General features: G+C 38.3%; 1 protein-coding gene across 7 annotated transcripts; it reads right to left on the bottom strand.

Moving 5' to 3' along the window:
- Positions 1 to 11,772: 11,772 nt before the first annotated feature.
- COBLL1 (cordon-bleu WH2 repeat protein like 1) lies at positions 11,773 to 95,858 on the bottom strand. Of its 7 annotated transcripts, none has more exons than XM_061343823.1 (13): positions 95,385 to 95,858; positions 47,605 to 47,784; positions 41,193 to 41,394; positions 40,042 to 40,270; positions 38,325 to 38,363; positions 37,339 to 37,433; positions 36,967 to 37,206; positions 28,674 to 28,818; positions 21,989 to 22,247; positions 19,377 to 19,462; positions 16,415 to 18,030; positions 15,704 to 15,886; positions 11,773 to 13,067 (listed from the first exon to the last, which is right to left on the bottom strand). In XM_061343823.1, the coding sequence occupies exons 1-13, from the start codon at positions 95,426 to 95,428 to the stop codon at positions 12,981 to 12,983; spliced, it is 3,405 nt and encodes a 1,134-aa protein (XP_061199807.1). In that variant the 5' UTR covers positions 95,429 to 95,858; the 3' UTR covers positions 11,773 to 12,980. The 7 variants fall into 7 exon arrangements, with proteins under 7 accessions (XP_061199807.1, XP_061199791.1, XP_061199816.1 ...); XM_061343807.1 differs by having other exon boundaries at positions 95,524 to 95,858; XM_061343832.1 differs by lacking the exon at positions 95,385 to 95,858 and adding an exon at positions 93,262 to 93,727.
- Between the last annotated feature and the right edge of the window lie 25,172 nt (positions 95,859 to 121,030).

Genomic DNA, 121,030 nt, shown 5'->3' with positions numbered 1-121,030 from the left:
ATTCAGGGGTGGTGGGACAGGAGTCTCCCAAGCAGGCTTCCCTGTGTTACCACACTGGGTTCTGACTTACCATCTCTTTGGCTTGGCAAAGTTTTGTTGTTGTTGTTAAGCTTGTTCATTCTCATCTCACTGTTGGAAATGTTTTATGTTTATGCCTTCATAACTTCCTGGGAAAACTGCTAGTGGATGAATTAAGAAAGATTAGATGACCTACTCTAGTCAAGCATAGTATGTTTGCAATGGATTTCAACTGAAATTTCTATCAGAAAAATGGACTGAAATTTCACATGTAAAGGCAGCACATTTTAGCTGCCAAAGGAATCTTGTTATTTTAATTTGAAACTAATGAAAAACTATCACAGTAAACTGAGCAACCTATATATCATATCCTCAAGTTTTCAAACTCTGTTGCTCACTGGCCAGAGAACTGAAAAGATCATCTGTGAATCAGGTGATCACACCTGTAAATAAACAGGACTTAGCAAGGTTCTAGTCAGCTGGACATTTAGTACTTCAGAAGTACAAACTTCACTCAAACTCCTGATCTTGTACAGAAGACGGGTGTATCCTGCAGGTGACTCACTATGGCAAATAGCTACAAAAGGAGACACATTTGAAGAATAAATGTGGCTAAGAGAAAAAATCCTCTTCCCAAGATATTGAGAGAAGTAAGGCGTGCTCAGACCTATGTCTTTGTTTTGACAAACCTTGATGACATCTAACAGATAAAAATGGCAAAAGTGTACAAGCCTCAAATGCCTATGGTACAACCCCTTCTGTTACATAAAGACATGAGTGGCATAGAGAGCGTGAATGGGGATTGATGAGTTAATTCTTTCAGCAAAAGAATTGGAGAGGATAAAATTAAGCTAGCAAACAGAAGTTCACAACAAACAAACAAAAAAAAGACAGCTTTTCAGACAGTGTGTCATTAAGGCAAGGAACTCCTTGTCACACAGTACTGTCTGTCACTGCTCAAAGTTCACAGGAGTTGAAAGAACGAGTAACCGAGTTCTTGAACAAGAAGACTATTTAAGACTTAAATATATAGAAATCATCTTCACTTAGGCATTTTCAGAGCTAACAATTGTTGAAGGTTGAGCATACCTAGTGTCTCTGTTACTTTGTGTGTCTTATAATCTTACGTTTTTCACTAGGCATGAATTTTTGATCATTGTCAAAAGACAGGTAACAGGCTAAATGAACCTTCAGCTTGACCCAGTACAGCCATTCTTCTATTATGTTCTATTGCTGGAACAGACTACTGCTTGAAGATACAATGATTAATCACTTGCCTTGGTGTAACAACTTTTTTTGTGTTCAAACATGGTTATGTCATCCTGATCAGTCTCCCATTTTTTACACTAAAGCAACCCTATTCCTTTAATCTTTCTTGACATGTTTTCTAAAGGTCTTATAACTCGTTTTATTCTCTTTTTCACCCAAATTGCCTTTCACCTTTAGATTATCAATCTAAAGAGTCAAAATTCAATCTGAAAGATCTGCTGCTTTTAGCTGTGGGTTTGTTTTGTGCTTTTGTTTTGCTTTTTCTTTTTACTTTCTGAAACAAAATTGTTCCAGTATGATTTCTGCTATGCTGTTTACTCCACTGATAATCAGGCAACTTACATTTCACATCACTACCAAATTATGTTTTCAAATTAATGTAATAGTTGCACAAAAAGAGACTCACCTACTTCCTTTTCCTGACAATATGGCCTAGCAGACCCCTCCTACCTCTCTTTTCAGCCTTTTATCTTTAGTGGGCACCAAAGAATATACCTTTTACTGAACTTCCAAGCATACCTGATAGCCTAGAAGTAATTTTTTTTTCTTCCAATCTTGAAAATTCTCATTTAAAAAAAAAGTATTAATAGCAGAAACAGTTTCTCATGATCACTTCTGGTAGGGCCCTCTTACACAGCTCTCAGTAGAGTTCTGAAGAGCTCTTTTCTGCAGAGTTACCACACAAACAGCTACACAAACTGTAATGTTCTCTTCACACCCCGTGGTCATCTTGGTAAAGGGAAACTTCAGTAAACAGTGTCCTCATCACTCTGGAGGTTAAAACATGCCAGCTCTAAGGGCTGCTTGGCTGCCTGTTGGCTGTCTCCCAGCAGACCTTCTGACCATTCAAGGATTAACCCCAGCAGCACTGCAGCTTTTAGGAAGCGTTAGCAGTATGCCAGTCCTCGAAAGCGAGGCACTTAATTGCAGCTGCCTGAGTGCCCAATCCTCTACAATATAAAAAGGAAGTCTTCTGTAATCCACTTCTTCATCCTCTATGTTTCATTTAGGTGCTGGAGTTTAGAATTGCAGCAGCTTGGCATACATACGTAAGGACTTACTTGCTTGGTACATGCACTTTGTAGCTGCAGGTGTCCCCCAATATGATCCCCGTTTGCATGGCCAAATGCACTTCAGTTTGCAGAACACAAGTGCTTCATTAGCTTTTAGCATTTGAAGAAATAAAATAGCATCTGCTGATGGGATCCATCACTCTGGTCACCAAGGTGACCAATTGCAGCTCTCCATTCCTTTCCCCATCTCCCTGTTTAGTTTGAGTGGTTCATTTAGAAAACTGCAATCAGCTTAACTATTTTAAAGATAATTTTCACTGTAGTTTTGACAATTCAGAGCTATATAAAGCCTTAAGCAACTGTGAAATAAATTCCCTTGTCCTTGCTTTACCACTTCAGTGTAAGTGTGACTGTAGCCATCATATCTTAGTTCTCACCACAGATCACATAGGGAAAGAAAAAAAGAAAACCCCCCAAACCAAAACAATCCCAATCCCAAAACCAAAACCCAAGAGAAACAGGCAGATACATGCATGTAGCTGGGGAGGTAAATTACGAAGTGCTGTCATAGAATAATAGAACAGTTAGGGTTGGAAAGGACCTTAAGATCATCAAGTTCCAACCCCCCCTGCCATGGGCAAGGACACCTCGCTCTAAACCATGTCACCCAAAGCCTCGTCCAACCTGGCCTTGAACACTGCCAGGGACGGAGCATTCACAATCTCCCTGGGTAACCTATTCCAGTGCCTCACCACCCTAACAGGAAAGAATTTCCTCCTTATATCCAATCTAAACTTCCCCTGTTTAAGTTTTAACCCATTACCCCTTGTCCTATCACTACAGTCCCTAATGAAGAGTCCCTCCCCAGCATCCTTGTAAGCTCCCTTCAGATACTGGAAGGCTGCTATGAGGTCTCCATGCAGCCTTCTCCTCTCCAGGCTGAACAGCCCCAACTTTCTCAGCCTATCTTCATATGGGAGGTGCTCCAGTCCCCTGATCATTATCGTGGCCCTCCGCTGGACTTGTTCCAACAGTTCCACGTCCTTTTTATGTTGAGAACACCAGAACTGCACACAATATTCCAGGTGAGGTCTCACAAGAGCAGAATAAAGGGGCAGGATCACCTCCTTTGACCTGCTGGTCACACTCCTTTTGATGCAGCCCAGGATACGGTTGGCTTTCTAGCCTGCAAGCACACACTGCCGGCTCATGTTCATTTTCTCATCGACCAGCACCCCCAAGTCCTTCTCCGCAGGGCTGCTCTGAATCTCTTCTCTGCCCAACCTGTAGCTGTGCCTGGGATTGGTCCAACCCAGGTACATGACCTTGCACTTGGCATGGTTAAACCTCATGAGGTTGGCATCAGCCCACCCCACAAGCATGTCAAGGTCCCTCTGGATGGCATTCCTTCCCTCCAGCGTATCAAACGGACCACACAGCTTGGTGTCATCGGCAAACTTGCTGAGGGTGCACTCAATCACACTGTCCATGTCAGCGACGAAGATGTTAAACAAGACCGGTCCCAACATTGGTCCCTGAAGGACACCACTTGTTACTGGTCTTCAGGCGGACATTGAGCCATTGACCACAACTCTTTGCATGTGGCCATCCATCCAGTTCTTTATCCACCGAGTGGTCCATTCATCAAATTGATGTCTCTCCAATTTAGAGACAAGGATGTCGTCAACATCATGAACATCATGTCGTCAACTTCATTTGCCAGCTCCTTCAGGACCCGCGGATGGATTTCATAATGTCCAACTATAGTTTATTATTATCTTTTTTCAACTCTTTTTTTTTCAGCTAGAAATATATTAACCATTAGTAAGTACACTAGTGGTTAATGTACTCCAGCACTAGTACACCAAGTACACTAGTACTTGCAGATAGCTACTGTTGGTCAGAATTATTCTTCAACAGCTGTTGCAGCTACAGGTTCTATGGACTCAGTTCTCCCCCTTGCCCTGAGCTGATCACATGCTTCAAAGGCTTTACTCCTCTGGATGTTCACTACCACATATGCCAGCCATTTGTTAATATTCTCATTCTTTTAAGTACTGTGTTACTTGTGAAGATTTCCTCATAGATACTGTACTTTTGTGTGGTGCTTCTGTGCCGGCTATGATGGTATCAAATATCACAGGCTAAGCAAGGTCAGTCCTGCTTGGTACCAAGAAGAAAGACTTTAAACAGGTGTCATTACCCTCTGCATGGTACAGGAGAGGGTGCTGCATTATTTGTAGCCAGTATTTTGCTTTCTGACTTACTGTATTACAGATTGGTAAACAGTACTAGAAAACACTGCTTCATTTAAATTTGCTTGTATATGAAAAACAGGACACAAAAGGAAGACTTAAGAGCACTATTCAGTCACTAGACATGACAGTCAGTTCTGTAGAGACAGCAACATACGTGCTCCAGCCATATTGTATTTTAAGTAACTATATTCTCTGTACCCAACTTTGCTTTGACACTTGCAAAAGACTGTTTTACACTTTAATGCTGCAGTCTACATCTGACTGATAAGAGCAGAACAATTATTCACAGACTTCAGTTTCAGTATTTCAGATAATTTTAATCCTTATTTGAACACAACCTGTCAGCTGGTAGACTTCTTTTAAGTACTCGCATAACCTGATGGTTTCTCTTTTTAGTTAAACCTCACTATTCATAATACATCACTATTTTCTAGTGGTTTACCCTCCCTGCTTCTATATCAGCTTACTTCAATATTAACAATTTTTTTCTGATATGCATATTGAAGGAGTACACTCTTTTTTCCTATTATTGCCTGTAGGAATTCAGGTATTTGATACCCACATGAAAAGAAGGTTACATTGTGACCATCTAACCCTATGCAGGGTTAGATATACTACGTAACCTTACGCAGTAATCTCTGCAACAAGCCTGTAATTTGTGATCAAGTTAAATCTCAATCCACATTCAGAATGTAAATAATGACTAAACCTAAGTTTCTGTGGGAAGTTGTTTTAATGATTAATTAATTTATTTCGTATTAATACTGTTGACTTCCTTATGCAAGTTACAGAGCAGCACTTATTCTCACGTTAGTGTCAGCAGCACACAGCGTTCTCATTCATAAATCAGAGCAGTCTTGAATTTACATCTTAAAAAGGACTGAAGACAGTTGTAAGGGAGACATGACTACTAAAATAGGAACAGCTTAATATTTCAAGGATCATTGACATGGAATAGGCATCCTCAGGTGTGGTTGTAGTCCATTTAATAAGGGAATGCCTCTAATCAAAGTAACTGTATACCTTGACAGTATTTCATTAATACAGTGATTAGGTCCGCCTATTTCTATATGGTTAAACATCTGGGGATCCTTCACACTTAAAGACGTTAAATGTTTTTAACAGTTGCACATTTATTCAACATTTAAGTTCAATATGTAATTCAGATTAGAAAAAAAAAATCCGAATTGAGACTTAAAACTATAAAGTGATGCCCCATAGCTTTGACATTCTCTGAGCAACAGCAGAAGCAGAGCCCCCTATACTGACAATTGCTCTGTTTTTAAAGTTTAACTTGAAACTTTGAAGACTGATGTAATATTTAATGAGCATTTCTTGGCACGCTGCAAATTCTTATCTTCACAATAAACTGAGACATAGGAGACTTTTACAGATTTACAGTTCATATAACCTGATGCAACTAGATACCGCAGCTGCATAGAAATACAGACAAATCATAAAATTAAATCTGAAAGTGTTTGATAGCTACATAAAGGCTTCTGAATATTCCACAGGGTGATCCATCTCATTTTTTTGCTACTAACTAAATAAGTATGATAGTTAATTCATACATGGCACATAACTAGATACGCTATGAAGAATCATGCCAATCCAATGAAACCAAAGATTAAGGATCTGAATCTCAGGTGTTTCAGTTTATTCTCTCCAATGGAAGGAACAAAGGAATGGTCCATCAGCAAGTTGTGTTTTTTTTCCTGTAGGAGTTCAACTACATGAATCATGAAGCTTCCCCTCCCTCATCCCAACCTCCCCCACCTCTTGACACTCACTTTTTACTAAGAGTAGGGTTACTATTAATGCAAATAACAAAACAATGCTGCCTTACATTTCATATACATTCATCTATTTCAACAGTTTCTCTAAGGTGTATTCAAGCGACTATGGAGGAACCTAAATTAACTTCCCACCCTATCCCTAAACTCCTATTTTAAGCATTGTTTGGGAACACTCATGCACTGATGGAAAATAATGCTTTCGAAATCACCAAGCAGATAATTTGTTGACACAGAAGACAGTAGCCCTTCACATGCAGCAGCTGATACCAACAAAACAACTACTAAAAATACACTCACCATACAGTCACAAACTGGTAAATATTACTGGCATTTGTGTATAATCACATTGGCTGTAGTGCGTTATTGGCACAAGACTGTTCTCAAAGTTTAAGAAGTTCACAGATGAGTTAGTGACTTACATCCAAATCCAAGTATCACAGTATGCTAGAGATTGGAAGGGACCTCAAAAGATCATCTAGTCCAATCCCCCTGCTGGAGCAGGAACACCTAGATAAGGTTACACAGGAATGTGTCCAGGCGGGTTTTGAATGTCTCCAGAGAAGGAGACTCCACAACCTCCCTGGGCAGCCTGTTCCAGTGTTCTGTCACCCTCACTGAGAAGAAGTTTCTTCTCAAGTTTAAGTGGAACCTCTTGTGTTCCAGTTTGTACCCATTACCCCTTGTCCTATCATTGTTTGCCACTGAGAAGAGCCTGGCTCCATCCTCGTGACACTCCCCCTTTATATATTTATATACACTAATAAGGTCACCCCTCAATCTCCTCCAAACTCTAGAGACCCAGCTCCCTCAGTCTTTCCTCATAAGGGAGGTGCTCCACTCCCTTAATCATCTTAGTTGCCCTGCGCTGGACTCTCTCCAGCAGGTCCCTGTCCTTCCTGAACTGAGGGGCCCAGAAATGGACACAATATTCCAGATGCGGTGTCACCAGGGCTGAGTAGAGGGGAAGGAGGACCTCTTTTGACCTACTAACCACCCACCTTCTAATACACCCCAGGATGCCATTGGCCTTTTTGGCCATAAGGGCACAGTGTCGGCTCATGGTCACCCTGTCGTCCACTAGGACCCCCAGGTCCCTCTCCCCTACACTGCTCTCTAACAGGTCGTTCCCCAACCTATACTGGAACCTGGGGTTGTTCCTGCCCAGATGAAGGACTCTACACTTTCCCTTGTTATATTTCATCAAGTTATTCCCTGCCCATCTCTCCAACCTGTCCAGGTCTCACTGGATGGCAGCACAGCCTTCTGGCGTGTCAGCCACTCCTCCCAGCTTAGTGTCATCAGCAAACTTGCTGATAGTACACTCAATTCCCTCATCTAAATCATTGATGAATATATTAAATAATACTGGTCCCAGTACTGACCCTTGAGGCACTCCACTAGATACAGGCCTCCAACTAGACTCCGCCCCATAGACTACAACTCTCTGGCTTCTCTCCTTCAGCCAGTTCACAGTCCACCTCACTACCTGATCATCCAGACCACACTTCCTCAATTTAGCTGCGAGGATGCTGTGGGAGACTGTGTCAAGTCTCCTGGATTCTTTTTGTCCACGGAGTTGTAGTTATTTCTGCTGGAAATGATACAGCCCTTGTTATTTCCAGGCCCTGTGTATATATGCACAATCATTCTGAAATAACAATTACCAATAGATGGAGTTGAAATTTCCTAATAGTTTTGGTGTCCTTTTCAGATACAGTTGTTTCTCCTTTCCCAATGCCAAAAGATTTTCTTTCACTACTATTTAGAAATGTGGATAAACACCTGTCCTGCACAGGATTGCATTTTCATCATTGTACCAATTACACGGATGGGGATCACAAGTTATGAGGCTTTCGGAGTTAAGCTTTTAATTTCTGGCTTGTATGCACACATTCCAAAACGGTACAACATTTGTAGAACCCTGAAGCCAAAACAGAAAACATAACATGAAAGGTGGGGGGAGAAGCAGTACTCCCAAGACACTAATGAAGAATACGAAATTTACTCAACATCTTCCACTGGCAGAAAGTGAAGTAAATTTCTCAATTAATAATTTGCCTGTAGAAGATTACTCCTTTGTGCATTAAACCAGGGAGGAGCAATAGTATGCTTCTGCTGGTCCTCGCATATAGTGATTCTCCCCATCAAGAACTCCTTTTTCTATACCTCATTCCCTCTTCTTCCCCGTCCCAGGAATTTTATTCTCTTAAGTGTCTTGAATAATTTAGAAATAACTAAGTCCATTAACAGTTTTAGTGGTCTTTCCAGGGTGATGATGGACGAAGTGAGGAAAGGAAATGTTTATCTACTGTTTCACTTAAACAGTAGCTGCTGTACTGTTACGTGAATGTGAGGTTTGATACAACTAAAAGGAGAAAATTCTATGTCACTTCCAAAGCTTCTCCTTGAAGACATATAAACACTGAAAAGGTGTTAAGTGCTTCTGTTAACAAGCAGGAACTGCTGACGAAGAAATAATGCAACTTTATGTACAATACATTGTGATAAATTCTTGACACACAGTTTGTGTGTTAGTTACCACGTCACACAGCTCTTACAAGAAGGCAAACCAAAATGAAATATTTTTAACAAATGTAATTTACTATTACTTGCAAATTTCATGTCATTTAACAAAGACACCTTCCCTCTCACAAAGCTATCTAATCACAAATTTTAAAGGAAAAAAAATCCACCTTACCTGTGATTTTCAACTGGTTTGTATCTAATAATCCACAAAGCATCCTTTTCAATAAAAGGCTGTGAAGCATTTCCATTGATATTGCTACAGCTTTGCTTTATCATCACAATAGACTTCATAAGAAATCTGTCTATAATAAGTGATGTTACAGATTCAGCTATCCAGTCAGCAGCCAAGCACTAACAGAATGTCACAGATTCAGAACCTCAGACCATTCACAGCACCCAGAAACAGTTGTCATGCCTGTGAAGACGGCAGCTCCAATCCAAACACACTATTTTGACTTCAGCCTCACATTCTGCTAACATGGACACAGACAATTAAATTAAACCACATCCTCCCTTCTGCAAAGAGCTCTGTTTGCTTTGCTACCAATTTAGTCATTTACAGTTACTCTTCAATCTAGTTGTAGTTGTCCAGCACCAGATAGAGGCACCCTGGCCAGGCATTCAAGGATGTACACCCTACTGCTCAACAGCATCTTTGCTTTGTTTCTAGTTAACAGAATTCTTTCAACCTTCTCAGCAACTGTGGTTTAAAATAGGATTCTAAACAACTCCGACTGAAAATGTTTGCTTTGGCTGGTAACAGATGCCTGCACAATCTTAAAATTAAAAGCATTAGCTACCCTCATGTTACATTTTGATCCTTAGTACATGTAACCTTGTGTCTCTTGGTCCACGTCCACATCATTTTCATGCCTTCCTTAATGATTTTCATGTTGCATATTACAATATGCTACATCACAAGTTGCTGGGAAAAAATAGGGCAGTGATTACTAAACATATGTCCCAAAAATGGAGACATCCAGTGGTTTAACATCTTTCAGCTGCAAGTATGAGAGTTCCTGCCTTGGCCTTAAAACTTCTAGTCACAAGAATATTTCTATCTGGGTGATGTTCTCCCAGCAAAACTGCTCCTTTCTCCATGTACATCTGTAGTTTTGATTTTATTCCTCTGGGTAGAATAAATAAAAATTATAACTAACAAGATCATTTTTACTCTTTTTTGCTAGCCCTCCTTTACCTATAAAGTCCTGGAATCTGAACTAGATCAAGATTCCACTGTGCTACATGGATTTCTAACGCTCCTTCAAAGAACTCGTGACAGTAAGTCATAGCACACTTTTATTTGGGTCTGATATTTCGTCTGCAGAATTACACTGACATTTCATTTGATGCAATATCCTGATTTCCTAAACATTCCGGCTGCCATTCAAAAGCAGCAAGGGGATTGCAAATGCTGTGGCATAACTAGTTGCGTTCTGTTGGAAGACATCCATGATACAGGTTCCCTAAATTGTAAGTATTCTCATGCCCCTAAAAAAGTCTGTTTTCTCTGCATGTAAGGCATCTACAACAAAAAAGTACTGCTAACTTAGATTTTCAGTTGCTAAAAACACTTCTTACTCAAGCAAAAGTGTTTTCGTGTTTGAACAATGAATAAACATGTCAAGTTCATCAACAAGTTTTTCTGGTAGAATTTAATAAAAGAGTATAAGAAAAAATTAGTCTCTAGATATACAATAGCAAGATTTAAAAATGTCTTACAATATATGTTTGAAGAAGAGGGAAAGTTTTGCTAAACAATATTGCCAGCTAGTAACAGTAAATCGCGTTGAAGAGTTCCACAGTACTATGGTGTGTGTAGGCATTTCAGTTAATTATCAAGCAAGTTCAGTTACACAGACAAGAAACCCTAGAATTCAAGCAAGGTATTTTAGTTTTAATCTCTGTTACATAAGTCTATATTTGCCTTCAGGAATTCACATAAAAGGGCAATGTACTTTTAACATACGGGACTAAGGAACATACAGTATTATAGTTTCGTAGTCAAAACCAAAGAAAACAATAACGAAGGATGGGGATTTGAACTTTCTTCCAAGCCAGAATAATAGGATTTACCAATCTGGTTGAAATAGTGAAATGCCATATAGACTTTTATTACCACAGATGGAGATTATGTTAGTTTTATGAAATAACTTTAGTCGCCTTGGCAGGGAATACCAAGGTTTGAGAAAAAAAAAACATGTAACCCCTTCCCACCCAAAGTACGAACAAGGAGATTCCTTTCACAGTGCAGCCTCTTCACAGCAGTTACAAACCATCACGTTGTACAGGAATGTTTGAAACACAGGCTTCAAATATGACAATGAATCCAGACACTAGAATCCTGTGAGTTACAATTTTCAAGTCTGTCACTCAAGACATGGTGAAATCTAGAATGGAAACCCCAGTTAGGAACTAGAAAAAAACCCTACCTCTTCTATCTCACCATTTTCAAGTGAAAGATGAAACATCCGTTTGCAATCAGACCCTGACACAGATCTTTTGAACTACCATGTGGGTCCCCCCCCCCTTGGAATTAGCCCTTGATCAGAGGCAAGAACAAGGAGGAGAAAGAAGTGATAATATATCATATATTGTCAAGGGACTAAGATATTGGAGAGAAAACAGGAGAGAGAACACCAGTGAACAAAAGTTCATCAGTTCTCTTTGTGAATTTTTATTTACTAAAACATTCCTTGAAGGGTTTCAGCATTAAATTAACACTGTTATTTGTAATCAGTATCAGAAAAGTAATGAGACCTCTTAGAGATTATTGCACAAAAAACCTGGCAGCAAACCATTAATAACCCTTTGAAATGCACATACAGATCAGTTTCTGAAACTGAGTTACAGAATGTCTTTAAAGTACAAAATAAATATATTGTTAAAGAATAGAAACTAAATACAATTACTTTTATTTAAATCAAGTCCAGCATAAAATATTTCAATATGGCAAATACCCCAGCACTTGCTGCATGCATCAATAATCTAGCTATTTCATCATGAGTGTGATCATATTTTCATTCCCTCCCCAAAATGTATAACCTTGACAAGTAATGCAAAATAGATAAAATATAACATGAAGCCTTTTCTTTTAATGTATATTCCCATTTTGGTACTTAATGCTTAATCTATAAATAGATGCTCTCAGACACAAGAATGCTTTGTAAATGTGTTATTGTGCTGTTTTAAGATTAAAATATTTTACATTAATAAGTCCAAAGCAGTTCATTCTTTAGTCATACTTCCAGCAAAAAAATAATTCTATTTAATTAAGTATCAAAACTGGAATTTGCATTTTATCAGTAAGTGACTATATGCTGATGACTATTTCAATACAGATCTAGTTCACAATAAGTATTGCTTATTTGAGCACTAGGTCAATACTATATACAGGTACTCAAAGAGTAGAAGAGAAACATCATGTAGTGCTACTGTTAAGAAAAGTTCTTAAGTAGTACAAAAATTTCCAATAATTTATATCCTGATTTTTTTTGTGTGCTACCAGGAAAAAATTAAAGGAGATTAAAAAAAGCCCCAAACCAACAGACTACTTATACCAACTAATCTCAGCTGAAGAAACAAAACCATCGCTTTTTTAAACAGAAACAAAGTATTGCATATATTTAAGACTTTTCTACTATTACAAATTTAATTTAACAAAGTAATATGGAGGCAGCATGTGGTAGATTTATATTCATACAATCTGTTAAAGTAATACACAATTGAAAATTAATGATCTAAAATCCTTAGAATCCTTTAAACCTGTAATTTCAGCATAGTGCTACATATTGTTTGTCTTAAAGGCTAAAATTAGGAATTTTTGATTCTCATGTCAACATAAGCAAAGCTCATCTGCACCTTCTCTTAAATGTTTTTAGCAGCATAGTCAGCTTTATAAAGAGAAAAAGGCAAAATATTACCATAATTTACATATTCTAATAATCTTTCCAAGGCATTAAAGGACCCGGTTTGAAATTTGTATTACAATTGACAAAAATATATTAATATATACTTGCATTTACACTTTCAAAATTTTGTAGTTAATATTAAGTTGGCCTATGAAGCAATAGTAAAGTGCAAATTATTTGGTACAGTATCTAGTGATTAACTTTCGCTTCTGTGGAATACAAATGAGTAAGCCTGGCTCTTCCATTGACAGATATGGTGTTTGACGGAGGACCAACCTGGAGGTGGGGGGAAAAAAGAGGGGGGGAAAAGGTAAATAAATATTAACTTAACTTTTCAGATTCTTTTCTCTGTTGTATTTTACACCGCATTATTTCAAGGAAATAAACACCGTTACTTCAGTTAACATTTTTCTTGTAATAAAAGACCTTTTATAGGATTTCTGAACACAGCACACATGCTATCGAAGTAGAGATATAAGAAATTGCTTAAAACATATTTTATCCTCTCTAAAAATCTGTGTATAACTATTAAAAATACACATTTTCTAGTCCTTCTCCAGACCTGACTGCAAAGAAATGTTTGAAAAAACAGCACTAAACACTTTTATTAAATATTCAATAGAATGCAACACTTACAACTAACACTCCTTTATACCATGGTAATGTTTCTTTTATCAGGATCTCGTGGTTTAAGGAGCAAACTATACAAATTTTAGAATAGACAGCAAAGATCTGATTTTTAGGAGAGCTGAATAAATCAGCAACTCCAACTGGAGCTACTGTGAGCTGTGAGTACTCCACAGCCCTGAGAATCACATACCGCAGCGCACACATTACTAAATACAATGAGAACACTCTGAAGAGAAAAAATGGTTAAAAAGAAACCTCACTTGACCCATTTTAGGTTAGTAATTACTGAGGACCCTACTGAAAAGGCCAGCAACACAAAAGACTACAGATCTCAGCATTTCTCAGCATTGCATATTCACAACATATTAAGTAAAACAGGGGGGAAGAAAGAATTTGGTTCAGCATGCCAGCATTTTATTTTTTAATGATTCTCTCACAGAGCTGAAGAAAGGGTGAGTATGGTAAGGAGCAAAAAGAGAAGTATGCACCTGACAGACCTCTTTCACAATTCAAATGGATCAGTTATACTCCCTTTTACTTAGTGCAGCATGATAGTGGCAGCTATAAAGTAAATGCATTTAAAAGATCCTTTCAATATTGGAAATCAGTTTTGGATGCTAATAAGTTATTGTTACAAAATCTTCATATTCCTCTGTCCTACTACTGCCAGTTTTCCATGACAAACATCAAATGAGACCGTGTTTTCATAAGATTTGCCATAGGCAAAAAACCCCTTTCTTTTTGCCGTCAGACACACCTGTACTAGGTAAGTCTGCAGAAAAGAATTAATAACCACTTAATGAAGTTTTTCGTTGTTTTCTTTCTAGCAGAAATAGGCTTCTTGAATTTTGAAAAGCACATTATGAATTTAATACTGTACTTATAAGCTACAGTGCAGCAGCCATGCAGAAGCATATTTGCCATGGAATCATAAAAAAAAGTTCACGCATGATGCAAAATAAATAAAGCTCAGTATTATTCAAAATGTAATAATGCAGCTGAGGTGAGGGTGGGGGAACCCACCTTAATAAAAACATTCAAACTAAATCCAAGTGGTATTTCTGGTAGAACAGATAGAGTTGACCTCTAAGAAACTCTGAACAATACAGTGTTTTCTTAACCTTATCCTGTTTTTAAAATGGCTGTGGTTAGTGACATGTACTTAGAAGCATTACTACAGTGTGTTATGTACCACTTGTACTGACTTTGAGGTCAAAAACTACTTGAGCATGCCTGTAAACCTTCCTGAGAAACTGAATCTTCCCATTCAGGGTAGAAATGATGGGAGGTCTACAAGCCTCAGAGGGGCTGTTGTAGTGCCACATTGAAACAAAACCTTATGTATGAAATAGATTGCTCTAGTATTTGGCCATCCATTGACAGATTTTGACCCTAGAGAGTCAAAGACATCCATAAAACCAAAAAGACCCACCAACCCTCACATCCACCCACCATGTATCATTTGTTTCTTTCAAGTGGGAAAGGGACGAGAAACAAAAACTACTGACTTCGTTTCACCTTCTGCAATGAGAAATTCTCAATAGAGAAGGCAAAACACAAATGCCTGTCAAGAAAGCTGTGTGTGAGACTATTATTAAACTGTCTCGTTACAAATTTAAAAGAACATAGATTTCTAAAGAGTGCAATGTTTTACCCAATGTGAGAAGTAGGTGAATTTTAGGTGACAGAAAAGAGAAAAATTAAGCCACAATTTTAACCTGAGGGGTGGGGGGAAGATGGTCCTACCAGGACTGTTGATAAAACATTGAGAAGTATCTTACTAATGATACGAAACAGCAGTAGGAGGCCTGAAGTACATTTAAGAAGAATTAAGGACCTGATAGAGTCTAATAAAAAATACAATCTTCAGAACTTTTCTGTGTTATCTGCCTACATAAGACTGCAGGTACTTCAGGTCTAAGGCGAAGTATGTGCCTAAAACTGTACCACTTCAAACCATACAAACAGCAATAATTGAGTATGTCCTGATTTTATGAAAGAGATACCTGATCGATAACTTAAGAAATTTCTAATTAATTTCAGGAAGATTTCTAATTGGATTTGTACTGTTTGAAAATATGGACATAAAAAGCTTTGTGTGTGCATTCACCAGTTAATTCTGCAAAACTAAACTCTCTTCCCCCACCTCCCTTCATACTGTTAAGAGACCCCCTGGCAGCACTTTGTGCTAAAGCTAACTGCTTCTAGTGTCAGGCATTAATATGGTAATTTGAAGGAAGTTCCATGAATTCATTGTTATGGATGCAGTGGTGAAAACTCACCCTTTTCAATTTGGCAGCAGCTTCTCCAGAGCGGATTGCAGCCAGCAAGCTCTGGTGGATCTGTTCTGGGTCAGAGCGCTGGAATGTCATCACGGTTTGTCTCTTAGTGACAGGGGGTGGATAGTCAGTGGAAGCACCTGACTGTGCCTGACTCTTCTGCTCACTATTCACATTGCTGTTTTTCTATAAAGGGAGGAAGTGGGAGGAAAACCAAAAGAAAACTCTTTAATCTCAATTATTCATAAATGGCAAACTAACTCAACCTGCCACAAGGTTGTGCATCAAACACTCCAATTTCACAGAAATTCATTCTCAATTTCACAGAAGAGCCTCATTTCCACTATAGCATAGAGTTTCCCCCTCAGATAATTATGCCCGCAAAATTGTATACCCCATTCAAGTGTGTGTGTGTGCCATGATCACCTGAAGCCAAACTGATCACACTACTCAGAATTATATTTAAGAAGAAGGGAATGCTAATTATGGCCAGAAATTGTTATTTCCAGTAATCTGAATGAGGTTGTTTTCACTTTAAGATTCCCCATATACCTGTATTTCAATATGATGCTGTGCTACTACTAGACTACTACAAGTGATTACACTGTATTAATACAATACTTCCTGATCATGCAGTTCAGAGACTATCTTCTAGACTAGTCACACTGGATGACAGTGGATCAACAGTCAAACAATAGTAGAAATAAAGTTTACCTTATCCATTACACTGTTTTGTGAGTCCCCTGTTATGGTCTGCAAGGAAGCAGCTTGCACTTGAGGCACAGAGGTAGCTGATAATTCAGCTGCCGAAGCAGCAGAGAGTTCAACAGGAAATTCTTCTTTCGGTGCCTGGCTAGTGATCGTACGCGTCTTATTGAATGATTGCGACCTTCTGACTGCGGATGAGACAGCAAGAGCAAAAGGGGATGGTCTTGAACTGGAGTATGGCTTTGGAACTGCAAAAGTTCTTAGAGTTCTTAGGTTCAACGGTGCTGGTGGACAGGAGGGAAAAGTTGAAGGTTTATTGCTTTTAACAGGAGAAATGGAGAATGCAATTTTTTTCCCATCATCATTATTTTCTTCATCTGCTGGAGGAGAGGGAGTACTTGTCTTGTGTGAAGGTGAAGCTGGATCAGGTGATGAGATTTTTTTCCCCATCTCTGTATTCTTAGCTTCATTTTGAATGGAATTAGGAGCACAAATGGTACTTCTGGCAATTGCAGATGTCACATAATGACTTGAAGCTCTTCTCTGCATCTGCAGATAAAAAGAACTAGGCTTTGTTGTAGGACTTAAAGCATTTGACTTATTCTGTGTCTCAGAAGAAGCATTTGTATTATCCAAGCTTAGCATCAGTGGGACATGGTGTTTGGAAGACTCTATTTCTGTCCGATTGCTCACAGTAGTGATCTCAGCTCCAGACACCACAGCATGATCAGAAATGCTGTTTGCTTTGTGGAGCAGATCATTTGCTACTGCAGGTGCATTTTGTGAACCAACCTGTAAATGACCCACACTTTTTGGAAGATGAGGAATTTCAGCCTGCACTATGAATTCTTTGGGGTCTTCATGTTTTAGGGAGTTTTCCAAAGTAGATGCCTCTTGACCCTTATGATCTGGTGGAATTTCTGATTCCCAGCTCTTCATTATTTCTAAGGATTTTGGAGGCACTATTTTATAAGTAGTCATCCCAATTTTTGGTATGTAATCCCTTGTAATTTCATTAGCAGGCTTAGGTTTAGGTTTGGCATCTTGTCTATAAAGAGGGTGACCTTTCATAGGAGAGTCATCTGAAGTTTTTGCTGTTGTTTCTGATGAAGCAAAATTACTGCCATTTATACAAATGTGACTCTGATCTTTAATGGGAATTACTTTTTCATGGGTAGCTTCTTGTCTCTCAAGATTTTGTTCTGTTGAATTATCTTCATCCCTTTGCATTCCATGAATCACTTGAAGAAGGGGGCTGTTTGCATCTCTACTGTGTTGAGGGACCAGTCCTCTGAATGTGGATGATTCACAACCCTGAGGAACAATAATTTCTTTCTGTGTAGTCCTTCCCAAACTGCTATCCAACGGACCTGTCTGGATTGCAACATCCTGAGTTTTTACTGTGTCCAAGCTGGTTTGATGTGTTTTCTCATCTTGCTTTTCTGGAATCATTTGAGGATAATTCCTATGACTTACAGATATGTCATTTTTACACGTCTGGCAGTTTGATAGTCTGTCAACTTCGAGCTTGTTATTTTCTCTGAAATCTACTGTTTTAATTTCAGCTGACTGAAGTTCTTTAGCTTCTTCTGTTGTTGGAAAGAGTTCTGCATCACTGTGGTCTTTAAGAGAGATTCCAAAATTAATACAAATGCCAAAAAGATTCAAACTTCCCCCTTACATCACGAAGCCCCGCATCCAGCGTATTTAAGTACAAGGACTGGCACTTCACTGATACTAAGTTTTTCTGAACACTTACTTTTAAAGGCTATTTAAAGATATCTTTGACTAATAATGTCAAATAATAGCATTCCAATTCGAGTATTCTTCTTTAATTATCTGGCAACTGGTGCCATGCATCAACTTGACAGAAAAATCTATTCTAGATCATTTAAAAACTGCTAAATGAATTTCAGTTGATTATATGGGCATCAGTGACTCAAGAGCTCAAGGACTATTCAATATTAAGTTAGATGCAATTTTTATTTAGTTCCACACTTTTGTGGCTTCTGTCCTTTAGTTTTAACATTACAAATGCTATTTGTCAACTATTGTACAAGGGACCAATTTGAAAACACATGGACAAAAGCAATTTCCTACCTCTATTTTTCCAACTGTTTTTAGCAGGTATGAAAATTCAATTCTTTACCCCTGGACTAAACACATAGCCCTCTCCAAAACACTGGAATCAGTTTGGATCAAATTGGTTTGAATACAATATTCAAAGGAAAAAAATATTCTTGAGGAATAATCATATTTTGAGGGAAAAAAAAATCTTATTTAAAGTATGTTGTAAAATGGCAGTTAAAACTTGTATCTCATATACACAGGACTCATGCAGTATGTTGTTATGATTTATAAACAGAGATGTGCTGAACATAAAAGACTATTGAAGGCCTAATATATATAAATCTGAAAATCTGTGTCACAAAAGGGAAAAATAAATTAGTAAGCTCACTAAATCCACAGAAAAATTTATGATCCATTAGATGCACAGGATGTCGTCATTTCTTTTCAAATCAGCATGTCACTTTGTTCTATTTTTGTTTGAAAACATTTGCATTTCCATGCAGAAAAGTCACACTAACTTTGTAAGCACAGAACAACTGATTGCTTCTCCTTCCCCTCTGCAGTGCCCATGTCACACCATGTGGCAGGACAATCTTTGTGTCCAGCCTTCCCTCTCCTCAGCACTGCTCCACCCACAGTGCCATACAACAGCACAATGAAACTTTGACTACTGCTATAATAAAAAACTATTAAAAACAGAACTCCTGCAAAACCAAAACTGCCGTCAATGCTTGTCACTGCATCACAGACAGGGTACACTGCCGCTAGAGAGAGTATGAAGAAAGTAATCTGATGATAGCAATTCAGGAGTTGACTGATTTGTCATTTTTCTCAAAGGAATAGAAAAGCTCTCTTCAACCTTACTCTGAAGTACTAAAAATGAGTGGGAACTACTCACCATCAGTTTTATTTTGATCCAAAATTCTAAGCTTCCTGTCTTTTTCAAACGCAGCTTGCTCACTGCTTATCATAGTCTGTAGTCCTCTGCAAAGCACAACAGTACATTAAATATGCTGGTATCATTCATTTCAGTAAACACAAGTAACGATGCAAGAGAACTGGCAATATTCTCCAAACACAGATGGACAAAATAGAATCATTCTGCCAAACATTGGAGCACTCAAGGGAATAGATTTATTTATTTTTTTAACAAAAGGAAATGCTGCTATGATTTTACCAAAATTCACCTTCGCTCTCTTCTCTGTAAGCAGATGATTGGTTTTGTTTTCTCTCCTCCCCCTCCTTTTGTTTATTTGTGCAGCTTGAACAAGCCCCTTTCCAGAAACAACTAAGTTTCAGTAAAGCCACAATAGTTTATCATTCATATAACAGTAGTGTTTTATGAAGTGTTTTAAAACGTTTCTTTGACTTTGTCCCCAACACAATATACAGGAAGCCGTATGAGATGCTGACTGCATATGAACACATGAACTCTGCTGTACAGACTTTTCAAAATAGTAATAAAAAAATCGTCTGTCCCTTTCAAGAAATTCCTTGAGAACAACAAGGAAACCTGCATCTAACACATTACTTGCATACTAAATGTTTTGTAAATGCATATGATTTATGTCCTTAGATCATGGTGGGCAAGAGAACTGCACAAATGCTGAATAAACTCCTCATCTTTTTTGGAGGAAATTTTAATTCCTTGCCTTAAAAAGGTAAATGAAAAAGGCAAAAATATTAAAAATTTCTCTTTAAAAATATTATTAGAACTTCAAACTTACATCTTTGCTATTTTTATTTTCTGTAGTTACAAATACTGGCATTATGAAGATTCCAATTCATTTGCCACACCAAATGTGTTAGCTGTCAGGAACCAGTGCCTTAAGCTAAAACATCTGCTTTGAATCATTTGAGTGTAAAAATTCCTCAATAACCACCCATCCTCGTGTTGCTTGTACAGTCCAAAATATACTGTAAGCGTCCAATAAACCACTAAACAGGAGCATAGACTCCCAAAATTATTGTTGGAAGAAAGTTAAATCTCAGTCCTGCACTTTGTACTCTTGCTTATCTCACAGCTGAGGGGCTGAACTACAAGTTCTTATAACAGGTTGAGCTGTGGGTTTTTTGCTTGTTTTTTGTTTTTTTTTAAAAAAGGTGGGGAGGGACGGAAACCACAGAATACCCCAGAGTACCATTACAGAATACACAGTGGTTTTGACTGGACTATTACACATATTTGCGAATTGATTAAAAAATACGTCTTCAAAGTAACTAGATCTTTTATAAGATCTGACTTATCAAAAGGGCTCCAGAAATACAGTGTCAGAGAAATACTAGCCCTCGTTCTGGAATCCCCACGATATTTCAGGAAAGAAAGGATTGCCAAACTCCGAAGGCAGAGGGCAGTGCATGCTGGATAATACCAGGATTATAGGCCATGAAAGGCTACCACAAGTCAGGAGGGGAAAAAAGAAACATTCCTTGGCCACTTGGCCAAACCAACCCATTAACACAGTAACACCGGGCTGATAATTTGCAAGTTCAAGAAAACTTAAAAACAACTCTTGGCTGATCCTCCTCCTTGTAGATCCCCACAGAGCAGACACACCCAAGCACCTGGCACAGTATTTGTCAGGACAGAGCACCAAAGATTTCTGCAAAGCCCCATTTGGCCTTGGACTGACAAAAAAAGGCCTTTGAAATACAAGTCAAAGTTCTCCCCACTGCTTTGAAAGTTCTTGGCTACTAGGGCAGTCATTTTGGCTTCAGTGCAATAATTGAAATAGTTTTTTCAACTTAATTTGGGAACAGTAGCCAGTTTAGTTGCCCCAGGGAACAGAGAAATAGTGAATTACATTAACACAATGGGACTTCTCTGGACAATCAACATTTATTTCAAGCAGGCTCTAACTCATGTTGGGAACCTGCTGAGTCAGGTAGTTTAACAAACATGCTGAAGGGCAAAGGTACAGCACCACCAGAAGGGGGAAAAAAGCGGTTAAGGATACTAATGTGTTTATTCTTTAAAAGGGCAGAATTAACTTGTTTTCCTGAGAGCAGATGGATTGAGACAGGTCAAGACAACTGGCTAACACAGAAGCAAAAGACAGAAGAAAAATTCAAACCAAACCAAACATGCAAGCAATAGACAATTCTGCCCAGAACAGAAGTGGCCAATCTACCTGTTTTTCCCCAGCTGAAAGAATGAATTTGTAAATTTTCATTTAACTAATCAATCCAGGTTCTTCTGGTAGCATTCTGCTCTAGTAAATAAGCTGGGTATTTCAGAGGCAGGTTCAGCCTTCCTGGGATCCAGCTGTTTGAGTAGTTAGGAAGGGAAGGCTTAAACTGAATAGCCTGCAGAACACTTGTCATTTTTGTTGAAAAACTACATGAATTACTGCGTACAGAAGAGTGCTACAAATGAAATTTGAGCATATTAAGCTCATTCCTCTCTCACAATCCTCTATTCTGTGCTCCACAATGAAACAGCACTCCACTTTTTTTTGCCTCCCCCATTCCCTCCCTAACGCTCCTTTCTTTGTCACAAAACGTACTTACTTGCCATCTGTGCTCATATTTTCTGGTTTTTCTTCCTTGAAGCTTTGTGAGTTGTCTACAGAAACACTGCCAGGAACTGGAGCTGATGAAGCAGGATCATTTTTTTCAGTTTCCAGTGGTACCTCAGCAGAGCTGAAGGCTGCAGTAACCTCTTCTATCCCAGGAGAGGCATTTGTACTTTCACTGTCCTCTCTCTGTTGCACACTCCTCTCTTCCCTTTCATCAATTTCTTCTAAGCTGTATTCTGGGCTCCTTACACCTACACTCAGAAAGGAAAAAGAAAAAAGAGAAAAAACCCCAACAAAATATGAAACCACCCACAGCTCGCAATGCACAGTAGAGATACAAAGGGGCTGGGGAAGTTAACCCAACAGTTTGAAGAAGAAGAATAACTAAGACTTCTTTTTATAATTCAAGTAAAATAAAATAAGTGAACAAAACTAATTCAGAGGTTTAACACCACAGTATTTTCTGGTTCCTTTCAATTCTCTCCTTTTTACATGTAAGAATACACTCACCGCCATGCTAGTGTCCATCTGTTTCTGAATCTGAAACTACTGTATAACATTTTCCTGTTTAACTCAGGTACTGGATTAGGAGAGATCAGAATATATTTAACAATATTATAATCCCAAATTTCGTGGAGGCAGACAGTTTATTTTACCCAGATGTCTAAATACTTCCATTAGGTCTCCAGTGAGGTTTAACATACATGGTTCCTTCATACCAGAGTAGGTATGTTAGAGAACTAAAGACCAAACTGAATCTCAGTTTTGCCTATGGTTTGAACAAGTTTGATCGCTGCTATCGAAAATTTCCCATAATTATCCAAAGCGTATTAAAACACTTGGAAGTGCCTTGTGCAGTTCCCTGTGCTACAGTAGAAACACACAAAGAAAGAACATAGAAAAGTGTGAAACCACACAAAAAAAAACCCAAACAATTTTTTCAGCTACAGCATAGTTAAACTAAAAGATTCAGCAACTGGATTAGCACACATGGAATTCAATGTACCTGAAGTTAAACTAATAAATTCACCTATTTTAATTTCCAGAGGAATTAACCATCTCTAGCTTTTCTTCCCTGACAGTGATCTTCCTACAAGATGATGATTCACATTTTTCAAATATTAATAAAGTAGACCATACAATTAACCTCTTGGCTTTGCGACCTGCATTCTGTAACACACAGAAGATAGTAATTCCACCTATAAAGCACAGTATGGAGCCACGGAAGGCTACTGGCACCAACTCAGCCATACAAACAGCGCACCTTGCCTGTCCTGACCAGGGTATTCCTGTCAGCTTTGCATGAACCAGTACCTATTAGGGACAGGCCTTGCACTTGGGCAATTAGGTTTCAGTCTTTCCTCATTTGTACCACTAAATTTCCAAATGTAAACAAAGACTACCAATGAAAACAAAGCAGCAGCTTAAAGCAAGCAATACTGCAAAGCAGCAGATCCTAGAGGACAGAAAATCTTAGACTGACTTTTTTGCACAGACTGGTGTGCTACAATGCTTCCAGTACTTCTAGAAAAGTATACTTATAGAAATATAGTAAAAGGACTGTATATATTGGAGAAAGCGTCCATACAGAACTTGATTTTTCCAATAGGGATGTTAGTTAAGAGTTCTATAATACCAAAGTTACTCCTTCACAGGTACAGGGCAACTACAAAACCCAAACTTTTTACTACTTAATTACAGTTTTTTGTTTTGCACTCCTCTAAGACTCCTTAACAATTTGCTATTAGTAAGGACCTTCTCCTCCTTTCCACCTGCCCTCTTCCACCACCAAACCCTTCCATCTTCAGGTAGAGAAAAGTCACGCCAACAGCTTTATACTCCGGGAGATGATTTTAGTGACAAAAGTATGATTTTATGTGTGCAAAGATAAATATATGTCACAAGGCACAAAGAAAGCATAACAATGTGGGCAAACAACTTGCTTTGACTGTCCCACAGCCCATAACCAGGTCTCAAGAACACTGTCTTCTTCACCAGTGAGAGCTATTATGCCATGGGCCTGCGCCATCATCAGCAACAGAAACAACAACTAGGTACCTTCATACTCTGTGGAAGCCTGAATTACACAACAAAGCACAGCCAGGACTTTTGACAAAACAAATGGAAGCATTCTGGAGTTGCTGTGGCTTTGTGCCCAGGCACTGCTGTCATCTCTATCCTCTGGAGAGAAGTGTAACAAAGACTGAGTTGTATCTGCATTGGTGGGATGGAAACTTAGCTTGGGCTGGTAGGAGACATTCCTGCTATGTAAAAGTCTGTCGTTTGCTGAGCTAGGAACACTTCCAAGCTTTGGAGTGGACTAACCTGACTGCAAATGTGTAACACCAAACAAAACCAACCCTCACACTTATCCCAAAGTACTGTACTTCATTTATAAGCACAATATTAGCCTGGATTCGAGTTAATTTCAGTTACTGATTTTTCATCTGTTACTGGACACCATTCCAGACCTGGGCCACTACTGCTACAGCAGAATAAAGTCTGAATGCATCTGATACATAAACAGTCTTTAACGACTTACATCATGCAGTTATCTCCCCAGAGGAATAGTTCAGATTTTATGACTTGCTTCCAAACACTCAGTTTAGAGTTTTATATGCAACATATTGCTTCAAAGTACTTATGGCAATACTGGCTACATACTGTTGCCTTATTGCTTATATGCTTTATATGTAAATCCATATACAATATAAATTCCAGTTTTGTCTGTGTATAATTTATTCTCCTTGAACATTAGTCATTGAGTTTTAATTAGCCCTAAAAGAACACTGTTAAAGCCTACAGGATAACACTGCGAAGACATACCTGATGAGTGACATATCAACTGCAAGCCTCCTTTGAGTTAGTAAGAATCATCTTTTCACAACAGAGAAACGGCTGGCACTGCTCTGTGAGCCATTATGCTCGAAAGCACCAAAGCCAGAAAGCTTCACTACATCATGTAAATCTGCCAGTGTTTCTGCTTTTGATTCTACAGTCCTTAACAAGGTTCTTAAGAGATACTGTAACCAAGAAGATCTTATCACGGGGTTTGTTTGATGGAAACGATTTAAAAATCTGTAATTTTATAATTATTTTTTAAAAAACACTCTTTCACCCTCTTCCCTAGAAAAAAGACCGAGCATTAATTAAACTTTGGTAAGGGGAACAAAAATCATAATTGAGAAAAAAATTGCTTATAATCCCAAATGTTCAAATTAATTCTCTGTCAATGTTTATTCTAGTAGATGTACGCCTTCAAACTACTTTTGTCAAGGTACAGGCTGTTTTTACACCATGGGAAAAATGTCATTTTGCAACAGAGTTGCTGTCTATTCCAAATTATAGAGCACAGTTCCACTTAATACATATGTATCTATTAGCTAGGTACTACTTAGTCACCAAATTGAACATTTGTAATGGTTCATCACAGGGCAGAAGGTAATGCTGTATTTGCAGCTTAATTTTCTTTTGCCTATTTGCTACAGTAGTAATGCATATCAGAACTACTTTGCGAATGCCAGGCGCAGCTGAGCAAAAACTCATAATGCTTCCAGAAGCATAACAATCAAGTGCTACTAATCCAAATCCAAATCCAAATGGAAGGAAGTACTGAGTTTATGCAAAGCTAAAATTATGCCCAATTTGGCAATTAAAGAAATATTGAACTATTTTATGCATTTAAAACAATATCCAAACGTGCATGATTTTCAGACTAGAAATAGGACAAGTGTGCTGTAACTGATTTTACTGCAGGTGAGTGTTTGTTCTCACAGCATGACGGGCTTTGCTAAAAGGACCCTCTATATATAGGCCTCAGGACAGTTTCAGAGGTGCCACCAGAGAGCAGCAGTACCCCATGAGTCAAAGAAAAAAAAAAAGGCAATGGAGCTGTGCTATGTGACTTGTCTCTGCATTTACAACAAAAACACGTGCTGCATTAAGTCTTCAGCAAACGCATTGCATGAAGCCGCACAGTGAATGATGTCACTAACTGCAGAAGTAAAACCCAGGGCTGAACACATTCTGTTCTGAGCCCAGTGAATATCCTCGCATTTTAATATTTCTTTCCATTACAGCTGAAATTAAAATGTTTAATTACAAACCTTAAAAGCCTCAAGCAGAAATTCCTAAATCTATGGAAAAGCAAAAAAGCTGTTTCTCTGAAATTCAGCACTGTTTATCTGTGCAGCACTCGGGCCTTAAAGCAACAGGAAATGCAGACATTCTAGCACGGATCTATAATCTTAAGATAGAAACAAGCTCAAGAAAACAAAAAAACTTGATTTTAAATCATAGCATGATAACTTTGCTCATCATCTTAGATCCATCACATGTAGATAAACAGTTTTCAATGCAGAAAATTAAGTACTAATAAATATCACTAAGAACCACTCACTTAGAAGTGATGCCCTCTATCTGCTACAACAATTTGGAAAAGCAGAGGTTACAGCTTCATTACACCTTCAACCTCAGACTTGACAGAATAGGTTCATGCTTTGCATTTACTAAGATATGTATTGTTTCTGTTAAAGGTCTTTTCTGACAAATTATATAAATTGCCCTAAACACAAACCAAACCCGAATTTACAGATTACTGACTTTTTTTTTCTCATTTGCCAGAGATCTAGGATGACAGGTGACTTATTCAACTCCTGTGCTACATTGGTGTTTTATCACTCCAACCAATTTGATTGGCGTCCTGAAAAAGAACAGCTGGAAAACTAGTAAGGGCTCCTGTCAACTAGCCCAGGAACTGTGAGTGCTTAGCATCATATAATGCCAGTGGCACTCCACATGCTTAATGTTTATGTATTTCATTTTTAGTGAAACACATTGAAGAGTGATTTTTCCAGATACTGGCACTGATTATTCTGAAAGGTTTTATAAACTTTAGAAGAGTCTTAGATGCTGTATCTTGTATCTCACCTTCCAGCCTGATTCTTACAAACAACAGTGTTTAATAGTACAAGCTGCATAAATTGAAAAAGTATCCAGCAGCTGAAGAACTGTATTTTAAACAGCTGTTCTTTTATGTATTACATTTTCTCCACAGCACCCAATAAATGATTTAATTTAATGTATAAACCATTATTTATGCATATAGTTTATATTTACAACTTATGTTTTCAAAGGCTGTTCAGATGTGAATCAAAAGGCAGGCATGGATTTGCTCCTACCCCTAGGTTATATAGGTCAAGGGCAGCATAGGGCAGGGTTCTGAAAACAAGACTGGGTTTTATCTTTTGAAAGGTTTGTTATGAAGTATACAAAAATCACAGAAGTTCTGGCTTGTTCTTGTCTACAGCTTGTGGAGGAGGAGGGAAAACAGGGGTAACGTTTTGTTTATTAAGTGTAAAGCACAGAGAACAAGACAAAACGTTTCTGTAGACAGTAAAGGTAAAACACCTTTATTTTAGAAAGCCATATTTGTACTTCAAAAGAAAACTTAAGCTGAAGCGTTAAAATTAGTACTATACTTATGACACATCTGTAGTACAATAATTTACTGTTATGAATTATCATAGCTTGCTATGAAGTAGATTTTATCAACACATTTGGAACAGAACCAATCCGTTTCAGACTGCATTTCAGTGGCTCTTCTTTCCACTTTATGTGGGGTTGATTCTATTGATTCTGTTACTACAGAAAGTCAAGTAAGAAGCTTTTTCTGCACCAACAAAAATTCTAGATAGGATGTTAAATTGTGATCTTACAGACTTGTGAGTTCCTTAAAAATGTACCGTCTTTCAAGGAACTGATGCTTGTTGCCACATTTTCCAGGTATTTGAATCTCAACTCAGGTATTTTTTAACCAGATAACTGAAATCTGATCAAACAGAAGAACTACAAAAGAAGAATACAAAACTTTCTCTAAATTATTCTTCTCAGTCCATTTCCTATGAAACCCTCTCTGATCCAGAGAAACTAATCTTTTTCTCCCCACAAATTACAGTTAACATAACTACTTTGGTATTTTCTGGTTTGTTTGCCTTTTTTTTTTTTCCTGAGCTGTGTGTCCTAAAACCTGCCTACTTTCTCACACTTATGGGAAAATAATGGAGGATTGGTGAGGAGGATTGTAAACGTGCTCGAAGTGACTTGCAGTTGGGTGCAGAAAAACATATCCACGATACTAACCGTTATTTAGTCTTGTGTGTTTGACAAGTAGAACATCTCTGTTTAGATAACATAGACCTGTGATAGACTGAAAGGCACCCTATTAAATCTGCTTGAGATTCCTGTCCTGCTACAGGAAAGATCAAAGCACAATGATAAACTACACATGCATGAATCCCTTAAATAGAGGCTAAAACAGGAAGTTCGGTGATCCTCTAACATGAACATGGACCAAGCTCCATGGTGCCTGCATTCCTGCACATGTGCCTCTGCCCAGGTGCTGCTTCCAGGGATCCCCTCATTGGTGAGGCAATGAAAATAAAACTTTGCATTTCATATGTGGTTTTGTGGCTGTTTCTGCATCCTGCTTGTGCTGGCTAACATGCACGACGTGAGCTAATCTCATAAAGTGGTATTACTGCTCCTTACAATCTGAAGATGCCTGGCAATCACATTTTTACTTGAAGGTCTTATCTCATAAGGTGGTATTTCTTTAATGTTTAGCCAACTTGCCATACCTTCTGTTGCCTCCCAATTAAAGAGCATAAAAAGATTACCTGTCTCATTAGTGCTTTGGCTTTGATCTTCTGGTACTCGAGAGGGTGGTGAGGGTGCTTTGCGCTTCATCCTCCGTAGAGAGGAGTTTATGGAAACGGTGTCACTGAGTGGCAGAGAACCTTTCCGTACTAATCCTGGAGCGGCCTAAGAAGGGAGACAAGGGAGAAAGAAGATTATTAGCCATCAATGAAAAAACCATAAAATACCTCCAATAATTATTCTCCAAAACTTTTTATAATAAACATTTGGGAAAGAAATAATACATATCTATTACCAAGTGTATTATGTTTCTCATCTTAATTCAACCAAAGAATTAAAAATTAAAAAAATTCTAGAGTAATTGAATATATTCACAGAGTTAAAAGATACAGCAGCAAAAGAAAATCGGTTGTTACATATACTATAAAAGAGAAGTTTAATTCTTCTATGCCCAAAGGCTATTCTACAAACCCCAAATAATTCTTTTCTATAAGTAGCTAAAAATGATTGTGGAAAGAAGATTCAATTATACACCACTGCAATGATATATCACAGAGCTTCCTTCTCCATTCCTTCAACAGCAGTCCTAATTGGGCTGTGTATGTAATTACTCTTTTCCCTGCTTCAAATACTTGAACATTTATAAAAGTTTTTTGAACGCCAGTTTTCATAATATTTACCAAAGTTAAATTGTACTAAGCTGTAAAAACTATAAGATGTTAAAAACTAATGCTGTTAAAGTGTAACAATGACCTCATTATTGTAGCAAAAAAAAAAAAACAAAACAACTTTTTAATTCACAAATAATCAAAACCATTAAAAAATGGACAAAGGCTATCTGCTGAATACTTCATAGTTTTATGACAGAGGAGTCCAATTGCATTCTAAATTGTTTTAAAGGCCAAAAACTAGAGTATTTTGTTGTACAAAATAAAAACTGAAAAGAAAATTGCTCACAAGGGAAAATGAAACCAATACAAGGTGCCTGTGAAGCAGTGTCTGGTAGCTCCTGTTAGATCCTAGTAGCATACCTGAGTGAATGAACAGGGATAGTGATAACCATCCTCTGAGCTACCCTGGGCATATTCAGTCATCTGTTTTGCCCCATCTCAGTGTCAGGTATGACAGGTCCCTTCAATACTTTACTGCACTGTAAGGAGCAGCACTGTCCAAAATGTTCACCTAACTCTTCTAGCAATCATATTAATGCCAAAGCAAGAAACCTGAACCTTTTACAGCAAAGCAGTACTCAGATTCCAAGGAGAAAACAACAGAGCACAAGGTGAAATGTTATTTTAAGAACATCAGAGGATGTAGGGGCACAGCACTCTACTTATAATTAAAAATACTTGCATGCTTGAATAGTTTCTAAACAAGTCAGTTTCTAGATTAAAACATCACACAACAAAAAAATCACTTAACACTTTTATAGTTTCTTATTCACAGTTCCCAAATAATTCTAACAAAAAAAAAATTAGTATTCAGCATCTGAATTGATACAGGAGGGGATGTCAAATCTAGTATTTTCCCAAATTAGGCTTTTTTATTGTTAAATCATTTTTGTTCTTGCTGTTGGGCAGTTCTGGTTTTCTCCTCTTTGGTAACTGCTCTCCAGGCTGCAGCCCCTCCGTTCTGCACAGACACTGTTCTCTGTTCAAAGGTCTGCGCCCTCGTCTGCTTCGCACAGGCTCCCTCAGCTGTCTTAGCTGGCACTGAGTTCTGCGCATACTCGCTCAGCTAAACAGATGTCACCAGAGTTCCCTCCTGCACAGAAAGAGTATGTGTGTAGGGGGGAAATAATGTTCTCAGCATAAGAGCACAAATGCTACTGGAAGATTTTTATAAGCCTTTCCACTGCCCTTTGCATCCAAAGAAACAAACGATTTGCAAAGAGAGATTTTGAGAAAGTACTAAATGTTCCAGTTAAGGTTCAAGTGTTGAACAGATTTTCTCAGGAATTATTCAACATATGAATATTAAGAGCTTTCAAATCCTAACAAAGGGTGCAATGTGAAAATAGTACTTTAAACAGATGGAAAAAACGAATATAATGTTATTAAGACATATCTGACAAAGTTTTGGAATATACATCTGGGTGTTCGTGTGTCATACCAACTGCCAGTGGTAACCAGTGTGTTATCAGTTACACTTGAATAAAAATTCATGCTAGAATCACTAAAGTATTTAACTGTGCTTATGCAGAAACACCAGTGAACTCTGTCATAATTTCCACAACATATGAAGAAGTTCTACTTTCAACACTGTACACCCTCCTTATCCTGGAACAAGCAGGGATGGGTATGAAGCTTTTTAGCCTCAAATGTGTCCAGGCAAATTTGGAACCAAATCCTGTACCACCCCAAGCAGACACTTGTAGAGGCCAGTGCTTCCCAAATTCCTGCCTCCGTAAGCAGTGGCAGGCATGGTGCCTAGCCCTTCTTCTTGTTTCAAAAAGCAAAGGCAAGTTAAGTGAGCTACAGTAATTTTGCAGCTGGAATGGAAGAAAAAGGGCAGGGGGAGGAAGTATTTGGGAAAGAATGTAGTGTAGTGGAGCATTTCAGAAAGCATACCTCAAACCAATGGTCACTGTACACACATTTTCATACCACCACTATCTACCACTTTTCCTCCATAGTTAACTAAGTCTATCAAGAAGATATGCAGGCTGGAATATCAAAGCACATTGCTAGCCATTTTGCTAGTATTTCTTTTCTCTTTGTACAAGTATGCAGGCAAATGAGTGTCCAATGATTAATGCACTCAGTTTCTATTACATGACTTAAGCTTCCCAAAATACTTTAACTTGGCCAAAGAACTGCACAGGAAGTAATATACCTCTGACCTACTGGAAAGAAAGGACATACAGAATATGTCTGCAGAAACTCAGCTGGTGTTATTCTGTCCAAACACCCAGTATTACTATTCTTTCCTATGATTTATCTATACAATTGCCAGTACAGAAGTAAATACAGTAAGGGGACAAGGTTACGCATTTGGTACACTGAAAAGTGGATGCACACAATGTTCACCAGCAATTCTGCATCATATCAGACTCCTACCTAGTGATCTTCATACCAACTTCAGTAAGAGCAAACAGGTCTGAGCACTGCCTTCTCCCAGGTAACCCTTTCTCTGTGTAAGAACCTCCCTGATGTTCACAGTGCTCACTGCATCATCGTCCAACTTCACCAGTAACGGACTAACCATCAAGTTACAGGCAACTAAGCCTCTGGTGTAAGTTCTTAAGCACAGAACTCATTCTCACAAATATCTTAACTAAGCTGGTCTGTGACAGTGACTAATATATCTTTTGAGAAAGTTCATGATTTAGTTGCTTCCCAGTCTTCCCCTATTCTCCCATTGTCTTCCCTTTCTTTTCAAAGGAGCAGACTGGAGAGTCAATTTTCTTTAGGAGTTAGGGTTGTGCAAATGAAAGCAAGCTGTATTTCTTCATTAAGAAGTTTTATCCATAATTTAAAACTGTAAATGTTTTGACTAAAAATCTCCACTTAATTGTTCTACCCAAGCATAGTTTACATATGCTCCTTTAGCATAACTGAAAAAAGTGTAAGGAGACAAACAGTCATGGGATAAAATGAAGACATCAGAGTCTAGTCTTTATAAATAAAGCATTAGAAAGAAAATCAGCAATGGCATTTTGGACATAATCAAATTATTGTCTTTTAAAAGAAATTTTCTTGTAAAGAAGTGTTAGTACTTGAAAGTTTTATCCACCTCTATGTAAACTGTGAAGATACTGCATTATACAACAGAACTTTGCAAAAACCCTGGAGAGTCCTCTCGACTTGCAAGTTCTAAAACTTGCTAGTTCTAAACATACTTCTGGCAAGAGCCATCTTGCCCAAAATCAGAACTGACAAATAACTGAGGGATTTCAATATTAGAGACTAACATGCTCATTTCCAATCTGATTTAACATAGAGATTTGCTGGACAAACATTATCTATTAAGCTTACTAGTCATTTTCTGAGTCTTACATAGAATAGGCAAGTCATGCTATGTAGTAACTTGTAACAGCAACCCTTACATCCACTGTACTAATTTACCTCCTAAAAATAGGAATGTCTCTCCAAAAACTAGCTCTTTAATCGCTCTGAAACTGACGCAGAAAAATTCCAAACCTCATACCAGAATGTAACTGCTCATATAAAGAGAAAGCAGTTCCTTTTTCAAGGGAAAAGATGTGGAGAAGCTGTAGGAGGTAAACATTAAAACCCCTTTTCATGCTGTGAGAAGCTGGACTACAATACACTGTGAATTTGAAGAAAGACAACAGTGAATACTCTGTTCCCTTAAAGTTGGCTCATTTCGCTGTTGTCTGATGTTACTACTTTGGCATGTTTCTATCAAAACCAGGCAAACAGTTTATCCAGGCAAAGCTGACATTTCACTTTGTCTTCCTTGTTGATGTTACAAAAGAGATTTGTCCATAATAAGGCACATGCAGAAGGTCATCCTGGTCCATAGAAGAAGAAAAGTATGTATCCAGTCTGCCAAACAAACTGAAGGGCAGGCTTCACAACTTAGGCACTCTGAAAAGCAGTATGATTTGCAAGGAAATGATACTTGTATGGCAAAAGCAAATAAAAAGGAACACGGGGGGGAGGTGGGGGGCAGTAATAGAATATATTCTAAGCTTTGTAGACTAACTTCATGGGACACTACAATAACAGTGACGCTCCCAGACATACTAAAGAGTTCAGCAAACACATCAATCAGCCTGTTAAGCAACCCGAAACAGACTTAAATCCCACCAGCAGTACATATATTTTCAACAGTGGGGAATATAAGAGACCAAATTCTTATATTGTTTACACTGAAATAATTGTGCCCTAATGTGATCATTGTACTTGCCTCATTACCGAGAACTGACTTGGATTAAACAGGTAGAAATTTGCTGCTTTGAGAAAATATTAATTCATGATTCAGATGCAACCATCAAAACTGATTTTATTCTACAATGCTTACATGCTTCATTCCCAGTTCTGTATTTAGGATGTCATTTCTTGAAAAAAAGACTGATTCTTACTTGATGCATTTAAATAGTGCTCAATTTAAATTATAAAGTTGCAAATCCTGTAAATGACATTTTTATTTAAATAACATCATTTTACATTGTCCCTTGCCTAACATCTTAATTTTTTTTAGGGGAGGTGTCTTTCAGTTTACAGTTAAGTGGAACCAGAAGTTTCGATAGCTAGAGACACTTTCTCCTTTATTTTAGAGACTTCAGTGGAAGCTCTGAAAAACAAGCTTCCAAATCTTCCCCTTGCCAGCATTACTCAAGCAGTGCTTAATCTCACAGCTAAAACAAGTATTTGTTGGTTTGTGTTCTCAGTGGAGTCCTAATATATTTTTTCTATTCTCCTAATTATGTGGATACAGTTTTGAGAAATCAAAATTCTGATTCATCCATGCGAAACAGGAAAGTTGGAAGGAACGTTTGGAGATCATTTGCTCCACTTTCCTGTTGAACACAAGGTCTTGCATTAGGTTATTGCAGGAACCTGTCAAGGCATGTTCTGAATATTTCTGATGTGGGAGCTTCTACCACTCCTCTTCAGCAACATATTCCAAAGTCCAGTTTATCCCACAGTGATGAGTTTTCTTCTGTGTCTGAATGGAAGTCCCTCTGAGGCAACGACTTCTTTGTGCCCATTAGTCCTTATTCTGTCACCATGCATCTTTGTACAGAATATACACTTTTACTTTCCTTACAACACCTTCTGGGTATCAGATCCCATCTGAGTTTTCCTTTTGTTAGAACACGTATGTTCTTCAACCTTTAAACATCCTGGTGACCTTCCACTGGACTATTGCCTGGTTTTAATCTCTATTTTGAACTGCAGGAACGAAATCTGGACATAGTACAGGTGTGGCCTAAAAAGTATTGAGATTCAAGGTGGATCACACAGCCAGACCCCAGGCTGTACAGATGCTTCGGGTTACTCCATTCCAGACAGAGAATTTCAGATGCACCTATTTTAAACCTCACGCAGTTCCAGCCTGTCACTGTCTCCCTGAATGGTGGCTCTTCTGGTGTACCTGCCTGTGTGATCAATTTGGTGTCAACTTCAAGTTTGTTGAGGGTGCATTCAATTCCATCATTGAGGTTGTTTATAAAGATAAATTTAATTGGCCACAATTATAAAGATAATTGGCCACACTACCAACTCCTCAGCAGCTCCACTTGGCAACCAGTGTCAGCTTGAGCCATTGTCTACCACCATCTGAGCCGTTTAGCCAGTTTTTACCCTACCTTGTGGTTCATTTGCCTAGTCCATAGCTTACACTTTAAACGAAAAATGTTGTGGTAGACTCTGACAAGCACTTTTCTAAAATAAAGGTAGACAACCTCATCCTTTATCCTCAGACTTCTGCTTGCCCCTACCTTACAAAAGCCTTTTTTGTTATTCTTGATGACATCTGCTGCTTTGAGCTGCAGGCTTGCTTTTACATTCCTAACTGCATCTCTGCACATCCAATAAGTATCTCTGTATTTCTTTTGGGGAATTGCTTTGTCCCCTTTCCAGCCCTCACATGCTTGCTTTTGCACTTGACCTCCCTCAGTAGTACATTTAGATGAGACTACTGTTCTGCTTATTCCTTTTCTAAGTAGGTGAATGGACCACTCCTGTACTGCAGGAAGGCTGTCTCCGAAAATGCCTCAGCACTCTTATAAGGACCATATTTCCAAGGAAGTCTCTCATAAGATCCCGACTAAGAGTTCCCTGATCAAGTTGAGCAATATGTACTATACAGTCCAAATTCTTTCATTAGATGACATTTATTGGAAAACAGATACTAAAAAAGACAAAATAGTTTACATGAATTAATAAAATTAAAAGCTCAGAGCAAGTATTTGCTCACATTTAAGTCCCAAACTCTGTATTATCTGGTAAATCACTGTGTAATCAAATCGTAATGAAACAAAAGTCATCCTAAAAAAGACATGCCAAAGGCTTTCAAGTTCTAAGGGAGCTGCACACATAAATACAAAACAGAAAATGCACACAAAAATATAACTTAATCCGGACTTCTGTCCTTTCTTTGTGGGCCGTTCGACTTTAGTCAAATCACTTCAGATGAATGAGAAATGTCAGCACAAAATAATAAATCTAAGCAATTTTGTTGAGTGACAGATCCTAGCCTAACAGTCATACATTACTGTTAGACATAATAGGATATGAATCATTTAAAGCATGTTGACATTAATAAATTATTTTCAAAAAAATTTGAATTCAATTAAAAGACAAACACGATGAGGTAAAAGAAGATCATGATTCCTCCCCCCCCCCCGCCCGGAAGGTTCTTTTTATTAAAATACAGAAAGAAATCTTTGTCTTCTTCAAATGATAAAGCTTTTCAGCAGGACACGGTACACAGATTCAGAACTTCTGTTAAACAGTGCTCTCTTGTGGTTCTGTGCTTCAATAAAAGAGTAAATGATCGTATAAAAGAAGTCACAGTTTGAAATTTCTTGTCTTTGAGTTTAACCCAAAATTCATGCCTTAGATTTCTATCTGCATTTTATTTTTCTAGCATACCAATATCCCCATTTATCAAATATCACATTTAGAAACTGCATTTAGATGCTGTATAAAATAATTTTTAAAAATTCTAATGACAATTTTAGCCTTTGTCATTAATTGGAATTACACAACTGACAATATGCACAATACCAGGAGAATACCTTATGCATCAGTTCTCCCACATTCTTTGGCAGAATTCCTGCATAGCATGGGATATATAGGTTACTTAAATATGTAGCCCACATCTCATAACTTCAATTAAATATATAACTATTGGATTAAAATAAAGACCTTACTTTAACTTGAAGGGAGCATAAAATTGCAAAGACTAGTCCCCAAGATTTCCGTCTTTTTTAGTAAGGAACAACCTTCTCATTACCACATGTAACTAAAACATCAAACATTATTGGAAATATCAAAACATCAATTACTAGATAGGATACGGTGAGACAATGTTCTCACATTTAAATATACTACCTATTCATCCACAAGAACAAAAAGGTGCTCACAATACCAACTTATATAAGAAATCGGTTTTACATTTTCAAAATACTATTTTGAATAGTTCTTTTGGATACACAATATAAAGTTTAAAAGGAATGAATCTTTCCATTTCTGTAGTTATTTTCCAACTAAGATTTTTAAAACAAAGTACGAAACTTTCCTTCCCTGTTTATTTCAAGCCTCAGCAGGTATTAATAGGGTTATCAGGATTATGATGTCTAAACTTCCTAAGAGAAGCGAAACAGACATAACTAACCTGTTCATTGCTATCAAGGCTGTTAGATTTCACAATATCAGATGTTGGTCTGACTTGGGCTTGTGCAAGTTCCTGGGGAGCACTCTGAGAATTTGGCATAGGCGGTAAAGGAGCTCTCCGTTTCTTCGGCATTTCAGATGGCAGAGTGTTTGAATCATACTGCTTGCTAACAGTGTTAGATCTTGTGATAAACGTTGGTCTTGGCTTGCTTATCAGTGGAGTTGCTGGGGCACTGGCAGCCTTGGCGTGCAGGGTGGGGGGAAGAAAACAAAATCCAAGTTACTTATACTCTCTGGAAAATGATCAACAGTGATTGATTGCTCAATATGTATAAGCAAAACTTCTAGAACCATATTCAAAGTTACACCTTACTTGTTCTCTTTTCTTCTTGCTTCGTTGAAAAAAGCTGAAAAATCCTTTGTTCTCTTTTTCCTTCAGAACATCTAAGTTTTCAGATTGGTAGGAGTCTAAAATAGAACACAATAATTCTAGATGTTATTTACTGCACAGATTATTTCTCCTGCATTCTTACTATTTCCCTGTCTGTCATTTCACATCCTTCATTCTTGAAAGGATATACAAAACACATTGTAAATTACCTATGTTAATAGCTTTTTCTAAATGCTGCGAAATTAACAGGTTTCCTACCACCCGTGTTCTTCCTTCTTTCTCAGAGCTCAGAATAGCTGAGTTTCAGGTGCTGTTTATACCCCTACCACTTAATCCAGCCTATCCCACCTGTCACATGTTATGGTTCATGTAGAGGAGAAAAAGAGCATCAGCCTGCCCAGCTCTCAATTCAGTTTAAATTCACGGCAAAGTGTGAAGTGGGACAAGTCAGGCACAAGCCTGCGCATGGTATGGCTCTGGAGAAAGATCACCGAAACACCTGATAGGTGCTGCAAAGGTGACTGCATGGCAGTCATAGTAAAGATACTCAAGTCCATTGTGGTACCTTGCAGAATTTACTCTCCTTATATTGTCTTCTTCATGTAGATGATTTGTAAACCTAAAGGCTGTCTCTAATTTTTTACTAGATTTAACTTTGTTAAAGGCATTCCACTGAATGCAAATGCAATGAGGAGAAGAAATCAGAAAGGCCCCTTTGGGGTCTCAGTACAGTATTAGTAAAGACATGACTGTAAATCTAATCAATTAATCAATCAATCAATCCAGAGTAGACCTATACAGAAATCCTTCACATATAACTGGGTATATCCATTTCTGTATTATCTTTTTAAATATGCATTTATGATAGCACAATTACTCATGTCATAGTGAAGCAGATGTTCTAATAGCAGCAGACTGTAATGTCACATAAGTGCTACAGTTTTACTGCCTATTTCAGTAAATCGTACCTTGCAAAGACGGTAAGTTTAAATCAGCTGGTGATGTGGCTATAGAAGGACAAAAAGAAAGAAAATGTGAATCTAAATCAAGGATGCAGTTATAAGTTACAAACACAGAAAGTAAAACTCAATCTTCATTACTCGGAAAATGTAACTAGGTATTTTACTGACGTAAAAGGATGTGTATCTTTACTATCTAAATGTTAAAAGCCATTTAAGAACTTGAGTCTGAAGACATAAAGCACAGACAGAAGTCTTGTAAATAAGGAGAGTGTTCACTTATATTTCTGATGGAAAAAGAAAAAATCAGTGTACAGAATAGTTTGCTCTGTAAATTTTAGATTGTAAGGCAGCTCAGACTTGGAAAGCAAAGAGGAATGTAAAATTCAAATATAATCTGAATAAAATAAAATACGAATTTAAATTCTGCTACAAGGCACACCTCACCACTTGCTTTCATAAAGCAAGCTCAAAATGTAAAGCTCTGAAGCTGGCTGCAAAATTGAAATGCTGAACTACTTCATATCAAGAGAACAGTTCCTAGCCAGGCACTGCTGTGTAGAAAGCAGATATGCCCTCATATTCCCTCCTAAGGATTTTTGGCTGTTGATTCAAATGAAGCACACGTCATACTGCTCAAAAGGCAGCTCTGCCGGTCTGTAGATGAAAGCAGTAGCCAGACAACAAACAAGACAATGCACTATGGGCACATGTAGCCCAAGGAACATGTTTAGGCAAGTTAAAATACGTTGTTTTCCAGTGGGAAAGAGAAAAATATTTCATGTTTGTTTTCTCCATGGAAAAAAAAGACATTTTTCAAATCTCTCACTCTCCTGTTATTCCAGATAACTGGCACTTGCAAATTGAGAGAACTCTTGAAACTGTAAGCACAAAATGATAAGGTTACCATATTAGGTAGAAATGAGGAAAAAGACAAAAAAGAGCCCCCCAAACCCCCCCAGGTTTTAGATTGGAAAGGAGAACAAGCAAATAGAACAACAGTCAAGAACAGGAGTAAGTCGGTATTACTGCATTCTGTATGAGGCAAGATTTCCTGTGAGAAATGTCTGAAACGGAACAAACCACACTGTACAAAGCTTTTACTTGTAGTACAATAAACTCTTCACGAAAAAGACAGGTTTACAAATACAGCTAAAACCAAGCAATAGGAATGTCTGTACAAATACAAGGACGTTAGTTAGTTCATTATGCCCCTGGTGGGCCACAACTGAAAAAGATTATTACTCCTTCACAATCTATAAAATTAGCAAATAGCAATCCGATAGACATAAATACCATCAGAATATTCTAACACTTTTAAAATTTTAAATAATTTTGGAACAAAACTATATTTCTCTAATGTTTTTGTACTTTTCAGCTCATCATGATCCTTTATCTTCTTATAAGCTCAGAGAAACACAGTGTTGTTGGTCTTTTGGGGGAAGGAAAGGAAGAGGTTGCTTACAAGTGATGATTTGTACTTAGCTATCTTTACTGGTGCATAACACATTGTTAGGAAATAAGACCTTTTTATAGCACTTCTCAAACGTAAGTACAGATAAACTTGTCCCAGTTTCAATTTTAAGGAAGACTAATTAGATATATACTATATGCTAGAAATCAATTTCTTCAAAAGTAAAATTATCCCAACAAAATGTATACATTATTGAAATATTAAGTAATTATCTTTTCCACAATTTTCTGCAATTCACAAAAGTTACCTTACCTCGACTGATATCCATGGCATATAATTCTCTTAGTCCAAGGTCATTAAGAGATTTTGTCACATCAAGGGGTTCTTGAGACTGGTAATCCTTCAGCAGCAGAGTGTGTGAAGGATCAAACTCACATTTGCTACAAATAACTGGAATGAGTTCTTGAAGGGGTGAATGTGGACTAACTCTTATGACTGTCTTCTGTGTCTTCTTGTAGTTTATCACTACCCTTACTGTTTGCTGGAGAGAAGAAAACTCCAGTAAGTATCACCGCAAATTGTGAAACAACTGTCATTTTTATAACTGCCTTATAGCAGTCACAGGAATCCCATTTGTGGCCAACTTCACCAATGTTAGTGATTCAACACTACAAGAGAAACTATTTTATGATTTCCTGCTACAGAAGAAAAGGGCACATGAAACAGTCCGCTCCTTCTTTAGTATCTGTCATTTGTCTGTCCAGTAGGGCACATTCCAGGAGTGAGATGCTCTACTAGGTTACATTACGGAGCTGTAAAAGTCAGCCAATGAGCCATGGGTGCATGTGCATGTACACAAGTAGGGTGAAAGTAAGAGGGCAGAAGAAGAGTTCCCCTGGCCCTGTTTAAGTGCTTTAGATAAATTAAACCCCAGGATCTTTCTCTACAGCAGAACAACAAAGGTAGAAGGAAAGATTGAAGCAGCACCCAGAAGTTACTTTAGTACTTCTAAAACCTCCTGCCTCCTCAAGGGTATATAAAAAAAACCTGGTTAACAACAAAAAAGTACAGTATGTATTAAAGAAAAATGAACATACAATCAGAAGGGCATATATATCACAGCATGACAGATGGCTCAAGTTGTTGATTTTCAGTTTATAGAAGGCTGTATTCAGCTACACTTCATCTGCAGAATTTGTCAAAAGGACGGTAAGGCGTGGGAATTCAAATAATATTCTAATGTTCCCTTCTTTCACAGCAAAGATGTTTTCTGCAACAAATTGAAATGTATTTTACCTAGGAGGAGGTTATCAAGAACATGGAGCCAAGCATTTCACAGGGGTGCATGGTGAGAGGATGAGAGACAACAGGAAATACTGAAACAAGAGGCTGACCTATGAGCTCAACTTCTTAAAGCCAATAGTGATTCTAATTTCTCAACATGCTTTAATTTCAGTTCTCACCTCTGGTATAACTGGAGCAGGTTTCTTCTTATCCATTTGTTTTGGCTTTAAAATCACCTTTTCCACTTCAAGCAGTCCCACTGGTGTGTTAGGTTTGAATTTAATCTGGCTATTTTCTGCTGATAACAACTCTATAGTATAACTTGATGGATTTAAATGATACTGTGCACAGAGAAAGATCAGCAAGTCCATCATGGGCTTTCTGTAAAAGACAAATGGAACTGTCACAACAGACGACAATTAAACAGGCAATAACAAAATGTGCTGCTAAACATTTAATCCAAGTCATCCTTTCTCTTCCATGACTAAATAATTATCGCCAGCCACCAACTTTAAATATCTTCAACATAAAAAAAGAGACAAAAAAACCAGCAATGAAAAAGGCAAAGCCAAAAAAAAAAAGGAATACACTAAACAGAAAATGAAACCAGCTTGCACAGAAGTATGACATGTGCTTGAGCAAAGGGAGAAATTTTGTCTTGTATGAAATGATGTTTTTCCTGAGGTCAGCAGGGACATGTGCATTAGCCACCTCATCTGGTTTTTAATGGGAACTTAGCAGTGGTGATAAATACCCTGCTACTCATTAAGAACAGTTTCCTTCCACCAAAGATTGACATTTTAATATCCATTCTGAGGTTACAAGGTACTTTCTTTTCAGAAATACCAAGCAGGAGCTATCTGGAGGAAACAGGAGAAATCAAGTTTGAGGAACCCAGCTTTTAAGGAGGTCTTGCATTAGGGATCCCAAAATGAGAGCCAGGTGTTTAATACAGACAGAGGGAAAGAACCTAAATAACAGTGTAGAAGCTGAATGCAATTTTATTTTAGAAGCTCTGTGTGATGCAGCAGATGTCCTTTTCACAATGAAGCAAATTTTTCATATGTAGTAATGAATTGTGCATCATTGTTCACTCAGTGCTCGATAAAGAACACGCAGAACAGCACATTAAGATATGCTGAACATTCCCAGTTGCTACTGGAATAAATTTATTAAAGCTGTACTTTAAACAGAAGCATCACAGATGTTTAAATAGACCAAAGGGAAGAAGAGTATCCTAACTTTGCATGTTACAGCAACTGAATAAAGTTATAATACTATCAGGTCACTGCAACTGGTCATTCCTGAGTTTGTAGAGTTGGGCAATCATCTGTAAGGAGCATTTCATTTTGATGTTCTCTGCCTCTCCCAGTTACAACTACAAAGAGGGAAATCTATCACCTGCTCTGTCTCACAAGGATATTATGAAAAGAATTTACAAGTCTGTGAAGCAATCAAATGCTATGTTGAAAATGACACTGAAGTGTCCAAAGGAAAATTAATACAGGGTTTGGCTGGTATGGCTTTATCAGAAATCTTAAATTCTAGATGTAATCTCATAACAGACGCAAGTATTGATAGCATAACCAAATGTGAAAATAGATAGCTTCCACAAAGATCCATCAAGCTAAGCAAAATTATAGACAGTATGAAGACAGTTAATACATTTATTAAGTTGGAAGTTAAATCAGACTTTTTATATGATATGGTTCTGTAAAAGAATTAAGAATGACTCAACATTAGAGATTATTGCGAACACTGCTCTTCTACCCCCTTTAACCCTCCAATATCATTCCTGTTTTCATTTAGCCTTAAAGAACAAATGTTCCTTAAGCAAGCTGTCTTCTGATATTTAGAAGCAAGGCTGGACTATCTGGTGCACACACTGCATTTCCAGAAGATGGAAATGGTTTGAAAGCTGACAGATATAGTTATTGCAGGACTGTTACTTCTCATCCACCCCCCTCACATAAGAAAATTTCTCCCTGCTTAAATGGCAGAAGAATACTTGCCTCAGGACACAAAGGCAGGAGGAACAGTAAATAAAAAACATACAGAAATGAAGCACCAGGGAGTCAAAAAAGCAGCTATCTGATGGTCTGAAAAGGTATAGAAGAATGTAATATATTCCCTGTGCCTTCATCTAGATGATATATAACAGCCTGAGGAATACCATGAGCAGTGCACTGAGCACTGCAGACAACTAGCTATACCTCCCTTTTCACACAGCTAAACCAGAGTTTATTTCAATTTTACTCTCCTGCTCCAGTTAGAAGAAAGAAGAAAAAACTACTTTATTTCTTGCATTTCTGGCAGAGAACAAGTACGTCCATCTTACCCTAATAAGAGCTGCAAATGCAAATCATGTCATTCCCCTATGTCACTGGCAGGAGAGGCAAGGAGTGACCCAGAAGAGACCACAGACACTACTTCTGTAGCGACCTTCCTAGTTATCAGCCTATCCAATAAGTTACCCATTACTTTTTTTTCTGGTGCATTTATATACACTATTTTCAACAGCTGCCCTTCCCTCTGGCCTTCAGGTACCAGAGAGGGGTTAAGAACACTGAAGATGACCAGGGCAAGAATTCACAAGCAATGATCGCAAAAAGCCACCCTATGGAAATGCACCGTGGTGACAGGGGAAAGCCCTCACGTTAACCAGGCACAGCAAGTGGCAGAATGGTAAGTGAGAAACAGTTGCTCACAAACAACAGACAGGTACATGCAAACTAGTACATGAAAACAGTGATTCGGTGCAAAATTGCTTTCCATTCATGCTTCCAGAAATTATCTGCTTGACTGGAGGATGCTAGACTAAGTCCCGTCTCCCCCTCCACTGGAAGCCAAGACACCTCCAAAGACTGCTTTAGACAGATATTCCTACTGTGATATAAAAAGCAATCTTTTTTGTAATCACATCCTCCAAAACTTGTAACACACTGTTTTGCTAAAGCCTTCAAGGATTGCAGGTACATAAATCACATTTAATAGCTTCCATGATTAATGTTTAGTAAAACTCCAAGAAGTGGCCATCAGCTGCCTCAGAGTACCTCATCTGCTTGTCTTCCTCTATCTAATTTTAGTAAAATCTTTATTTGCAACTTCTTTACCTTCATTACCTTACTTAACTTTTCTGGAAATCTCTGCTCATATATTTGTTTACATATTGCCACACCCCTTCTTCTCTCATCTATTTGCTTCTGGTTCTTCCTACCTGACTAAAACACTAGTAAAAAGTGGCTAGTAGTGTTTCGTTACATCACCTAACTGATAGTAAAGTTGCACCTTCACCTATAATGTTATGTTTGTAACCAACACTGAAAGGTGTATTTGAAGTGACTGGATCAAGTGTTTAAAGCAAAAAAAAAAAAACAAAACAAAACAAACCCATCACATTTCTACACTCCTCCCTAAAGTCAAGGGCTAGAAACCTGCTACTTAAAAACAAAAACCAGAAAGTGGAGGTTCTTACATAATCAAACTTTAGGAACAAGGTTTTTCTTCCTATCATGAGCCTCACAGTAAGCACCACTGAACAAAAGACTCCTCTGTCAGCAGCCACCAAGAGTATTCCCATCAGGGAGGGAGAAAGAAAAGAGAAGAAACCTACACACAATGTGGCTTTCTATAGATCTCCAATTACTTAAGCCCATGGCTTCATGGCCTTCCTTGCAAAACTATTTACTAATCCTAGTCACTAAAAGACATTTTTTACTAACAAATGTAAGTACAATAACTTTTGAAAAGTAGGGCAACACCACAAAGCTTATTATTCACTAGCCAGCTATATGGAGTAAACCAACGGTTTGTTAAGAATATCTTAATGACTTTTTTCTTCTTGGGCTTCAAATCTTGACCCGTTCCTTCGCCTGAACAGTGGACCTTCACTTCTTACCACTCACTGCTCCTACCATGTGGGGCTTTTTTTTTTTGGAGGGGGGAAGTTGTCTGTTTGTTTTTAAATAATAGTCTGTCTGTACCCCCTGCAGGAATCCTGGTGACAGGAGAGTGTGAATGCCACCATCAGATTCTGAACCAAATCACTATCATCAACTACTACAAATTGGTGTCTAGACTTAAATAAGAGAATCAATCCACCTATGCTTGAAGTTTCAGAATGAGGAATGAGCTATTTCAGTCCTCCTTCCTTTCTCACTTTTTTGCTTTAGTTGCTAATAGATAACTCAAGGATCAAAAATTATTCTCTCTTGTAATCTTTTTCTATAAAATCTCTTTCAGATTTCATTCTGATCCTCTTCTGCCTACTTCTACTCACTCAGGATATTTAGGTGTGTAACACCTTGCTTTGTTCAACATAGCTCTCACTAGCCACTATGAAAAAGTAGGGAGCAAACCAAACCAACTTCATCTGAAAACCGTAGAGAAGTTTACTGTAGTGGACTATGACATTTGAGCACATGGCTGTACAAACTCACAGTTTTGCTTTTTCTAGTATGAGATTTTGAAAGGTGTTCTCTCCTTGGGAGCTTTGAAGCTGCTTATCCCTGATCATGAAGAGGAAAGGGACAAATTAGCAATTTATGTCATTTCTACAGGGATCTTCTAATTTGTCCATAAAATAAAACTATCAAGACAGTGCAAAACTAGAAGAAAAGATAGTTCAAAGTATGTTTCATGGTGGACTGCAGGTCCCGTACAGTGTCTCCCCTCATTCCAAGTGAGCCCAGCAGTGCTAATATAGGTTCTTATTTGCAAGAGATCAATTTATGAAATCAATTACATACAGGGTCTTGACTGAAAAAAGAAACAGTAACTGTGGGATAATAAAACTGATCAGGAAATAAGTGCGCTTCCTGATAAGCCTGTGAGGCCTGTCTTGAACAGGGAGTAATTCTACACAATAAAGACAAAGTGAAGATACGAGCAATGTTCCTTTCTGGCACTTTGTGTTCAGCAAAGTGAGACAGTGGGCACCTGGTACTCGTAAGCATGGACAAAGGGAGCAAAAATAAGGAAGAGAAGTGCCTCATAGTGTACATGTGGAGTCTCACCTTTAAGAGTGCCATGGAAGACACCATGTTAGCAGACAGCATGAGAAATATATCCTCAAATTTAAGTTCTCCTGAAAATCACATGGAGTTGGGAAGGGGGGCAAGAAGCAGCCACAAAAGTTCACCCACTGCAGTTCTGGAGAACATGCTGGCATTTGATTTCTAAGAAATGACCTCATGAACAATGACAAAGCATATAAACAGACTCAAGCCAAACTATCTCTCATTAAGAATTAGCTGTAACTATACATTTACATTACCTAATTTAAATAAATAAATAAATAATTTCACCTCCTTGCTTTCAGCAGCAAAGACACTGGCAATACACTAACGCAAGGACAACATACAGATAGTATATTTCAGCTTAGGAAAGCAACAATCTGGCATCCTAATTGCTCTCATCCTATGCTTTGCTTAGGAGCCTTCTTGGTAGGCCTGCTAGGATAATTAATATAACATTTCAAATCCCAGGATTTCTGATTTCAACACCAGTCAATGTCCAGGTCTTTCTGAACTAAAGGTCACTTGAGAGTTATACACACAAGCTACACTACCAATTATCAGACTAAAATACGTGTTTTAAATTAAAACCAGCTTGAACAAACTATATTAGTAAACAAAAAAATAAATCAAAGAACAAAAAAAAAAAAAAGAAAAAAAAAATCCAAGCTGTAGCTAAAAACTATTTCTTTAAAGCATTATAGATTTTGTCTGAAGTGATGACGCCATTCTGGGGGACTGCTAATAGTCTACAGGTAGTAGTGCTGTGTAAGTGCTGAACACATGACTTTGTACCCAAACAGGATTCAGGAATTCATTTTTAAGTCCAACAAGGAAAATTGATGTGGGAAGATTCAGTGACTCATACAAGCCTACATTTTTCTAGAGACTTGCAGTGACTAGAAAGAGCAAGTATGGCTACACATCCTGATAGATGCCATACACCATCTGGAGAGAATAAAAAGTCTCTCCAAAAGGTAAGTAAATGTATTAAGTATATGTTTCCACACTTACCCCAAAATCATAGCAGAATCATAGAATTATTTAGGTTGGAAGAGACTTTTATGAGCACTGAGTACAACTGTTATCCTAGCACTGCCCAAGTCCACCACTAAGCCACGTCCCTAGCTGCCCCATTTTACATGTCTTAAATACCTCCAGGGATGGAAACTCCACCCCTTCCCTGGGCAGACTTTTCCAATGCTTCACAACCCTTTCTGTGAAGAAATTTTTACTAATACCCAAGCTGAACTTCCCCCGGCACAACTGGAGGCCATTTCTTCTCATCCTATGGCTTGCTCCTTGAGACAAACACCCACCTCACTGCAGGCTCCTTCCAGGTAGATGTAGGGAGTGATAAGGACTCTCCTGAACCTCCTTTTCTGCAGGCTAAACAACCCCAATTCCCTCAGCTGCTCCTCGTACGACCTGTGCTCTAGGCCCTTCACCTTCTTTTAATGCACTCAATATTCCCTTACAGAACTCATGTATTTTACTGAGCAATTAAAACCTGGATGAAGATTGAAGTAAACCAGAGCAAAAAAATTCAACAAAAATGTCATTCTGTGTAACTTACCTCCCATTAACTGTAGTATACTTGATCACATCTCCTGGCAGGACCACTGATAGTTCAATATCTTTATCAATTACATTCTCTTTCTGTTCCATGATGAGGTTGACTGATTCTGTGTTATCAAACAGAGAAACGGCAATGGGTTTTGTTTCAGATGGAGGAGGCGGTGCTTTAGATTTTCTTCTGAAATAAATGGATAAAAGTTAAAAGTCAAGTATGTATTTATACATATGATTCCATACTGGCAAACTAACAAGTCTCAGAACAGGAATGATACAGACTTAATTTTCACTTGGACTGTGCGAGTGATACATGCAAAGAAGGGATGAGTCAATATTAAACATATGATCAGTGCTGACAGAAGTTACAACAGGATAAGGTATCCATCATACAAAACATAAAACAAAACCCAACCCATTAAACATCAAGCCCAAAACAAAAAAGGGTTTTTAATACACATTTTAAAAGTGTAAACTAAAAAATTCGTTACTTGTTTTCCTCCCTTGGATTTTGCAAAGGACCCTATTTGTGCATTCTCCAAACAGATTTACTGGATTAGTACAAACTGAAATAACTGTACCATTCAGGATGAAGCCAAATAGCACTGACAGTATGTTTAATAGAGAGGATAGATAGGCAAAAGGAATAATAACACTTTTCTTCCCCAAATTTTTCTTTTTATTATTAAACTCATTCCAACAAATCCTACCAGCTTCAATCTATTTATTTCATTATGTTAATAATGTAGCAGTATAACCAGTCCTACTGTGTTGTAATATTTCTTGGCACTTCAGTCACAATATGCTTTTATATTTTCCTTTCACCCAAGCCAATTTCCTATTTTAATTTTCTCGCTATCCTTTGCCATCTTGGTGAGAAGCCAGGGTACACTTGAATGCGAAGAGTCATCAATAAGGAAGTTTCACTTATTTCAATTTAAAAGAAATAAATAAACCAAAGTGGTATAAATGGAAAACTCTCTAAATCTCTTAATATATTTATGTTAAAGTAAATTCTGAAGGCAGAACTCTCATGTCCTACAACACATAGCACAACATCCCCTTTTATTCAAATAACTTTCCACAATTCATCAATATTGTCACAAGGAAGAAACAGTATTTCAGAATTTCGCCTCATGAGTACTTCTTAATCCTTTATAAATATTCTTTTCAAAAGCTTGGATAGAGCCACATTCACAGAAAGCTAAAATATATCTCAAACATAATACACAAAGGTTCCAAAAATATGCTTGCAATTTAAATTCTGGAGCTGTAACAAAGTTTATTTTAAATTTAACAGAAGAAATTAACTTCTATAATTGTCCTGCAAAATTAAAACAAAAGATCTAGTGTCCAATTAGAAACACGCATCTTTCTTGGGAAAACAAATTTTAAAGTCACTCACAGTGAAGGGGAAACAAGGTCCAGAGCAGCACTGCAAAAGACGGCTGTGTAATGAGACTTCACATGACCAATCTGTTGCTCAAAGTGCTTAGAGTTTTGAACTTAGGAACTCCGTGCTGAATAATTAACTATTCACAGCCTCTCAGAGCTAATCAGGAGTGCTCACAGACCTCTAAACACACCGAATGAGGATCCACTATCAAAATTTATACCCCCTCTCTGCTAATGTTTTAAATTAGCTTTGGTGCACTCTGCATACGGTTCAAGATATGTGGCATTAGCTGCATATTTAACTGTAGTCTCTACAGCAGCTTGCCTAGGTTGTTTCTGGGTTACGTGAACATTGCAAAATGTATTAATCAAACTTCTTTTTACTCCTCCATGACTTGTTTGGAAGCTTTTTGCATGATCTTCAGCTTTCATGCATCTGCCAGAAAGAAATTATTGACCAATAAAGAGCACCAATACAGCTGTTAGAAAAACTCCAACAAACAAAAACCTAAAAGCTCCCCCTGACATTAATACCAAAACAGAATCCAAACGCAAAATGAAACAGTACTGCTTATCCCCTTCTTTATGTGCTGCTACATCTTTAAGTGACTTCTAATGACTGTTAAAAGATGTTTATTACAACTGATTCCAGAATTTAATTTTTGAAGAGTACATGCCACAGAAAGATTAGTTTGCAAATGCTAGTGGACTCTAGTTTTCATTAAGCACATGAATGCAATTGCATTGCTGGAACTCTCACTAGAGAGTGCTTAATCATACACAGCAGTAAGTAAAATGTGGCTGTATTTAACATCTACAGTGTCTAAGTTACACTGTAGAGAGCTAGAACTGATAAAATACTCTTGACAAAACTGAAGTGTAACAGCTAATGTTCTTGTATTTATAAAGAGCACATACACACACCCATGTGGGATCAGGCAGTCTAATGAGGTTGGCTGAACCCACATACACACCACTGCAGAGCCCTGTACCCTACCCATCTCTAGCACATCTGCATGTTTGTGGTTAGTCACGCTTATGTTTCCTGCCCCATAAAAAGGAGGTAAAAATCTCAAAGTATACCATCTCAGAAGTTACACCAAGTTTTCAGTAACCTCTTATTAAACTACAGGAACCCCAACACTTTCATTTTCTGTTTCCAGATGCCGTATCTTTTTCTTCATTTTTTTCACCAATTCCCTCATCTCTCATTCTTAGCCCAAAGCACTTACACAAAAGTCAGCTCCAAAGCTCTTACAGCTTTTTCGTTTCTTGAGTTTGTCTCTCTGTCACAGGAAAGGCTGCCTGACAAGTAACAGAAGTCCTGTGCTCCCAGTGCCCAAGATACAGTATCAGGCAGCAAGAGCAATTCATGTTACCATGATTACTTCTACAGGTGCAAATCAGAATCAGCAGGTAACAGGATGGTGGCGATACACTTGTGGGGATAGATTTAACCTACCAACCCTCCCTTCCTCTTTTGCACTAGGATGCCTCCAAGAAGCTGATTCAGGTGATTTCACTCACAAAGGCATCCTTCAGACACCATTTTATTCAAACACCAAAAAACAAAGCCAGCATTACCTAAGTAGCTCCAACTCTACACCATCATTTCAAACACCTATCCACCATAAAGCAAAAAACAACAGCCCCATTCTTTCTTGCCTCTTCAGCTCTATGAGGTACCTAGGAAATCAGGGGAGCTGATGGTTTTGAATTTGCTAAGAAGAAAGAGAGAATGGTTACGATAGTTTCTTCTGAAAAGAAGAAAAGCCTTGATTTTTAGTATGACAATTGTCATGGTTTAAGTCTAGTCAGTAACTCAGATCCACTTAGTCGCTCTCTCACTCCCCTCCTTCCTCCCCCCCCCCCCGCTCCTGGAGGGATGGGAAAGAGAATCAAAAGAATTAGCTCCCATGGATTGAGATAAGAACAGCCCAGTAACTAAGGTATAACACAAACCACTGCTGCTATGCTGCTACCACCAATAATAATAATGATAAGGGAAATAACAAGGGAAGAGAATACAACCGCTCACCACCCTCCACCAATACTCAGCCCAACCGAGCAGTGATCTAGTCCTTCCAAGTAACTGCCCCCAGTTTATATACTGGTCATGATGTGTGGTGTATGGAATAACTCTTTGGCTAGTTTGGGTCAGGTGTCCTCTCTCTGCTTCCTCCCAGCTTCGCCTCCTCCCTGGCAGAGCATGGAACTCAGAAAGTCCAGAGTAAACATTACTGAGCAACAACTAAAAACATCGGTGTTATCACCACTGTTCCCAGGCTGAAAGTCAAAAAAACAGCACTGCACCAGCTACTAAGAAGGAGAAAAATGACTGCTACTGCTGAACCCAGGACAACAATATACAGCTATAACAGAGAATAAATTCCCAGTCATACAAAAATAACCCTTTAGAGATCAGATAAAAGGTGTTCAGTGAATGGTCTCACTCAACACCTTTCATGCTCAGATAGCTTCCAGATGTGCTAGGAACTAAGCAGACCTATTCTAATTTTCTAATATAAACATTAGAAGTCATTAGGACAACCAAAAACCCCATTCCTTTTATTTTCATGACTAGTACAGGGCTAAATGAAAGCTGTGGAAAGAATCAAAGTACGGCTTATTTAGCTGTGACACAGAAGGAGTTAAGAAGCAAAATTTTAACCAAGTAAGGCCACAAGTCATAACAAGAATTCCACTGAAAATTGTGTTTCAGTAACCTACACAATGCAGGTCCTCACTCCTTCCTTAAGTCTCAGCTCCATCAACTAACCTACACCAGACACTAAAACTGCCAGTGAGCTCACCTGAAGGGACATGCCCCCACTATTTATTACACAATAAACAATTCCAGTTGCCTGTTACGCTGCTGTATCTTGAGTGTCATTTTCTGCTTAACTAATTGCTTAAGACAAAACAGGAATGGGGGGCGGGGGGGAACAAAACCAAACCAAAACTTTCTTCTTTGATTCTTCCTAGCCCTGGAAAAGGCAGCCAAGAGGGATACCTGCAATAGCCTCACAGGGTTTCACAAACACAAGAACACAAGCTGGTGCAGCCTTGACAGAGTTTGTATTTCCCTTGATACAGTGCACGTGGGTCCCACTACTTACGCCAAGTCTTTCAGTTAGCCCTTGTCTTGTAGGATTACATTCTTCCCAAGAGAATTGATTCATCTCCTTTAGACATTTAAATTTCTGAAGTCCCACCAGTCTTTGTGACAGAAGACAGTTCCTGTAAAGATTATTAGAGAACTCTTCCAGCCAAATGCAGATAAAAATCTTCACCATTTTCTTAGGAAAAACAATACATCTTTTAAAATTCAATGCAAGGCTGTTTTATGTGCTTCAGATCCCACTGCTACAGAATAAAGTGTCATTGCTGTATCTCAACTTATTTCATGCTTGCAAAACCAAAGTAATAGTATCATAAATCTGGATGTGTGGAAGCCCTTTTTAAATTAAAGGGTCTGGCACAGTAAAATGATTTTCATAAAATTCCCATTAGAAAGTTACAAGTAGTAAGTTTGGATCACTTTCCAAAAAAAAAAAAAAAAAAAAAAAGAGGATATTTATCTGCTAAACTTGTGCACAACTTAAGGCTACAGCATAAAAAAATTCCACCTCTTTGAATCCTGATCTCAAGGAGTATTAATGTTTCAAGCACTTAGCTTCCCATTTTGAACACAATTACATGAGACACTATAAAGAGACAGCCCGATAGCCTTCTCACTCAAATCACTTTGGATCTAACCTCCAACATCTGAATCATCTCTCAGTTTTCTACAGCAATCACCTAGGTCAAGAAAGGTCATATTCAGTCATCTCTCAGACACTAAAAACGTTCATTAGACATAGCGCAATAAAAACCTTCTACCACACAACAGGTAAGACTTAAGTTTGTAATTGTACTTACAGTACCATGAAGAACACCAGTTTATACAAAGAGCAACTACACATTTTTTTACATCAAGCTTTACAAAATTATATAGGCCAAAAGTACAAGCAGCACTTTACTTTCACTCAAACTCAGAAAAGGATCTAGCTCTACTAAGATTACAAGAGGGAAAAGGCTATTGCAATAAAGCTTCTAGAGCTTTTCTTGCCTTTGATCTCTCATCCCAAGTAAGTATTTTAAAACTTTCCTGATTATGACAATAATGCTGCTCCACTAGTACACCTCAGTACTAGAAACCTTGGAAATCATCTATTCAACCAAGAAACAGTTGAACAAAAGTTCAGGCCTACATAAAATACCTTAACTTGTTTTGTTTACAGTGATATACCGGTTTTGGCCAACAGGTATATGAAATATTTAAGTCCCTTATTCTACCCATAAGCATTTCCAGCCCAATACTCATCCTTTATACTCACAGAATAAATTTGTCTTCTACACTAAACAAAGATGACCTTTCCTTCTATTTATTCCATTCCCTCTTTATGGATTATGGTTTCACAGCATTACTACTGCACACCTTCAATATCAAGCATTACTTATTAATGATCAGATGAAGCACCTCTCCTATGATGAAAGGCTGAGAGAGTTGGGGTTGTTCAGCCTGGAGAAGACTCTGCAGACACCTTATTGTGGCCTCTCAGTTCTTAAAAGGAGGCTATAAGAAAGATGGGGAGAGACTTTTTAGTAGGGCCTGTTGCAATAATGGCAAAGGGTAACTGTTTTAAACTAAAAGAGTGTGTTCCTGGAGTTTTCTCCGAATCAAACTAAAAGATTCAGACTAGATGTGAGGAGGAAATTTACAATGAGGGTGGTAAAATACTGGCACAGGTTGCCCAGACTGGTGATGGATGCAACATCCCTGTAGACAGTCAAGCCCAAGCTGGATGTGTTTCTGGACAACCTGATCTAGTTGAAGATGTCCCTGCTCATTGCAGGGGGAGTCACCTTTGAAGTCCCTTCCAACCCAAACAATTCCATGGTTCTATAATTTTACTTGCTAGGAAAAAGCTTGGATACAACTGTAGCATTACTGTTTGATCTGTTCTGAAAGTCCAGCAAATGGCTTAAGTTTATCAAGGCAAGACACTCAAAAAAAAAAAAAAAATCACTGCTATACATAATTTCAGGGTGTATAGAGTGACAACCTCTTAAAAAAAAAAAAAAAGGAAAAAAGAAAAATCAAAAAGGAGAAGGGAAAAATATTTCATAAGACATATTCAGTAAACACATTTTAAATTAATTTGCAAGTTGAAGTTCCCAAATTGGGGCTTGATAATTACGTAATCAAATACATGAAAAAAATGGAATATTTTGCTATAATATCTATTGTCTATGGGCCAGTCTGAAAGGCTGGCTTCAACCATAATTATGGATATTTTTGTTTTCTTCCTCTTAGTGAAACTTTTATTGTTCTTAATCTGAATACTAAGAATAGCATTGACATTTCTATTCCACATGGAGTATTTTGTCTTTTAGCCTGAGAAATGGAATGCATGGCTTTTCTTGTTACAGTAACTACAGAGATGTTGTAAAGACACTCTGCATAACTCTCAGATAGAGTGAAATTAAAATACTCAAGAAATATTACCATTACTCTTCCCACCCTTACCCCACCACAGAGCAATGAAATAGCCTATCTATGAGCACAGGACTTATCTTCTATGCATGTGAAGGCTTTTTTTCCTGTCTATATGATATGATACTTGGCATCTAGTCTCTTACAGGAAAAAAAAAAAAAAGAAAAGCTTTTTCCAGAGATTAGTGAAAATACAGAATTTAACAATTTACATGCAATAAGATACATATTTTCATTAGAGTTCATTAAATAACTGTCTTTAAAACCAAAACCTTACTTAATAGCTCACATCCTACAATGTATGAGTTTCTATTTTCCTGTATGCTATTAGCAAAGAATGGAAAATTCCTGAGTCCCTAAAGTATCTGTTCATCATTATGTGGAAACATTGCATAAAATCAGTTAAAGTCAACAGTGTGGTATTACGTATAGCTACAGCAGCATATACGTGTGGTTATTGCTAGCCCTTTTTCTGAACATTTTACAACTCCTGATGATGAGTCCACTTGCTAGTGCACCTTTAAAACAATATTTATTTCATACAACAATACAAGATTATCTGTCTCTCTCATTTTCAGAAAGACTCCTCTTTCACATTTTGACATCCTGAATTCATCTATTCCCATCCTGTCTTCTTCCAGCCTAAATCTGAAGCTGACAGAAAAAGAACTGACTGGAACTCCTTCGCTTTACACTGCCCAATTAATTGTAATTGTTCTAACCAAACAAACAAACCAAACCAACCCCCCCCCCCACACACACACACACTTTTGGCTTCAGAAAAGGCTATTTTCTTTACAAGCTTCAAAAGATTCTCCCCCTTAATGACTGTTACACTCAGAAAACAGAAGTGAGAACATTACCTGTGACTATCTTCACTGCATCTTAACCACCTTTTACTGCTGTTTGCTGCACCTGATCTCCTCCATACAGACACATTTCTAACAAGTTGCTTAATACAAATTCTAGTTTTTTTTCAATCACTTCAAGTTTCAGATCAAAAGGCCAAAAAGTACTCTACAATTGTAACAAAACTCTCTGCACAGCTGTATTTTTCTTGTGATTCAGCAACTGTATTCAATACTAAGAGGTATCAGCAAAAGTACGTATTCATAAATCAAGACTAAGGAATTGCGAAATACTCTTGCCAGAGAAAATACAATCGCACCTATACAACATATTTTACGCTATAGCACACTCAGTGGCAAATTACAGTTCACTGCTTAGATCCTCCAATCAGGGCTTAGAATTCTCACCTTGAGGCAGCATGAAGACACAAAAGTCAGGCAACTCCTGAAAACTACCCTTAATGGAGTAAAGGGTTTACAGCAGAAGCCCATGCAATGGATCATGTTAAGTGGCTGCTATTTGAGAATGTGCATCCTTCCTTCAGATAAAGTTACCTATACTGTCTATAGATAGAGCCTATATTCTTTCAGTTTAAGATCCAAACACAGTAAGACAAATGAACACCTAAACAGAGAAAAAGGCTCAGATAAACTAGCCACAACAACCTGCAAGGAAATAAAAAATCAAGCTTGAAATAAATGACAGACTAGAGAAACTAAGGAAATCAAACAAAGAAACCAAAATGCTGAAAATGTGAAGGAGAAAACAGAAACCACTTTTTCCTGGTCATTGTATATCTGCTGTAAAGACAATGGAACAGAAGAGTCCAGACATCTCACCTCACACAAGAATCACAGAATGGCAGACACCAAAAAGCATCACAACCACTCCCAGCTTTGACTCACCTTTTTATAACATGTGATACACAATCTTTAGACTCAGCATGAATCCTTACCTTTGCTTAAGGTCTATGGCTGTATTTATACACCGTCAACTTCTTTGCTCCTCCCTCACATAAAACAGTCTCTAAATTTTTCTTATGTACGGAAATTAAACACTGAAGGTAGCCTTGAATGGCACATTCAACTTTTGCTTTCAATTCCAGTACTGCTTGCCAAGAATCTCAAAAAACCCCAACCCCCCAAAAGTCACAAAACTGATAATACTGTCTTCCTCTGGACAATGATTACTTTATTTTCACATGTGTGCATTTGGATCACAGAAGAAACTCCTCAGCAGTATGCTGCTTTCCTAAGAGATATTGTCCATATTCAGCTTTTAAGGAAGATCTTAAAATAATAGTTTCCTTAATCACAATCCTGAAGACCAGACAACTTCTGCTATATAACAGAAAAGCTGTTTTAAAACATTTAAGATTTGTTCTGCATATTAGAAGACTTATGATTTTGCTTCTAAAGTATCAGCAATGGAATTTTTCCCTACAGCACCTACAAATTACTACATTTTTAATTTTTAGAGCTAATTTAATATCTGACAAAGCAATGGTTAAAAATCATGCTCAAAGAACAGTCTTCTGTTGCTCATTAAAAGCACCTCTCTTTTGAGTGCAACTGAAAATACTAATTTTTAACTGGAGCTTGGCTAGTTGAACTGTCACATTCTATTCACCTTGACTAAGTCATGGCCAGATGCAGAGGCTTCTACATAAAATTGGGTTGCTAGAAGTGCTGCAAAAACATTACTTTTAACTTAGTTTAACATACTCCAATATTCTAACTTTTTTCCTTAACATTAAGCAATCCAAGTATTTGCTGTACAGCCTCACAGTAACTATATAACATGCCTATCAGCCTTGATACTGGCTTTTATCTCTAGATCAATATCACTGTTTGATACAGTCTCTCTCTTTATTTCTACTATAAAAGCACCACCTGGATGTTAAGATCAAGGTCTGGATCAATGCGAGTCAAGCATTGTCCATTCTTAGGTTATCCCTTCAAGCCAGGCTTATGATGCATGAGGGACAAAAAAAAGGAAAGACATTTGCTGTACCTTCTCCATGAAGAAAGATGAGCTTTCAGGTTCTGAACTCATCCCCTTAGTTATTTGGGGAAGATTCTGAGCTTATATTGTATGGATATTGTGTCTAGCAGGTGGTTCAGTAGGTACCCAAAAACCATGAAGTTCAGAAACACATTTTAAGTTCAATTTCCAGGTAGAGGAACAAATGAATAATTTGGAAGTCTTTTATGATAACGGGGTATCTCACAGTGTGTTTATCTATAGATTTCCACAGCTGAAAAGAGACTAAAATTGCAAATAAAACTGGTATTTTAAAAATATTAGGTAAGACGGAACTAGAAATGAGGCGCTAAGTAAACAGCTCTCCCAACATAAAAAAAAATGTTGTGCAATGTTACGCCAGCTGACATGCCAGTAGCAATGTTACAGGTGATAAGACTCCTTGAGTTCACCTTTGAAAATTATCACGACAGGTTTACTTAGTGAGGTTCCAGCAAATAACAAATCATCTGCAGATGTTCTCTTACTTATGCCTATACACAGATGACTGCTACAACAAAAGCAAGAAATGTAGAATACCTTCATTTCCACTCTCTTTCCATAAATAAATTAGATCAAGAAAATACATACCTTGAATGGTTTCAAAGCTCTTGCTAGAGAAAAGTTTTCCTAGTCAATGGGATGTGTGCAATCCTCCCTATCATCCACTCACCCCCCCAACTAGCCCATAGCTCTGAAGAAAAGATTATTTTTTTTCAGGAAGACTTATCCCAGAGAGAAATAAATCACAGAAGTGGCATGGTAACCATGACAGTAAGGTGAAAGCTTAATGGAATCTTCGGATGCCTTGTTCACGCTAAAAGCGAGAAAGCAAATGAACACTTCAGTTCCCTCCAGACCACTTGGAACAGACACTTGCCAGTCTGATTGTCTGTCCCCATGGCAGTGGCAGTCTTGAAAACAGAAGAGACTGTACCCAAGCCATAATTCATGCAGGGTTTTCTCTTATTACACAGAAAAAAGGGCGATTCAGAGGCAATGTAAACACAAATATGTATGGTAGGGGCATGTATTTAATTGTGCGCCTCATAGCGCAAGTCCAGCACAAACACCAAACAGGGTTAAATCAAGTACAAATTTAAAACTTTTCTAGAAAAATGATTCACTCATTACCCTTTAAAGCCAAATTATAACTACTGTTATAATGACCTTTTCAAGATCACTTAAAACATAGGAAAAAACATGGGAAAGACTATCCAACTCCTGAGCATGGACAGCCTGAATTAGTGTTGTTTTATGCCATGTAACAAAACACAGTTAGCTCCTCTCTAAACTTAAAAATTGCCTTGCTGTTAGGAAGACAGCCAAGAGGTCAGAATCTGAGCAGGAAAGAGAGGCTAAAAACCAAATTATACTATGAATTAGTTTATTACCATTAACACGGAATTACAGAAATGTGTTCTAATACAAAAGTTCCTTTACAACATTCTATTATGCCAAAAGAAGTATTTCTTTTTCTTCTAAAAAACAAATGAGTAAACAAAAAAAGAGATGTAATGGAAAATTTGTTCCAACGACATTGCTTCTAATGAGGTTAAGAACTTAGATTTCTGAAGTAAATACAGCTAGCACAAAATACAAATACTAACTTGGCATGTCCATGTGCAACATACCTCTGAGTAAGCAGATACTTCTATTTGCAACCTTTTCATAAGGTATAAGACATAAAAAAAACAGATTTACTACCAAAATAAAGTACAAAAAACTTGAAAGGCATTGAAAACTATTAAAACTTCATACAACTCATTTAGCCTCTATTATATTTACAATTATGAAAACAGCCTGACAGAAAGAAAGGACAGCAGGGAAGAGAAAGCAGTAAATCTGTAACAGTAATTGAGTAATATATAACTGGCTGAATAAACAGGAAAAGAAAACAAAGAGCAGCTTGAACTAAAAGGGGGAGCTTAACCTTTGATACACTTGTAAATCTAACAAACGCTTAAAACTCAAGCAAACGTTATGTTACCTCCACTAGGAACAAACTCTCAAATCTTTTTCAAGGACTGTTATAAAAGGATGCTCATACAGATGTTTTTCTCCCATGAGCAGTAAGAAAAGTTCAATTAAGGGCTCTCAAATAGAGTAAAACCTGAATCTGCCCTTCTGGCCATTATCTCCTTGTCATGAAAGCAGGTATAACACCACTGTATTTTCAAAGCCTGTAGATGAAATACCTAGATCTGCTCATGGTATTTTCAGCTGCCATTCTGAACATCAATAGAGGCAAGAATTGTCAATTTATCTGAGCTTTTCTGCTGCTGCTTTTCTCTGCTGTTCAAAACCACGTTTTAGAAATAACACTGGAGGCAGGCACTGCATGGATTTAGAGGTTGGGAAGGGTAAGGAAAAGCAAAGCAGAGCCACTCCATAACCACAGCAGCCAGGAAAGAGGCTAATATGGACACTTCCCTTTTTCTTCACATACACACATGCCTCACATATAGGTATGTGGGTGCAGGTATGATTGGGTAATAGAAAAAATAATGCAGGACAGCAGCTAGGAAGCTCTGCAGTAGCAACAGAAAAGCCAAACTTTACTCTCTCTTCTTATTTGCTGGTATAGAAAGCTGGGCTCAGCTGCGACTGTCCGATTCCCCAACAGAGATTCGGACACAGGAAGAATAATTAAGCCAAGCACAGCAATGCAACTTTGGAATTCACTGCAGTTAATTAGGGTTTTGTTCTGTTGTGGGTTTTTTTCATGCAGATGTTTGGAATAGAACAAGCTTTCTCCCTTGCAGAAAGCTCCTTCACCAAGAGGAGCCTTCCGTTAGCAGTTACATCCTTCAGCTACCTGGAGTTTGGTAACATTTCAAAATGTTTTGCTCATTTGCACAACCACAGAATAGGAGGGTTTAGTAAACTGGAGAACAGGTACGCCACTAAGCACTGGAAGAGAATGGGAAGCAGGGAAAGTTTCCTATCCTGAGCAAGAAGCTATATATATATATATATATATATATACACACACACACACACATATATAAAACCTATAGATGCTATGTGACACGTGAACAATGCATAGACAGTTCCTACACAGACCACCACATCAGCAAACAAGGCACACTAGTTCATTACAGTAAAGTAAATGAAACAGAAAAAAAGTGTACTAAACAAGTGTTTTTCTTTATTAGGCTGCAAGAGAAGCATCTTGACAGTTAGTACTCTGAAAGGTAGGGTGTAATAAAGAGGTTTCTCCCAAAACATGAACAACACAGCTTTAGTTTCCCAAACAGAAGCACTGAGCATCTTGGGCTAACACTCTTTGCAAAACTAGGAAGATGTGCTTTGAGTACCTACCTGTCACCAGGTTCTTCTGCTCACCTTCCACATCTTCCTCAGTGCTTACTCTCCTCCATCCTCCTCAGAAAGCAAAGCTCCTTACCTTCAGGAACAGGGTTGCATTTACTACCTCCTAAGATGTCAGCGCTGCTGCTACAGCCCAAGCCTGACTGCTTATTCACTGCGTGAGGGGAGATGGGTGGTACAAAGCACAGCCAGAAGTCCTGACCCAGCTTTCTCCATAGCATAAACCCAACCAGCAGTTTCATAGCCACCTCTGCTGCCACCGGCAGTGGAAGCTCCCTCCCCTTTGTCCTACTTTAACTTGAACTCCCTCATTGGTTGGCAATTTGGGGCCCCAAATGAATGCTATTATTTCCTCCACAAACTCATCTACACAATAAAGCTTCTCCACTTTCTTCTGCACACTCAAAATCCCCTAAATCCATGTCTTACTGTACTCTTTCAACAAGCAATCAACGAAAGATGATATTTTTTCAAAGAAAGCTGGCTTGCCGAGTGATGGTGGCAGTACCAAAGCTATTTTGGGTGACCTATTACTCCCATTAGAAAGCTTCTGCTCTCTCTGAAAAATGGCACAGGATGTCAGCATTAACTATAATGTAGGAAATAGAGAACAATACTTCTTACTAATCTTTAAACAATTATAATCATAACTAGCAGTCTGCTCTGGCGAATGTAGAGAAACTTTCCTATACAACTATGCTGATGAATAATTTGCTGTAATTACTACACTTCAGTCCTATATTCACCCCCTCATCCTTTTCAACTTTCAATATCACATGTTTACACCCAGTATTTTTCACTGCTGAGTTTTTAACATAGTAACGTATGATTCAGTGCCAGAAGCATATCAACTTTTACAATAAGATAAATTTGACAAGATTTCTTAAATTCTTTATTGCTGTAACTGACGTGCATCTTGACACTTTGTAGTTACTTAGGTATTTAGTCACCACAAAATTGTTTTAATGCTTTCCATGACAAAATAACATGTTATATAATATCCAAGGAATACACAGAATACACATCAAGGGCTAGTATAGTAAATGCTACAGGCATTGACTTTTAAACATTATTAAAAACAAGGGGTTTTTTTACAAACAAAATTTTAGATCAAAATCAGATGAAAGACAATCTAAGTTAGAAAAGCCTTGTAGTCTGCATGAAACAACAACATTCTTCATTTAAAATAAACTCAGTAACCTCACCAGAGCTCCTAGGCCCCAATCATCAACTTATAATAAAATATGGAACAGCTCTATACACAGAAATGCACCACTGAAATTTCAGCAGTGCATCCACATGGATAAATTCACAGGCCTTTATACAGCCTCAACTTTGAGCCAGAAACATGATAAAGAAAGCATTTGTACCTTGGACTACAAGAATTACATAATTTATCTGAAAACAGGACAACAGACATTAATTCTTTCTTCAAGCCTATGTTTGGGCTCTGACAATTTATGTACTGCCCTACACCTGAATTCCGCCTTCCCTCAAGGAGCAATGACTTCAATGCTGCTGCAGATATGTTAATTATTGGTAAATATTTTTCCTCACAGCAGGTGTTAGGACAAGTTCAACCAAATAATCAAGCAAATGTTGTGCAAATATCAACATTTGCATCCTTGAAAACAGTTTTGCAAAATATGTGTCACTTTACACCAACAAACACCTCCAGAATTCCCATTTACAGCCACAGGAACAGGGCTGTGGGTCAATTTTTTATCTGTGTATAGCAAAAAAATTACTACCAGTATCTATCTCTACCCAGTAAGATAATACACATATTAGTTTGAAGCCATTCTGCTAGTTACAAACAAGGAGAGGGAAGAACTACTGAAAGTGATTACACTGCTTTTCAGCTTACCTCCAAGATAATACAGGTTTTTCTCCTCCATTAAAATCAAGTGAATCTCTTTCAACAGCATATGTATGTAGAAGGGATGAAGTGTGTGTGTGCATAGCAAGCTCGCTGTTGTTCCCTTGTGCTACTGGTGACATCAGTAAGCCTACCTATTTATAATCCCACCACCTGACCAAACAGCCTACAGAGTACATCTAGAGATTTGTATAGCCATTAATCCTGACATATGTACTTCAGCCAATTCAAAACAGAGTATTAACTAGCTTTCTTATGCCTTCTGTGGCTTTAAATCATACAAAGAATCCAATCCTATTTTCCATGTCCCTTTAATTCTTGCAAGACAAGTTTAATGGGAAATTTTTGAATTAGGACTCTTCCTTCCCTCCATGCTTTTTAGCTTTCCCTACTTCTCTGTCTGTAAGATAAACAGATCAAGTGAGCAAATTTTAGTGGTCAGCGGAATGGTTAGGCAGCAGAGGCAAATACCCATTCACATCCAGTTAATTTGATAATCAGTAGTACCTACAAAATTATTGAAACTTAAGATCTTAAGAAATCAATTTCATAAAGTACAATATTTATGCTACCAGGAAAACAAAAACCCATTTATCAGTGTTTGGAGTAGGATACTTCACAGAAGCTTGATCTCTGTCAGTTAAAAACAGAAGTTGCTTAAAACTCGATTCGCTTAATCAAACCTAACACACACAAACATGTGAGGACTGATTGCAACTAAGTCTGCTCAGGGAATGGGAAACAATGCAGTCAACAAAGTGCTTAATGATAATGCTAGCTCTTGGGAAAACACTATCATCAACAGCAACATCCTGAAGGTTCCTGTCATTGGTGTTGCTCCTAGATCTGTATCAGGCCACAATGTTTTGAAGTAGATTGTGTCCTGATTCAGTGAGAGGGTAACACCTCTATGAGAGCATGTGAGTGTGCTGAGTGAACATTACTGAGGATCCCTTATCTAGCTTGTCTTACCTGAGAAGTCTTGCCACCAGCATCCAGTCCCCACTATGTCAGATAAAACAGAAATGTCAGTTTTGTGTAAGGTTGAATGAAACAATCAGATCAATCTGCCATGTTCCAAGTTAACTGCACTCTGCAACCAAACTTCAAGAGTTAGTAATACAAAGAATAGAAATCCCTGAAGCAATTTCAATTGCTTGAAAAGCTGTGAACAGAGATTAATGCAGATGCAGCTGAATCACCAGTAGTAAAAGTTTCAGTGCAGACAGGGTATCAGTGTTGCCTAAAATACCAACTAACATACTCCGTGTGGCTAGTATGGCCTACACAGAGCAAAACATTTGGGAATTCCACTTGGAGGCGCTAATTATCCTCCAGGTCTATAGACTGTACCTAGAAATATTCGATTAATATTCACAATAATATCCATTTCGTTTAGTGTTTTTTACGGGGAAGGGTTGGGTTTTTTTGTTGTTGTTTGGTTGGTTTGGGTTTATTTGTCTGTGGTTTTTTTTTTTAGTCTACTGATATCTTGTGGTACTAAATTTTACATACTGTTTATCTACTTAGCAACTTCCTTCTTATGGCTTTCACATATGAAGCAGTAAATTTATCACTTTTAATTCAGGGAGTCACCAATGCAGCTTAATACAATTGACTGCAATAAGTAAGTGCACAAGATGGCAGATAACCTGAAAGGCAAGAAAGTTCTTCCATTTCTGCAAGTACCCTCCTGGCTGTTTCCCCTGCATCTCAGAGATGGGTACTTTATTTTTCCCCCCCACCAATGTCACTCAGCACAGGCTACTAATATTTTATTTTTTTCCTAAGTTCCTAGAACACTTGTGAAATGTAAAATGTTGAGAATTTAAAAAGATGGTGCAGGAGGTGAGCTTAGGCAGGGTATTAAAGGTGTTCAAGGAAATAAAATAAAAATTTAAGAGGAAGGTATTAGAATGTTTTTCTAGAATTACTTTAGGGTTAGAATTTTAAGATGCTTCTCATTTTTCCATAAAGCATGTACTTAAATTACACACCCTGACACTGCTGTATTAGCAAACATTCCCTAAAAAAAATAAATAAATAAACTATATTAGCAGCAAATGGGATGCATGTGAATGGATCATAAACAGGGAATTTATTTTATTTCTTGCATGTATGCTCTTTAATCCACAGAATTGTTTCCAAGACCAAAAAGCTATGAAGACTTGCAGTTACTACTGAGGGGAGTAAAACACGCTTCCCAATATTAACTATTAGATCTTTAATACCTTCAGATTCGCTCGTCCCCGATTACCCAGAGCATTGAGTATTTCTGCACCAGGGGAAGAAAACAAAACAACTAAATAAAAAAAAACCCTCCAAAAGACCAACAGACTGATAAAATTCAACAGATGTGCATCAATTATCTTCATATGGAAAAGCTGGTCAGAATTACTATCTGTTTTTTTAAAATCCCCAATAGGAACCTATCTGCAAAGCTGGGAGCTCTTTGAACCCATTGTCTCTATTGTTATAAACAAAATACTTTTTTTTAAAACTATCTGATATTCCATCTAATCCAAAAATAGTAATGATTATTTTTTTAAGTAATATGCATGGGAAACTTAAGTCTGAAAGCAGCAAGAATAGCAGGAAACCTGGATTACTAGGGTAAGAATAGTCATTCTTCCATATTAAATACCTTTTTCATTAAATACTCTATTCCTCCAGTTGCTTTCCACCTACTGAGACGACATCTCATCTGTGATGATCAACACAGTCAAGTCTCCAGGGAAAGGCAAATAGTTTTGTTCTATCAAAAAGAACTGGAGAAGAGAGCATAGACAGAGGCTTCCAAATAGCTTGGAAGCAGACCAAGAACTTGTTTTTCTTATGCAAGTCACACATCAACAAGGAAAGTTGATTATATATTGTATAATCACTTGACATTAAGGGGGAGGGGAGCTAATTATTTTTCCATTATTTAACATTTGGTTTAAGAATTTTATGCATCTTCATTACAATTATGTTGCATGTTCTCTTTTCACTTACTTGGAACAGTCAGAAGACAACAAACTAGTACATGTACAAATGGTAAACATAAGGGTATGAGCGCCCAGAGACCACATCACTATATCCTTATATGAAAGCCATATCACACCTTTAACCATCCATGTCAATCCTCTCTGGACCTTCTACAGTTCTACTGCCTTCTTCTGGAGATGACAGAGACCAGAACTGTGCGCTGTATTGTCATTATGGATTTAGACAGTGGCATAATCATGTTTTCTCTTTTCTTCTCTACTCCTTATTAATACACATGACAAACTGATTTGTATTACATTTATATAAAGTGAATTTAATCTCATTTTATTATCCCTTTATTTTTGTAAAAACCTCCTGCAAGTCTTCAGAGTCATGTCTCCTCTCATTATGAGAAATAACTTTCTACTGTCACCAAACTGTCACCTCATTATTCAGCTGCTTTTCTAGATTAACAACATGTTGAACTAAGAGTTCCAGCTCAGATCCATGTGGAACTCCAAGGTGCCCTCCCCTCACCTTCACAGCACACCATTTCCCATCTCTCTGTTCTTATTTTGGAGCCATGCAAGGTCTACTGTCTTACTGCAGGCTTTAAGTTAGACTACTAGAATCCTTCTGAACAACTAGAAAGACTGTGTCAGCTGGCTTTTCCTCATCCAGTTGGTCAGCACAGCACTTAAGATTCTTTTTATATTTTTACAGTATAAAGACATTTACTCTGTAGACACACTGCTGTATCAGAGTTCCTTATTTTAGTCTAACTGTGCTTGTTGCATCACAGTCTGCAGAGAAACAGATCTCAAGTTCAGGCACCACATTTATAGTTTATCTTAAATGCTAAGGTAGCACTTAAGAGGCCCCCCCAAAGTTGTCCTAGTCACTGTGCAAATTCAGGACATAAAGAGTGCTTATTTAGAAAACTTTTGGGGACAAAAGGAGAAGCCTGTAACTTAAGATGCCTGTCCAGAGCGTGACTTCCCTTAAACTGCTGCATAACCCTTCCACTGCTCAGCTATACCTCTTTATCCTCATTTTCATGTCATAGATCACTCATCTCCCTACTAAGCACAAAAGGTAATATGCAAACATTAGCACATTTTATTACTTTACTGAGTCATATTTCATCTCAACTGCTAAGATCTGCCTCACTATCCCAAAGTTGTTTTAGAATTTTCTTCTGTGCCAATTCTCTTCCTCAGAGCAATTTTTGTCCCACAGGACCACTACTTTTTTCTCACCTGAGGCACTACCTACATTACACCTATGATCATCTGACAATTAAGAATCCATAATATCCGTTGGGAAGTGCACGGTAAAACATTACAACTTCCCTCCTTTTCAATGTTAAAGAGAATTACAAATCAAGGAACTTGGGAAACTTCGCAGGAATTAAGCTCTACAGAGCAACACAACAATTAAGGTAAATGCAGCAGCAAAATGCTTCAATTCATACCCACTATTCTGAAACAATGTTAATAGATGTTATCCATAAGTTTTTATTTACTTAAAACCAAAAAGAACTGTAAATTCTAAGACAATCCTCTCAGCTTCTGAATTTTGGCAATTCAGACATATTTGAGAGAATACACCACTGAAATTGAGGGGTCATTAACTGCCCAGAAATTACTATTTTGGAAAGTCAACACCTCTTTCCTCCCTGAATACTTCAGTTACAGATAGAAATTGCAAGCTAAAAAAAAAGAAATAAATACATTATTTAAGGGGTAAATGACCAGTTACTACACTGGTATTAATGCCATGGCACTAGTGGTTGCCACAAATGAGAGATAAGAAATAAGAAGCAATTGGGGTTGTTAACTAGGGGATTTTCTTTTTGCTATTTTTTGTGTCAATTTGCTATGGCTAGGGAACAGATGGTATTTTATGCTTTTCCTGCTTTGACACAATTTAAAAACAAGCTACAGATGGCTATAATGAAATCCTCATTAACACACTTATATTTTCACAGTTTAGTATAGCAATAATGAAACTTTCAGGTCTGGAATTTCCTGTTGGTTAATTAGTGGTTAGGTTAACAGCCTGAAGAAGTGCACAAGCCAGAAAGTTTCCTTATTGTTTAATCATATAACTACTATATTCATGTTTCTGGGAAAGCTCTCAAGACAGATTTAATGTCACAGTAAAGCTACCTTTATAACAGTCCCTCTGTTTGTGAAACAACTGTATTATTTTATTTAGCAGCCTGTGTAGGCAGGAAGGCTACAAACAGGCCTAATTCAGCTGCCTCTAGGAAGTTTCAGCTTGTTTTATTTTAGAGATACTAAATTACACTTACAGAATTCTTCAAACACTCTACGCCAAACACTCTACAGAAAAGTCATGATTAACAGCTCCTGGTCTATTGCTACAATGTTACAAGCATAATACTAGCTGTAAATGAAACAATATGATTAAAATAATAGAGAAGGATGTGGCATTCACAGCTAAAAGCCCTCTGGGGTTTAATAATCCACGCACTAGTTACTAACTGATGACATTGCACCTTCCTTACTACAAGATTACAGCTGCAGTGCACAGGCATACCCACGCCCCACTCAGGCCTCCAGTGGGTGGTACAGGCATATCCCCAGATAACCGATACCTGCGCTTAGTGATGTGGCACAAGAAAAGCAGTAGCTTGGCAGAACTACATCCCAAAATACTATTCAATATTGGTGCTGGATTTTTCTGGGGCTTTTTGTTTGTTTTAACTACCATCATCCAAAATCTACATTGAGAAAATGCAGCACTCTCGTACAAGTAGTATCATTCTGAGGTACCAGGCAAAGTCCAACGGAAACAAAAATACTGCTTTTTGAAGTGCTAGAGGTTCGAAAGAGGATAGCCACTACCAAGCCATCATGAAAGGAACAATCTGGAAAACTTGACTTGTGACTGAATTTATATAGTGAAAAAGAGATGGCGTCCAACTCTTTAAAAGTTGTAATGCTAAAAATATCTATTAAGCCCCCAAACTCATGGCAAAGAACTGCAGGGAAGGAGAATTTGGATTTTCTAACAAACACCTTGTTATTTAACAAACACATTATTATTATGACTATTCTGTAAGATTCTGGAGCCATCCCATTTCTTCACCATTTATTTAGACAACATTAAGGAGAACTGAAACAATATTATCTTCCTTAACCAGCGGAAGCCATACACAACAAAGACTTTCTGGAACACTAAATGTCACTATGGGATTCAACAATCAAATGAACAGGCAACTGGAAAAAACCCGCAGTGTTTTTGGAGATCTGAGAATTACTCAGAGTTACTGTGCTTCCTTAAATCTGTCTCACAGGCCTAGAAAGTTAAACAAAAAATGACAGACAAAATAAAGCTCCCACAGTGATTTTTCTGCTGGAAAATCCCATGCTTTAATTCAGAAACTTTCAGATCCAGTTTCACATGTGAGTTCTTATAATCATATCCATTCCTTGACAGAATAGTCTGTACTTTGACAGATCTTTTTATGGCACTGTTCTGTAAGGAATTTAGACATAGCTTTAATCAGGAGTTGAACAGGTTTCTTGTTCTGGATGTTTATACATAGTATAGTGCTGTTTTTAAACACCTGTACCTGTGGCTGAGTTTAGCAGCACTTGCTCTTCTCTTCCCAAAACAAAATGTTAAAAATAATTGCAGTGTTTCAATGCTAAACAGTTTATGAAGCAAGGACACCTTGTGTTTACTTCATCTAGCACTCCCTCACTGTGCTCTGCAGAACTGCATCTGGTGGTGTTCTCATGATCTTTGGAGTTCCTGTGCTTATCAGACGCTAAATTAGAAGGAAAGAAAAAAAAATAACAAAAGCAAACACTATAGTACAGTTATAAACTCTGTAATGCAAGTTTCAGGTACTTCCTCAAGGTGAACACATGACAATGGAAAAAATATACAGTTAATTGCACTGGGATCAAAATTTGTAATGAAAAGCCTTTCCCTTTTTAATGATGGCATCAGACAATTCAGATCAGAGTTTCTTTTACAGGAGCTGAAACTGGTTTACGGGGGGGCCTTTATTCCAAAGGGGTAAGCAGCTATCTACAGAGCAAAAGCCCACAGCTGTAAAGATGGCACATGGGAAAGAACATGCCTTAGGTTCCCTGCTACCCATAAGACAGGAATGAGGAAGAAAAATAACAGTGTACAATGTTCTTACTTTATACGTGCACACAAGCTCCTTAATTCAGATAAGCGCTTATCTTTGGAATCAACACCACGGACAACTAAATTTGACTGCACCAAACCAACTTCTGGAAGGGGTGGCTAGTTGTGTTCAGGGATTCTCTCCAGCATTCAAAAGAAGAAAGCTCAAATCAATAAAGTTTTAAAAAAGGAAAGAAAATACACCTCCCAAAATACACACTTCATTCTAGATATAGCAGAGACAGTATGGTACTATTAACAAAGTAGTTTAAAATATCTCCAAGACCAGGTAGCAGGTTAGCAACCTGAAAGTAATATTTACACCATTATGATTTAAATTTTAAAAAGGGCTCACATCTGCTACCAAAAAAAGTGTTTCAGTCATGTTCAATCTCTATACATGTTACAGTATTGGGGGATTTACTTTCTTATTTTATTTTTAGAAAATCTATGGTATAATCATAGAAAAATGCTCCTGCCATAAGCAATCATGTAGGGAGAGAGAGCAGAATATATTTTACAATGGCAAAAAATTGACAGAGCTCCCATCATGCAAATATTTTGCTGGAACACCCACTTGAAAGCAGAAACCTTCCATGCATCTCAACAGTAGCTCATAGGCTTCTTGAAACTGCTACTAGATAAACCAGATATTCAAGAAACTAAGTACAACACCCTATGCTATGGAATGACATAATCAAATAATCGTGTAGGTTGGAAAAGACCTTCAAGATCAGAGCCCAACGTTAAGCTAACACTGCCAAGTCCACTATTAAACAATGTCCCTAGTTCTGCTGCCCACACTATTTCCGATTCAAGCCAGGATGCTGTTGGCCACCTTGGCCACCTGGGCACAAACTAGCTCATGTTCACCTGGCTGTCAACCAGCACCCCCAGATCCTTTTCTGACCAGAAGCTTTCCAGCCAGTCTTCCCCAAGCCTGGAGCATTACATGGAGTTGTTGTGATACAAGTCCAAGACCCAGCAGTCAGCCTTGTTGAACCTCACACAGTTAGCCTCAGCTCATTCATCCAGCCTGTCCAGATCCCTCAGTAGAGCTTTCCTATACTCAAGCAGATCAACACTCCTGTCCTGATTGATATCATCTGCAGACATACTAAGGGTGCTCTCAACCCTATCATCCTGATAGCTGATAAAGTTATTAAACAGAACTGGCCCCAATACTGAGCCCTGGGGAACACCAGTTGTAACCAGACACCATAGAATCATAGAATCATAGAATAGTTAGGGTTGGAAAGGACCTTAAGATCATCTAGTTCCAACCCCCCTGCCATGGGCAGGGACACCTCACACTAAACCGTATCACCCAAGGCTTCGTCCAACCTGGTCTTCAAACTGGATTTAATTCCATTCACCACAACTCTTTGGTCTCTTCCATCCAGGCAGTTTTTCACTCAGCAAACAGTACACAAGTCCAAGCCATGAGCAGCCACTTTCTCCAGAAGAATGCGGGAAACAGGGTCAAAGGCTTTACTGAAGTTTAGAGCCTTTCTCTCATCCACTAAGCAGGTCACCTTGTCACAAAGAGAGACCAGGTCAAGCAGGACCTGCCTTTCATAAAGCCATGCTGACTAGATCTGGTTGTCCTGTATATGTTGCATGATGGCACTTAAGACGATCTGCTGCATAATGCTCCCTAATTGCAAGGGTATACAGCTCATCAAACAGTGCTATGCCACTTGTTCAGCCTGCCTCTCCTGTGCAATAGTACAAAAGAGGTGCTTAAAATTTTATGTTAAAACATCCTAAGTCCTTGTAAGCTCTTCACAGAGCAGGACTGTCAGCTTGATTTTCTACCTACTCAGAAAAGGTTAAAAAAGAGGCGATATAAGCATTCAAACACTTGTATTTGTGTGGAGTACAAATAATGAAGTCCTATCAAATGAAAAAAAGCTTAGCAAAGAACAAAATGAATGAAGCAGGAGGAAAGGAGAAATGCCAACAACACAGTTTAATGAAGCTGATTTCTGCTGGATGAGAGAGGAAGGGAGAAAAGGAAGAAAATATTTACTCATGCAGTAAAAGGCCTCTTACGCCACAGTAAGTTCAACAAATGTTTCTCGGCGTCTTGCCTTGATGTGCTGCTAAAAAGGCATTATAACATTGTAGAGTGATACATCAGCCACAGAACGTTTGGACTGCTTACCTGATATTATTTATTTTTAATCTAAGACATACAATATCACCAAGATTTTATGCTTCAGTGTTTTACTTTAGCCCTGTAAACTTCATAAGCCTTCAACAGAAAGGCACATAGGTAGGTGGCTATTGCTGGCAATTTTCTTTCTTATCAAACAGTCCAAGCTAGACATAGCATATAACAGAATCAAAGGAGCACCACGTATCATGCTGGTGGGGGTTCTTTGGGGTTTTTGTTTTGTTTTCCCCTCCCCTTGTGGACCGTTTGGAAAAAACAAAAAGCAACTCTTCATAAAGGTTCCTAAAGATAGAAAGTTTTATAAAGGGACAATTTTTTTTTCTTTCATTTTATTGAAAATATATAAACAAAAGTATTCATTAAAAATACACATATATAAGGGTGTACAGTCCTGAATTTCACTTTTACAACAGCAAGCACAGTTTTTCTTTCCCGATGAAATAAAGTGCCATCACCAGCACCAACAGGCTTTTATTCACAATGCCGATGTCTTACCAGAACATGGTGTAAGTTTTTCAATGTATTTTCTTTATGTAAAATTGCAGTCTTTTTGTAATCTATGGTATGAAGAGAGACATTTTGCTAGCCAAAATTCTAATACAGGAATGACTCAAGCTAGGACCTGTGATACACAAGAAGGTACATGCACATGTACCTTTCAGTATTCTGTTTTCCGTTTGAAGAGAGAGTAATTAGAATTTTCCATGACTTAAATTTGAATCATTTGAAAAAAACATCCACTGAACAAAAAAAATCTATACCACGATGAACTTGTTCCTTCTATTACAGCAGCCTGAAGAGATTCTGCAATAATTACCGTAAATCACACTTCAGTTTACACATCCCAATTACTGCAGAAGCCTGATGTGTGGTAGAAAGAGCAAACAAGCTTCCTAAATATAGACAAGTAATCAAAAACTTCTCTAGGACTTGCCCTTACATCCATTTCTACCTTTGGTTGTTACTACCTGGAAATCCAGGCTTCTGGAAACATGTATTTAACAGCAAGTATTAAGCCAATCAAAACTGCTTTACAAAAAACAAATTCTGAAAGAACTCAGATCCCATATTCACATGCCTGTACTTCCGCTTTATAAGCAAGATATATGAATTCGGAAAAAGAAACAATCACTTTCTAGAAAAGGCCAAGTATAACTTCCGCAGTTAGGACACAAATGAATGTAAGCATCTGCTTACCAGAGAAAGCCCATACACATTAAATATACAGCTTGATACCTGCCATGCCCTCATATTTATGTTCCTATTACAGAAAAATACAAAGCTCTCAGTGAATATGCCGAAGCCCAGAGGTGTGTGAATAACCCATGTGGAGGCTTTGCTAGCCCAGACAGGATTTGTCCCCTTAGTCACTTGTCCTGCCTTCACACAGCATGAGTAACTCTGGTGCAGGCAGGCAGCACTCTGTGAAAGCAAGGAAACCAAGGCAGCGCGATCAGGCCAACAGCAGAACAATGCAAGCGCAGAAAGTTCATTTTGTTAAAATAACTAAGTACTTTTGTAGCAAGAAAATACTGAAAGCACATTCAAAGCATTACAACAAAAACTCTTACAACATTAAAAGTACTGATTTTAAGCACTCAAAAACATAGCCAAATACTCTTCTTGGACGAGGAGACCTTGACAGGCCAGTTTTTTGTATACTGGAGACATGTGGTGGGCTGTGGTGGCAAGCCCAAGGAACTGCTGCTGGTACTTGCCCTGAGCAATATGTTAGTGCTCCAACCAAGGCAGAAGGGGCAAGGGAGTCTGTTCTGCTCCCAGCCAGAATGACAGGAAGACCCCTGACTTTCATCCAGAGATGTTATTACACTAAGCTGGCTGTGAGGAATAAAACTGGTTCTGTTCTGCAAGGCAGACCAGGCAGGTGAAGGGCTGAAAAGTTCCTTCCTATATGCTTGTTTGACATGAAATATGCTCAACACTCTATTAATTCCTATATGTGAAAATCACAGTCTTAAACCTGCAGGTACTTATCCTTGTTCTTTAGAATAATGCAAAGCAAAGTACAACATATCCCTCAAAGCATAACGCTGCTTTTAAGAACAAAATCTCTCTGATATTCTTCAGTTAACAAAAATACACACAACTTGAATGCACAATATCTCCATAAGAAATTCTGTGACTACCTAGACAGTCTGTTTTTAGAATTAAATCATCTTCCTATAAAAATGAGTACCTGGGAATAAACTATGTGCATATGTAGCATTGCTGGAAAAGGTACGACCATTTAACATGCTCCTTCTAGTTATTGCTGTGAATTGTTTTGCTGTCCAGTTCCAATGTTGTCATTCCTTTTCAAGGACCAAACCAGCCATTGCTTAATGATTTGATGTGGTAGGTGAATGAAACAGTACTGCTCAGAAACGCTCCTTCTGGTTCTCCATCTAAGCAGGTTTCATCAGGGCAAATAATGCTGCCTCACACAAGTTAGGCAAAGAATTGTGCTGTACTGTCCCTGTTAAGAGTCTGCAGCCAGGAATACAGACATTTTAGAAGTTCACAGGTAGTCTTCCCGCTGGGGATGATGGAATAGAAACTGGTTTAAGAGAAGCCATGAGAAAAAAAAGCCACAGGGTGGCACTGCAGGTAGCTGTATTCTGAAACTACTCGGCTTTTTAGCTTTTCCAGGCAAATCAGAGCATATCTAATCCCGTTTGTATAAAACAGGATACTGGTTCCTGAGGTTTTCTTCTTTTCTTTTCTTTCTGGACTGTAATGTCCAGAACCAATCCCTAGCATACAAATCACATTTTAAAAAAGGTACTCTACTGCAGAGATACCAGGGTATTTTATAAATTCATTAAATGGTACCTTAGAGCATTACCACAAGAATGCTATTGTAAAGATACTTTAAGAACTGGCATATATTTTGGGTTAGTCAGTTCAGTTTGAAATAATTTAAGGAAAAAGTCTTCATGAAGCATGTGCATTTTCATCCAAAAGCTAAAGAATTTTCTTCATACCATGACCTTATCAATGTTGCAATGGCAAAATCTCTAAACAGTTCTCTCTTCCTCTGAAAGGAAGAATAGTATTAACTTATGAGAAAGTGGATGAAAGTGTGAAAAAGTCTTAATGTTGCATTCAACATATCACATCCTTTTGAAACATTTTGCTTCTCCTGTATAAAAGATTCATGCATCATTTCATCCAAAATAGAAGATTTAGTACAGCAATATTTCAAAGCTAGACTTAGGAGTCTATTTAACCTGCTTTGCTGGCTTCTTCTCCCCTAAATTTCCAATCCCTGGCATTTGAGTTAAAAGCCAAAATATTTAAGAAAAGCTATTCCTGTTCATCTAGTGAAGAAACTGATTTTCAAAAGGAGATTTGGAGGTCATCCAGGATTGCAACAGTTATTTTCCACTTTACAAAACAAAAGGTTCCTTCAAGGTATAAACCTGATACTTCAGTAGATTCTAAATTAACAGATAATATATGACTATGTATGACCACTTTAGTCATCTGAAGTCCTAGATCATTTTCAGTTTCAAAGTATGATCAGCAACAGTCTTTCTTGACAATGCTTCTAGTAATAAATGAAAATGAGCAAAAAGTTGTATTTTAGTTCAGTTGCATCATGTTATAAATTAGAACACCAATTCATCTGCTGCCATTTCGTACCCCAGAGGGCAAGAATTCTTAAAAACCAAAGTTTTATTCCCTCAGAGAATAGCTCAAGAGTGGACTGGTAATTGTTTCAACTGCCAAGCAACTATAAATTCTTTCTGCTGCCAAGATTTGCTCTTTGTAATTTTTAAACTGTGTATGGAGATTATTTTGCTATTAGATAGAAAAGCATTAATATACTGGCAATAAATACAGTTATATAGCTGCAACTTTAACATTGGATAAGGCAGATGTTACATAATAGTATTGCTTCCCAAAGCTATACAAATTTGATTTAAGTATATTATTTACCTATTTTACTGACTTTCATACTAAAGCACCCTAAATTCTAATTAACAGCTTCAGAACATGTGCCTGACTAATATTAAATTAACAAGGTAGTGACTGGGTAAAATAAATCCATTTTGGCACCAGAAACTCTGTGCCTGGAGTCAGTATCTCTTAAAAATCGTATATTTAATAGAAAAGTATTTAAGACTCCCCAAAAACCCTCACCAACCAACAAGTACTTATTATTGACAAGGTGTTGCTATTATTGTTTCCTCTGCTTGAGTGTGAAGAGCAAGGGCTTCTGCTGAAGCATTTGCCTGTAGACACTGAATAGCTATCCCTACAACACTTCATACAATAACATCCCAGTTCATCAATTACATAAACTGTAATACTGTTTACATATAACACAGCAAGATCATGTGCTGGTGCAACTAATGGAATAAAATAAGCTAAAATTAGACACACTGGATGCAGTCTAATAGTGCTTCAAGTAAGTTTTCTGTCCACCTCTATTGCCATCTAGACCATTATTAATAGAAAGATAAATAGAACTGGACCTGTGAAAGTATGGCTTCTGAGAAACCTGTGTATAAGATGATATATGGTAGAAGTAACCAGAATACCTTTTGTTTGAGTTGTGTTTCCTTCTGCTTTTTAATTTCCTTACTTAAGGCAGTTCAGTTAATTTGTACATATTTTGCACAGGTTTGGAATAACACCTCAGGATGACACCAAATTTATGTAACCATATCGCCGATTTTGCTAACCATATTGCTAATCATAATATTATAATTAGCCAATGCATTAAGCTTCCATAACTGGTCATTAGTAACTTAAAGAGAATTTGGTCTATGTTATGCCATGACAGAACTTTTCAGTTCTAAATGACAGGTTATATACACACAAGGAAAAAAAAATAAAAATCATATACTAAAATTTTAACTCAAAAAAATAAAAAGCAAACACTAAAGAAAGCAGTCTGCCAACCCTAGCCTTGTCTTGCCCACTGTAGAACAAAACAAAAAACAAACCAAAACAAAAATCTGTTTTTACGTCCTTGGTATCTGAGAACTACGTATCTATGTATTTATGCAGATGACTAAATTAAGTCATCTCTCCCCTCTTTTTCCAAATATCCTTGAACAGAAGTATTTGTTCAAGAACATAAAGAACAGAATCTCAATGGCTGTAAAGCTTTTGTCACTGCAATGCAAAACGTTTACGTCCAGTTCTTAGCGACCGCAGTATCACACAATTTTATACTCTTCCTCAAAGCTGCAATCAACATGTAGCCCAGATTTCTATATAACCCACAGGAATTTAGATATAAGAAAGCAATAAAAGGCAAAGCAAAACCCTCCACAGAACTGCTCCTAGTCAGCAATGAAACACATTCTTACATTCCCATGGAAAGTTAACAGTGCAAGGAGCACAGCCACACGTTCCCCTGAGGCCATGCACAACTGAGCTATTGGACAAAGAACAAGTTCTGGTCCCCATCACTTGCACATGCACATAGATCATGGGAACTCATTTTGCCTGGGTCAGTAGGCTACACAGCTGTGTGTGTCATTTTTTTTAGAACACAAATGTCTTCCCTTAAATGAACAACCAATTACTGCATGATTTTTAAAAATCCAGAAAAGACAAAAATATCTGTACTGCTGGTATGGTGTCCTTTACAGCAGAAGCTAGAAACTTGTACAAAAATCCTGTTTCACTGAACAGCACAAGAGTATTTTATGTGTGCAAATTCTGCCAAACTAAAATCTTTAGATGGGGTGACTTACAATCAGCTCACTCTCAGAAGGAATCCCAAAACTCTGTTGCAGAAGACCCATGACACTATGACAATCTTGTCTCTGTCTCTTGCTGACATATGACTGAAACTTATGCTTTCTGCATTTCTTTAGAGGAAATAAATATATCACCTACTTAAAAGAACAACTATCAAGATGACCTGATGGATCAAAAAGGAATTTCTACCCCTAGTTTTAAAATGTAGCTTGCATACATGAAGGCTTCTTTAGCAAATTCAGTAGAACCAGGAATTAAATGTGCATGGAAAATTGATGTAATCATGTAACTGCAGTTACCATAACACATAAGTGGTTTTGTGTTGAAAGTGTGGGGACAGCCACAAATTAAACTCGTTAGACAAAGTTGGTCTGGTATTGACTCAGATATACAGACCGCGAGCAGAAAGATAGGCTATGGCTTTATTTGTCACTTCATGTACCTACAGAGGACCAAACAAGCTATGACTTGCTGCTACAAAATACTGGAATTCACCTGTCAAATTAGGGATTACAGTAGGTAAAGATAGAGTAAACATACTGTGTGATTCTGGATGCCTTCACTCTCTTCCTTCTAAGGTCCAGCAGCCTCTCATCATCTTCTGTCTAAGGACCAGCCACGGCTAAATACTGGTTGTCCATGAAACACTTCATATCAATGCACTATTTCTGTGTATGCATTCACATGGTTTATCAAACTCACCATGATTTTTAGTCTCATAGCCTATCTGCTCATGTGAAAGTGTTGAACATCTGTCACAAAAGACTATGGAAAACTTTTTTTTTTTTTTTTTAGAGCTTAAGTATAATCCAAAAGCCTCTAAAAATGCTGTCTACCATTAGCTTCCTGGGGTCAAAGGTCACTAATAAAGATACCAGGTGATACCTAATAAAGAAGGTTTTTGGTTTTTTTTCTTCCCTTCTAAACCTCAAGAGAGCAGAAACTAAAACAAGACGGCTGTTTGCCAATGCTGAGCAGAGCCTTTCCTACATTTTGGAAAAGGTACATACCAGCTCAGTTGCCAAAGCATCCAGTTACAGGTTTTGGTACCACATCCTGTTTCATCATCTAGCTCTTTTTGAAAACTTCTGAATATTTTATAGCTAAATTCCAATCTGAAACTCCCACTTATGGAAGCTCATTCAGTGCAAATCATTCCCTTCCTTTCACAGCATCCTCTGCCTTTGAATATGACACTGTTAAGTCCAAATCAGACCAAATTACCAAAACATCTGAAATAATGTTAAGATAACATTGCAATCAACCTTTTCAATTCTTCCATATGCCAGTTTTCGCTCTCACCAGTCTTATTTCCAGCAAAACTATAATACAATATAAAGAAACAAAGCAGAATCAGAACTATCGTTATTTCAGTCCATTTTTTGTATGTGATTAAGCTTAAAAGCAAGCTGAGTGATGTCTTCTTACACCTGCTACTATTTCAGGGTTGCACTAATTGCAGCAAAAATCCTTACACCAGCAGACCAATTTAAAATAGAAGATGCAGCATATCAACTGGGACTATAAAATGCAAATATTCTACGTAAAAGGCAATTAGTCAAAACAGATCAGACAAATAAAAATTGGCTCAGGCCAGGTACCTAGAGTACCTTCCAGCAAATGCATTTGAAGTTTTTCTGACGACAAAGCCAACATGAAACAATAGAAAACAGTGTATCCCTGACTCCTGTAATTTAAAGCCTTCCACGAAACACCAGAGATACTACGAAAAACATGCTCTTTATGGGTTTTTTTGATATTTTTATTTACTTTCATTAGGAGGAACTTTGCACGTAAAATGGAAGCTCAATTAGTGACAGAATTCATCAGAATTTATCAGCTCCCTGTACTTAATTTCTTCTTGATTTAATTCCCAGGATATCAGTTATTTTCCTGTTAATTGTTAAGGTCAAAGAGGACCCCATGGAAGCAATAAGCAGCAGGAACTAAATAAACAGAAGACCGGATCTTGAATGCAAATGTGTTTCCTGGAGGAAAGGAGTAAATCAGTGCAGATAATGTAGTACAGAAGCAGGCAAAAGTTAAAAAATAAATATATCAAACAAAAATCACATGTTCTAAAACAATCTGTTCAAAAGATTTCTCACTGGAACATTAAGTAGCTCTTCAAAACCAGTGTCCTGCTGAGGAATTTACATACTTGCCAAGGTTTAAGTTACCAATAAAAAGCAACAGCTATTTGCTTTGTGGATAGAATGTTGTGATACTCGCTCAGAAATTTAAAATCAAACAAAGCACAACCAATTTAAGGTATAATACAACCTGCACAGTGAGAACTATCTCACAGTGTGACTGTGTAACTGAGACAAGGCTCCAGAATACATCTAACTTCATTAGAAGTTTTAAGAAAAATACTGGAAGTATAATTAAGAGGATTTCAGAGGACTGGACCAGTTCAAACAATGCTTAATGCTTTTCAAATCCATCAGTTAAAAGGTCACATCAAGGTAATTCCACAGCATGTCTCCTGATAACCATGCTTCTGGCCTCCTAAAGAACACCATTCATTTATATGAACAGCTAGAAATCAAAAATTTATGTTTAATGACCACAGGGCAAGACTACTTAAAAGTTAAATGCATTTTCTAAAAGCATTGATCTACCCTAAATCACTATCTACCCTTATTTCATGAACCACTGCTACACACATTAAGACAGCTGACAAATATGTTTTCAAATGAATTAATTTTGGGCCCCAGAAAAGGTTCTCCCTCCATAGAAATTACCTATCTCTACATGTAATACAATGTCCTCCCAAGTACATCCTATGTAACCCAAACTGTACCACAGAACTCGTGTTTCAAAGACTTCACTTCCAATTAATTCCTACCACTGTTTAGCACTGACATGAAACAAATTCAAGATTCTGAGACTTCTTCCTCCTAATTCCACCCCTATGGAAAACCTGAAAGAAGTAGATCAGCGAGGCCTTACTTCTTAGAAAATACCTTTAACTGATACTGACATTTAAAATCCAAAATCATTTGATCAGCATTTATGTTAAAAAATAATTTAAAGTGCTCCAATAGTTATCCCCTGAGAGCATCTCACCTCCAGTACTTTTGAATTAATAACTTTCTAGTGTACACAAATAATGTGGCAAACATAAGTGCAATTTAGAAAATAGCTCAAACACCAGAAGCAAATCTTGTTTAACCTAATACAACCAGTTCACTCAACTGCAAAAAAATTGTAAGAGTAATATTAAAAAATAACAGCACTATTAAGTCTTTTAAAGAAGTTGCTATTTAAATGTTCTACCATCTGAACAAGAAGGCCGAAATGTCATTTGGAACATTATATTAGCGAGATATTTTTCCTTGGGTGTTACAATGACCTGTTACATAGCTCCTGCAACATCCTTCTCCCATAGAGTTTCAGGGAAATGAAAACTATAAATTTGAAAGATGAATTTATAATTCAGTATTAAGTAGTATCAATATTAAAACAGTATTATATTTACGCTGTACAAACTTTCAAGAGTGATGATTCTTTCAAGATGAATATATCTGCTTTCCCTTACAGTTCAGCAATAACTGACTCACCACTGCTGCCTTCTCACTTTCTTATCAGACTCTTTTCCTCTACCATGCAGGCATCAACAACATGGACCATTTTAAAATGTGATTCAGAAGTCTTTCGGTAAGGAGGCTAACCCTGCACTTGAATACAAATACTAAGAGGCTGACAAGTCTCTACTAACCAGCATAAACCGCTATGCTAAAATCACTCTACCAACATAGGTCTGGTTTTGAGGAGTCAACCCCAAAAATTTTCTGTAAAATCACATGTAATATTACAGGAACATCAATTTAACATTTATCCATACATTTACTGTTATTTCACATTCGGCTACTTCTCCCTAAGAGGAACTTACATATATTTCTTAAATAACAATCTAGACTATCTTGCAGCGTACTACAGATCTGCCATGGGAGTTGGGACTAGATGACCTTCAAAGGTCCCTTCCAACCCAAACAACTCTACAGTTCCATGATTTCCCTGAAAATGAAAATGAACTGGTAGAAACCAAAAGCAGAAAAGTAATTGGACATACTTCCTTCCTAAAGCAAGAAAATGTATTTGGATATAGTGCTCAGAAGGATAAAAACTATTAACTTTAAAAAACAAAATTAAAGGCAACACCATTCTAGTCAGCATTGAAGAACAGTAGAACAGTAGACTGAGTGGAATAGGGGCAGAGAAGTGCTTTGAAAGATCTTATGAGAGGAACAAAAATGACTTAGCCTATCAAACAAAAAAACTAAAGAGGTTATAAGTGAGCTCTTAAGCAAAAAAAAAAAAAACCGCAAAAAACCACCAACCAAAAAAACTTAACCCAGAACAAAAAAACAGAGTTAGGAAAAGGAAAGGTCAGACATCAGCAAGGTCAGAAAGCCCCCTGGCCATTTCTAAATGATATGAGTACATGACTAAGCGGACAAAGCCTGGGGCATAATGGGCAAGGGGGAAACAATCCACATCCCTCTCAGTAAACCACCTTTGGCTAGAATATAGGAAGGCGGTTTTCTATTTGTATAATCTAAGGAACCATAAAGAGATAAAAATAACCACATTCAGTTGAATGGGGGATTAAAATAACTGGCAACATTTTGTTTTCAGTCATGAACTTGAGGTGGATTCACCAGGTCACAATTGGAAAAGGAGAACTGCCAGTCCTTGATAAGCATGGTGATTACCATTCTTTTATATACAGAACTACTCTAAGGGAGTACAGCTTCCTTACACAGCAATAATAGCATATCCTTTGATTTATACAGTAGTTCTCCAGCAATGCAACCAACATCCTGTTTTCATCTTAAAGTACAGCTGGGCAGTCTCCAGGCTTTATTTATCAGAATTCCTATAACTGAGCGCCTTCTCGTTATGAGAAACAACACCCTCCAACTTAGCAGCATTTTATGTTCCTGGTTCTTTCCTTCTGAAAATGCTAATATAGTACCTACCCATCTACAAGGTATACAGACATAATCTAAAGTGGTTTTAAACAATGTAACTTAATTTTATAAACATTAACTAAAAAAAAGTAACACGCTTTTGCCACCCAGGAAGTCATGTAAAAACATCCAAGAAAATTCAGAGAAAAACAATTTTCTTACTTTATGGCTTTCAGAAGAAAAGGCAGGAATACTGCTTGAATGACCTAAGCTGTAAAAACTCATAAAGCCCTTGAAACACACATACCCAAATTCCTGAGATCTGAAACCATCTCTAAGTTCTCCTTGAATTTAGAAGTTTCCCTGAATATAATAGAGAATCTCTGTAAAATGCCTAAAAGGATACACTTCTGTTTTATTAGACACCTCTCAGATTATTTTAATATTTAATAATCCTGTATCCTGCATTATCACAAGTCAAAATCCTGTCAGAAATCCAGTATACTCCACATTCCTACCCATGAAAGTAACCAGCCAAAAAAGCATTTTGAATGATTTACATGCTCACTCTGTAACCATGCAGTAACTCATGAACATGCCATTCACATGTTGTCATGCTTTAGAAATAGAAAGACTTAACTGTTAAGCATTGTACTTGTTCAAAACAGTTTTAAAAGAAATCGATGCTTGGTGAATATGTATCACTGAAAAAATGAGGAATGTTTTGCTAGTTATACCTACCAGGTAGCCATACTTTTTACTGATTTATCTTCAAGCAATTGGTAAGCACCATGCCAGTAGAATATCAGTGTAAACAAAAAAGCAATTACTAATACCAATATAGGGCAACCTTCTTAGTTAGAAACTAATGATATGCCAATTCACATGCATTAAAGAATCTTAAATTTGACTACATTGGCCAAAAAGGCCAATGGGGTAGGGTGGGCATTGGCAGTAAAGGATATGCAAAACTACCACCAACACAGCAACAGCAATAGAAGCTTCAGTGACAACGTGTGTAAATCAGAACATGAACATCACCTAAACCAGAGCTGCTGCTCTTGTCCTTAGTGGTAAGAGCTAGGTCAGGCACAAGCTGCAGAGTGCTCATTTGCTAAAATACCTTGAAAATTTGTCCTGGTTTCTCCAAACTTAACTGCAGTAGGTCAGAGCTTCACAGAATGTTATTACAAAACTAAGGTTAACATGCTGAAAAACAGGTAAGTCAAATAACCTCGGAAAAAGTTCATGGGCAGCCATCTACACAGATGACAGGAGCCGAACGACACACAAACAAAACAACTTCAGCTTCTAACTCTGTGATCATTTGAAAAGTTCAGCCTCACTCTACCAAGTAAAACTAAGTGCCAGTAACCTAAATCCCACTGACCTCTCCTAAGTGCCATATTTACTCTCAATCTGTGAGCTTGGGTTTCAAGTGCCACCCAAAGATGGAAATCCACTGAAAGAAATCTTGCTTCATATCAGAGAAGATATTCAAGTTGCGGCTAATGGCCATCTGGCTGTTCTTTTGATGTACATAAAATGACAACAAAAACTTTTGGAATTCTTATTACATGGACATAAAGTCACTACCATAGTGCTGCTATAAAGCAGAGAGCGCTTAATGCAGAAAGCCTCTCTTCAGATACAGAACTTCAAAACTGACACTTCAAAAACATCCCCAAACTAACAGTATATCCTAAGATTAATATAGGCAAGGGAAGTGGGCCTAAAGCAAAAGAAGTCTTGCCTAACCTTAAAAGAGAAAGGGAGCTGTCTCAGACTTTTGTGATCACAGCTTATCGCTGACTTTTGGCTGAAAAGAATATAAATACGCTGCAACAAATATATTCCATCAGTTCAGAACATGATATAGAAACTTCTACCTAGGCTATCTGCAAGGGAAGAAGACGGGTATGCAACCTCTGTTATTTATTTGACTACTACACTAATTAAAAGAAAAAAACAAAACAAAACAAAAAACAACCCTCACCCACAAAAAACCCCACAAAACAAACCAACCAAGCAAACAACAAACAAACCCACACCAAACAAAATCAATAATGGCAAGGGGTAGGGATAAGAATAAATCTCCATATTCAGCACCAAATCTCTGACTGTATCAGTCTTTCTCTTAAGTCACAAAACTACTTATCTCTCACTGCAACTTACCTTTCCCTGAAAAATACTGGTTAATCAAAGCAACAGCTTAACACGGTGATACATAATACTGCTAGAGTTACGTGAGTTTGAGGAAATAATTCATATTTTCTTATGGATCTCATTTTACCATTGGAAGACAGAAGTTTTTTAATGTGTTGAACTTACTGACTGGATTTTTACAACTTCAACAAATGCTATGTCATGTATAGCTATCCCTACTAATCTTTGGTAAAGCATCAAATGCTCTTTTGCAAATAGACCGGAGATCTTTCTACCATGCTGAGCATTTATCCACATGATAGCACAAACTAACTCAAGGACACACACACACTCAGCGTATGACTGAGATGTGAAACATGATGTGACAGGATGCGAGAAAGGCCGGTAACCGTAGATAGAGTTTTCCAGATCTCACTGTTCTTTTATTTTTATTTTTAAATGACAACTAAAACCTCAGAGTGATTACATCTAATCTTGGAGCTTTTGTTTACATGACAGAGAACTCTTTACACATTCAAGCATTTTTTCTTTCTGAGACTACGTAGGCAAATGAACTGCACACTTCTCAATCACAGTAGGGTTTTGCAAGGGTATTTCTACCTTAAGTTGACTATGTTCTTCCAAGTGGTTCTGGCAAACATTTGTTTACAAAATAAACAATTCACAGCACATTATTTCCTACTGCAGATCTCTGAAACATGAGCAGGAAAAGGCAGCATTGCTTGTTGGAGTATAGACAGATGTCATTCAAGAAATGTGAAGGAAAATTCAGCTCTTCTCAAGTGGACACAGCATGCAGGACATGTCTTCTGCAGAGGGGCAGAGCTTTGACAGACACTGTATTGATCCTTCCACAAGGCCAGTACCAAGCAATTTTAAAACCTCCATCTACAGTCAACACATAAAATACTGCCTGGCATTATACAGGATGAAATTTCAGCATTTATGTTATGTGTCATTATTTCCAAACATTCTCAATTCTACCATAAAAACTTATTCTGGATTAAGTGCTGGCAAGTAGACTTAAAAACAATAAAATCCTGTAAACCCATTGGCTGGCACGATTTACATACTGGAGCTGCAGTATCCAGGAAAATTTTTCTGTAAGTAAAGGGAGGAGGAAAAAAAAAATACAGACCCCTAAAAGCTGTATCTTAAAGAACACCACCAGAAAGAGAAAACAGAAAATGACTGATTTGTTTGAATATTTCTAAGACTATCTTGACACTAGCTCCCCCACCCCCCCTTTTTTTTTTCTAAAATAAATCACTGTCTTTTTAAGGTTTCATTTAATATTTACAATTCGTTGCCTTTCTCATTTATTCATTTGAGATTTATGGATAAAGAGGCATTACAGCAATGTATTTTGGGAGGAAGACTGGAAAGTTTGTAAGAATGTTTGGGCAGTGGAAAAATGAGAACAAAGAAAGATGCTTAGAAATAAAAGAGATCCCAGCAGTTCAGACAATGATGTCAGATCCTTATTACTTTTCCAAAATAAGCTGCTTCAAATTCTCTCCTATCCCACTCACCACTGACAATCCGCTCTGAAGGAACATTCATAAAATGTTTTGGTTTTCCATACCTTCTAGATTTTCACCTTGCTTTTCTATAAAAGTGAAAAAGCATTGTCCAGTGTGTTTGTATTTGTTCAACAACAGTGCGGGGGGGGGGGGGGGGGGGGGGGGGCAGAATATGTGCCCTACACTGCAGAAAAACAGTGAAAACAAAACCCCAAAGTTCCCTAGATTACAAAATCCTCTCATTCCTGTACATATCATTTGGAAGAAAAACAGACCACTCTCCCCACCCCCCCGAAAAAAACTCAGCCAACCAAAAACAGGGAAACATTAAAGTGCTGAAGGAATGAAGACATATCTGACCCAGTTCTATCAGTTCATTTCTACAGCAAACATCCTGATAACCTGTCATGCAGACATCAAATTGCATATACCTGATTCTGAGGAAGGACAGTATATAACACACTAATAAAATTACTGCTACTGGCCCAACAAAGTCGTAAGTAAATTCTGACATAGTGGAAGAGAGAAAAAATAGTAAAATAAATCCTATTTCATGTCTCTAGCTAGCACTGCTGCCTTCAGATGTCAGCTTTAAGTCCTGTGATGTCTAAGCATTCCTCAACAAGCAGATAAAAACAGTACTGCAAAGACAGCCAATGACCCCTCTTTAGAGTGTCATACGAAAGGGCCTGGGAAGGCTTTCCCCACTTAAACACAGTAGCAAAAATAGTCTCCATGGCCATATAAGTACAAGGGAATAAAATGCATTAATCTAGGTAAAATGATACATGATATTTAAACACCAAGCCACATTTATAAAAGGAAGAATCTATAGTTTCAGGGTGGGTGAAGACAGGGGAAGAGAAATCAGATACAGGCAGAATGGGACATGGGAAAAAACAACAAACCCAAAACACATATAAGGAACAAACTGAAGGGCCAGATTCTTTTTAAGTCTCAAAATTTAAAAGAACACACAAAAACAGAATCCAAAAAGCTAAAAGTAGAAGGAGTCTATGAAAGAGTTTAAGGACAGGGTCATACATTGCTAAACAATTTAAGGTAACAAGAGGAAGGCATCTCCTCCCTCCCCCTCCCCCCAAAAGTGAAAAAGGGGAGGAGGGGAGAATAAAACCAAACCCAAACCCCAAGTGTTGTTCAAGAGCATCTGCCACCAGGAAAAGCAGATGGGAAAAGTCCACTTTAGCTTCCAGGTGCTAAAACCTGTAACAGTTAAGGTGCATCAGGAATTGAGTAATCCTTCAAGGTTCCTAAGTGTGGATCTATGACAAAGGCTTTTAGAAAAGAAGTAGTAGCACACTGAAGTTCAAGATGCAGCAAAAGAGGAGTTTCTCCAAGTAGTGAGTACTTTAAAAAAAATGAATGAGGTAAAAATAGCTCAAGGAGGGTGCCAAGGGAATTAGTGAGGCTGCCTTGTAATGTGGGTGGAAGGAGAGGATCAAAATTGCAGGCAAGGGGAAGTGAGAGACCATGAATCAGAGACCAACACTGGATACAGAAAAGTTTATGTCTGGAGACTTCATAGAGTAGACTGAGAAAACAATAACTCTTAAGATGGAAGTTTGGGAACCTAGGGACAACTTTCAACACAGCAGTACCTGATTTTTGAGGAATTAAAGCTTCTGAATTTAAATAAATAAATAGATAGATATGTAAGTAGTTTGTCAAAGCCCAGATTTCTGTGATGGCTTGAATTTTTCATTTTACACAAACTCCTGAAAATCATCAGAAATTCCACCTCTGGAAATTCCACCTACTACACAATCATCATCAACTAACACACGCCCTGTTTGTCTTGCAAACTAAAGAACTAAAAAAACCTTCCACCCATGCAAATAATTTCTATGCTCTCAAAGCAAGAATGGTTTCATATTTAATTCTGCATAACATGCACTTCTAATGAAAAGAACAAAAGGTTTAACTCCACAGCCACTAGTGAAGAAAGATGTACTTCATATTTGCCTGAAGGGGTTACAACCCAGCATGATGAGTTGTAAACATTTGTTTTCTCAACTTTGTTACTGACAGACATTTACATTTTGGCTCCTCTTTTTCTCTCTCTCTCTTTTTTTTTTTTTTAACTAGGTCCAGACACAAAACATTGGTTTTTGTTCCTCCCAAGTTAAAAAATGCTTTCAACACTGCTATCCCAAGAACAGTTAAACAATCCATATGTCAGTAGATAATCTTCTACCTGCAGTATTATGTCTAGTTGTTTTGTCTGTCTGGTTTGACAATACGGAAGGACTACTCTAGATTTTACAAAGTCAAGAGCAATACTTAAACACATAGCAAAAGAGTAAATGACAAAAATGACAAAAAATATGATATGCCCTTCTAATTATGTGGATACCTACACATCAAAAGTATCTGGGCACTAGTAATATGGTTTCCACTGCTACCCTACTCGTGGTCCCATGTCCTTGAACATAACTCAGGTTATACAGCAAAGCATTCAGCACATGATACTGTTGGAGGGATGTGAAAGAGAAAAGCTGTCAAAACATTTAAAAGTTACCTGCTAAAAACCCATGTACAGAGACTTTGACAGTTTGTCTCTGGAAGAAAATCCACCTGAAGGCCTGACATTAAAGCCAGGTAAAATACTAAAAGGGAAAATTAATTCCCAACAGGAAACCAAGGTCCATGAAAAGAACCAAGATTTTAAAAACAATAAAGCAATACTCAGGCATATTAAACTGAAAGCCAATTTGATTTTAAAGAAAAATAGCCACATTTCTAATGCTGTTATTTTGAGACAGAGTGCTGGTGAGTTTTGGTTGGTTTTTGTTGTTTAGTTGGATTTTTTTAATTAAGACAGTATCACTTTGTACGGCAGATGTAGAACCAAAAATCCCAAACTGTACCATTGTTGGTATCTCAGAAAAATTCAAGCTCACAACATTTCATCTTTAGCATAGAGCAACTGTCTGCACTGTTCTGGGAAGGAGTTTGTTTGTCTATTTTAAAAATAAGATTAATTATGTCTTCCACACCAAGTGGCTTTATTTCCAGAACAGAAATAAAATTGATGGAAATGTGCAGAAAAGATTTTTAAAATACAGCTCAGAAAGCTCAGCTTGGAAGCTGTTTCTTCAATGAAAACCACTGCAGAACTAAAGCTTCCAGCAAAACCAGTGTTTTCTCACACAAGAAAGCTTATGCCTAGCTAAAAATATTTATGTGCTCTATTTTCTTTAACTGAAAATAGCAATCCTAACAACCCTAGTCTTGTAGCACAGTTGACATACATGCAAGCTTTCTAGGGAAACATTACACAGACAGATCAGGGATCCATCCTTTAACCACCTACAGCACTTTGATCGTTTACAACCACAAAAGATACATATCAATGTACATGCCCTTCTGAACTGGATAACCTCCTAGCAAATAAAACACAAATCCAGGAACTCTCAAGTCTGTAAAGATTCACATGGTATTCCACTTCTAACGCATAACCCCCACACGACTGCCCCCCAGTTTCTTAAACTATTAAAAAAAATATGCATTTTTACCCACTAGCCCAACACCATGCAGATTTTTAGTCAGAACACATCTACGGGAACTCCGGTTAGTAAATGTTTAAGTTTACTTTTACACAAAGAGTTACATTTTTAATTGTGGGACCTTATGAGAGAATTCAGGTGAAACCTCAAGTTTTTAATTGCTTGTTACAGCTCAAAACAGCAGGGGTGGTTTTCCCCCTTGAACTCTCCATTGTCACATGCTACACAGTCAAGAGTTTCCTCTTCATTGTGCTAATGCTGGGCATGGCCACAGAACTCCACAGGAGTCTAGAAGCCAACACTTTGGCTTCTTGTCATCCTCTAATGCCTTGACATCAACTCTCTTGAGTTTTAGAGCTGCACACAGTGACAGCGAACACTCACAGTAAAAAGCAACTCTTCCTCAAACAGCAGACAGCTACATGACCTTAAGTCATCAGGTCAGCAGTTGGGGATGCAAGTGAGAGCCAGGTGAAAAGAAAAAGCGCAGGATTATATCTGTTTCAACTTGCAAGCAGCCATAAAAGAAGCACTCAGCATAGTGTATCATAGTGCATTAACAGAGCAACTCATCAAATTGACTTGGTAATTTCTAGGGAAGAAAAAATAGTTGAGCAGGCTAACATTGTTACAACTCCAGTGGCTGGCTGAATAATTTGGCATCTGCTGCTCCCCAGCACACATAAAACTGTAACAGCAGCAGATAGAAACAACAGCAGTCAAGCTAGAAAAACTTGCACAGTTAGAAACTTTCTTCCAAGCTACAGCTAAGGAAGTCAGAAACAGTACTGGACTTCATGAAGGGTGACCTATTTAGATGTTACCAGATTACAGGAGGAGCCACGTATTTGTGACGTTAAAATATTACTAGCGAGTTAGTTTGTCTGACAGATTACAGGAATCTGTAAAGATCTTCAGTTTCCTCTGAAATCTAAGCTCTTGGTCCCCTGCAACAGGTTCTTCTTCCACCCAACACAGACGCACCTACTCAACACAAACAATGATCTTCAGGTTTACATACACACTGTATCTCCTCCTTTAAAGTTCAACCGAAAAAAAAAAAATTAACAAAAAATCCATGACAATAGAAAGGAATCTACCCTAATATAACACTGAGACACACCTCCCATATGCAAGCACTTTCGCCCCTCACATGGGTTTGGTACCTCACTTAACTAACTCTCACTTTTCCTTTTCACAGAATACCACCACACTAGGACAAAGCTTTGAATATCTGCTGATTTCTCTACTTGTGTATTACCCTCCCACACATTTTTTCACCCTAGTATCCACATTCCTCAACCCTCTAATGTTTCCTTGATCTCATTCCCACAGCAACACACTCCAACAGTGAATGTTACCACTGACTACTCCATAGGCACTCAGCTATGACTTCAGATTTTATGAAGTTTCAGTAATCAAACCAGATTTTAAATACAACATTCAGTTCATAGCACCACTGTATCATGTAACTATTTGACACTGCCTTGGTTAAAACAAATACATCAAAAAGAACAACATAATCACCTCAAGAAATATTACATGTATGTTCAGAACTCAGTAGGCAAATGAATGATTAGAATTCAAGTGGCTCCTGATGGGCATCCACCCACAAAGTAGTTAACTCCCAGTTTCAAACATCCAGCAAGCTCTGTGATCACGAATTCCCAAAGTTCTTTCCATTTTCTCATTGCTCAATCAGCTGATCTTGATCAGGGTCACAGGGGTGAGAAAAAAAGAACTTGAAATCCTTAGTCTAAGGGATAAAGCACACCTAAGACTGGACTGTTTGTAAAATGCATGCCAGCCTAACTTCTGATCCTAGATAGTGCTACCATTTAGTAGCACAAGCACAAAAGGTCTTGCATTTATTGGTAAATATGTGTATACAATAATGTAGTATATAGAGCAATAGCAACAGCCAATTCACCAAAAATACTGCAGTTTCAGTCCTGACCTAAATTTCACCAGTGCAGCAAATTCACACACACACCTCACAGTCTGCTGCTGTGGCTTGGCAATACAATGCTTGTTTTGAAGCCGTTGCCACACTTTCTGTCCCATCCCACACTTCACAACAGGCAGGACTTTCATTTATACTTGAACAAACCTATGGTTATGTTGTGAACTAGCTCAACCGACAATGTGAAAGAGAGGAAGCGAGCTCTAATCAGTATTCTAAGCTTGATGCCAGACACTTCTCAACACTGAGCCACAGCTGATGTCTCCAGAGATTTGTAATTTGATTGAAATGATTTGATAAAAACTCAGTGGTTACACACACAAGGGAAAAGCTACATTTCTTGTTCTTTCTGAAAACATCTCTCACTTCCTGAGACAGCTCTAACCATGGGAAAAAAGACTTCGCACCTGTCCCTCTTATTAAACTTTTCAAATACATTCACTAGGCCAAGCAACCAGGGAATGAGAGTATGAAGACATGAGGGGTGTTTCTCCAGTAAATTAACTACAAGTCTGTTTGGCTTTGCCCACCTATCTCCGATACAACCATCTCTATCTTCAGGCCCTGGAGAGCAGATGTATCTCCTCAGCGTGTTTTCATTAGATGCACAAACAGAAAATGACAAAACAAAGTGATTTTGTTTAGGTAGAGCAGGTCAGAAAGTTATTTTGAAAGTAAGTATATAGCTTTAAATATTATTTAAGGGAATAAATGAAATCATGTAAAATTATCAGAAACTGATTAGAAATTGAAAGTGGACCTCAACATGCATTCTAGTATTTCAAAGGAAAATCTTCTGTTTACAGAAATCCACATTTGCTCCAAAATTTTAACAGCATATTAACTTATAGTACAGTTCTTCATGGTAAAGAGCTGTGTCAACTAGCAAAATTTACTTGGTAATGTAAAAATTAATTTACTCCAGGGTAGAGGATTACTATCCAGCAACAGCAGGAACCCTGTGTTCAAGAGGTGGATACCAACCACAGGCACTTTTTTCTTTTTTAAAGCATTAAAACACACATTTTCCTATCATCCTGTAACATAGCCAATACGCAAAACCTGTTCAGCTCTGTGAGCAACAGGAGCAGGCTGTGTCAACTGGCCTGGCAGGAGCACACTGTCATGAGTGCTGCTCAGACTCAGGGCAAAATAGATGAGCTATAAAATGCCTCTAAAGTAGGTCTAGCCAAGTTTCTTCTGCCAGAAGAAACTACTTGTCATGTCCAGCCAGTTACTGGGCACACCTCCTATTCACCATATTCCAAAAAAGTCCAGCCAGTTACTGGGCACACCTTCTATTCACCATATTAAAAAAAGAAAATCCAGCAGAGGCTGTTTTTAAATATCTTTACCTTGACTGTACAGTGATAATAAGCACTGGCATATTTTTCTCCAAATTCAAGCACATATTTTTATCCAGAACCAGCTTTAATAAACAATTTTTCCGTTATTTGAAGAAAAGCATAATCCTGCATGCAAAAAAAGTTGTCTTCTAGGATGTACCCACAGTATACTTTCCCGAAGCTTGTCCCCATAGAACTGATAACAAAATTCTATGTTGAAGAGCCACTGATTATTAATTCACATACAAGTTCCAAGGCTAAATAAACATCAATGCTTGAAAACTCACAAAACACCTTTAAGGCCTCTAGATTTCTTGGCAGTTAGCATAAGAACTTCCTAAACTATGAAGAGTTACCAGTTACCTCACCATGTAACTTCAAACAGTGATTTAAGAACACATTTACTGGTCAATAGTTTTCAGCTGCAGATTAACAAACAACATTCTCCACTTGGCTGGGCAAGCAGAGATATAATGTTATCACATCATTTGGTAATACATTTAAAGCAAATTGCTATTTCAACTGAAATTCTTTGCAGATTGCACAATTTTTCCCATCGCCTCAGAGAGAAAACTGCAGTATTTCTTGCTACTCAAACACGTATCTGAGGATCATTTTCAGTAAACTAGGAGTTGCCGTTTTTGCTGGTATATCCAGTTTCTTTCCCCCCTCAAATCCGGCATTTGGATGAGCAAATTAGACCATCTTCAGGAAATAATTAAGTCTGCCAGTAAAGAGTTCTTGTTGTAACAAGAAAGGAATGGCAAATTGATTTCCTAAGTACCAAATTATGCGGGATAACAGCTGATAAAAGGCCTTAAAATATATCTGCAGGGCTAACGAAAATGAGCACTGCTGCTAGATACGTGTTTTTCAAAACTGAGATGTGAATGCTGACAGATGCTTGAAGTCACACTAAAGGAACAGACTACTTTTCGTGACGTAGATAAGTGGCAGCCAAAATCCCGTATAACCAACAGCTTTATGGCAGGTGACAGGCCTAGAGAAACTGTCAGAGCAGCCAAAATGTTACCTGTGCCTTTTTGCATGTTTCCATGCTCCTGCCCACAAGTAAAACTGAAGATCTTTCAGATACACCGTTTTAGTTAGTTCCTAAACTGGTATCATGCTGTACTACCCTACATTCAGTACTTTCAACTGTGCTTACATACCCAAAGTCTAAAACAATGCAGTGATTACCTACACTGTCCTTATACCATCTACACTGATTAACAATATAAACTTAATTTCTCAGTGGCCATACACAAGCATGGAATTGCCACAAGGCCCTAAGTGAATAAAGACCCATTCTCTATGAGTCTTCCATATTCACCACAGCTATGACTTAAATCTCATGTGATTGCTACTGCAAATACTACAGCAAATTACCACCAGCTGCACCTGTTTATCCTGTATTCACTTGGTCAGAAATACAAATAATCCATTTTTGCATGTAATATGGAAGTTTCAAGAAAGTCTTTTCCCTTCTAGTTACAGATAACTCAAGCAGACTTGGCAGTACTTTTAATCCCTCAAATTCCTCCTACTGAAGTTACTGAGTGAATTAATTCAAACACACCTTACTGCTTAACTCAACGGGAAGCCATCCTCCTCCTGATCTCAGATTTAAAACCACATTATTTAACGTTACGCTTTCTGACAGCTTATAAGCAGTTCATCAGAGTAGCCTAGCATTCAAAAACAAACAGACCAACCCTTCTACTTCTCCCAACAGATGCTGATTGTTTATTTGCTGTTTCTCTTCCAGTGCGGGCAGTTCCCAAAGCCCCGAGGAGCACCCAGCTCTCCCACGCCTCCACTTTCACACGGACAACTGAACGCCGGCATAGGCACACCTCTCAGACGGCCCGGCTGACGAACTGCGTTAAGAGACTTCCCCGAGGAGCCGATCACGAAGAGCGCCGGCGACCCGACGGCCTTGTCTCGCAGCCCGTTCCCAGCTGCCCAAGTGCCGTCGAGGCGCGGGGAACGCCGCTCCCGCCGCGCCGGCAGCCGTTTAACGGTCGCGCTGGTCCATCTGCCTCCGCCTCCCAGCTCCCGGCTGGGCTCGGCCGGGCGCTACGGTCCCGTACGGAGCTTCCGCCCCGCTCCCTCCGCCGCCGAAACCATCTCTCGCCCCGGTTGCGTCCAAAACACCGCACCCCGCCCCGACCTGCCCTTCGAACCTTATCTCACCCGACCCCACACATGGCCCGGCATGACCGCGGATCCCCGCCGCCCGTCCCCCCGGGCCTCCCAACCCGTGAGGCGAGCAGTGCTTACCCTGCGGGCGGTGGGGCGGCCGCCTGCGGAGCGCGGCCGTCCATGCCGGCGGGACTGAGTGAGCGCCGCTCAGCTCTCGGGGGCAGGGCGGGTGCAAACGCTGGGTCCGCCCGCACAGCGCTGCGGCTGCCCGCCTCACCTGCTCGGGGCGGGCCGAAGAAGACGGCCCCGCTCTGCCGCCCCCAGCGCCGCCTTGCCCCAGAGCCCAGGCATTCCCCGCTGTTTACAGCACGGCCATGGGGCGCCGGCCGCGGACACGGCACGGCACAGCTCGGCTCGGCTGCCTGCGCCGGGGCGGCTGCTCGCTGAACCGCACCTTGGGCAGACGGGGCAAAGACACAAAAGCAAAAGAAACTTCGCGGCCAGAAACTTGAACCGCAGAACCGTCCCCGCTCCGGCACCCGCGCAGGAACAGAGGCTCCCTGTTCCCGTCCCAGCTCCTCCCTCCCTCTCCCGCCCACCCGCCTCCACACGCCCGGCACCCGGCTCTCCCGCCCGACGCCCGGCCGGTGCGGAGACTCGGCCCGGCCGCGGATGCCAGGAGGGGCCGGGCTGCTCCTCGCGGCTGGAATTTTCCTCTCCCCGAGCAAAGCGTCCCGGGTGCCGCCTCGGGCTCGGCTCTTCCCCATTCCAGCCACCAGGGCGCGGGGCGAAACCCCTACAGGTGGGGACAGCCGGGCCAGAAGCCCGCGGCCGGGCCGGGCCAGCTTCGATCAGATCCCGCTCTGGGCTCCAGCGCCCTCAGGCAAAGCCATTCCGCTCGGGGAGCAAAGCGCACTGTGTGCCTGGGACTTGTCCCGGGTGTGTGCGATGAAGTTGAGCCGTAGCCCGGAGCTCGATCCCAATCTGCATGCCCTAGCCGCCGGCTGTGCCTGGGGTCGCCGAGCCGGCTGCAGCACAGTGTGACCCGCCCGTGTCACTGGGTGCTAACTGCCGGTGTTACAGCGGCTTCAGCTCTATCTTCGGCTCGCTTTTTGAGCATGATAGCAGCTCACCCCTTCCTGTGTGATAAGGTGCTCCTTTGCCATACCTAGCGAGCAGATCTGGCAGCGCATGCTACCCACCCGTGTGGGCACAGAGCGCCTTCCCTGCTGTGCCGTGGAATCAGGAGGTGATACAGTGCACAGTCACATATATACAACTTTTTATGCAGGTAGAATTTTGGCCAGTGCTTAACAGAAGGTGAAAAACAGCCAACGACAAGAGCATTTGTACCTTTTTTCTTTCTTTTTTTTTTTTTTTTTTTCTATCGGGAAAAAGTAGAACATTGTGTTATAGTAAATGTTCTTTTCCTGACTAGTTCTAGGATTACGTATCGGAAAAATTATTGTAATTGACCATTCTATGCTAATATTTTTTCATAATATGGACAGTGTCTAGTATAATATTGTATAGAGTGTAATGTAGATATAGCAGTTTAATAATATGATGCTTCTCACTGTATGCCCTTCTTATTTGTATTGTGCTTCTTTAATAAAGATTTTCTTCTGCTTTTATTTTCTGCTTCTTCAATAGTTGAAATAACCCTGACGCTGCCTGTTTTGACAGACTGCAGAGGTTGTTCACACCCTGAATAACCACATACCATTATTGGGCACGCCCCATGAACCTGTGTACGTTTCTTAAACCAAAAATTTAACCACTGATGAGTCAGACGGATTTTCCATGGTGCAGTTTTCAAAGAGTCAGTGTTCAACGAGTTGATCAGTAAGAAGAAACTTGAGAACAAGCCCAATGAAGACCTTATGTAAGTCTCTCTCTTGACAGTCCACTTTCTTTTCTCACACTCCTCAAATTGTTTGGCTACTTCCTAGGTTAGGATGAAGGCTGACAAATTGCTTTGTATGTTGACTGTTCCTACAGTCAGGGCAGGGTAAACTTTCTGCATTCAATATGTAGCCTCAGTGCTTGAGCAAAACCATTAAGCGACTCCATTTTCTAAATGGTAGTGAAACTCCCTTGTTGCAAAGTGTCAGATGACTCAGCATTACAGTGCTGGTTCTACTGAACTGAAGACCACTGTAGCTGATTGTATATTAGAATAATTACATGTTGGTGTGATGTTGTCATCTCTTCTAATAAACTTTGCTGGACCACCAGCAGAAAAGAAACTGTTGTACCATTGTCTTTAAAATCTCACTTGAAAACTACTGTATGCTATAGTCTAATTCTTTTGACAAGTACTAATGCCATGAAGATTGAAGTCTATTGAATAGCTTGCATGAGCTAACAGTAGAAATACAGTAAAGCCAGGGAGGAAAGTGACAGCAGAGAAATAACCTAAAAAATTGTTAGTGGTGGCAATTTGCAAGAGACTGGGGAATTATCTAAAAAAGCAATTCACTGAATAATGCCAACCTCACTTAAGAGGGGGGAGATTATGCTTATTTAATTACACTACCACTTCTCTTACTCAAATCGGTTGCTAACTAAGACTGTCTGAAATACTAATCACCAGAAACACTGTAGGCCCTAAACTTGAGTGCCTGCAGGCCATGTGCTGCAGTGACAGTTTTATGATGACTAGACTTAAAATCATTTGGTTTTAAGAGATACTGGAGATAACATTTGTCCTAGGGATCTGTTTTTAAAAACAAGTTCTGGGTGACTATGGCACTTCGGTTTTTTAACAATAGAAAATCAGTTCTGTGTTCTGATTTCAAAAGATGTTGACAGCCACATACTGGTTTGGTTTTTTTCTATTTTCATAAAGTTACCAACTTTGTCCTGAACTCAGAATGTTGCTCATATAAAGAAATGTAACTCTCATACACAATAAACAGAGGGCTGCAACAGAGAATACCAAGCGGGTTATTAGCACACTATTCCTGTGCCTCCTCTTGAATTTTCCAAAGAAAAACATTTAAAGCAAAGTTCCCTAGGTTTTTCATGCTGATCTGCGAAGATAGCATTGCAGCAGTTAATGAAGTGGCAGGTTATTAATTGCACAGCTCCAATAATGTAAGCCTTTGTCTATGGTTTGAGCTAAAACAATCATTTATCTGGAGGCATTAATCCCCATGACAAGTAGCCCTGCACTGCACTTCGTGAACATATTTGGTGCCATTGTATATTCAGTATAAATGTTTGCAGATTAATACCTAGTTCTGATAACTGTTAGTATAACCTTCAAGTTATGCTTGTAGTGAGAGCTGTTATTTGCAATTGCTATTTGAAAGAGAACCTTTGTCTTAGGTAGAGATGCAGAGTTCCAGGCAGCTTACTAACTATGGGGTTTTCATACAAGTTAAATTACTAAAAACAAAGTCCTGCCTATTCTGAAAAAGTAATACCCCATGGCATTTTTTGTAACAGTCAGGAGTTGTCCTAGATGGCTTTGGGAAGATCTCCATGCCTTTACCCACACAGTAGGATAGGTCTGGTGGTTGCTCTCCTCTGTTCAAGAGGTTGCCAGAAATGTGGAATACCAATATTTTGGGATGAAAGTTGCTGTAGAAATGCAACAGATTTTCAAACAGGTATGCCTATTATTGCCTGTGGGGAAAACCATTAAAATGTTAAACAGACAACAGGAGCCTTACAATATCTTTCATTGTTGCAAAGGTCTGTTTACAAGATATTTCTTTTTAAATTTATTAATATATAACTGCATATTAGGGGCCTATCAAGATTTAAGGATGTAATCTGAATGCTTTCTTAATGCAGTTTTCTACATGGAAAAAAATTACCGAGTGGTTGTTTCGAATAATATTGTGCAAAATAGGTGTGAAATAAAATACGGAATTGAAGGGTGTTTTCCTTGTTAAATTAATTTTATGGTGTATAATTAAAATGTATTAGAAAAGTGAACTGGTTTATTCTGTATAGCAGATATGACAAAAATTGGGGGGGTTACCCTTACGGCATAATAAAACAAGGAATTTATTATATGATTCTTGCTTTTGTTTAAATGAAAATCTATGTAATTTTTTTCTACAGAGCAGGCAATCAACTTACACTGCATCCTGTTGAACAGTTGCCTTTTCTGTGTTTGCATTCCAGCCTGTGGGTGAGGTTTTGGGAAGCATGCACACACATGCATATAGCCACTGAAAGTATTGCTGCAGGCACAGAGAGAGACTTTTGTGCCCCTCTAAACTGTGTGCTTAATTGAAGAACATTATTTCCCTGAACTCAGTGTTGATGAGGCCACACCTCTAACCCTGTGTTCAGTTTGGGTCCCCTCACTACAAGAAAGACATCTCTGAGATGCTGGAGTGTGTCCAAAGGGCAACAAAGCGGGAAAGGGTCTAGAGAACAAGCCTGATGAGGAACTAGGGTTGCTTAGCCTGGAGAAAAGGAGGCTCAGCGGAGACTTTATCATTCTCTACAACTATTCAAAAGGAGGCTGTAGCTAGGAGGATGTCTGTACCTTCTCCCAAGCAGCAAGTGATAGGACAAAAGGAAATGGCCTCAAGTTGTGCCAGGGGAGGCTCAGATTGGATATTAGGAAAAATGCCTTCATGGAAAGGGTTATCAAGCATTGGAACAGGCTGCCCAAGGAAGCATTTGAGTCACCATCCCTGGAGGTGGCACCTAGGGACATGTTTTAGTGGTGTACTTGGCAGTGCTAGGTTAACATTGGACTCAATGATCTTAAAGGTCTTTTCCAACCTAAATGATTCTATGATCTCACCTATAAATACATAAGAGGAATAGTAAGCATTTTGTTAACACATTTTTGTAAGGAGCTCTGGGAGCATTTCTAAATAGTAAAATGTTATAACCATAAAGAAGTTAAAATTAGTATTTCTATTTCTCATGTTAAATAACCTTACCTTAGTGCCTGGAGATGATGCAATTTGCTAAAATCTCAGCTAGTTAACAGTACAACTGGGATAGCACTACTCTATATCACAACTACTTGTATTCTCTACTTTCACCAGCAGATGATCTAAAAGAAAATTTGATTACAATAATAAAAGGCATCTGCCTAGGTGGATGCTATATTTTTAAGTACATGGAAAATTATAAAACTTGTTTTAAAATAAGTAGGCTCAATATTTACATCAGTGATTTACTAAGTATGGCACTGATACATGGATTTGATAAACATCTGAGCATAAAGACATCCTATGCAATATGTTGATGGACTTATATTCAGTTTACAGGAGGGCTACTGTTTTGGGTTTTTTTTTTATAGAAAAAATAGAATAGAATGGAATATTTTAATAATTTCTACCTAGGTCATAGCTACACAAAGACAGGTTTCACTCTAAGAAGGAGATGGATCACGTTATTCTAAGCTGTAAGCAATGCAGTTGGCAGTTTAGTGCTTTGGCCAGACAGGTGAGCTACAAATAAGACTATGAAAAGGTACCCCATATACTGTCAGATATAGGACTAAGGCATTTTGTCTTTTATAGAGGACTTTCGCAATAGCTACATATAATAGTAAACACAGGGTTAGATCCAAAAGTATTTTTTTCTTTCATTAATACTGTCCCAAATATACTTTGCTCCTAATGTGTTTCAAGCATTTACTTTCTTTGAGTTACATTGTCCTTTAGGTCATATTTAAGATTAGCATGATGCATTCCCCTTCCTACCATTATGTTTTTACTCTGCTAGTGTTTTATTTTTGCCTTTGGATCATCGAGGTGATTGTTTTACCACATTACATGCCATGGTTTGTAAGTTACTTTGATTGTTGAACAGTATTTTGGGAAATGCATAAAATAACCATTAGTGAGGTATTTGTGTGGACTAACTTTGCACTTGAATAATATTAGAAAGCTTCAATGATGTGGAATAGTAAGTGATTTAAGATAGAGAATCACATACATCCTAAAGTATATCCTGTTGCAACATTAATTATTTTTTTTAAAACAGCTTTATCTAATGCTTTCAAATCATAATAAACACAGTAGTTGCAATGAAGGATAGATAAGAATGAATTTAAATGTTAATCCTACCTTGGGTTTAGAAGAAGCTACAAGTTTACTGAACTGCTATCATGCACTAAATTTACAGATTATGAATGTATATAACCAGGAAAGTATGCAGTGCAAAAATCATCAACACTGCGGTCTGTAAAGTCTAACCGCTGAAAATAGTTATGAAAAAATAACCCCTTTTGAAAAAAATACATTTATTTGTTCAAGTGATTAGTAATGCATTAGCTTATGTCTTACTGTAAAATAACACAAGAAACATAATCTTTTTCTGTTAGGAAAATACACTTAAATCCAAAAGATGTGGGAATTTCTTTATCAGAGATACAGAAAATGTAGCAGTAGTAAGGTGTCATAGAGGATTTATCTTAGATCCTGAAATCTATATTGCTATATTGAAATCTATCTTGAAAGCAAGGTGTATTATCCTAGGAGAAACATTATGCTGCACAAATTTGTATCTCTTGGTACTTCAGCTAGCCTGCTCAGAACTAGCCTGGGTAACTACAGGTCATGCTTTCTGGACATCCTCTGAGGCACTGCATACATTTAGGTGGAACCTAGTGCCATATGTCAAGATGCTTTTCAAGCATGGAAAGCAAGTTTAATACTTAACTCGGATGTTATGAACTGCACACTCTGATTAAACAACTGAATAAGTGGGGAGAGACGAAGAGGTGCTCCTCCTCTGGAATGCTAACAAGAAAGAGACACTGCTCTATCTGCAGCACTCTTATTCAGGTATGCTTTAGGGATTTACCACTGGAATGGGCCCCACAACATTGCTCCAGAGGGAATTATTCATCCTGTCTATTTTAAACAAAGGATGGGAATGCAGTGTTCAGCACAGACAAATCCAGGATAATTCTGATTACATCTGTGCATACAGTAAATTATAGGGACGTGGAAAAAATCTGTTTGTTAAAGAAAAAAGGCTCATCCCACCTTCAAATGGTGGCAGTTTCAAGAGTACAACACTGCAGTATTTACGTTACATTGTAGGCATATATGCTGCTTCACAAATCCAGAAATTATGAGTGCTCTAAACTTTCAGTAAACTGGATTTTTTTTCCCCAATAAACATTTGAATAAAAGTCACAACCAGGTACTTACATAAAGGTTTCAGCCAGAGTACCTGGCAGAGTTTACCGACTGTGACAATTCCCACAACCTTTTCAAATAATACATTTTCCAACTATATCACTTATCACTATGATTCTAAGAAGCAAGAATGAACACAGTGTTTTTACACAGCTCAAGGCTGTGTACTAGGATAATATGGCTTTATGCCTGGTGTTTGCCTCATCAGAGGGAGGTAAAGTACTGGTTGCAGAAATTCTTTGAGTTCTTCAGTTGAAAATTATTACTGATCTGAGTTTGAGTTTGCATAAATAATTTCAAGTCCTTTCAAGGCCCAGCTCTGACTCATGTTTCTTTTCTGCAGTTTGCCAGTGTCTCCTTACAGAATTACCTCGGTAGTGAGCACCTACGTGTAGTCAGCGCAGCTTGTGCAGGCATGTCAAAGACAGTTTGAAACTAGTAGCTGCCTGAAGCTCAGCACAGGCTAACAACTCCTTTTTTAGAGCCAGGTTTCCTGGAGAAGCAAAATTCTTTATCTCTAGCCATTCTTAGCAGCAGTACACAGTACAGGATAGCTCAAGGACAGCACAAGTATATTCTCTGGAATGTATGCACCAGTTTATACATCACTGTATTTGCCCTGTAAACAAAAAATTGTAATTAAGCAGCAAAGCAGTCTCACAAATAACTATGGTGTAAAATCAAATATAATGATGCTTAGAATTCTGACATGTTAATTACTATGTATACATGCAGCAGTTTACATTAGTTATTATTGTACATTAATTCACTCTAGCTAAGTACTGTATACTACTCATAGACAAAAGTTGCATTAAGTTGTCCAGATAGTTCCATTAAAGTAAAAAAATAAACAAGCTGGGCTAAAGCTTTAAATGCTCCACATGAAACCAGCAAACAGAAATGCCCTTAATTCAACCAATATGACTTGGGCATTAGATCAGATTTAGAAGACTGTGCAATGCGTAGCAGTACCACTGCACAAGTAAAAGATCTGAAGATTCAACTTTTAAGTGGCTCATTGGAGGCACTGTTAACCTTCTCCTTTGAAAAGAAAAAAACCCAAACTAAATACAGTAAAAAGATTTTGAATTCATCAGCCAGTCCCACTCCACTCCCAATGTGCAGCTCCACTGTCACACATTTACTCCAGATGTGACATTGCCATCATCATTCTATACTGAGTCCTAGGCCGCTCAGCTGCTATAAGAGCACTAAAGCTATTTCTGACTTTGTGGAATGAGGCCAATATTTTCCCCAGAAATAAAGGTTAGAAAATGAAAAGTGCACCAGTTGTATCACTCCTATCTCTTCCTGGAGAAGACTAGGCAAGTTAATGGGAAAGAAATCCATCAGGAGTTATTAAATACAAAGCACTGTCTCTGACTCAGGAAGTTCCTGAACCACAGATTGCTTGATGATAGGAATACTTGTGGAAGTGTATAATGTTCCATCAACATCCATTTTTGGACATTGTCTGAGACAGGATACTGGGCTAGATAAGACATTCAGTCTGACACAGAGAGGCCATTCTTATGCTCTGAGGTTCTTGAGATATATTTGGAGGTCTGAAATAGAAAGGCCCTATTTTTAATAAAGGTAAAGGAGTGCTATAGATGTCTGTGGTTTCTTTGAACCTACTGTAATTATTTCAGGATTTTGCCTTCAGTCTTATTTTTTACGTTGTAATGCACCACACCTTTCAAGTATTAGGCATTCAAGGAGCTGGTAAAGGCAGTTTGGTGGTGTTAGAAGGTAAATTACAGCTCTGCTGAATGCTTTGCTTGGGTATTGGCTTTAGAAGCTCTGTGTAAAGCAGTGGTGCTGAATGGCCTTATTAACAACTCTGAGGCCAGTGTGTGTGAAAGTGACAGCACTGGGACAAGGAGATGTTTTATCTCTCCCTAGCAGTGAATGAAATGCTTATTGACCTGGTTGAACTTTAAAAGTCAGCTCATTATAGTCAAATACAAGTTCTTGGGCTTCATTCCAGATTACAGATGCACAAAGATAAGCATGTATACGCTAATCAAATGCATCAGAGTCTATTTAGGCCAAACAGTTAAAGAGAAAAGTTCGAAACAGGGTTGAACTGCCCAGATGCAAAAGCAGAAGAAAACAGGGGAAATAGTCACCCTAAATGCTTTATATTCTTTTTTCATTTTGCTATTTATAAAACTGCATTTGAGAAATAAGCAGCTGTAGACTCTGGTCAACATGGCATCAATCTGAACTGAGTCACACAAACATTTTTCAAGTGAACTAACTCTTGTCTCTTGATTTTACAGACAGAACCCTCTGCATAACCCATTTTAAGCAATTCAAGATGCACCTCAGAAAATCCTTGGCCCAAGGGCAGAAGATTTTTAAAACATTTAAAGTGAATGAAAAAACAAGGAGATAAAGCTGCACAATGGTTTGGGAGACAAATTCCTGGAAGGGCGAAGGGAAATTGTTTTAAAACATCGACTGTAATTATCAACATTAAAAGGAAACATGAACATTTTCAGTTTAAGATATGGAGACTGAGATGACAGGAAGAGAACCAAGAGGTAAAAATGTCCAGCAAGGCCAGACTACAAATTAAGGAACGTGAAGATCTAGGGACAGATTCATGGCACAAGTAAAAATAATGTTCTTGGGCTGGACAGATGGTTAACCATGCATACTAAGGCTTTAATCTCCAAGTCACTCTGTCCTCTCTACATCAGAGTGACTATTAGGCTAGGCTGTATAACTATTCGTCATAATTTCTAGCAAATAAAATATCCCTATAAATTATCCCTTTTTTCTTTTCAAGCCACCTTTTTCCACATCACATGCCACTGGTGAAAGAAAAAATAAAAAGTGCAGAGTCCATAAAGAATAGTGCAGTACAAATTTTGCCACAACTTCATTCTTAATCAGGACCGAGAGAGTTTAATGCTGGTACTCTTCAAGGTCTGCGCTCCAATGGCCCTGATCAACTGTGTAAGCCTGAGTCAGGAAATCAGATTTGTTACTGTCTTAATGTGTGAAAAGAACTAAAGCAGGATGGAGCTTCATCAAGCAGCTATCATTCGCATGTAAACCTGAAAGGTAGCAAATGTGAATCTGAATTTAGGTCTTTCAAACTGAAATGGCAAAGACAACTATATCTAATTATCTAGACTACTGCAATTTTTGGTTGGAATTACTGAATACAAAATGACATTATTTTTGCCCATGATTTTCAACAAAATATCAGATTTTTAATCCTTCTTGTGATACAGAATAAATATGTAGCTGACAAGTAAACTCTAGTTCACAAAGATTTAAATCACTGATACTTAACCTGAATACCTCTTTATTCTGTTAATCTGATGCTTATGAATTGCAAAACAGACTAAATATGTGTTCTGTTGAAAGCAGAACAAACAATAAAAGTGAATCTTGTATTCTAAGAGTCAAGGAGGCATAGAAACATGTATTGCTTCTCCAGTAAAACAAAGCATTACTTCTACAAAGAAGAAAACATACTGATTCACCAGTGCAGAACAGACACCCTGGATGAACTCCAACCAAGGGCAATATCCTTTGTGATTCTTAGAGGTGCAAATATACCTGATGTTTCAAGGTTCAAATGTGTTTTTCCAAGGTTTACCTTCTTCCTACCATTCAGGATAAGAAGTCTAATTTTTCAAAGGTCAGATAAGTCCCCATTTCTCTTTAAATTAGTGTACAAAAGCAAGTAAAAGACAGGACTTGATAGGGATCACTTAGATGAGGAGTAATGAGGAAGGGGAATTGTCTTAAACTACTTTTAAACATATGAAGAAACTTCTTTTTTTCCCCTTTCTTTTTCCTCATAAATTTTCTTATAGTGGACAACATTACCTTGCTTTATACATAATGTAATGCTATCTTGCACACTATTATTAAGACTTTTAGTCCTAATGCTGCTTACAGCAAGTTTTTTGTGTGTAGTTTATGATGGAGAATTTAATCATAAGCCTGTTCACCTGCGTGAGGAAGACAGCTGGAAACTGCTGTGCTATCTTCTGAGAGAATTTGTACTAGGATTTCCATCTGTGCTATATACGTGCCTGGAAGGGTACCAATAACAATTACTGATCATTGCAGAGATCATCCCTAACTGATGGCTCTTTCAGTGTCATTTTTGAACACATTTCAGTTTTCTCTAAGTTCAGAGAGAGATGTGAACCATAGTGCTGAGGGAGAAAAAAAGACAGGAGGCAGATTTCAGAGGAACAGCTTTCATATATTGAAGTTCTATCTTTACACATGTCCATTTTTCTAGTTTTTACTGAGTCTCTCTCTTAACTCCAAATTAAATCATGAGATATATTCTGAGAGTTACTTCAGTGAAAGAATCCTAGACATCTGGGGCCTATGATAAGTAAAGGAGCACTTTGCAATCTTCAGCAAAATAGAACATGGGGGAGATAGTGAGGGCAGTGTTCAGAATTCATTATCACAGTCACTGTGAAGAAAATCTTCTCTTAAGTACTGTAGCAATTACGTGTAGGTAAGTATTCAAACAGGAACCTAAGTTGTATACAGTTCCTTAAAAAAAGACTGAAATCTGAAAGCTTGTCTTATGACTGTGCAAGTCAAATAACATCCAGGTAAAAACAAGCGTACAGCACAGAAAAGGTATCTGAGGTCAGTATGATATGACAGAGAACACCAGCAACCTGAAATGTGCTTAAGTCACAGGAACTTTAACCTGATGCTGGAAGAAAAAAGTAATATTTCTCAAGTTGTTCCATGCCACACAGCTTACTCCTTGTGTTTATCCAGCAAACCTGCTTTTCCAGAGATCTCTCCAGGTTGCACCAGATAGCAACAAGTATCACACACTGCAAAATGCCATAGTAGACAGCAATCTGATTAGAACTGTAGCATTTCTTTTGCAAACAGTCTACTTCAGTTACAGATTAACAGAAAGGATTTAATTTATTGAAGGAGAAAATTAGTAGCTGATAAAACCAAGGTACGAGAAAAAGCATGATGGAAATCACAGGAAAACTTCAGGACCTGATATTAGTAAATGTTTCACCTTTCGCACTTTTAGGTGAGAAGTCTCGTCAAGACCAAATTAACTTTCCATTATTAAAGATTAATTAGAGATTATTAAAGGTTTCATCTTGTCCAGTGAAAAAACACGGTGATTTTACTGAGTTGTAAAAGTCAGCTCAACACCCCTGAAGTCAGGCCTCAAATTAACATAGTAAGCATAACAAAACCCCCGACCTTGCTGGAATAGTGGAATTATAAACTAATCTCTTAAACTTTTCATAACTGCCACCATGGAACATGGAGGTAAAGGAATGGGGTGGTAATGCCTTTTCCCACTTCTGCTAGAAATCTCACTTATCTGCTTCAGGATCTATGTGACCAGCACATCCTGCTTGAATAGCATTCACATTTAATCTGCAGCACCGGAAACAAAAAAAGAGGAATAAGAAAATGGGTAGAATTCCCTGCCAAACTTATAACAAATGGCAAGTTCCAACAACTTCTCCTGTCCTCCCTTTCACTACCCAGAGGCATATGAAAGTCAGGTAACTTGCAATTTAATCTCTTGTAGCAATATCTGACCCAGCAGACTTAAGAGTATTTTTTGTATTCCCATACCTAGACAAATTCACTATGCATCATAAGCCTAATTTACTAGAATGTTGTAGAGCCCATTGTAAGGATGGGGGGATTCTATAGAAAGAGATCTCTGTGTCAGCCATCAAGAAAAGCTTTCCTGAATTTCTTTCACCTGGCAATCAGTGTAACCCTAGTCACTTTTCAAATTGTTAAGGCTCATAAACTATTTTACTGGAAATGTGAATAAGCAGAAAGGCTTCTGTATTAAAAATATGATTGGCAGCAGCAAGTCCTAGCACACCATCTGCAGTGATTGCACTCAAATATTTCTTATGTAAGTCCCACGACAGAATAGTCAATAAGCTTTGTCAGAGAGCTGATGAGAGTTCAGAGGAGAACGCTGTGTGTCAAGCAGCCCGTGACAGTATAAAGTCAATACAGAAATATATGCATCTAAGGGGAGAGCTGTCAGGCACTTCGAAGTTGGAATATAGCATTTAGTCACTGTTGGTTGAACGAATACGCACTGGATTATTACATGAAAGGAAACTGCAGTTCTAGCGATAACTGTGGACTGCAGTACAGGTGCATGTGCTGCCAAGGATGACCTTCCTGACAAGCACCTTGTCCTCATCTCAATGCTCTGGATTCTCAGTGACACAATTCACGGTCACTTTGTTATAATGAATACAGACTTCCTCAGAACTTTGTCTTAAAACCTTGAATGCCCAAAAGTAGAATGACTAGTCTCAAAAAGAGGCAGAAACTCCTCTTGTTCCTCGCATTTTCTGTTTCTTAAAGCTCTCTTCTGAACTGTTATAGACTGCAAACTTTCTAACTGAGGCAGCTAAGGACCAACAACTATCTCATGAATAGGATCTGGACTGTTCTGTGCTTCAGATTGTCTCTTGTGCAGACTAAAACTGCCCTGCCAGTGTTTGTTCAGCAGTTGCCATTGTCTGCTACAATAGGTCTGGGTTACCATTTATCAGACTTGTTCTTCCAGCTAGTCTACATTCTGTGCCCTGGCCACTTCCAGGATGGGGAGATTCTTTACGAAGATACTTCTGAGCCTCCCAAAGGGGCATGCTCCCTTTTCAAGAAAATGACAATAATCACGTTCATAATAAATTTAAAACTGAAACAAATGCTCTGAAAAGTATTTTGATTAATAGCCCTGATATAATGCCTTTTTTTTTTTTTTTCCCTCTTAGGCTTCTTGGTTCCAAGAAAATAAAATAACATCTTTCTACACTTTAGCTGGATTTCATTATCTTTTCCAAAATGTTCATATTTGCAACTTTAGCTGCTTTCTGCAAGTTCAGTATGAACTCTGCGGAGTAGCTTTATTGAAAAGGAGTTTAAAAAAATATCACTATGCACAAGTTAAAAGTCCATAAAAATGGAAAAGGTTGGAAATTAATAATAAAATTAAAAAAAAACTTTATAATTAACATGAAAAAGTTCTTCAAACAAAATGGTGCTTTTGCTTTGAAAATATCTGACCATCTCTTACAACTCTTCTCACAGAATCACAGAATTGCTCCCAGCACATTTTTTTGCTCTTTCATATATACCCAGCTATAGGTTCTCAGATTCTTTGCAGAAGACAGGTATGCTCAGTAAACTAAGTACCAGAAAGCTTCTGATGCAAGTATGCTTAACTGAGACGACCGTAAAATAATCCCTTGAATTCACTGTGGAAATGATCTACTGAATAGTATGAATGCCCTCTGCAGGTAGAACAAGAAACCACTGTAATTCTGGGATTGATTTCAGCTTGTCTATTTATGAAGCAGGTTCTAAACAAACAAGTCTATATTAGTCCTTATTAGCCTCTTCTGACATTATCTGAAAATTGTAAATGGTACAGTGGTATCTCCTGATATCATTGGTATAAACCTACTACAGACTTTTCACCAGTCATAAAAACAGGCTGTGTCTCTACTGCTGAATTATATAGAAACATAGAGAAAGATTGAACTCTGCACCCTTGTTCATCAATGCTGCCCAATTGTTACAACACTCCTAGCATGGTGTGACTGTACTAGCTAGTATTCTTTCCTATACCCTCTGTATGATGCTATCTGTGTTTCACCAGTCCCAATAGCTGTTGCACATCCTTCACATCATTCTAAATATTTTGAGCTGGAAAAAGTCTCACACACAGGCATGCGTGCACACACAAATTATACCTAGAGCCAGAGCAGTACTCTATTTTATCCAGGTGGCATCCAGGGCCAGCTGATATATATTTGTATTGTAGATATAACCAGTTCTTTGCCATCTGGCCTCTGATCAGGAGACCAGTCCCCTCTCTCTAAAGCCTCTAAAACCTACTGCAAGAGCCAAGTTTTGAGGTAATCAATACTGCATTTCCCTGAAGGGTCAGTTTAGTGTGGGGGACACCATATGCTAGGTAGCCCACAAACATCAGGTGAAAATAGCTTCCTGTTGAAGCTCTTATCAAAACACATGCTAAACCACCAGGCCTATATAGGCCTGCTCTGATCCTACTGCAGTGTGTCCGCCACATGTTGCCAGAGATTTCAGAGCCTCTGTCACAGCAATCCCCTATTCTTCACAGGAAAATAGCAGTCAGCAACTCTTGTATGCCTGAACTCTGTGACATTCAACCCCATGACCTCCATCTCAGCACATCCATGCTGGTTTTCTGATTGGCCAAGTCTACTGTGGATGAGATCAACAAAAATATAAATATATGCACTCAATTTAAGAGAAGAATGATCTCATCCCCTAGCCAAATATGAATATGAATAGAACTGCTTGAAGACTATTACGAATTCAGAGCAGGAAACAAGGCCTTTAAACACAGTTGTTACTGGAATAAGAGGACTGATGGATGCCATGTGGAGTATAGTAAATGTCGTCTGCAACAAGAATAACGAAGCAACAAAAATACTAGAAATCAAACCCAAAAAGGATGGTCGTGTGACAAAGAAAAATCTATAGCCATACTTAATTTTAATAGTTGCCATCATCCTTTGTTATTCCCAAAGGAGCTCCTAAGAGCTTCTATGAGAGCATGCCCAAGACATCCCGCTTCAGGTTAGGTTCACTCAAGCAAATGGCCTTGATTTCAAGCTGCACATGAAATTCATATGCAGCACAGAGTAAGAGCTGCATTCAAAGACTCTAGCTGAGTGGCCTTGCTTGTATTTGTCCCTAACTCTGCCATGGAAATCCAGGTAAAGCATACAGTCTACAAAATCGATATACACCATTACAGTGCTTGTCTTTTCACTAAAAAAGTGAACAAATTACTTCATTCCTGTATTTCAGAAAGCAATGAGAGGTGTTCTGCATACAGGATCCTAAGCTACCAGCAGAATAAGAACTGAGGAGCAAAGAACTGTTTGATCAGCTTTGAGTTCAAAGACATGTCACAGCATATATAACTTGCAAACTGGACTATTGTGACAGAGGCAGTTATAAAAATACCTTTATTTTCTTGTTCATACCTACAGCACACTTGAAAGTCAGTCTCCATACACATGGCTTTGGACTTGGTCTGATTCATTCTCAGTCTATCAAGGATAGTAAGTCATATTTAAGGTCCATGAAAATCACATTATATGAATGCTTATACAGTTTTGAATCCTAGTTTGTATTTCAGCATTTATACTTTCTTTTTCTGCAAATGCAGCAATCTCAGTAGCTTACAGCAGAAAACCTAGTGCAGAGATATGCTTCTCATGGATGCTACAGGATTGCCAAAGCACTGAGGAGTATACAGAGCAACTATAAGAGCTCTGATTATCTGAAAATGCTTTTTTGAAAGTCCTGTATTAATGCCCTCCTTTTATGTGCAACCTAACAGAGAGCAGATAAATCTTTACTTTTTTTCCCCTGATGCATCTGTTAAAACACTAATGGCAAGTTTATTTTTAAGAGTGAGTGTAACAATGAATTTAGCGGCAAGAGATCAGTTCCTTGGTTTATTTGCATGCTGTGTAACTTACCTGTTTCGAGAGTTTGTCCTGTTTCTAAATTGTATTTTCTCCTTTCCAAATAATGCACAGGTGGTTTTCAGGTTTTTTTATATGTTTGGTTGTAAATGGGTTTGTTTTGTGTGTGTGTATGTACACATATCATGTCTACTTCCTGAATGCCACTACTAGTTCACTCTACTTGATTTTCCTGGAGTTTCTGTAACCCAAAATTTGTTACTTGTCATAAACTTCTTACATTAATTGTGAGATCTGTAGCTGTCTTCACTGATATGCAAGCTAGCACTGTCTACATCCCTGTCCTGCCAAAGACCAGTCTAATTCATATTTCCTTCAGAATATTTCCTCCACCACCACTATACCATTTGGCACTTTTTTGATTCTTTGTCAACTCTTTTCTTTCCAGTAGAGCTATCTCAAAGCAGTTACTGCCAATGTTAAGCTTTTACTACTCAAAAAAAAACCAGCTTAATTAGCTTGCCAATACATTTTATTAAAACCAGACTGTACACCTTGGGTGGGTTTTGGCAAAGCTCCCAAGCTAGGCTCCTTTTCACACCCTATTGCATAAACTGAAATGAACATTTATTGAGGTGTCTGCAAGTGAAATATCCAAGAAAGCAGGGACTGTAGAGCTGCCAGGTTTCAGAGTACCTGGGCATATCATTCAGAGCATCTAGAATGTAACATGTCAACAGGTTGTCACAGCCACAGACTGAGACTTAACAGGAAGGCAGAGCATGGTAAGTTTTCTGCATTTTTAACATAGGCCAATGCTTACTTTGTGAATATGAAATTAATATTGAATTTTCTGATTTGCAGGAGGTTTTATGGTTGATACAATGTGTATAGAATTCTCAAGGATCTTAAGATCACGAGTGCATCTTTGCAGCTTAATTTCAAGATGGGATTTTTTTGTGTGTTAATATTTATTAGTTAATGACTATCATCTGCAGCTCCCATCACTCCTCCAAATATTACAATTATTCTTAAATCTACAGGGCAAATCATCTCAGTCTGATTAGGAGGAATACTAGAGTTTTAACTTAAAACTATTAACATTTGAACTGAAAGTAAGTAATATAAGATAAACGATGAAATTAAACCCAACAATGATTACTGCTGGAAGAAAACTAGTAAGGATCCAGAGATTGATTTCCAAGAGCTGTTGGGTATTCTGTTCCTCCATACTTATTCACATTTCCGTGTAATTAAGAAATGTGTGTAATAACCATTCTATAAAGAACAAAAAAGAAAAATAAATGAATCGACAATGCACCATCACAACCCAGATACGCTGCAATTAATTTTTGAGCACCATCTGCTGGTTTACTTCTAAAACAACAACTACATTTCTCAGCTGCTGGTAACACTTGGATACTTAACAGGTTTGTATTGACCTATCACTTATTTTGTTACATGTTTACTAAAAGTTCCCACAAGTCGCGTATTATCATCATTCTAGTGGAAATAACAGAACTCATGTAATAATAGACAGCTATAGAGAAGACGTGTTGCAAAAAGGTAAAATAGCTGCTCTGTTGTTAACATGGGTTGAGATAACCTGTCACAGTGATGTTTTTAAGCTGAAAAGGTTTCTAAGGTACACTGAAAATGAAAGCAACTTGGCCACTGTTTGTGTCTTAACATACCATATGTCACCCCTACCACAACTCTTTTCAGCAAGGAAAGAAGAGGTATCACTGCCATCTTTTATTTCTTGGAGATTCTTAGACACTACTGGAAAGAGTTATAGAGAAATCTAGAGAGATCTCACCTTCAAATGTATTATTATGATTACTTCAGGCTTACCTCTTGCTCCTAGCAATACAGGGCCATCTGGTTTTTCTTTTGTCTTTCTCCTTACCCCTTTTCAGTAAGAGAAAGATCTAACATCTCTTTTAGGAAAAGTTGACAAGGTCCTGAGTTAGGAGCCTGTGACAGGGTTAACTATTAGCAAATCTGGAGTCTTATTCTTTTCTCCCTCTCTCTAAACACTAAATAAATATTTGCTCAGGTTGCATTTATGGAAATACTTTGTAATAGAAGAAATCTGTACGTGCTTTCTGTTAATTTGTTTCCAGTTTGAATTGACTTGTAATGCCCAGTTTTGAAGACAGAATTTGAATCTTGCCACTTTGTTCCTGTGCTTCTGATAAATGTACTTAAGTATTTTTAAAATATTTAAAAATAAAATAATAAAATAAAAATTAGTTTAAGTATCAAACTGAAAGCATAAACTGCAAGGCCTAGATATAAAATGCTGGTCTGTTGATATGCTGAACAGTTATTTACTCTATTTTAATACAGAATTATTGAATAGTCACTAACAATTTTCAATTGAAATATTTATTTATATTCCACAATTGCTCTGTTTACTGCCCAGAATATTGTAGTCAGTCTGGGTATATTCTGTATAACGGTCAATATTTCACTGTAGACGCTTGTCAAGAAAATCATGATTCCTACAATATGCCAACAAATGCTTAACCCTTTTTTCTTTTTTCATGTCAAGCACATAGGACAGCTTCTGCATTTTTAGTTAACTATATATGTTCAGGACTGAGACTCTGGATCACCATGGAGGCTCACAAAAATTTAAATCCAAGTCAAATAGCATGCAAACTGCTACTGTTCATGAGGGGAGTCTTTTCAGAATTAAAATATGCTTCATATTTCAAGGAACACTAACACTTTACACAGGAGAAAAAAAACCCCACCCAACTTAGTCTGTATCAAAATGGTCCTAAAAAGAGAAAATGCAGTGAATTCTTAATACCTATTAGTAATTTGCAGGAATCCCAAGGGCATCGATAGAGTTTCATTTACAAGAATACAAGAGTAGAGATAGTCCAAAAGTGAAGATCCTGGAATAAACACAAATAGAAGTGTTTCTGCGATTCCTTTATATTCCAATTAAGACATTATTTTTGCATTTGCAAAACAGCAGTTTAAAGTTTTGCTTTGTGCTCTCTTGTTTTTTCTAAAAGGGGTAGGTCTAGTATGATGAAACGATATAAATCACTTTTACTTATCGTAGTTTTATAGAGGAGGAAAATTAACTACAAATTTTAACACAACAGTTTATCTAGTTGCCTGATTGTATCTAGTTCGCTTCACCTTTTCCCACTAACAACTTTTTTCTCTTGGGTCACAGTGATATTTTTCTTAAACCTGTACCAGTCCCATGATACTCTGTCTAGCACCTAGGGACATCTGATGCATGGGATCTGTTTTATAATTCAACACTGGCACCATTCCATTTGTAGGAAATAGCTAGAAGCTGTTGCACAAGTTACTAACTATCACCATAAACAACTATTACTTGTAAAACATTCTCAACAGTTCAAAAATAGAGTCCAATGAAATGCAATTTACATTGTTAAAATACCAATGTTACAAATGAGTTCCAAGTGAATTCCCAGCTTATAGCTAACTATAGAACAAACAACACAATGTTGGGGGTTTTTTTGGCTCTAGTTTTGGAAGCATTAACCATCAATTGGAATGTGCAAATTTTCAACAAAGTTCCTTCCTCAGTTCTAGGAGGAGCCTCTTTTGATGCCCCACTAAAGTTTCAGGATGTTTTTTTCTGTTGCATCCTGCTTTAGGTCCAAGATAAAAGCTCTCTTGGAAGCCCCCTACAAGTTTCACATTCTTCCAAGGAAAAAAATTACAATAGAATGTCCATCTAAGGAAGAACTGCATCCTAATAAAAGAAGGTAGGAACAGACTGCCAGCAATTAATAATACAAAGTAGCATGCAACAGAACTTGGAAGAATCTTTTAGAGCTAATTTCGCTCCAAGAAGTCTACAGCTCTTTATTGTTACAGATTAATGTGTGCATTAGAGTATTCCTTTCTATTAAGGAAGATTTGCATTTTAAATGTTTATATTGATTTCCTGGTTTAGCTGTTGTTTAGTAACCTCAGATGCTGCCAAAGTGAGACTAGTTTCAACTTTCCTCCCATATTTCTGTTATTGCCCTGTCCTTTTTAGTCAATAGTTACAGTGGACTTCAGAATAAACATAGATGACTAAATCAATTCCCAAAAGTTTTGTTTACAGCAAGTAGAATTGTTAGCATCTTTACCATTGGTATTCTTAGGCGATACGAGACTGGATATTTGCAGAAAGCAGATAAAAGTATCAGTTCTTAATTTAAAACAAGCTTTCTGTGCCATCTTATCTGTGTTTTACATGTGCAAGAAATGAAACAGGGTCTCTCATCTCATAGTTACTCAGTTCCATAATGAGTAACTTGAAGTATAATGGCACGGGTCTTCAGAGCACCTGCAGATCCACAGGATCAACAGCTACACCCTACACCATTCCACTCTTGTCTCTCTGCCTACAAGGTTACAATACTATTCCAGCTCACTCACTCTAATGGTCTTTTCCTATTACAGTGCCCTGTAAATCACTTAATGCAACAGATCGGAAACACAGGGTTGAAGGGAGGAGTTACGAGGAGAAAATGCATATTATGCCATTGATTCCCGCTGCTTTTGTAGCTGAACCCAAATTAAGAAAACTGAGAGTGCTTCACACACCTAGGGTCTAGCTCCCCTTTTTCTCTCCAACATGCTGGTTTAAGATTGCTGCATCCACATGCTTCTCCTACAGCTTGAGACAAGTAAAACAGAGCCTACCAGCAATGACCTGATATGCCATCAATTATATATTTGCATTTCACCATTGAGGCCTACCCTTCTTTTATAAAACCTGAATCACAGAATCAGCTAGGTTGGAAACGATCTTTAAGATCATCAAGTTCAACCATTACCCCAGGACTGCCAAGACCACCACTAAAGCATGTCACCGAGGCTCTCATCTACACTTTTTTTATAACACTTCCAGGGACAGTGATGCAACCGCTTTCCTGGGCAGCCTATTCCAATGCCTGACCAGAATTGCTGTGAAGAAATTTTTCCTAATAGCCAGTCTAAGCCTCCCCAGTACCAGCTTGAGGCTGTTACCTCTTCACTTGTTACTTGGGAGAAGAAACCAATCCCCACCTCAGTATAATCTCCTTTCAGGTAGGTGTAAAGTGTGACAAGATCCTGCTGGCTATGCTATTTCTGATACAGGCCATGATGCAATTGGCCTTCTCAGCCACCTGGGCACAAGTTGGCTCATGTTAAGTGGCCATCAATCAGCACCCCCAGGTCCTTCTCCATGAGCAGCTTTCCAGCCACTCTTCCCCAAGTCTGTAGTTGCATGGGGTTGTTGTGGCCCAAATGCAGGACCCGGCACATTGCTTTGTTGAACCTCATACCATTGGCCTCAGCCCATCAATCCAGCCTGTCCAGATCCCTCCACAGAGCCTTCCTATCCTTTAGCACATCAACACTCCCAGCCAACTTGGTGTTGTCTGGAAATTTACTGAGGGTGCACCTAATCCCCTTATCCAGATCATCAATGAAGATATTAAACAACACTGGTCCTAACACTGAGCCCTGAGGGACACCACTAGATGCCAATTAGATGTGACACCATTCACCACCACTCTTTGGGCTTGGCCATCCAGCCAGTTTCCAACCCAGCAAAGAATCCACCTATTTAGGCCACAAGCAGCCAATTTCTCCAGGAGAATGCTGTGGCAGACAGTGGCAAATGCTTCACCTAAGTGCAAATAGACAACATCCACAGCCTTTCCCTCATCAACCAGGCAGGTCACCTTATTGTAGAAGGAGACTGGGATGGTCAAACAGGACCTGCCCTTCATGACTCTATACTGACTAGGCCTGATCACTGCCTTTTCCCACATGTGCTTTGTGATCCCACTTAGGATCATCTGCTCCCTGACTTTCTGGCACTGAGGTCAGGCTGAGAGGCCTGTAGTTTCTGGGCTCCTTCATGACTTTTTTATAGAGAGGCAAAAAATGGGCTATACCATAATCTTTTTGCACAGTTTAAAAAATAGTGCCTTATTAGAAGAAACAATCTTTTTTTTCATCCCACTGCCCAGCCAGATTTAATACATGCTTTTAAATACATGAATGGAGTCCAAGAGCATCATTTGTCTCACACCACAGGCAGACTAGCACTGTTACAAATGTTTGGTGTCAGCATACAGCATGCCACTAATTTAAAATGTTGTACAACACTGTGTTATGGTATTGCTTTATATCCTACCTCCTTCAAAATTTAATTTTAGGGATTTATCTCTTCTCTGTAAGACAGTTAGCTACATAGTCCTGGGAAGGCAATAATCCTTCTGTGAAAACTCATGTTATTTTAAGACATCTATTATTCTGTAGTAGGCCAGTGCCGAGAATTTTAATGCAAAGAAAAATAGATAGAAGAGAAAAGACTTTGTGCTTCATACACCAGAAGACTGTGCTGGGCTCAGATTCAAAAGGCAGACAATCCTTACAGTGAAAAAAATAAAACAGACAAGATAGAAAGAGAAGTAGTAAATGAGCAGAAGTGAATTTATGTAACCTGAACATTGTTTAAATAGGCTCACATTTCATCATCTCTTTTCCAGTTTTTTGGTGGTGTTTTTTGCTTGTTTTGGTTTTGTTTGCTTGTTTTTAAGTTTTATTTGGAGGTTTTTATTTGTTTTGGTTTTTTGCGTGTGGGATTTCATTGTTTGGGGTTTTTTTGAGGGGGAGTGTTGTATGTTACTGTCTAGTCAAGTGACTTCTTCAGTTAAACAGCGTAGCAAGATAATTATATTTGCCTCTTCTCAGCTAACATACCACTTGCAATAGGACAGAAAAGAGCTTGAAACCTACATGCTGAAGTTCACTAGAACTATTCTTTTTTTTATGATATATAAAAAGTAGGGTGGAAGGAAAAAGCTAGTGCTCAGTATAAGGGAAACAGTTTTAAATACAGCTCTATAATCATGTAACTTTTTTCCTTCTAAGGTCACAGAATCATAGAATAGTTAGGGTTGGAAAGGACCCTAAAATCATCAAGTTCCAACCCTCCCCCCCCCCCCCCCCCGCAATGGGCAGGGACATGTCACACTAAACCATGTCACTCAAGGCTCAGTCCAACCTGGCCTTGAACACTGCCAGGGATGGAGCATTCACAACTTCCCTGGGCAACCCATTCCAGTGCCTCACCCCCCTAACAGGAAAGAACTTCTTCCTTATATCCAGTCTAAACCTCCCCTGATTAAGTTTTAACCCATTACCCCTTGTCCTGTCACTACAGTCCTTAATGAAGAGTCCGTCCCCAGCATCCTTGTAGGCCCCCCTCAGATACTGGAAGGCTGCTATGAGGTCTCCACGCAGCCTTCTCCTCGCCAGGCTGAACAGCCCCAACTTTCTCAGCCTGTCTTCATAAGGGAAGTGCTCCAGTCCCCTGATCATCCTCGTGGCCCTCCTCTGGACTTGTTCCAACAGTTCCATGTCCTTTTTATGTTGAGGACACCAGTACTGCACACAATACTCCAAGTGAAGTCTCACAAGAGCAGAATAAAGGGGCAGGATCACCTCCTTCGACCTGCTGGTCACGCTCCTTTTGATGCAGCCCAGGATATGGTTGGCTTTCTGGGCTGTGAGCTCACAATGAAGTCGGCTCATGTTCATTTTCTCATCGACCAGCACCCCCAAATCCTTCTCCGCATGGCTGCTCTGAATCTCTTCTCCGCCCAGCCTGTAGCTGTGCCTGGGATTGCTCCGACCCAGGTGTAGGACCTTGCACTTGGCATGGTTAAACTTCATGAGGTTGGCATCAGCCCACCTCACAAGTATGTTGAGGTCCCTCTGGATGGCATTCCTTCCCTCTGAACCACACAGCTTGGTGTCATTGGCAAACTTGCCGAGGGCGCACTCAATCCCACTGTCCATGTCAGCCACAAAGATGTTGAACAAGACTCGTCCCAGCACCGATCCCGACCACTCGTTACTGGTTTCCAGCTGGACATTGAGCCATTGACCACAACTCTTTGTGTGTGGCCATCCATCCAGTTCTTTATCCACTGAGTGGTCCACTGTCATGGTTTAAACCCAGTCAGCCATAAATTACGCAGTCACTTTCTCACTCCCCCCCCCACCCCCCCCCACCTTCTTGCTCTCCCCCTGCTACTGGAGGAATGGGAAGGAGAATCAAAAGAATGCAGCTCCCATTGTCTGAGATAAGAGCAGTCCAGTAACTAAGGTGTAACACAAATCACTGCTGCTACCACCAATAATAATAATGATAAGGGAAATAACAAGGGAAGAGAATACAACACCTCACCACCCACCAACCGATAACTTGCCCCACCCTGCCCGACTGGGCACCAACTGATACCTAGTCAAACCCTGCAGTGGACTAGCCCTTCCAGGTAACTCTGTTACATCCAAGGCATGACGTGCTGTGGTATGGAATACCTCTTTGGCTAGTTTGGGTCAGGTGTCCTTTCTCTGCTTCCTCCCGGCTTCCCCTCCTCCCTGCAAAGCATGAGACTCACAAAGTCCTTGGCCAGGCTAAACATTTGAACAGTAACTAAAAACATCAGTGCTATCAGCTCTGTTCCCAGGCCAAAAGTCAAAACCACAGCGCTGCACCAGCTACTAAGAAGGAGAAAAATGACTGCTACTGCTGAAACCAGGACATCCACCTATCAAATTGGTGTCTCTAAATAGACAAGGTATATCTATCTTTATCACTGACATTTAATACAAGCAGTTTAGATTTTAAAAGAAAATATGTCTTTTGCCCTCATTATCTTTCCAAATGAGCTGATAGGAAAGGAAGCCAAAATTAGATAGCTGTCACTTCATCAAATGTCACGTGACCCCAGACATGCCTCCTTTGATGAGTTAATTAGCATTCCAAGAGGGCCAGGCCTGCCCTGTATTTGAACATATTTTGTATAATAGTCAGGATACTGCTTTTTCACAAGAGTTCTCATAAGCACTACAATACTGAACATTTTGGCTACATAAATAAGGTATTTGACACTTGTGTCCTTTTCAGGAGAGCCACAAAATGCAATGAATCAGGTACAGAGACATCTTCTAAGCCTTTTTTCCCAAAAAATATTTGACCCAAAGATAAAAGCAAAGGGACCCTCTGTTACCCAGTGATGTATTTATGCTATTCATTCATGATGGGGGCAAAATAGAATGATAGCATAACAGTACAATATGGCCAAGG

Source organism: Neopsephotus bourkii, unplaced genomic scaffold (genome assembly GCF_033783945.1).
Source record: "Neopsephotus bourkii isolate Nb327-2 ecotype Australia unplaced genomic scaffold, CSIRO-AGI_Nbou_v1 NB_196, whole genome shotgun sequence".
NCBI classification, from domain to species: domain Eukaryota; kingdom Metazoa; phylum Chordata; class Aves; order Psittaciformes; family Psittacidae; genus Neopsephotus; species Neopsephotus bourkii.
The sequence above is the reverse complement of the archived record's forward strand: the minus strand, read 5'-3'. Positions and strand labels throughout refer to the sequence as shown.

Coding starts and splice junctions, on each gene's coding strand:
- COBLL1 (XM_061343807.1), bottom strand. CDS start 95,597: ATGCCTGGGCTCTGGGGCAAGGCGGCGCTGGGGGCGGCAGAGCGGGGC. Junction 47,785..95,523: donor CTTCGGCCCGCCCCGAGCAG/GTGAGGCGGGCA, acceptor CATTTATTTCAG/AAGAAAATCTAAAGCACCGC. Junction 40,271..41,192: donor CTGCTCCAGTTATACCAGAG/GTGAGAACTGAA, acceptor TCTTCTCTCCAG/CAAACAGTAAGGGTAGTGAT.